Genomic DNA, 126,544 nt, shown 5'->3' on the forward strand with positions numbered 1-126,544 from the left:
AGCATTTCTCCTATTTTCTGACATTCTAGGAGCCAAAATATATATAGATTGATATAAAAAAAATAACTGACTAATTAGTAACGACGAAATTACGTTGCAGCTTTACTTTTATATGAGAATTTAATGTCTCAGACCTGCTATGAAAGAAAGAAAGTGTTATAGTTGCCTTGCTACTGATGCATCATAACCCTTTAAAGGGACATTAAAACAGCATTAAGGCTCAATGTTCCACCTTGTGTTGTGGTTTTTATTTTTATTTTCTCGGTCTATTACTGCGTAAGGGTCACGGAGTGAGGAAATACATCTTCTCACTTCGCTCCAGATGACTGAGAATGAAACAAAGATTCATGCAAACATTTCTCCTACTTAATCTCATATTGACAGCCACGTGGTCACTGGGGTTTAAAGTGTGAGAGACGGGACGCCAGGCGTCTATTTACCGGTCAATATGTCACTGTGTTAACGCCTGGTTACACATTGAGGGCGCGAGATGCGGCGAGAAAGGATGGGTTTGGAGGGGGGGCGGTGTGTGTGTGTGTGTGTGTGTGTGGGGGGGGGGGGGGGGGGGGGGGGATACAGTGTCAGCGCGTGCCCACGTGAACCCCGGCGACCCTCTGCGTGCACGAGCCACCCTGTTGCTGGGCAGCGCTCATTTCAATATTCCCTACATTTTCCACATAATCTCAGAGCCCGGGCTTGTGTGTGTGTGTGTGTGTGTGTGTGTGTGCCAGAGAGAGGCCGAGCACAGTGTGTCAGATTTTCGTTCCCACACTGCCTGTCTCCGTGTCTCAAGGGATGGGCAGTCAATGAGAAGGCGCAAAGAAGGGGAGCGGTGCAGCGGGCCCGGTTGTCTCGGGCTTCCCCTGAATGTCTGGAGGAATTCAGCCCTTTCAGCGCCGGTGAAAAGCCCTCCTGTAGCCTGGCCACGGTGCACCTAATCCCGCCTTTGTCTGGGCCACGCACCGCCGCGGCGAGTCGCAGCTGCGGCACCGAACTGTCAAATGTCTCTGTCTGATCACCGAAAGGCAAATCCTCCTTCCTCATACTGGCGCACAATAAAGCTTCTAACACGTAGAACAAGTCAGTTACAGGTTTTTTCCCTTTGACCACAGCCAGTGGTTCAAGTGTAATTAATGATCGATGCTTTCAGCATATGACAGAAAATATCAGACCATCAGACGATTTAAGAGCACAGTTTGGTGATTGATTGATTGATTGATAGTCTTTTGAATGCAGTTGAAATGCAAATGTGTTAAAACACAGTGACTGTAGATGCCAAAAAGCAATAGACAGATCAGATCAGTACATTTTAAAACATCAGTGTCCACTTAAAATCAGCCCATCACAGCCCGGCAGGTTACCCACAGCAACATTTAAGTCTTTCAGCGCTGATAATACAAAGATAATGTATTTGTCATTTTCCACATCAAGCAAATGCAGGTGTGATTTGATCCACGCACGTGCGCGCTTTTCTCGCACACGCACACATACACAAAAGCCTACACACGCGCAGGGTGGGACTCAGCGGACTTACCGTGAGCAGACAGGGGGATGATGACCATTGAGATGGTCAGCAGCACCTGCCAGGTCCCCAAACGACCGTTACCGCGCGCCATACCGCGGGCTGTCCGTGTGACACGCTGCTGCGCCGTGTGATCCCGCTCCTCGTGCCGCCGGTCAGATTGTGTGTGGCTGTACGTAATCCTCACAGCGGATCCTCCAAAGTTCAGATCTTCCCCGTTTTCGCCATGTCTCCGTTATTCTCCTCAACGTTTGGCCTCCCTCACAGCTGCTGTATATATATATATATATATGTGTGTGTGTGTGTGTGTGTGTGTGTGTGTGTGTGTGTTTGTGTGTGTGTGTGTGCGCGCGCGTCTAAACCGTTTAACGGCTTGGGTTCGGGTCCATTGTACCGAGCCCGTGCCCTCTCCTCCACACCTTTAGCGCGCGCGTGTCACTCTGCGCTTTGGGGTCCGTCGGCAGCACCTCTAGGAGCTGTAGTAGTAATGCGCGCGACCGGAGGAGGGTCTGCAGACGAGATTTTAATGAGCCGGCTTCGTAGCTGCCTGCATGCGGTCCGTTAAGCCTTTTCCCTCTGGCTGCACGGGAGAGGAGCGACAAAGCGCGGCACGGCACGGCACGGCACGGCGAGCGCGCACGGTACGTATGGGTGTCAAGTGCGAGCACTCACACACACTCACAGAGACACACGCACACCGTGCAAATGCTCGTCAGTGTCCAGCCTCAGCCTGATACAGCAGATGTAGTTAATGGCTGAGGGGGGGTCTAAGCAAGCGTCTGTTGTCACTGGAAGTCAATATGCTCCATTTATACCACAGATAATGTGTGTGAACATCATGTCCACATTGTGTGTGTGTGTCTCTCTGGGTGATGTTTGTGTGTCAGGGGGTTATTTGGGTGCGTGTTGCCTTTGGCCAGCAGAGAGAAGTACGTGTGTGCACATGGTGGTGAATAATCCTCTTATGGTCATATTGTGATATAGGCTCCAGACAAAGGCATCTGCTGCCCCCCCCCATCTCTCACACACACACACACACACACACACACACACACACACACACACACACACACACACTCTCTCCTCTCTCTCACACACACACACACACTCTCTCTCTCACACACACACACACACACTCTCTCTCTCTCTCTCTCTCTCTCTCTCTCTCACACACACACACACACACACACACACATTGGCTTGACAAATGAGTTCACCCTCTGTACATATCCATGACCATTTCATACATTCTCCCCCTTCCTATAGTTTCTCCCTCTCCCCTTGCACACACATCCCTGCTCACACTGCCTTTGCACCACTACATTTGGCTATCTTCCCCTCGATCACCCTAAATACCATCATACAATTGCTTAACTGCTGCTCTGTGACACTAATCCATTTCCCTGCTTCTCTGTCTCCTTTACTGTCACAAACAGCTAACAGAATGGCCTGCGTAGGCCTGAATACACGTTCCCCTCCTAAATGGGATTATGTCAAATACATTATGAAATAATTAAGACCAAATGCTCCATTCCTAGTGAACATTGCAGTTTCTTTCATTACTCATTGAATAGGGAGCGAATGATCCCACACCCTGCTGTGCAGAGCACCCCGCTGTCCCCATCAATTATCCTCAAAAAAAATTAAACACCAAATCTAAACTGAGTCCATATCTCAAATCCTCATTCGTAACAATGGAGGTGCGGGATTTTGAATGTGAAGGAGTTGGCAGGGTGGGAGAGGGAAAGATAGCGAAAGGGACAGTCACACGAGGGGAAGAGAGAGAGAGTGTGTGTGATTGGAATCAGGGGATGGACAGACATGGCCGAACAATGATGAGAAGGAGCTGGAGAGTGGTAGGGATGGAGAAACAGAAAAATGTTCACTGATGCACTGCCAAACAGAGCAGAACGAAATTGCTTCCGCACCCGCCTACCCCCCCCCCCCCCCCCCCCCCCCCCCCCACACACACACACACACACACACACACACACACACACACACACATATCTGCCATGATAAAAACAAACAAGCACGTAGACCCTATCTTTAAACTCTCACTCCTCCTGTAGTGATTGAATGGATTCCAGTATCTGGCTTTTTGCAGGCAGGATGGTTAGTTTTCGACTGTACGGGGACAGAAGTCGGTTTTATTCTGTGCAGGATGAACAGATGGATCTTACTGAGAACCAGAGTGGAAGAATAGCACACCTTGGTCGACGCCAAGCTCCGTGCATGCATGTGTTTGTGCATGTTGTGCTCGGGCCACGTCGTTTTTTCCATCCTGTTCCTGTGTTGAGCCGTGAGGGGTGGACAGGATGTCCAAATCCCCTCCAGTGCAATCCCTGTGTGTGTCAGTGAGTGCGTCCAACATTGCAGCAGCCACCCCAGGGAGAAGAAGATGCTGCTTATTGAACTATATCCACACACATAAAGCCTGCAATATATATACGACTAACAATGAGCAGGTAGCAGAGTGCTGCCTTTTCAGAGCAGAAGAGTCACTTTTCATCTTTCATTGTGGACTGGAAGCTCATCTCGTCAATATACAGTGCAGCCCAACTTTGATCGCACTCTGAACTTCTCGCTTAGAACTCAACAAAGGCCTATAATCTCACAGCATCACAGTAAAATTGTTGTATCACATCTTATACCCAGCTGATGACTCTTGCCGTTTGCATTCAGCTGTTTGCATGTTTCGTCTGTTTTGGTAATGTCAGTGTGCATCAGTGTGTGTTTGTGTGTGTATTTCAAAATGTTTGCATACTATAACTATGTTAAGAGCTCATCTGTGTGGGTTTACCTCCACACACTGAAGTTTCTGCTGATGCGACATGTCACCATCACACTGTTGAAGCATAAAACACAAATTAAAATGACTCATGTACTCAAAATTCACTCAAACAGTAGCACAGCAGTTGCTCAAGGGGTAATTGTTAAAAAAAATTCAGATTTTTGAAAGGTTGCCAGGAGATTGTGATGTAGAAACAGATCCTGCCCTTATTTCAACTCCAACAAATGTTGATGAGAGTTTGAAGAGCAGAGACATCACAAGTGAAAACCTTACTAACTCTACATGTCAGTACAGTAATTAAGAGACTATAAATTGACCAGAAGTTTAATCTGTATGACTCGGTATAACACTCACAATGTGGAATGAAAACATAGGAGCATCAGTGATACAGTGAATCTAACTTAACAGGCTCACCTTTATATATCTGATACAGAATGAACTCAAGGTGATTTGATAAAGGGCGCAGTGCTGCCTCCAGGTGGCGATAAAGCCCAAGAGCTTTGTCTCACAGCAACATGCAGTTGGGCGTCTCACCTTTCCCTCTGCACTGGTCAAGGTGATCATACTGGCATTTGCAGTGTAAATGGTTGGATATACACATATTGGTTTAGAAATCAAGGAAATTAAGCAGAGCCCTGAGCACAAATACAGTTTGCTGAGCACTCGAATTCAAGCACAGTAACTGAAAATACCATGTAGGTCATTTTCCAGTTTCGCAACAGCGAAATTATATTGTTTTATCGTCTGATTATGGTGCCTGTCATGCATTCCCTATATAGAGGAATAGTGCTTTCATTCCCTATATACAGTGGGGCAAAAAAGTATTTAGTCAGCCACCAATTGTGCAAGTTCTCCCACTTAAAAAGATGAGAGAGGCCTGTCATTTTCATCATAGGTAAACTTCAACTATGAGAGACAGAATGGGGGGAAAGAATCCAGGAAATCACATTGTAGGATTTTTAATGAATTAATTGGTAAATTCCTCGGTAAAATAAGTATTTGGTCACCTACAAACAAGCAAGATTTCTGGCTCTCACAGACCTGTAACTTCTTCTTTAAGAGGCTCCTCTGTCCTCCACTCGTTACCTGTGTTAATGGCACCTGTTTGAACTCGTTATCAGTATGAAAGACACCTGTCCACAACCTCAAACAGTCACACTCCAAACTCCACTATGGCCAAGACCAAAGAGCTGTCAAAGGACACCAGAAACAAAATTGTAGACCTGCACCAGGCTGGGAAGACTGAATCTGCAATAGGTAAGCAGCTTGGTGTGAAGAAATCAACTGTAGGAGCAATTATTAGAAAATGGAAGACATACAAGACCACTGATAATCTCCCTCGATCTGGGGCTCCACGCAAGATCGCACCCCATGGGGTCAAAATGATAACAAGAACGGTGAGCAAAAATCCCAGAACCACACGGGGGGACCTAGTGAATGACCTGCAGAGAGCTGGGACCAAAGTAACAAAGGCTACCATCAGTAACACACTACGCCACCAGGGACTCAAATCCTGCAGTGCCAGACGTGTCCCCCTGCTTAAGCCAGTACATGTCCAGGCCCGTCTGAAGTTTGCTAGAGAGCATTTGGATGATCCAGAAGAGGATTGGGAGAATGTCATATGGTTAGATGAAACCAAAATAGAACTTTTTGGTAAAAACTCAACTTGTCGTGTTTGGAGGAGAAAGAATGCTGAGTTGCATCCAAAGAACACCATACCTACTGTGAAGCATGGGGGTGGAAACATCATGCTTTGGGGCTGTTTTTCTGCAAAGGGACCAGGATGACTGATCCGTGTAAAGGAAAGAATGAATGGGGCCATGTATCGTGAGATTTTGTGAAAACCTCCTTCCATCAGCAAGGGCATTGAAGATGAAACATGGCTGGGTCTTTCAGCATGACAGTGATCCCAAACACACCGCCCGGGCAACGAAGGAGTGGCTTCGTAAGAAGCATTTCAAGGTCCTGGAGTGGCCTCGCCAGTCTCCAGATCTCAACCCCATCGAAAATCTTTGGAGGGAGTTGAAAGTCTGTGTTGCCCAGCGACAGCCCCAAAACATCACTGCTCTAGAGGAGACCTGCATGGAGGAATGGGCCAAAATACCAGCAACAGTGTGTGAAAATCTTGTGAAAACTTACAGAAAACGTTTGACCTCTGTCATTGCCAACAAAGGGTATATAACAAAGTATTGAGATGAACTTTTGTTATTGACCAAATACTTATTTTCCACCATAATTTGCAAATAAATTCTTTAAAAATCCTACAATGTGATTTCCTGGATTCTTTCCCCCCATTCTGTCTTTCATAGTTGAAGTATACCTATGATGAAAATTACAGGCCTCTCTCATCTTTTTAAGTGGGAGAACTTGCACAATTGGTGGCTGACTAAATACTTTTTTGCCCCACTGTATATAGGGAATGAAAGCACTATTCCTCTATATAGGGAATGCATGACAGGCACCATAATCAGACGATAAAACAATATAATTTCGCTGTTGCGAAACTGGAAAATGACCTACATGGTATTTTCAGTTACTGTGCTTGAATTGCAGCAATGCGCTGGACCACACCTTTTAAGCAGCCCTATAAAGGGGCCAAACAGAAATTAGACACAATTCTTCGCTTTGACTTGGTACACAACTATTAAGAGAGGGATAAAACATGGGCGTGACTGTGTAAGTAACTTTACCTTCAATTTAATACAGATAATATAGGGTCTATTTTTTAAGAAGCATTACTGTCTGGGTTTCCGATAAAAACGGTCTTACAATGGATGTTCAAACAAACAAGTCAATTTTCTCATGAGGTACAATGTTTGATTTAATAATGGTTGCATAATTTTAGTGTTGTAATGTAATGTTATTTCGTGTTGTAATTTAAAATGAATTAAAGCTGCAAGCAGCGTTGGAGGGCCCTCGCACCTCCGTTGCGTGCGGCGGCTCCGTCCTGTTGCTGGACTCCAACCCTTCCACGCGATAAAACAGGGATTTTACCGAACAGAACATCAGTGCTTCTCTTCTACAGCTGACTCAATCAGTGAGTTTGTTTATGTCATTGTGTTACTTCGATGCTTGTAATGGTTAGTTTGGATCCAAAGAAATATTTATGTAGCACACAACAACACACACATACTAACCGAATGAGGCAGCAGCAGAGCAGCAGCTTCCTGTGTTCTGTGTGGTAAAATCCCTGTTTTAGTGAATGTAGTCTGGTGTGTGTGCAGAGAGCGATATAACGGCTGTTTGTGGTTAAACCAAAAGGATCTTCCAGGTCTCTCTCTGTAGGGATCCTTTCCATGATGCTGTCACACACTTAGAATAACACTCTGAGCCTGTCAGTGGATCAAACAAGCACTTTTAGTGGACCTACTGTGATCAGGTGCAGTTGGCAGTCGACTGAGGCAAACTGGACCAATTTTTTTCATTAAAGTTCCACTTTAATGTCTGACTGAGCTGCAGTGAAACGAGGAAAGCTTCAGTGTGACTGCAGGATTAGTTGGTTCTGTCATGAGGAAACCAGCTGGAGGTTCCTGCAGGGAGACTCTGACCCATGTGACGATGTGACACCTCATCGCTTCACACCGTCGCATACTAAGAGCAGAAGATGGGCCGCATGTGTCGTACATCCTGATCACACACCTGAACACAACACAAGCTGATTTGTAACGCTGCAGTAGGAAATATTACATTATAATTCTGGTTGAAATAACCCATTTTGTCACTACAATATTTATTTGAAGGTTTCCTTTAAAAACAAATGTGTCTGAGTGCTGTTCCCTTTGTGTTTAGATTTTTTTTGGCCTGTAAATGCACCAGTGATAATATCTAATTATATGAAAACACACTTTGTCCGTGACTACTCAATTTAAAAGAAGAGCTGGAGCTGGAGGCAGGACGTGGTTAGCCTAGCTTAGCATAAAGAGTGGAAGCAGGGGGAAACAGCCAGCCTGGATCTGTCCAGAGTTCAAAAACACACCTGTGAACACCTCTTAAACTCATAGACGAAAACACGTTGTGTCTGGGTTGAGTGTGAACACAAACAGAAATGTAAAAATAACACAGTGGTTTCAGGGTGAGTTACGTGCTGGAGTGACCTCATCTCACTCTTGGAGAGAAAGCTAAATAGCACATTTCTGAAAATGTTGAACTGTTTCTTCATGCTACAATTAGACAATTAAATTAAAATGACATGTCATTTTATTATATGATACATATTATAATGTTATAATATATATATATTTATGTGCAACATTAAATCAGATCAGATCAGCTGATACTCAGTAAACAGTCCTTGATTGTATCCCAGTATGATATGAACAGTAAGACACCAGTCTGAAGAGTTCTGAACGATGCTCTACAGAGGAACAACTACACAGGAAATCAATATTTAATTTCTAATTTAAGTTTTTATTTCAAATTATTTCAGATTTTTTGTTTGTTTGTTTTTTGTATGTTGGATAAACCGGAGCACCCGGAGAAAACCAGTTTAAACACAGAGGAACAGATCAGATCCTGACAGACGGATCGCTCCCGTCTGTAAATCGCCAAAAATGCGTGAAAAATCCAATACAGCCTGTCCGTCCTTGGGAGCTGGATCTCTCCTTCACTGTGGTGCTCCCGGAGGTTTCTCTTTTCCCACTGGGTTTTTTGAGTTTTTCCTTCCCGAAGAAGGAGGGTCATAAAGATCCACCGGACTGATCCATTGGCCTCATCGACTGCTGGACTCTTTATTAGATTGTTTGTTCGCTTACACTTGTTTATTTCAGTGAACTTTGTAAAGCACTATGAGACACTCTGTTGTGATATTGGGCTATACAAATAAAATTGAATTGAAAATTGAATTGAATATGGCCGACTTCCTGTTGGGTTGAGGTCATCGCTCCAAGAGACTTTTTGTGTTAGTCCTGAAGAGATACATGAACCCACCGAATTTCGTACATGTACATAAAACGCAGTTCCGGGGCTGAGTTTAGGTGGCACTACAGAGCCATTTTGTCACACCCATTTGCGAAACCTGTGAAATACGTAATTTTTCACCACAACTGAATTTTCTGCAAACTTTCATGACTTTTTGTGCATGTTTAGGCCCCCAAAAATGCAATTCATTTGCCTAAAAAAGAAGAAGAAGAATAATTCCTTGCATTTCAACTATGTTTTTGGCCCCCTGGTCTCCTGGTTTTTTTCATTTCACGTATTTTTTCGAGGCCTACCTGCTCGAGGCCTATGAGGTCCGTACACCTCTTGGTTCTTGGGTACTGGCCCGTTTCCTCCCTTGCACATTTTTCCCCCACGCAGTTTCAATAGGGTCCTCGCACCGCTTAGTGCTCGGGCCCTAATTAGCAGTGTTTGAGGCCATCAGCTGTGTGATGCTGCACATGGCCACAGGGTTTCTTTGCTGACATACTGAGCTCACAATGAGAGTGCTGATGTTCATTCAGCAAGTATAATGTTTAACCTGCGTATCCATCATCAGGTCAAATACGAAAATATGATTATCAAAGATATAATACAGTCAAGCCAGGGAGGAACATTGTCTGTCCCAAATGTCATGGCATAAATAATATCACATGCAGTCATGCTGCTCTGAGTGAGTACAGATTCTGACTGATTCTCACTCCCTTTTTAGGGCATCTTTGAATTTTATGGAATTTTCTTTGGTGAGTTTGTCAATAACCACCCCTGGTTTGTTGATTATAATTGGAATTGTGGCTGTGGCAGCCATAGCAGCAGTGTTAGTGCACGCTCATCTTGGTAAGTAATTCAACAATCGCTCCAGAGGTCTGTTTTGTCAGAATAACACAAGTAAACTGCATTATGTTTAAATGCTAATTGTAATAATATCAGTTAGTGTCAGTGTTTTTCCTTCTTTTTTGCAGAAAAGCGACTGACAAGTTAATTCATCAAATCACTGATGGAGGGACAACACTGCAATAAAAGCAAAGATGGCAGACTCACTGATTACTCTTCCTGTTTTTCCGGAGTTAACCAAGGCAGTTATTGGAATGATCGCACTGGATGCCACTGATCTGATCAAAATGCAATCTAAGATAGCATGTGTTTCTGTAAGACACACGGTTTCTCATACTTGGCTATGTGTTACTGAAGGGGAACCAGGAATCAGCTGACAAGAAGAAAAGTGGATAACCAGAAGCTTTAGAGAATGCAAAGACAAGGAACATATTTTAGTTATTATTCCCTCACTTTGTTTAAACACGCCACACAATGTGTCTTAGAGAAGTGCCACATATGTAATTTGCTTTTATAAAACTTGAATGAACACGTATGATGTTATTGAAAACAAAAATGAATGCAACTGGATTCCCTCACTGTGCTTAATGAATGGGCAATTAGTCCAAACTTTTTGTACATTCAGTGCACAAGAGGGACACAGGGAAATGAAAAGTAATGTTATTGTTGTTGTATAGCTGCTGGGTACTTGGAAATGTTCCATGAGCACACATGCACAAACACACTAATGCTTGTCTTTCTGTAGTTGTGAGGGCACTCATTACTAAAATACACTCTCTAGCCCCTTAGCCTAAGCTGAACTGAAGTCTAAACTTGACCTTAAAACCAAGTTTTAACCCTCAAATGCCTCTTTGAAGTTGTGAGGATCAGGCAAATTGTCCTCACGATGCCGGAATGTCCTCACAACAATGGTTTAAACCCAACATTTGTTCTCATAACTATATAAAGAAGTGTTTGTGCACACACACACATACGTGTAAGACTAGAACAAACGATAAATTCAGTTTCATGTAAAACAACTTTAATGAGCTGAGTTCAATCTTCAGATTTCTCAACTCCGGCATCAGAGCACAAATATTTCACAGATGTAAGACGGACTGAGCCGTTGACCAAATACACATCAACTGTGTGTTTATGCGTTTGTGTGTCTGTCAGTCTATAAACATGTGACTTCTGAAGAGTTAGACCTGAACATTTATGCCAGTGTTACATTTTGATGTGTGTCTGCTCCCGGTTGAAGGAGGATTCATGTACTTGTCTTGTTTGTCTGGTCAGTTCAGCTGTGACTGGACGCTGGAGGAGCTATCCCATCAGGCTGTGAGGACGGATCTGACGTAGTGACAGAGGAAGTTAGTGTCTTCACACCCACAGAATTAGACTCAAAATAGAACAACACTGTATTTAGAATCAATAATAAAAATACTCACACATGCCATTGGGAGCTCCAGAGTGTCGAGGGGCCATCGCCTGGGCAGTTCCTCCCGCAGGCATCATCCGGTTGGGCACGGATTGGCCTGAAGGAGCAGGCAGGGCTGAAATGTAATGAGAAAATTACTGATGTTAAGCATTGGAACAGACAATAATTTAACAGATGTGAATTAATAGCTGGGTAACACTGGATGCATTCTACTGTTAAAACATGTGGGCCTGTTGTGTCTTTAAAGGGCCAATCTGATTTGTTAGTGTCTCATTTCTTGGAGGGTGTCTGTTTCTGGTTTTGTATGTGTGTGTGTGCGCGCCTGTATGTGGTCAGACCTGAATGCTGCACTGTGTATCCCGACTGCCCCTGCTGCTCCCTCTGCTGGCGAACCTTCATCTCTGCTTGTTTCAGCTGCTCTGTGTGGAAAGTCTGTCTCTCTGACAGAAGCTGCTGCCGCTGCTGCTCCAGCTACATGATAAAAACACACACATACACACATATACACACGTTTGCACAAACAGGTGTCTAACTAGATAATAGAGCATTTTGGTTCACTGTTGCTCTCTTCACTTGGTTTGGGCTATAGCTGAAGTTACGTTCACTCACAGCCTCTTTTTCACGGTCCATGATGGTCTCCAGCTCCTCAAAATGTCTCAGCTTGATCTCCAGCTTCTTCATCTGGGTCTCCACCAGCAGAGCCACCAGGGACTTGATCTTCCTCTCTTCTACTGCCGCCAAGTGCTGCAAACACATGAGGCAAAAACCGAGGAAGTTAGAGGTGGATGAAGTTAGAAGAGAAGAGACACCATACATGAGTGGGGAGCTGGGCGGTGAGCGCATGTAACAGTTAAGAGGGAATGAAATGAGAAAGGTAGTGGAGGTAAAGATAAAAGAAAACACTGAGGTAGAAGAGAAAAAGATAAGTGGCGAGAGGAGGGTGGAATAAATCAGGTGTGACAGAACATGACAAGGAGGGAAGGTGAAGATAAATGAAGAGAGTGAATGGAAGAAAACTACCAAATCAATCAGCAGCATCCAGCGGTGGGACACCGATTGATAACTAACTACCCATCATGGGTAAGTGCTCGTGCTGCCAAAGGTTTATATTATTGGTAAAGCTATCTTTATCACAGCAGCTGGCCATGTTTTTGAACATCTAAAAGATTGAAGACAAGGAGCAACAGCTAGCATAGTTCTGTCCAAAGCTAACAAATCTTTGAATAACACAACATATCTCATTTTGTTTAATAATAAACAAAATAATAAAAAATGATCAAAACAAAATCCAACGAGTAAAAATGACAAGTGACAAATGACAGTAGTTTACATCTTCTCATGTAACTCTCAGCTAGAAAAGAAATACGTTTATTTCCCAAAATGTTCTCAGCATGGTAGCCATTTTCAACATTTACTTTCCTCACAGTATTTTATTACCAGGCGTATTGAGGCCAAAACACATTTGGAAACAAAGATGACTGAAAGCCAAACTCTAACCACTGATATGCGTGTCCATATTTCAGATTGGATTATTAGTCATTATATTATCTGTTGGCAAACTCAAGGAAATTCCTTGTTACTGCATCTGATTTGGAAAATAGCTAAAAATGTGTTAGCCAAAGCCAGCTAACGTGCACTCACAAAGTAATGAATAACTGAGCAGCCACTTCTGTACACAGCTACAACTTGTATATGTTTGTGTTGAGACTGAACAAGATGTAACACCTCAATGAGTTACCACAAAAGAAACACAAATTTGGAATCAAACCCAACTTACAGGACCATTTATTTTCATTCTTTTTCACTCTGATTTCAGTTTCTAATCTAATACCATAAATCCTTCTTATGCTCAATTAAATGACTCATGTTTTAAAGTGATCACCAAGACAGTGCCTGTCTTGGTTGCTAGGAGCCCTGTGACACAGCTGGGAAAAAAAGCCCTTTTTTTAAAATGACAACCATTTCTTCACTTTAGGTTTCTGCGATTGGCCTGTTTTGAATTGGAAGGGCGGGCTTTACCTTGGCCTTTGTGGCAGCTGAGGCCAGAGCAGCTGCCGCTGCCACGGAAACGCTGCCCTCCACCAGGTCCTGCTCCATCACTCCCCTCTCATCTCCGTCTCCCTCCTGTCGCCCAACGCTCTCCTCGTCCTCTACCCTTCCTGAATCTGAGACAACATTTCTTTCATGTAGACAGACATGCACATTTACACGCATAAAATAATGCTATAAAGCAATAAACACATATACTGAACATATTTACGTACCATCTCTCTCATCTGCAAGTGTGTTTTCAGCGTTTTCTCTTTTGACTCGTACTCCCACCACTTTGGCACCACTGGGTTCCACCTTGAGCCCGTATGTCCTTAAAGGGACCTTAGGCAGATCCAAAAGTGCACACACAAACACACTTAAGATAAGCCACAGAAATCAGTAACACATAAAATATAAGTCGCTCAAAGCTCTTATTGCTGTTTCACCTGATGGGGGGTGGAGTTTGTCTCAATTTTTTCTGCATCCAATGATTCTGAAGGACAGAGGGAAACAGAATAAAAGATGCATTGTAGACAGCTTGGAGAAATAGATTGATCTGTGTAAGATTATGTGCACATGAATATTACAGTTGTACCTGTTTTGTCGGGCTGGTTGGACGTTTCAGAGATCTTATCCACCGACTCCTCCTGCACTCGGGAGAACTCCTCTGAAGACAAAGATTTGGAATTATTACATACATACAGTAATTGGATATACCATCTCAGAACCACACCAAAACCTAGACTACACAAAGAAAATCAACAGTCCCTCCTCAGTCCTCTCACCCAGAGCTGCCTTAGCTGCCGAAGATGCCACCCGTGGGTCCACCACGGATGCCAGGAAGGCCACAGTGCTCATGACGGGGTTTTCTGATTGGCTGAAAGGCACGGGTTGGTACGCCAGAGGGCCAAGGGAGGCCGAGGAGTCTTCTAGGTAAGGGTCTTCTATCGGCAGACGAAGGAAGTGGAGGATGCACTCGTCCTGTGTTCTGGAGCCTACGTGCTCAGATACTTTATTCCAGTCGTCTCTGTAGACCTCTAAGGCCTGAGAGAGATACAGGCGAGAGACAAAGACCAAAAAACAGACACACAGGCAGGGCTGAGGACAAGTTGCAAAACATCAGGGCTTATGTAAAAGATCAGGAGGGCAATGAGTCATGTGTAAGATTTATGACAGAAAGCCAGAAACATAACTGGGTTGTCTTACCTCTAATAGCAAGAGCGTCTCTTGCTCTGTCCATTCCCTCCCTGCACTCGCTCCTTTGGTCTGAGACAGATGTCTAATTTTAGATTAATTCTGGTAACCACTTTACACTTAATTGTAAAAAATGTTAAAACAACAGACTTATATATAAATAAATATATCAGCAAATGAACATAAAATGAGTTACAGTGTGAGACCTTAGGGTGTTTCTTGGTGTAGATGTCAGAGCGCAGACCAAAATTTTGGCAGTCTGAAGGCTTCTCTCTGCTCTTTTCTGGGAAGTACAACATGTGCTGCGAGGCTGACACCTACAAGGGTGAGAGTTTACCGGGAGGCATTTCAGATTATACAACGTCTGTTTCAAATGCATCTTACACGTGTAGAGCTGTCGTCATGTACTGTGTGCGTGTGTGTGTGTGTGTATGTATGTGTATGTGTATTTTACCTGCAGGGGTTTGTGTTGTAGGGGGGCCAGCCCGGACGGTGTGTCAGCCAGTACATTGAAATGAGGCGTGGGTGGGGGTCCCATGGGGAGGGGCCTGCTCTCTGCATCCACCTGGTAGTTAATCAAACCCCACTGCTCCAAAAATGCATGAACCCTGGATGCAAAAAACATTTTTCTACTTATTCACTTGTATTTCAGCTGTAAAATTACCTCCACAAATGGAAATAAGTAAAATATACAGACAAAACAACATGTGCCATGTGGGACTGTAATTAAACATAAAAGTTGCTTTAGAACTGCAGACCCATTAAGTACACAAACCGCATGCTCCTTCCCAACATTAACAGATTCAATTTGTTAAAAGACTCATATTTCAGAACACCCACACACTACACCCAATTTAGCAGATGCAACAGACAATGCACGGCAGAAAACACCCACACAATAAATTATACCTCATGACAGCACAGACGTCTCCTGTGAGGTTGCGCCTGCAGGACGTTGAGCTGAGGTATTCCTGGGGGTTGAGCCGGTATGTGTCGATCATGAAGTTACGGTATGCCAGGAAGCTGCAGTGTGCGGTAAAGATCATGATTTTAGTGACCCCCATCTCCATCATCTGATAAGGCTTGAATAATAAAGAGTGTCTGAGTGTCTGCAGTACTCACATTTCTGGAGATTTGGACTTGTTTTTTCCATTGAAGAATTCAGGCAACGCACGTTTCTCTATCGAGTGGATGCTGGAATACATGGAGAGAAAGGTTATTAGGGGTTAGGTAATAAAGTTGGGAGTTTGGAGTAATAGTCAGTGTCACAAGTATGTACATCTATGTGCATTTATTTACCTGTTGTAATTGAACCAAGATGTGTAGCTTGGTATTATGATATGATGGGTTTGTTCTGTGATGCTGTCCTCTCCCTCTGACAGGCGAGGTATGTCCGCTCTCCCATCCTCATCTTCCTGTACACACACGCACACACAGAGTAAATGTAATGGATAGGTGGTATAGTATACACCAACAGCCCATACACACATGGGAGTTATTGGGGTACTTTGTTTAGTGCTGCTATGGTAGAGGGGACTAAACTCCTGCCATACTGTGCCATTTTCCAGGCCAAGGATCTGCATCTGTGACCAGATGGAAGCAGTGTGAAGAATGGGCAGGCAGAGGGGGTGGCTGGTGTGCTGATGTGTCATGTTGTGTGCTCTGCATGTAATGGCTTTGCTTTGAGGTCTAAGAGGTTGGGAGTGGGGAGGCAAATCATTTTGGAGGTGTTGTGTGTGATGTGCACGGATTTGCTTTGATTGGAGGCAGCTAAAACGGTGAAGAAACAGGGGCAACAGTAGCAGAAAATGGGTTAAATGATCCTTCTTTAGAGCAACAACTGAAGGTGAGGGGCAGCAGAAAGTGCTTTGAGTCTGTGGATGGTTGAGAATCTTTGTTGGCGGCGTTTGTGGATATCAGTGGTGTGTTGTTCAAAGCTCAGTTTATTGTCCAGGAAGAGTACGAGGACTCCATCATCAGCAGTTTCATTACCGATGCAGGTGGTTCGTGGGTGGATTTGTGGGCTGTGCAGTGCGAGCTCGAATCATTAATGAGCAGTTCTTGTGTCTTTGCCACATTCACCTGCAGGTAATTGTTCATGCACCACTGTGTGACGGGGAAGATGGAGAGGAAGAGGCTCAGACACAGCCTTGTGGGGCTTCTGTGTTTGTGATAGAGGTTGAGGATAATATAGTACCCCACTATAACGGTTTGTGGTTTTCTCACTCAGAGAGTTGTATACCCAGTGGTCAAATTGTGGTCTGACAATTGGAAGGATGATGTTAAGCAACAGTTTTTCCAGGCATTTCATAATTATTGAAGCCAGTGCATTTGGCCAGTAATGGTTTAGTTCTGAGGTGCGGAGTTTCTTGGGCATCGGTATGACAGTGGATGTTTTCCTTAGGGTGGGCAGTGAAGTGGTCCTGTAAGATTCCCAGATGATGATGAGTGAGAGCTCCATGTCTTTGGGCATCCGTGCCTGGATGCCATCTAGCCCCAGAGCCTTGTCTGGTTTTCACTCTAGCAGTTTTTTTCCTTTAGGGAGCAGTAATAGTTCCTCATATTCCTCAGGGCAGTTGATGGTGCCAAACCATGTATAGAAGATGTGTAAGTCTTCAGCAAATAAGGTCAGTTATTGCAGATAACTTGGGTTTTGGGTCATAATCAATAAGTGTTCCTACTTCTGAAGGGCTTGTTTAGTGTCCATGGTGCTGATATTCCTGTTCAAGTTTCCATTTGTATTTGAATTAGGCCTCGATGATATTCTTCTGTACTTTGAGTGATTTGGAGTGAAACTGAATCCTTCTGTTGAAAGTTTTTCCCTTAAACTGTGATTGATGTGGTGTGTGGTGAAAGGTAATAGCACTTTTACTTCCCTGAAACAAAGATAGTAATTGACCCAGACTAGTAAGTAAAATAACTTCATATTTACCCTTCCTGGGAAATCATCCTCCTGTTCATCTGAAAACAAGAAGTAAAGGAAGGGTGAAAAAGTGCATACCCACAAATAACACTACTAACTCATTAGCACGCTTGCAAACCTACCCAGATCAGCCATGGTCCCTCCTTTGACAGGAGTATTCTCACTGTCCTTCTTCAGGTTGACTACAAGAGAGGGAGACTTAGTGAAAATGGTGTAGGGAAGAAATGCTACTTCACTGAACACTTCTGTGTGGCAGTTTTTTAGTCACTGTTTTACTGGTGTTTTACCATTCTTGGGAAGTATAACCTCCTCCATGTTAGGAACAGGGGTAGGGTCCTCCATGTCTTTGGTCAAGTCCTCTTCTGGCTCTTCCTCCTGTTGTCCACGCCTTCTCCTGTGCACACACACAAAACAAAAATGCTGTGACCGCACACTGAATTGCAAAACCAAGAGCATGCCATCCTGTTTAGTTAAAACAGTTCTTACCCCTTCTTTCCTTTCTTTCTGCCTTCAGAGGACGGAGGAGAGGGTGAGCGTCTTCTCTTTTTAGAAGGGGTGGATTTGGAGTCCTGCAACAGAGGGTAGAAGGTGAAAAACTAAGAAAACAAGAGTGTAAGTACAATTAACATATATCACAGATTGACAGTCTTCATATTTTGAAAATGTAATGGTTGACAAGTCTACCCACATTTCCCACCAGAAAACTGTGAGATCTGAGCATTAATGATTGATATTTCCCTTCACAAGCCCGCCAACAGTTTCACACAAACCTGGTCGTCCCAGAGGTGAATACGCTGACGGAGAATGACTGGTACATTCCTCTCATCCACACAATAGTCTTCCTCATTCATCCACTCGTTGAAAACATCTGTGTCCAGAGCCCAGCCAGCATGGACCTGGAGTGAGCGCACAGACACACACGCACGCACGCGCACGCGCACACACACACACACACACACACGCGCACACGCACGCACACACACACACACACACACACACACACACACACACACACACACACACACACACACACACACACACACACACACACACACACACACACACACACACACAAATGAGTATTAATGTGGTGCATGCTGGTGTATCTTATCAAGTGACCAAAATGAACACAATCCAGGTCATACTATCAAATGCAGATAAAATTTACTTGGCAGACAAATCAATAGGTATCTCAAGTTACCTGTCACCTTAAAAAAGCCTCCATTACTTATATACAGTCTCTGGTCTGTTTCTGTTCTAAAACTTTGTCCCTGCTGACTACCATCACTGCTCTAACTGTGAGCAAACTAAAGAAAAACACTGCTCTGTAGTACCTACTAATGAATGTATTCTCATGCTGTGACATGTAAACTATTGATGTACAGATTGATATAGTAAATGCAGCAGAAAACAGTGCCATGTATTTACATAGAGTGGTCTAGCACTTTGGGTTGTTTATTTGTATGCGTGTTGCTGTACTAACCCGCCACGGCTTTTCCAAGTGTGGTGGTTCTTCAACCTCTCCTTCAACATCACTTGAAGACAGCCAACTGTCATAACTGTTGAAAAGTGTCAACAGACATATTAGGTGAGTATTCTCTTTGCGTATGAGCATCTGTGTGTGTATGTGTGTGCTTGTGCATTACCTGTCTGGGTGCATGCCCCAGTGTACCAAGACATGTTTGTCTTTCTGCATGACAGGGCGCATCCATTCATCTGAAAATAGATGTATGAACATTTTTTTACAAAGCTAAACACATACCAGATATTTAAGAAAATGAAAAACACGCATACATGCACAAACTTAGACTGACCTTCCTCTTTAGAAGCAGGTGAGGGGTAGATGTGGTGACTGGCAAGTGTTCGGTCCTCAGTGAGTGTACCCTGTGGGAGGGAAAACTGTGACCCAATTGTATAGCACGATCACAGCTACACTGGGTTTCATATTCCTTTTTCTTTTTAAACAGCTAGACCTGTCTCAGAATATTTTCACCTACTGACATCTTCTCATCTGTCAATCCATATCACCCTATGTTCACTCATCTTTAACTCTCTTTTGCAGCACTATACCTGATGTTTGATGATAATATCCGTAAGTCTGCTAGACAGCTCCTGATCCACAGTTGGATCCAGATATACCACAGGAAGTGACATGCAGTTGTTCTGTAGACAAACACAGGTATAAGGTCATCAGTGGTGCATACTTGGTGGCTTGATATGTATGTGTATTTCTATGCGTGTCTATGTCACCTGGATGAGAGCTCTTTCAATAGCACCAAACATCTCAACATTCCTTTCAGTTCTTGATGGATTCTGCAAGTCAAACCTCCGCCTGTAGAAGGAGAGAGGTGATGAGAGACAATAGGAAGCATTCTACGATGAAAAAGCACCGGAAGCACCAGAGGTCTGAAACTCACCAGCCTTGCTCAGCCTTGAACTTGTAGGCAGTGCCAAGAATATGGCACATCCCACCTCCTGGCCGCAGGTCCAGGAAGCAATGTGCCTACAGAGAAATTGTAAAAACAATCTGTTTTGTTGTTTGTTTGTCTTTAACCCATTTTGCCAGATTTTCTGTCACCTTACTCTGTCCTCTTACACTGAGGACCATAATTCTAAGTACATGTCAAGACAGGGTAACTGCAGTACTGCATTTACAGCATTATAAAATGTCAAACAAATAGATCTATCCTAGTACCAGTACATTTCTTTACTTTTTGTCATACACTTATGTAGTTATATTGACCCCTGTAAAAACACAGTAAGACTAAATAAACGTAAATAACATAGATATTGAAAATTCCTTACAACAAAAGGATCGGACATCCCAAATTGAGAATACTCTGTGTTATGGCAGTTTTTAAAAGAAAGACAGTGAGAGACAGACTCACAGGCAGTTTGGTGAGAGAAGGACTGGTAGCTTGTCTGCCGAAGGCATCCTCTTGAAACTGAAGGAGCTGCAGGGTCACTGCAGCCAGAGCCTGACACGAGGGAGCATCCACCAACACATACTGACACACACACACAAATATATTTTTAAATGAATATGAAGAGGAGTGTATTTCATCATGATGCAACCTATAACCTGGCGTTACTGCTTTTACCGATAGTCTCGCCAACTCAACTGTTGTACGTGGTCTGATTAACCTCTACGAGTGGGCTACATTTACACTTGTATTTCTATTTCAAATAGATACAGCACTCCTTAACTTCATCACACAAATCTTCCCTGCCAGTGTAAACGTAACGTTATCCAGTATCAGACGTTTGTTTACAGTCTGAGCCATTGGACTCACTAGCAGGGGGCGGCTAGCTTGTTAGCTAGCTTCGCAGCCAGCTAACTACCTTTTTGTAGTGCTTCCCGACCCACTGTCGCACCACCTCCAGCTGGGCTAAAGTATCCGGACTCTCCCAGAACCTAGCGGACGGACTGCTGTCTTTTTTCCGGTGTACGGATATTCCGGAGCTGGCTTGGCTTGTCCCGGGAATCCCGAGGTTTGTTCCTCCGGACATTGTGGCCATAATAAAATGAGATTAATCTCAAACGGGAGAACAAAACTGGCTAGCGCGCTCACTAGCCTTAGCGTTCTCGCGCTCTCTCGCGAGATGCAGCGCGATTGTTGCAGTTCGGCATAAAAGTTTTCTATTTTTTAGTCTTTAACTGTGTTTCATTTTCGCGTGTTTTTTTTAATTTAACTGTGTGGTTTTTTGATTCAGTAATAAATGCCCATAATATCACAAAGTATATTTTTATGCACAACGTAATACACGCCTTTGTTACAGACCAGGACTTTTATTTTGAAATATAACATTATAAGGAAGTAACTGCGCAAGACATGTAAACAGAAATAAAGTACAGCGACTGGTTAGTAGCAACACATGTGTTGTTAATGCTCTAATTCTGAACTGCCTGTTTGAACTGTGCTTAAAATACAGCCAAATCACGTGCCTTGGGTTTACATTAATTGTTCTTGTTGCAGTAGTTTCCGTTTGTCATATTTTTCCAATAGAAAGTCATAGTGTCCCGTCCAGCCCCTCGACTGACTGTCTACTCAGCGAGTTTGTTGTGTTTCTCTTCCGTCGCCTTCTATAATTATATATCTGCAGATGCTCTGACTCACACACCCACAGACCAGCCAGCCACTATGAACTACTCTGCGTGGCAGTGAAAGACCAGCACCCTAGTAAGTAACTCATTCATCTTCTCACTTCTCACTAGTTCCAGGCCCTGAGGACCTATGGGTGTGCAGGGTCTGACCACCTATGTGGAGGGGAACAGACACTTCCTCCAAGACGTGAAGTTCAGGGACAGTCGCCTGGTCATTGATGGCTGCAGTCTGTACTTCCGCCTCTACTTTAACCACGGTTTGGACCAGCAGCATGGAGGGGACTATGGTGCTTTCGCTTACCTGCTCACTCAGTTCCTCTCAGCATTGGCAGCCTGTAACATCCAGCCGTATGTGGTACTGGATGGAGGTAAGGATGTTGCTGCTTTGTTTTTCAACTTCTTCCGATTTATGATGTTAATGTTTCCAAGTATGTATATTTGGTCCCAAGTTTTATTTATATATATGTATACACATAATTTAAGTACCACTGTGAGAGACAGACAGCAGAGACAGATCCAAACCAAGTACAAGCTCGGTGACCACAAGCTGAACATCGAAAAAAGGAAGGACACAAAAAAAAATCACTTCCTCCTGAAATGGAAATAAGAAGAACCATTAAACAAATTCACCTCTGTAATCTCAGATTTCATAGAGCTCTATGAGCATAATGTTACATGGCCTACTCCTTGGAGAAGGAGACAGGACAGATCTTGCTGTCTAATATGTATCAACATGCCATAACCTAAGGGACAGTGTATGAGCGCACACATACACACATGCAGACACACACACATAATGTGATTAGAGGATATAGATAGAGGATATGTTATAGATAGTCTATATATAGTGTAATTAACCAATCAATTTTAAATGTCATAATAATGATCACAATATTGTATATTGTTCAAAGTATATCTCGCCCATTTAAAAATTGTCAATGTTCCTATAAAAAAAACACACATAAACTGTAACGAGGGATGTTAATAATTAATCGTACAAGAATTCTGAATGAACTGATACTGTCAGTTAAAAAATATTAGTATTACTGATGGAGTTTTTGTGCAAAGTATGCAAACAATAGTGCTAACCTACAATACTGCAATACTTTTGCAGTCTGAGTCCCTCACTTATTCAAACGTCACTGTTCAGGAGAGTGGAGGTGGATCTGTTGGCCTCACAGTGGAGAGGGGGCATAGATCCACATTATGCCCTCTACCTCATGTATTTATTTCAGCTCATGTGTTAATTATCACTGTAGTTTCGCTCAACCTTTTAACCGTTTATCAGTCAGAATTCTTAGTGTTGGTTAAACTGTTAGTTGTTTACATCAGTAACTTTATCACCCATAAACATTTAATTCTCCTTTTTTTCTGTGGTTATAGGGATTGACCCCAGTGATAAGAAGTTTCCAACTCTGCGTCAGCGTCTGCAGGCCAAGATAAGGGAAGCGGACAGTCTCTCTCATGGCCGCAACGGCTCTGTTCTCCCTGTCCTCACAAGAGATGTCTTCATTCAGGTCCTCATCCAAAGAGGAGTCCCACTGGTCCAGTGCCCAGCTGAGGCTGACTGGGAAATTGCATGTTTGGCCCACCAGTGGAACTGCCCAGTTCTGACCAATGACAGTGATTTTTACATCTTTGACCTGCCAGGTGTGGGTAGCGGCAGGATTTTTCCAACTATACTTTAACAAGGACTTCAGACTTATCTTGTTTGATTTTGCTATTGTTTTTACATATTTTTATGTGTTATGTTTTCTATCTCAGGTGGTTACCTGCCACTGCGTTTTTTTCAGTGGACCAACCTCAACGGTAAAGCCTCTCACCGCTACATCCCGGCTCGCTGCTACACCACTAGCAGGTTGTGCCACTGGTTTAGGAACATGAACAGAGAGTTGCTACCCTTATGTGCCGTCCTGACCGGCAATGACTATGGCGCTCCAAAAGATGCTGAAACACTGCTAGCTCTGTTAGATGTGAGCAGATCAGGTGGTGGCAAGGGTAAAGGTAGAACACCCGCTTCCCGCATTGAGGGCCTTCTCCTGTGGCTGTCCTCTTTTCCAAGTCCGTTGGAGGCCCTGGAGGAAGTGAGCAGGTTAATGGGGGAGGAAGGCAGAGATGGAGGCGGCAGGGGCAAGAGAGGACAGAAGGATGGGCTCAGTTCACAGCTGTGGGCGGGTATGCAGGAGTACCACATCACCCCTCAGAGCTCTCTGGCTCGCTGGTTCTCTGGATGTAAGGCAGCTCCTGGAGGGTGGACCTCTGGGTTCACACAGCTGCCAGAGTGCCTGTCGCTGGCTGCAGCGCAGGGACTGTTGGCTCCCTTGGTGGTAGATGCTCTGGTGATGCGCAGGGTCCTGCTCATCCCACAGGTGGAGAACAGCAAGCTAGCCAGCAGCCACTGTAGTGCCAGAGCCATACGTCAGGCTGTATATGGGATATTGCTTCAAGCACAGGATAAAAGGGTACAAGAAAACATCAGCCAGGGTGGGAGAGGGAGGCGGGGAAGGGGGCGGGGAGGTGGTCAGGATGGTGGAGGCAGGGGTCAGGGGATCAATTTACCCACACATCAGAGCATAAATGTAGGATTTACCGTCGAACAAGCAGCAGGTGCAGCTAGAGTACAAGCTCAGGGTGCCAGTGACCCAGTGAGTGTGGAGGAGTACGACCGTCTGGATCTGAACTTGAAGAAGAACCAAGTAGAGGCAAATCCACCCAGAACCCCTCTACGTCTAGATATGCTCAGCCAGGTAAACACGACAGCAAATGTGATTTATGTTTTTACTCCAATAGCAACAATTATATTATTTGGAATTATTTATAGTTTTTAAAGAGGATTTGTTCATGTGATTTGGATACATTTCCCAATGTTGTCTTTTAATTTCATTCAGGCTCCTGCAGCAGTACGTCTGGGTGTCCTGTTAGAAGTCTTGGGGGTGAAGGAGTCTGACCTGGCTCCTATTCCTCTCCACCTGAGGCTGGCTGTAGCAGTGACAGGCTTCTGGCTGCGAGAGGCCACACCAACACCCTCACAGCACCAGCTCCAGGCTTTGGTGCTGGGCATGGTTTACGGAGAGCTGTCCTGGAACAACCAGCCTGGAGCTACCCACCACCAACACGTCGGTTAGTCCTGTCAGATCTTTTGTATTGTTCTACAAAGTTACAAACACTAACATGGGTCTCGATAACAAGGCAAACAGTCATCTATCCTCAATGATCTGCTGTGTATCACCCTAGTGCCCCATCTTAACTGGGCTGCAGAGCACAATGTGTGGGCCGGGCTGGATCGACAGCGTGCGAGGCCAGGGGAGAGACGTGGCTTGGATGTCGGAGTGGCTCACAGTTTCAGCCAATGGCAAGCCTGCCTCTGGAGTGCTCTGTGTCTCAATGGGCTATTGCTGCTGCCACTGCCTGAACACCACCTATCATGGTAAGGCACAGGGACATGAAAGAGGGGAGGTAATGCACACATTTGATCGTCAGTTTAGTAGTAGTGAAAAATGCACATCACACTTTGTCACAGACACCATCTAACAGTTCATTAGAATGTTCAGACATTCACTTTACCATCATATAAAACAGAGAATAAAAAATATCCACATTTTAGAGTCTGAAGCCAGCAAATGTTTTCACTTAATAATTGTCTTAAACATCATTTCTATGACAGTTAGTTAGTTTTATTTAATAATTTCTAAATACATCTGCAGATATTTCCATGGGTTAGTGAAAGAATATGTGTGTTTCAGGTTGTACAGCGGTACGTTGGTGCACGGCCTCCTCAGGTATCTGAAAGGGGGCCGAGCTGCTGAATCGCTCTTAGCAGGGGGCTCCTTGTCTGGACAGCTCTACTCCTCCCTGCTGGCCGCCGTGAGACAGTGCAGCTCCAAAACCCATCCCTCCTCTTCAGCAGCAGGGAGGATGAAGAGAGGCAGAGGCCGGGGAAGAGGAGGAGGGAGAGGAGGAAGAGGTGGTGGTGGTGGTGGGAGAGGGAGAGGGAGAGGGAGAGGAGCAAGAGGAGGGGAAAGATTGACTGAGGAGATAAACAACAGGTTTACTCTCCTGATGAGTGAGGAAGAGTTTGATGATGATGACGATTGATGAGGAGGCAGAGAAAGACGAGCTGATCGATAAAAAGCACTTCCTAGGGGCCAAATGTGGGAGGACATTCCAGTGTTTTATTAAACACACTCAGGGAATGCTACAAACTATAACTCTTAATGTTTTCCACTGAGCTTTTACCTTTTATAATTGTATTGCACTTATTTCATCTTCCTCAGACATATTTACCGCCCATCAAATCAAGTGATGCCAATACATCAACCATCACTTTTCTCATACCACATGCTTGCCATAATGTTGCAGATCTATAAGAGACTTGGTTCAAGTCACTGTAATTAATGCGGTTTTATTCTGTATCATCAACACAATATTTAAACACTGAATGTAGCAATGTCTTATTTTATGCCATTGACCAGAAAGTTGTATGGCAGCTAATGTCATCTTAATGAGCAACTTATGAAATCTTGTCATCTTAATATTTGCCTTATTGAATATGGTGCTCGAGTTTACTCTTCTTTCTACATCAAAAAATAGAAATCAAACTCGGACACATTTTTCATTATTGCATTCAGCTTGTTTTTACTTGTAACCACATATGGCTAAGAATAAAATGTTTACTAATTCTCTGTAAAGTCATCTTTAAGTTACAGCACGTCACCAAAGCACTCTAAATAAACACAAACACACACACACATGTTACAAAGACCTCTAAAATAAGGGCAAAGACATTAAAAAATAAAAGTTCTCAGCCACTTTTCTTTTTTTTTTGAGTTTTTGATTTTTTTTCAAAACCAGTCTGAGAATCCAATCTAACAACCCCCTCTCGTTAAAAAAAGTCTTGGCTTAAACATGAATTTGTGGATAGTGTCCCACTGGCACTTTAACGTTAGGATCTACAATCCTGGCACAGCTAAAAGTTAAAGCGAAATTTGACTGCTAGACATAAAAGAACATAAACAGTCTGCTGCCAAAATACACAGGTGAATATTGACATTAATATGAGCTGTCGGGCACTGGTGAGTCAGGCCTGCCCTACTGTAAATCAGCTCCATAGTCGGTCACAACTGTCACCAGACTCCACAAATTAAAATACACCCAATTTTCATCTTGTCCTATGAGGATGACGAGGTTGGTGCAGATGAAGAGGAAGTGGATGCAGCGTGCGAATGAGAGTCTATGAGGTCCATGTCTTCATCTTCGTTTACCCCACACGTGTCAACCACGCAGATCAGGCAGCTGGTGACGGGAAACGCTCGCACCTTGTTGCAAGTCACCCACCTGACAGCACAGAGGAAAACTGATTTAGAGACGGCATCGAACAGGAAAATGTTTGGTTATGGTGGGGTTAGTAGATTCGGGGTTTAAACAAGCTATAAAAAAAAAAAAAAATCTACATTTTTTGTATTGACCAAAGAAACAAACAAACAGATTTCAGGCAATGGTTAGATCCACACACAGTCTTCATACGCTGCCTTCATATCTGTGACAACATCAGCAATGTCCATTTATTCATTTGTTTTATTTTAGTGATATTTAATGAAGAGACCAACCTGTCAGTATCAGTGTGGTACTCCAGGACATGTCCGAGCCGTCCCACACCTTGGAACCCTGCCAGCACATAGATAACCTCACCGACCGCCGCACACTTCACTGTTACGCCTCGCCACGGCATCGGTGAAGCAGCACGCCACTCATTACTTGCAATGTCGTAGTACTCCACTGAGTCCAGTCCGCCTTGAAAAAAACCAAAACCAAACTGTATTTGGTGTACTGCTACTGTATTCTTTTGTATTAATGTAATACAATGAGTCATCATCACTGTACTGGTTATAGTAAGATCAGTTTTTTTGTACCCAGTGCCCCTTGCCCTCCAACAGCATAGATCCTGTTATTGACCACTGCCAGCCCATGGTTCTTCCTGGCTTCTTTCATCCCACACAACTCCCTCCACCTGAGGACAGAAAGATGGAAACAGAGAGAGACACGGGATCAAGGAGGGAATCTGCTACAGCAGTAAAATTATGTGACAGAAATTTATAGCAGTGCATCACAGCATTACACGATTTAACACTTATGCGTGTATGTGCATATGATCACGGTCAGGTAAACACGCTTGACCTTTATGTTGCCGAAACTCTCTCTGCTCCTTTGTAGAGAAATATCCATGACCTCTTGGTCAAAGCCTTTCACAACCCATTGGATGAAATGAAAATACTTCTCGTCAAAGAAAACATTAATCTAATATCCCAAAATGTTTTGGTCATAGACAATTTTAATCGAGTAACACTGATGTGGATATACAGACTAATAATCAATAAAGAAATTTTCTCACATTATCTTTGCATTTGCTACTGTTGCAAGCCAGTACGTGCTAATAAGGCAACAATCTCTCTCACAGCACTCTTTGGGTTGTGCGGTTCTCAGCTGTATGTTTCTGTAACTCACTGTTGTGTGTTGGGGTCGTAAACCTCACAGTTGTTGAGGATCCTGCCAGACACATTATTGCCCACCGTTCCTCCGCAGACGTAGATCAGCCCGTTGGCTTCCACTGAGCCATGGCTGCAGCGGGCCATCAGCATGCTGGTTTTCACCTGCCACGACTCTGTTCTTGTGTCGTAGCATTCGAAAAGGTCAAGGGCAGAGCTGCCTGCAGACACAAACACAGAGTACAGAATACCATGACTAAATGCTTTCAGAAGTGGGATGTCTTTCCCCATGATCATCGGCGTAATTTTACCTTCTTTCCTAAACCAAAAAGACATGTAAATCTTAACCATCTTGTACAAGCACTCCAAAAATCACTGACTCCCCCAAATCCGCCAGTTCCACCACCCTGTACTCACCCACTTCTGACCCCCCGGATGTGTAGATCTTGCCCTGGGCGGCGCAGGCAGCCAGGCTGTCGCGAGGCGTGGGCGGACCCAGCTTGGAGTACCAGCTGTCCTTCAGGACGTTGTAGCAGTCCATGCGCTTGATGGGGAAGAGCTGTGAGCCACCCAGGATGTAGACCACATTGTCCCAGAAGACAGCGGTGGCGTCCCGTCGCTTCTCAAAGGGGCAGCGGATGTCTGTCCAACTGGAATCCTGCATGGAAAGCCAGACTGACACGTAAACGCTGGAAAATATTTCAATGGACCTAATTATACAAAACAATGGGTATAATGTTTGTTTCTGCAACAGCTGAACCAATTAATTTGAATTCTAGTGTCAGAAACACTGTAGAGCCCAAGAGGTCAAATAATGTTTCCAACTGAAACCAATAATTGGAGTTCTGAAGTTTCACACTTAAATATTGAACAAGATTATATATGTATACAACATCAATTCTCTTCACTGCTCCTGTTGGTAAAATGTGTTACATATTGGTACCTTGGGGTTGAAGTAGCGGCAGGACTGAGGCTGGGAGCCTCCAAACAGAGCGATGCGGTAGTCGTGCTTCTTGCGTCGCGGTCGGCTGCTCTCACCCAGATCCTCCCGATCCTCCAGGGACAGCAGGTGGTAGCGCATCCCACCTGCCACAAAGGCACAGGTTGCCCTATTTTTGCTTTGTGTGTGCTGGAGCTCAACCCAGCAGACCTTGGCACTAAAGCAGTTCAAACATGAACTTGCTCTCATGAGTCTACATCTGTGTGCATGTGTTTCTCCCACCCCTCCTACTCACTGATGACCATCTTGAGGCACTGTGGGTTGTCCTGGATGAGGGGCTCAGCCTGCACCGTCTTCGACAGGAAGGTTTTAGAGACCAGAGGAAAGCGAACGCATCCCAACACCTCCACCATGTACTGTTGTCTGTTACACACGTCGTACTTCAGCCAGCGCACTGCCGCATCATAAATCTAAACACATGCAAAAACAAAACATATGCAGAAACCGAAGCGGCTCTGTTACTACCACCACTGTTGCTGGCTCGGAGGAGGAACAAAAATGACCCGCAATTCTGTCTAAGTCGGGGAGGAATAACGGCGCAAAATTCCCACCTTGAAAGGGCTGTATAAAAGAGGCTTTAGTTTCTATGATCATCTGACAAAATATCACACAAAAGAGATGAAAAATATGGTCAAAGACTGTGTGCATGTGTACCTGGGCCTCAGCACGGACAGTGAGTTTGTCCTGGTGCAGCAGATGTGTGAGCTGTGTGACGTCCAGTTGCAGGAACTCATCTAATTTATAAACTTCTGTGAAGTGGAGCTGGAAGAAGTCCTCTGCTGCTGCCTTCAGCTCAGGACAGTCCATACAGTCTGACAGAGCAGAAATACCTGCAGGAAAGGACAAGGATCAGTCAGTCAAAATAGCTGCATGATCAAGAGGCCTGGCCGAAACACATGAGGGGGAAAATAACTTTAATATCTAAATACACCAAAGTAATTCATTAGGATTAAAGCTCAATTAAGGGCTCAGCAAATTGTGTGGTAACAACAAGTGAGAAAAACCTTGATTGTATTTCTGTTCTTACCGAGGCAGTTAGTGGCATCAATTTGTCCTTTGAGGAATTCCACACACATTCTCTTCACAGGCTCAATCTGGTACTGGTTGGCTGCATCCAGCAACGACTGGACATTACTGCTGTTCACCGAGATCCTGGCGCACACACACACACATACATACATACACACTTTACTGTTCAAGAGGTTTTTCAGACAGAAATCAGATCAAAATAACACAAGGGTGGTCTAATCTTCTGTAAAGTTTAGCAGCTTTTCTACGCAATTATGATTCACTTCAGAAGGCCGAGTTGCTCTGTATGACTCTAAATGACCACTTCCATATGTCACGATTTATACACTATTTGTGCACAAGACTCTTACCGAGCTGTGTAGATAAATTCGATCAACAGCTCAATGATTTCAGGCTCCGCGCTCCTCAGCTCCACCTCATGTGACATCGACTCCATCATTCTGGCTGGAGGCGAGGAAAAAGAGATAAAACATACCGCAACACGTGGCAGCATGAAATGTTTTTCCTGTTGTGCTTGGCAACATTTTGAGGAGCACTGCATAGTTTGTAATGTCTAATGGTTTACAAAATTAATAATCTCTTACACATTTTGCTTTGTATTACGTTATAGATGCCCTTTGCTTCTTATTCAATGTTCAATACTAAAACAGTACTTTACCACGAAAGGAGCTTTTTTATAGTCATTTTGCAACACATCTTTGCATCTGTGACCGAAATCTAATGTTCTATTAGAAATCACACTGCCCATATTGCAGCAGAAGTGATTTTCTCGCTATTGTAGTCCACCTAGGCTCAATGCACATGATTATTGCGTTTTTATGTCCAGACTTACTAGTGAACATGAGGCTGAAGAAGTGGCTGGCAGCAGCCAACACTACTCTGTGGGCAGGGAAGTGTTTCCCCTGAACCACCAGGGTCACATCACAGAGCGTGCCCTGAAGGAAACACACAGAGAGTATCAGGACACAGGGACACAGGGACACACACACTCCTTTTGAGTCGTGTTTTCTCTCACACACACCTGTTTCCTCAGGTTGTTCATGACTCCCATGATGCTCGACAGCTGCCTGTACTCCTCTTTGGTGGCACACTTCCTCTCGCTCTTCTTTTTAGAGCCTGGCGCCTTTTCCGGAGAGGCCACCCCCGTCATGTTAGCCCGGTTGACGTTAATTTGCTCGGGTAAATCAAACTACAACAACAACAACACTCAGCACCGCTGTGGCCGCAGTGCGCAGCTGCAGCCTCTTTGTTGTAGCTCGGCAACTGACAGCTTTGCTTGCTAGCAGCCAGCAGCTTGTTGTGATTTTATGAATTAAAAAAGCCACCAGCTTGATGGCATCTTCGCCCTGAAAACGGGTACAGAGAAACTAACGAAGATAAACTTGCTGTCAGGAGCGGAAATGGTAATAAAACGAGTTAACGTTGTGTGTTTTGTAAGCTTCAACTCTCGCGTTTTCTCTTCTTCTACGGTTTCAATTCTGGTTGAACATGCTAGCTTCCGCCCTCTGCTGGCCGACGGGACAAAGTACACATTAATCTGCAGGAATGCGGAAATAATTTACAATTTAACACCGTTTGTAGATAATGGGAATACTTTAAAACACTTTACGAGTTTGTATTCCTTTGAAAAGCATACTTCAGAATTTTTTTTAAATAGGGTAAATAGATAGACAATGAATTTATACAACTAATGGCAACAGAAGAGTTTTGTTTTATCTTGCTGCAGCTCACCTGTACGGTGCACCTGCCTGTCACGTTCATATCTAAGCAGTAATCCAGAAAAACATAACCAGGAAGAAATGTTTGTCAGGAGTCCCATGACGTTGACGTAATGTGGTATGCGGACTACAGATGCATTGTCAGAAATAATTGACCTGAAAACAAATTGAGAGCCACCCGAGCTCAGAAAATGCTCCGTTTTCTGAGCTGTTGCTGCTTCTCAAGGGAAAACTCCGACAGCGAGGTACGTGTGGACACTATTTTAGTGCTTTAAATTCACGTTTATGTGATTATAAAGTGGCTTCATTGGAGTTCAGACGAGAAATTTGATCACCGCGTTGCTTCATCCAGTCAATCCAGTCAGATCACCGGATTAACCCATTAGTAGTCTAATTGAGCCTAACCACATACAGTTTAACAGTTTGGAGCATACTATGCAGTTGTCACAGAAAAAAAACCAAACCAAATCATTATGATCCATGGCTTTCTCACAGATACACAGTGCAGTGACACAACAGAACCTTGAATATAATAACATCTACATGATGGCACTATAAACTACATGAGACACTTGTAATTGACAAAGTCATTACATGCATGCAGGTAAACACAAGGATTCTTTATGTGCTTCATGTTTCTTTCTGAAAAGTGCCAGAAAAAAAAAAAAAAAGATTCTATGTAAAGAAAACATCTCTGCTATTTCAGAGGCAGCCTCTCCTGCACCCTAGACCAACAGACCTGAATGCACCTTCATCAGCCAGGCAGACCCGGCCAGCACACAGCGGTAAATAGCCTCTCTAAATGTTCATGCGTCCATGTGTCAAAGCTATACACTTCCAACATATAAAATTAAAGGTGAACTTGCCTTTGTGTGTCTGTGCCTGTTTTTTTTTTCCCTCAGATGGACAGACCGTGAAGCGGATTGGTAGGCTGGTGATGAGGCGAGTGTGTGTACCAGAGTTGGACCAGAGGTTTTCTGACGTGGCCGAGACCTTCAACGAACAGCAGGAGCGCTATGAGGCCATGGTGCGACATATCAGAAACCTGCGACAAAGCTATGGTTGTAACCACAATGACACCCTGGCTTTGTCCGAATGTCTGGGGAACATCAGAGAGGAGCATGGTGAGACACACTCAGAGCTGCCTGCTAGTACAAGGAATGTGATGGCAGGTTTCTTTGCTTTCATTTTCTGTTTCCTTTGTTTCTCTGATTCAACCTCCATGTCTCCCCACTTGCAGAGGCCGAGTACAGGGTCTCCCTCAAGATTAAGGGCTATGACTTCTCCCTCTGTATGGTTCCTGTGGGGTCAAGAGGTGAAAGTGAGGAGGAGGAATCACTGCCTCCACATCTGCAATTAGCTGAGAATGAACTGAAAGGCACTTCTGAGACAGCCAAAGCCACCATCTCAAAGGGCACCACGCTTCAAGAGCTGATTGGCTGGTTGCTCCGCAGCAAGGATCAAATGGCTAAGCAGGTGAAGGGGGCCGCAACAACTTACCAGGAGCGAGGAAGACTCAGCGAGAACCTGGAGGAGAACATGAAGGAAGTGAGGAGGGCGAAGGAGTTGTCGCTGGGATACAGACAACAGGCTGGGGAAGTCCTCACTGAGGCTGCAGAGATAGCAGGGGCTTTTCTGTAGTTCATGCACATTTTATGTACTTTATTTGAATCCACCAATTACGATACAACTGTGCATGATTCAGATATTCATGGAGTTCATACATGCTCAATTATGTGTAGAGAAAGCATGAGATGGAACAAAATGTTGCAGTCTCGCTCTTTTTGTTGGTAAAATTGCCATTTGCAACCTAATAACAACAACATTGTGAGTGTAAAAAATGTTGCACAACAGATAATGAGACATTAACACACAGAATGCTATGCATGTATTAAAATATACCAAGTATACACTCTGCTTTGCAGGCCATTGCAGCCTCATGTTTGCTACAAGAACATGAAGACATGTTTTATTAAAGATTTTAATAATTATAGCAGATAGTCACTCTAACACATTAAATATACCGTTTTATCTGTGTAAAGGACTTACAGTATTTTCTTGGATGTATGTAATGTTACCAGTTAACTTAAGGGGGCAGTGCAGACTCACTTTATCATTCAAACAGTCGCTCTTCATATTCTTCAGATTTGGTTTGTTTGTCATAAATTGCACTACATGGATAAAAATTCCACAAATCTGGCAATCAGTTATGAAAATAATAAATGTATTAGTTTTTTTGAATTCTGTACTTGATCAAACAACTTTTGCTAGAAGGAAAGAACTACTGCATTGGATAGTTCATTTCCTCTGTAATACAGTAGAGGACAGGACACAGTCCCATATAGCAGCAATGGGAGGTTTGTTGTGATTGTGTCTGTAGTGTTTTGTTATTGTAACAACGAGAGAGCAGCTTTGCTGCTTATCTGGAGAGGCCCATGCATTTATTAACGATTAAAATCTGAAGCTTTCCATCTGCTATTAATGTGAAAGCAAACAAGCACATGGTCATATGCCATCTTGATAATTAATTTTGGAAAATCCATTGTTCCAAAGGTCATTATCAAGTGGCCATGCATTATTCATCAGAGGGAGTCAGTTTTAGAGAACTAACTTTGCCTGAAGCTTTACAGATTAATTTGGCTAGTGTGCAGGATGCGGTGGGTAAAACCTTAGAATGAGTTGTTCATCTCTAAATCAAAAAGAAGTTTAGGAAACAAAAGTAAATTGATACAATTTGATAAAAGAATAATTGTTTAAGTTTAATACAGGTATATAAATTCTGTTCTTGATGACTTTGATTAGATCCCATGTTAGTGTGAGAATTATGTAAAAATTGTAACTTATTATGTATTATATAATTAAAATGTAAATGTATCTTAATCAAATAATTCAATGGCAATCACTGACTTGACGGCATGTAACTGCAATTTATATGCTGCAATATAATGTTTTCTTCTTTCAATATAATAATCTTTTAACTGTCAATTATTTACTTATTTAAGTGATTGATTAAAATCATGTCTGGTAGATCACTGCTGTCAAAGAGCAATGACTGACAGCGACAACCTACCATGATCGTGGAAATTATTAACGTGGAGCCTATTGTCTAATTTGATTGGATATCGGATCTGGGAGGCGCGGCAGTTACATGATATGCTGCTTACTGATTGGCTCAGGCGCTTGTCAGTCTGTGGAGACCGAGTCTCCTCGTCCAAGATAGTCTGAGTGGAGAGAAAGTAATGAAGATGGAAGGAGCTGATGTTGATGAATTATTGAGGAGATTTATGGAGTAGCGTGGTGATAGCCGTTTCCTCGTCTTGTCGGAACGATAGAGGACAGCGATACCAGGAAATTGACAGATAGCATGCCAGTAAGTAAACCGTAACTTCCCCAGTTTACTTGCTGTCGCGCCTTAGCCACGTTAGCTAACAAGCAAGCTAATCTGTAAGAAACCGTGGTGACAGCTCGAAGTCATTCAGCAAGCTGAGACAGACAGTGTGTGACCGCGGAGGATTCATTTACAGTGTCTGGCTGGTACTGGTTATTAAAACACACTGAATTATATGGCCATGGAAGCTAACGTTTGCCATTGAGCTACCGGTGCATTGAGACAGAATTTCACGGTGTGTTACCAGTTGTCATTGTGGCAAACTAGCTTGTTAGCAGTGCCCAGAGACAGGTTGAACAGATTTTTTTTAAAATCTAATTCATCTACAATAACAGCGGGGTGTGTGTGTGTTTGTCTGTGTGTGTAAGTATGTGTGTGTGGACTGTCAGGACATTGTTAAGATTCCTCAGGTGATGCGCGCGCGTGTGTGTGTGCCAGTTTGGCAGGAGAAGAGACACCACTGCAGGCTGGTATGTTAGATAATGCTTTGCTAGGAGTTTTCTAAAACCCATCATGTGATGCAGTTTTCTTTTTCTACCCAGACAGTCCAGGGGTTTCCCGTATGATTAGTGTGACGCTTTGCCGCAAAGCTCCATGGTAGTCCTGCTGTATGACATGAGCTCCTTCACTACTGTACATGCCGTCAAAAGTTGAATCATGTTTGTTTTACATTCTGTGTCCTTCACAAAGGCTCTTACTGTTTAAATAAGACGCTGTTTCCGGCTAAATTCACAAGTTGCCCTTTGCTCCTCTCTTTCTCTCTCTCTCTCTCTCTCAGACTCATATTTTATATCTATTTATGGGTCTGTTGGGTGGCTGATTGTGCACTGTTAAAGTGGTGTCTCAGTATGTGGATTTGTGTGTACATGTGTAAAATGTATGCGCAGGCTAGTTAATGTGTGGCATCCATTGCTACTAGTGTCTCGGGCCTCTTAATGCTTGTTGACAGTGAAGCCCAGCAGGTCATAGAGTGAGAAGATCGCGTGGGCTTTGCTTGTCATCCGGCATCCCAGCTAGAGTCACCCATGCCTGGGGTTTCATGAAATATCCTGCTAATTTGAGCAATGATGACAGTTGCACTCCTTTCCCCTTAAATTTAATTCTGCACCAGAATCTCTACACACAATCACAACATAGGTGAATTATAGATGCTGAGTTTGTCAGCTAAAGTATACGTTTGTAGGCATAGGTGCCAGTTGATGTAGCATACATTGATGTAGCTCCAGGAAAAATCTTGAAAATCAAGCTAATTATCTGCACCCAAAGTGATATTTGAATTAGAAATTTGAGGGTTGAGCATTTAAAGAATTGCATAAGTCAGAGAGGGGTCTAACTGTGAACATTTAAAGCTGAGACAAATGGAAAGAAAAAGGGGACATGAAAGAGAGCTTTAAAATTGAAAAATCAGTGATGTTAATCACTGGTCTCTTCAGGCTCACTTGCTGCAGGAAGACTGGGAATTGAAAGGGCGAGAGGAGGGACGAAGATGCATCACTGGCTTAGAGGCAGCGGAGAAAAGCGCGTAGGCTGCTATAAGAGGATTCCTCCCTGTCAGATCTCTCTATCTCTCACCCTGAGAGGCAAAAACCACACACACAAACCACATACTCTATTGTCATGTCTACTTAGCTACAGGCAGTCCACTGCTGTGTGTGTGTGTGTGTGTGTGTGTGTGTGTGTGTGTGTGTGTGTGTGTGTGTGTGTGTGTGTGTGTGTGTGTGTGTGTGTGTGTGTGTGTGTGTGTGTGTGTGTGTGTGTGTGTGTGTGTGTGTGTGTGTGTGTGTGTGTGTGTGTGTGTGTGTGTGTGTGTGTGTGTGTGTAAAAAACGGAAGCAAAAAAGCCCCCCCACTCCTTTTCACCAAGGCGTGAGCAATCTGCTATGAAGAGGACCTCGGGGGGGAGAGCAAGGTGGGAAGTGATGATGCAACAGGGTTAGCTACAGGCAAAGATGGTCCAAATAAAGAAAATAGCAACAGACGGCATGAAAAATGCGCAATATAAACCGCAGAGCGGCATCAAAACAAAATACTGAATTCCTAGAAATGGGCAAACAGTGTAAACAGCTCTTAGCAGGACCAGCAGGTCAAGCTGTGAGCTCTGGGCTTATTCGAGGCTGTGCCCTTTACGACCACAGTTGCATAACCCTGCCTTCACCTTTACTTGGACACCCCACAGCTCCTCAAAATAGGTCCTTAACATATTTTGCTTCCCTTCAAGTTGAGACAAGCTTGAAGTCGCTGACCTAGTTTGGAAATTTTGGGTGGAGTCATATTGCCACAGTTCCTGGTTCTGACATAGGTTTGTGCAGTTAAACCATTTATTAGCGGTCTGGGTGCGTTTGTAGTTGAGTCAGCTGAGGATACTCTAGCTAGTTAAGTTTCATTTCAACTTATTACATCTATTTGACAACTCTTCACCTCCCTGTAGCTTTAATTCGCTGAGAGCTAAGTAATGTGGGTGTCATTATCACTATAAGCCTAACCAGTAGTTTGTGTGGCCTGCACCCTGTACCACAGGAAAAAGCAGCTGGGGCAGCTCTGTCACTCTCAAAACCACTCTCTTTGTCTCTCTCTCTCTCCCTTCCTTTCTTCCCTCCATTCAAGCCCTCAATCTCATTGGCCCACTCACTTCCTGAAAAAAGAAGTTTCCAAAGCACAAGTGTAATAGGAAATGAGGTAATGAGCAGGGAGGGATGTGCATGTGTGTGGGTGCTCCCCTTATTCATTCTCACTTGGACTTGCTTCAATTCTCTCTCCTCCAGCTTCCCTGAACAGGTATGTTCTCACTTGACTATCGAGCACCAGAGGACACTCTGTGTTTTGGTAGTGCTTCTTACGTGTTTGTATCAGTCCATGTGAAATAGTGTGTGCGTGTGTGTGTGTGTGTGTGTGTGGGGGGGGTGTTATTCAGTAACTCTGCCAGGACATGCAGGCACATTTACAACAAGGATTAGGAATGCAAACTCAAAGGAGACCTGCCTGTGTTGGAACAAGTCCTCAGAAGGAGGAGTCAAAAATAAGCTCATTTAGACTGCCAGGCTTGTGCGTGCGTGCGCGTGTGTGTGGCAGAGAGTTTAAGACAGAAGCGTGGGTGTAAATTCAGAGGAACGAGCTGTCAACTTTAGCTAGCTCACAGGAACAGGTTTCGACAAACCAGACATTGAATAAACACACTTGCACAGACACACTTGTGTAATGTATGACACATTCTGTCAGTCACTCCTTGGCAAGTGATTCCCTCTATCAGCATTGGTTAAAAAAAAACAAAAAAACTCAGGCTCCTAAACACATTGATTAGATCCATCTCTTGAGCCCGTTCAGATCTCAGAGAGGCGCTTGTCAGTATCTTTGCTTATCTCAGTGATCAGGTGGTTGTGTGGAACAGCACAGATTGAAACCTAATGAACTCTCCTCTTTTATTGACCCTACTGTCTCAAACCTTTTGAGTTAGCCATCCCTCGAGTTGTTACACACCTCGTTTATGTGTCCATTTATCTCTTCCTCAATTCATTTCACCATTGATCTGTGCCTTGTTCATCCTCCTGCACCGCCTGTCTCTCCCTCTCCTGCATTTATCGTGTGTCTACTTGTTGATCATGTCATTGGTTTGTTACTTGTGCTTGTCAAGCTTGCTCAGCCACTTATCCTTAACACTGGTTATTCATGTGTATGCGTTTGTGCCGGTCAGTGTGGTTGAGCTTCACAGAAGCAGCTCACCAGCTGCTGCATCATTTGGTGTGTGTGTGCGCACGCTCTCTCTGGCTTATATTGATTTCTGCCATGATCTGTGAGTCCATATTGACATAGAGATGGCTAACAGTTAGCCATACTAAGAAGGAAGATAAACATCTGCCTGATAACATAATTATGCTCTATAGTGTACTCCCAGGGTGATTAGTTTTCTATTTTCCTCCACCAGTTGCTCGCTGCTGTCTGCAGTATGTCAATAGAGCTTAGAAATCTTGGAGCCAGGGCATTATGTGCTGGTTGTACCACTGCCTCTTGTGGTTTTAACATAGTTTTAGATTGAATCCTAATCATTTTTGTGGGTGAGTAACGCAGAAGTTGTTCATTGTTAATTATATCAAAATTGGAAGGTTAAACAATTAGTGGATCGGCATGATATAAGTCATGCAAAACATTCTCTGGGACATTCAAGGACAATTAAACAATTTTGACAATACATTTTCTAGGTTTTCTCAAAAATTGCGTATCTTGGGGATTTAAAGTGTTGTTTGGTTAAAACAAACAATTGGATTGTGTAATTCCTTTGTACTCTTCATGTTTTTTGTACACATATGCCACATTTATGTGTCATGTTTTACATAATTCAAATTATTTTCAAACCATATCTGCTGCTGCTTTCGTATCCCTGAAGTCAAGATTTAAGTTGCTGCTGAGGTAGGAAGCAAACATACAGATGGATGACAAATTAAAGGAAAATGTAAAGCATCTTATTAGAGTGTTAGGCTGAGCTTCATCGACAGCTTCAGTGCTCCTCGATATAAATTCTCCAAGTCTCCACTGCCCGACAGGAGGGATCAAACACCCTTTCTTTGAAAGTGCCTTCCCTCATTTGGTGTTTGGGGGATGAGAAAAGTGTAGGGAAAGGGTTGATCAGTATGTTTATCTGCACCCACTAACTAAGTAACTAAGCATTACTGCAGTCTGGTATGATACAGGTTATAAAAAAGCCACATCCACTCCCAACACATATATCCACTGTGTCACATTCCCCAACTGTGTGGAAGCCCGTCATGGGTGCTGTTGGAGTGCAGGCTAACATTTGCAGCTCTGGTCTGCTCTTTATTGGATTTCGGGAAAGTTTACACTCCAGCAACCCCAGCCAATGGTCCATATCCTGAAAGCTGTATCTTTTTTTTTCCTATAATGTGTTGGTGAGAAGGCTGACAATATCATGTATGTAGCCATCTAGTGCATATTTAGGACCCCTTTTGACTGGGTTCTCACTTCAGAACAAGTCAATAGGAAACAATAAAAAGTCACCCAGAGACAGTATCTCTAACCAATTCTTGAACCTAGGTTGAGATCTGTACTCTGCAAAGGTCATAACAAATTATTCATACGTCGATGCTCATCAGACCACTGACCCCTTGTGTGTTGCATGATAGAATCTGCGTTTATTATGTTTTTTCTATTATGTATGCTTTTCCTTTAGTTTGTCGCCCGTGTGTATCTCGTACTGTAGGTGGGTGGCTGCTGATTTTAGTCCTCAAGTATCTTTTTCTGGATACAGATGATGCAAATGGCATGCCCCAGATGCCAGCGTAGACAGAGCTGACTGCTTAAAAGTGATTCTGTAGGAGGAGAGAACCCGTCCTCTTACAAGAACGACTCATCCACACTCTAATCACAGCCTTTTACTTTGGCATTCAGTGAGCTTGCCATTGAAACGCACATGCTGGCCTTAGATATTGCAGCCCTCCTTGTTGTCTTCACCAGCATGAAAGAACAGAACAACTAGGCTTGACTGACACAAAGGACTAATTTCTCTAAATGGAGGCTATTCTGCTTTATAATCCTTCCCCATTTCATGAGTCACTGGCTCCCCTCCCCCCTTGTCGTTCCTGTTGTTGGTACAGTCCATAAATAGACACCTGGCTGCCATGGAGGGACCAAGCACCAGAGTAATACAGAATAAAGCATCTGGATGTGTGAAAGACAGATTAGGGGCTGGGAAGACGTAGAGAGAGAGCAGTGATGCTGTGTGGGAGGGTGATCGGAGGGACAGAGGGAGCAAAGCAGGGATGGGGAATGGAAGAGATGAAAGTCAACCATAAACATATTATCTACTAAGTGAAGCGCTGGTGAAAGAGTTTTAAATGGTGGAATCGTGCTACCTTTAGCTCAGATTTGAGTGCATGTTTCTGCATGATAAATGTGCACACAGAAGGACTTATTCCTCCCTCTTTCCTTTTCTCAGTCTCTGCTACTAGACATACCAAACATGGACTTTGTTTCTGCATTCAACCGCCAATTTAGCCTTGTGCTCACAGTTTCCTAGCGCAGACACGACAGAGCACAGACACGACATACCCCGCAGTGAGAACAGACTGCTAGTGGAAAACAAATAATCCATCAGAGATGTACAAAGACAGTGTCCTTCTCCTCATCTGAAAGCATATGACCATGGTCAGCCATTGTTTTATGGTGACAGTCACAGTGCAGAGTTAGTTAAGCTGCTTTAAAAAGACAAGAACTGCTTTACTGATTTAAAAAAAAAAAAAAAAAAATTATCTCACTCTTTGTTTAAATCATTGATTCACTGTTTTGCACCACATTATCAGGTCAAAATTTCAATTTGCCCTACACTTTGGTTTATGACCAAATGCATACCACTCCCATTAGCCTCAGCTGTACTCCATGTTTAGTACTAATTAGCCAATATTAGCATGCTAGCATGCTAAACTAAGATGTGTTAGCATTTAGCTCGAAGCACCACTGTGTCTTAAGTGTAACCTCCACAGAGTTACTAGCATTGTTTCTCTGTATATGACTTACCGATAGTTTCTTTCTAAAGCATAGCTGAATCGGAGCCATTGCAAAAGAAACAGATTGAATGTGCTTAATACGAAAACATGGTCACTGGATTACCTTTCTGTCTGAATTGAACAGCCATCCAAAGAAATACTGCTCTGTGTCGTCATCATCCCCACATTGTTGTTGTTTATTTTGAAATGTAGTTTTAAAAGACAGAAGATCTTTCTTCTAACTGCAGTGTTAGATATGAATCAGCAGATATGTTATTACACAGAGAGAGAATCACACTGAAATAGAAAAGAAGGTAGATTCAAACAAATTGATCACCAATACCAGTAGATCACCAGTACAAAAGAGAAAAGACTCGGAGGTACAAAAAGGTTTGGAATTGGCAGTTGCAAACTAACTGTAATGGCTGCAGCTAATCCTTTGTGGAAACCTCACCCATCAGTACATCCACTAAAAGAGTTTGCTTTTGCCACCGAAAGGCTCATATTGGTATTTGAAGTGTCTTACGACATCATGGAAAGGATCCCTACTGAGAAAGACCTGTGCGATTTTTATCTCCTAGAACACACAAGTTGCCAGTCTGGTTGCTGTGACTTTGGTTATGTCACTTGGAAAAACAATTCAAGCCCAAAGATGGCAAATTTCGTCATTTCGAAAATATGTAAAGAAATAGGGCAGACAGTGTAAGTGCTGTGATGGATAGCAAGGGATATCAAAAATAACCAAGCGCGATGAAGGCAGAGATGGAAAGAGCAGAGTGTTAATTTCACTCTGCTAAAGCAGGTAAGAGTCTGCTTTTCTGTCTGACTCTGTTTTAAAGACATCAGAACTGAACAGCATGTTCAACCATCTAAATTCTGCAATGCCACATTTTTTTTTGTCCTCATCAGTACTTCAACGGTGAAGCCAGCCAGGCTTCTCTGTGTGGGTGATTTTTCGATTTGCGAGCCTGAGTTGAGAACAGGTTAGGCACTTGATGCAGAGGTGTGTGTGTCTGGAGAGGAAAGAGAAGGCAACCAGGAGAGCGAGAGCGACTTATGCTTCTTTGGAGTATTGAATTGATGCCTGGAGCCTATACATACACTATTCACCACTGCCATGGTACTGTTTGCTGTTTGCAATAGAATATTTCTATCAGGATGCCAAACAATGGAAGGCAGGTAAACGCGGAAGGAGCCTTGTTCAAGATGTGATTGCTTGGGTTCACTATATACTTGCTGTCGGCCAATAATTATGCAGAGTGTGTGCTTATACGGTGTTTCTCTCTCTCTCTCTCTCTCTCTCTCTCTCTCTCTCTCTCTCTCTCTCTCTCTCTCTCTCTCTCGTAGGTAGAGGTGACTCCACTGCAGATGAGGGAACATGTTGGCTATGGACCAAGGAGTGGTGGAGGAATGGCTGTCAGAATTTAAGGTACTGCTTTACTGTGTGTGTGTTTGTGCTGAAAGCAATATTAAAACCCTCATACCCGTGATCATTACGCAATACGTTCCCTGCTACTGCTTATTATTGGCCAAACTCCTTCCCCACACATAAACAAACACTCTCTGAAGCACGTCATTCCCAAAGAATTACACGCTCCCACTCAGACATGAACATTCACGGATGCATCAGTTATACCAAATCCGAGGCATGGTGAAGAGTGATAACAAAAGAGCAGATGAAGGGAGAGAAGGGACTGAGAAGGGACCTGTCGTCCCTTCTCAGTGAGGTCGATATCGATATGACTGACAGTTTCTTTAGACTCTATCACTGCCCGTCTTTACAAGCTTTAGTCAAAATAGGATTTAGGGGCAGTCTGCCTGTGCGCACAGCAGCACCACAGAATGCTTTGTTGCTTTTATTTGCTAGTTCACTCTAATTGATATAATTTCTGTCTCATTTCTGTAACCATATACTTGGCAGATTTCTGTGTACCCTGAACTTGACGGGCTGTAGTGGTCTTAAGGGCTGTAGGTGTCAAGTTTGAACAGATCACATTTAGACTACATCAACAAATGTTTGACCAGTCAATACTCACTTCCCCACTTGCCACGCCGTGTGTTTATTTTTAGAGCAATGGTTAGTCAATAGTGTATGAAACTTCAGCTGTCGTTGCGTGTGTTTTTCAGACCCTCCCTGACAGCGCTGTGTCCACCTATGCCGCCTCACTAAAAGACAAAGGTTCCCTGGTCCCTGCACTCTACAAGGTCATCCGAGAGAACTACAGCGATGTACGGACACACACTTTCATGTTTTATTACTACTGATTATTACATGTTTTTGACATATTGTTTTTTTTTTGGTTTACTGATGTTTGATTGTCCAACAGTGTTTCCCAAATACTTATGTGCTTTATCTTGGCATAATTGATATGTCATAAATGTCAAATGCTAAATTTATTGCTGTTGCAGTGGCTGATTTTTGGTAGACTGATGTCACGATGTGCCCATATTTATTTATTTTCTATTTTTTTGTCCTCCCTAGTTGCTGGAGCCAGTGTGTCACCAGTTGTTTGAGTTTTACCGGAGCGGTGAGCCACAGCTGCAGCGTTTCACGCTACAGTTCCTGCCAGAGCTCCTGTGGAGCCTCCTGTCTGTCAGCGCAGCCAGAGACCCCCACACCTCCGGCTGCATCGAGGCCCTGCTGCTGGGCATTTACAACCTGGTAGGGGTGAGGATGAGGGTGGTGGTTGCGGTGTGTGTGTGTGTGTGTGTGTGTGTGTGTGTGTGTGTGTGTTTTAAATATTCAGTACCACATTTTTATGTCTGCATTGATCTGTTAATACAAACAAACTATTGTATAAGTGCAAGGTAAGGAAAAACATACAAAAAAAGTCCTTTATCCTTAGCAAGTGGGTGTAATCATACAGCTCCAGAAGCAGGCGACTTAACCGCTCAACTATTTCTGGAATCTGCATCATGTGTTTTGAAAGATTACTTTATGCCCTTTCTCCCTTGTTAGATATCTCTGCATGGAGAGTGTGAGCAAATATGGGTTAGAAATAGGGTAAATGAAATGCATTGAATTTGCAAATACGCAATATGGATGGGTTACACCTTGCAAATGACCTTCAGCGTCCCACAAAGAGCTGCCTGCACTAATAATTATGTGATGTGTTGAGTCCCATTTTCATCCATTTTGGCTCTCAATGTTCTTTCTATCAGCAAAGTGCAGTGTCCCCTAACTTCCTCTCTGAATAGCAGAATAGGTCAACTGTCACTCAACTAACTGTCCAGCTCCCATTAATCCATCTGACATTAAAATGCACACAGGGGACACCAACACACCCCAAGGGGTTTATGTGCATGTGTTCACAGAGGATACACGCAAATAACTGAACACACATACACCAGCAGACTGAAAGGGGAAACAGAGACCCTCAGGTCCACATACAAACACCCACACATAACAGATGAGTGCGCTTGAAGAGATAAGCACACGCTCTGTTGAGGGCACACAGAAAAAAAGTTTCTGTTTTTCTCGCCCACAGAAACATTTTGTCATCGTCTTCCTGTCTCTCTCTTTACAGGAAATAGTTGATAAAGATGGACAGAGTAAAATATTGTCTTTTACCGTCCCTTCCCTCTCAAAACCCTCAGTGTACCATGAGGTGAGAAACGCACACAAAAGCACACAAATCTAATAATTTTGCAGAAAGGTTTACTTTAGAAACTCCATCTTTATCTTTCCACCTCCAGCCCTCAGCCATTGGCTCCATGGCCCTCACGGAGGGGGCTCTAGCCAATCACGGGCTGAGCAGGGTGGTGTACAGCGGGCCACACCTCCAGAGAGAGACCTTTACAGCACAGAACAGGTAAGAAGCTTGATGGGAGCACTTGTTTTAAACTCAGCCGGGCAAGAGGTGACGCGTAAGCTTAGTGGATGTTGTGCTCATTTTAAAATGGGCTTTCCCTGGTGGCAGGCTGCCAGACTGCCTGCTTGGAATTGGCAGGAAATACAAACTAACAACTAAAGTAGAAACACACATGAAGGAGGGCAAACAATCTGACAAAGAAGCACTGAGTTCAGTTGTCAAGTCATTGTACTTGCAAATTTTTTTGTTGCTTTTAAAGTGAAGTGTGCCACATATTGCCAAGAAATTACTTTCTTCTATTGTTACAGTATTATAGGCTGAGTAAATATGGCAGTTTACCTTAAAAACCTGTCTAGTTTCAGCGATTACTGTCCTCAGACTTGCATTGTGGTAGAAAGTTTAGCTGCTGCCAGGGCCAATTATTTTATGCACGATGCCCCAGCGTCAGACATGGCCCATGGCAGTTGTCTTTGCTTTGTTGCATTTGAAGTTGTCATATCGCTGTTAGGGTTTCTTGAATTAATGTAATGAGGCCACACTGCAGCCAAACTCTGAAGGTCGTGCTAATCTGAGTGCAACTTCCTCAACTTTTTTTAATTTTTTATTTCAGACTGACTGGATGAATTGTTTAGAATAGTCGATTAATCTTTTGTTATCAACTTGAAGAGTTTTTATGTGACAAAACAAGCCTGGCTGCTTTTTAAGATCATGCACAAATGCTTTGATCTTAATCCCCCAAGTGTAGTGGTCAACGTCTGTTTACAGGTCTAAGGGAGCACTACTTCTAATGTGCGGGGGGAAAAAATGAAGTCTGAGAACTTGTTTCGAGTGATGTCATTTGAGTTAGAAGCAGTTGGGGTTAAAGGCTACAAGTTTAAAATGATTTGTAAGAAAATGGGGAGAGGAAATAAGTGAGCTTTACAGACCTCTACCATAGCAAATCTGCAACCAGGCTGTCGTTGCACTGCATTGTGGGTAATGCAGGTGCCAAGTTTTGACAAGGAAGAAGAAAATATTGAATAAAAAAGATCTGCTTTAGCTGGGAGTGGAGTACTCTTTTAAAGGATGCCAAATTTGTCTGAGTTCAATATGTTTAAAATGTGATGTTGGATATATGATGTGCTATTTTAAGGGTATGTTTGTGTTGTTGAGATTTGAGGTGCTGACCTTTCTACTGGTATGCTACAACGCTGTTCTCAGCTACATGACCTCCACCTCCCTTCAGTCTCTTTGCCAGCTCAGCTCCAGGTAAAACACACACACACACACACACACACACACACACACACACACACACACACGATCACGATCACGATCACGCATTTCAGCAAACCAAATACACTGTAGCAACCTGTGGGTAACTTTTTCATGAGGACTTTATACGTACATAAAGATGCTGATTTCATACTATGTGCCCTTTGTGCAACTTTCTTTTCTGTTAGGAGGTTTCTTCCACACACAGACAGTATTTTGCAAGCGCTTGCTTATCTGATCTTCTTATAGACTTTGCTGCCAGAGAACACCAAGATACAGCTATTCAGCAAAAACTTGCGATGTACACACATCCCAGCTCAGTGATTTTGGTAATCTGCCAACTGCAGTTGAGCATTGCTCTGATAAGCACAGAGCTAAAGAGAACTCATCAGCTTTGATTTCCCCCAGACAGTTTGTGGTGTGTCAGCCATGTACATAAATAACTGCTCCTGTAGTTTCGAATGCACAGGTGGTTAACACAGTTTTAGCTGAAATCCTCTTTGTTGCAATTTGGAATTATACAATGTTTTAAAATCTTGAGCATCTAGTAAATCTCTAGATAAATCGTTATGTAGCATGCATTGCATACGCTTTATGTATGTGTGCATGTGTGTTCATATCCAGCATTATTTGTTCTTTATTGAATTTGATATCAGCTCCCCATAGATAGATAGAAATACTTTATTGATCCCCGGGGGGAAATTCTGGTGTTATAAGAGCATAGAAAGTTAAAGTGACCACCACCATGAATACAAACAAATAAGCAAAATAAAATTGCAGCCAAGTGGCTCAATAGTGGTTTCCCTAATTTAAGCTTCCCTGCTTTTACTGATGCAAGCTCCCCTATTGTGTTTTTATCGGTTATCCTACAGGGTGTGCATATGTGGTTATCCACGGCAACAGATGCGGCGCTACAAAGGCATTAGCACACGGCTGACGGTCACATCAGAGTTCCTGGTTCAGCTCATCACAGGAATACACTACGCTTTGTGAGTGTACACACATGCCTGCACAAAGCCAGACCAGCAGAGCGCACCAATCAGCTATGTGTGTCTTGTTTCTCTAAGTGTATGTACTGCCTGTGTCCTGTCTCTATGGCAGCAGCTGAGTTGGTCTAATTATGCTCTAACCTGCCTGTTTAAAAGAGATCTGACAATCATTGGGCCTGCACACTTTGTATTTTGAGTATGAACCAGTTTACACGGCTGGGATGCATCTCACAAATGACTTGACAGCTTTATCACAATATAACATTAGCAGGCATTAAAAATTAGTGGTGGTGTCAGCTGTCTGAACTAATATCTATGGCTGTGCTCAACAGAATATGTAAACTTTGACTTTTGTTTTTAAAATCCAGCTCTGTTAGCACAACTAACCAGTTTTCTTCTTCCCTGTCTTTGTTACCGCATTGCAACACAAGTGTGCAAGTTACCACCACCTGTTGATCAATAGTGTGACACCAGTGGTAGGACTTACGTCAACCTACATGAGTGCATGTGTGTCCTCCTGCACCAGATAAAGAAATGGGAGCCCAGTCATAGAAAAACAAGCTCCACTGTGCTACCAGAGGTCTAAAACTCTGCAGCAGACCTTAAATCTGTGTCTCAGACTCATATGCTGTGTGTCTTTGCATGTGTATATTTTTGTGCCTGTGTGTAGGTGTAATGGGGAAGTTGAATTGGGATCCAAAGCACTGGATGACGTTCTGTATCGGGCCCAGCTGGAGTTGTTCCCTGAAGCTCTGTTGGTGGGTGCACTCGTGTTTTTCTGCTATTATCACAACTCCCTCTTATGTCTGTTTCTGAACCTGTAGTGTGTGTGTTTGTTGTCTGAGAGAGAGCATGTGATTTGGACGCACATGCTCCCCTCCTGTGGTTTTAATTCATGCACAGCACACTATGCTGCACTGTGCTGGCCACTGTGTGTGTCAGAGACTGCAAGCAGAGTGTAATCCCACTAGATTATTTACATGCTTTCCGCTCTGCTCCGTTAAGCTATAATCCTTGAGGCCCAGGGAGTGGAGGATTGAACCTAAGCTCGCAGTATTACTACACAAGTCAAGGTGTACTCCTCCGCAACAATCAGAACACACGACCTTTGGATTCACATTAATAAGAATGGTGTTTGGGCTTAAAAATATACTATTACAACTAAAAAAAACAGCATTTTGAACACATGTGATGAACACATACTCACACCCTGGTGCAGAAGGGGTAAAATATGCAGCATTTTGTACAGTGTGTTTATTTGTTGCACTGGAACACACCAGGTGGCTGCTAGCTTAGCATAGTACGGTGACGTGTCCCTCATGAGACCAAAGTGTTGCAGCCTCACAGACAAAAGACATGTTGTGTTGTGATTATGATGCTTTCTACCTCATGTTAAATACTCAACTGTTACATGATCATTAGTACAAGTGCCGAGTTATTGTGGAAAGACTTGTGAAACAGTGTTATATCAAGTGAAACACAAAGCCTTTTTCTTTCATTATTCTGTGTAACTCAGTCAGGGTGTGCTAAGATTTTAGGTTTATCCCCTGCGCTTAACTCTGATAGAAATGGGATTATTGATCGGATCTTATTGGTTTGGTCACATGATCTGAACTTCAGTCCGAGTTTAGAGCAAAACACGTCTTAGTTGTACCAGAAATGCTGTTCTTTCAGGCATTGTGTGAGGTTCAGTGCTTTTACACTTGGATCTCTGTGTCATCTGAATGTGCCTCAATTAGACAGAAATGTTTTGCCATAGTTGTACTCGCTCTACAGTACTAGTATGTTATGTATTGTTGATGGCTAAAAAATGGTTTTAAAAGCGTGGGTTTTGGCATTGCAGTATAATAGTCATGTTGCAGTATTCATACAGCAGTTGCTTAAAGCAACTTTCTCCTCTGCTTTCATCTAAGGTCACACCAGATGTCAAAGATGAGTTCTTCCACAGTTTGAATATACATATATACAGTGGGGCAAAAAAGTATTTTGTCAGCCACCAATTGTGCAAGTTCTGCCACTTAAAAAGATGAGAGGCCTGTAATTTTCATCATAGGTACACTTCAACTATTAGAGACAAAATGAGAAAAAAAAAAATCCAGAAAATCACATTGTTTGATTTTTAAAGAATTTATTTGCAAATTATGGTGGAAAATAAGTATTTGGTCAATAACAAAAGTTAATCTCAATACTTTGTTGGCAATGACAGAGGTCAAACGTTTTCTGTAAGTCTTCACAAGGTTTTCACACACTGTTGCTGGTATTTTGGCCCATTCCTCCATGCAGATCTCCTCTAGAGCAGTGATGTTTTGGGGCTGTTGCTGGGCAACACGGACTTTCAACTCCCTCCAAAGATTTTCTATGGGGTTGAGATCTGGAGACTGGCTAGGCCACTCCAGGACCTTGAAATGCTTCTTACGAAGCCACTCCTTCGTTGCGCGGGCGGTGTGTTTGGGATCATTGTCATGCTGAAAGACCCAGCCACGTTTCATCTTCAATGCCCTTGCTGATGGAAGGAGGTTTTCACAAAATCTCACGATACATGGCCCCATTCATTCTTTCCTTTACACGGATCAGTTGTCCTGGTCTCTTTGCAGAAAAACAGCCCCAAAGCATGATGTTTCCACCCCCATGCTTCACAGTAGGTATGGTGTTCTCTGGATGCAACTCAGCATTCTTTCTCCTCCAAACATGACAAGTTGAGTTTTTACCAAAAAGTTCTATTTTGGTTTCATCTGACCATATGACATTCTCCCAATCCTCTTCTGGATCATCCAAATGCTCTCTAGCAAACTTCAGACGGGCCTGGACATGTACTGGCTTAAGCAGGGGGACACGTCTGGCACTGCAGGATTTGAGTCCCTGGCGGCGTAGTGTGTTACTGATGGTAGCCTTTGTTACTTTGGTCCCAGCTCTCTGCAGGTCATTCACTAGGTTCCCCCGTGTGGTTCTGGGATTTTTGCTCACTGTTCTTGTGATCATTTTGACCCCACGGGGTGAGATCTTGCGTGGAGCCCCAGATCGAGGGAGATTATCAGTGGTCTTGTATGTCTTCCATTTTCTAATAATTGCTCCCACAGTTGATTTCTTCACACCAAGCTGCTTACCTATTGCAGATTCAGTCTTCCCAGCCTGGTGCAGGTCTACAATTTTGTTTCTGGTGTCCTTTGACAACTCTTTGGTCTTGGCCATAGTGGAGTTTGGAGTGTGACTGTTTGAGGTTGTGGACAGGTGTCTTTCATACTGATAACGAGTTCAAACAGGTGCCATTAATACAGGTAACGAGTGGAGGACAGAGGAGCCTCTTAAAGAAGAAGTTACAGGTCTGTGAGAGCCAGAAATCTTGCTTGTTTGTAGGTGACCAAATACTTATTTTACCAAGGAATTTACCAATTAATTCATTAAAAATCTTACAATGTGATTTCCTGGATTCTTTCCCCCATTTTGTCTCTCATAGTTGAAGTGTACCTATGATGAAAATGACAGGCCTCTCTCATCTTTTTAAGTGGGAGAACTTGCACAATTGGTGGCCGACTAAATACTTTTTTGCCCCACTGTGTGTGTGTGTGTGTGTGTGTGTGTGTGTGTGTGTGTGTGTGTGTGTGTGTGTGTGTGTGTGTGTGTGTGTGTGTGTGTGTGTGTGTGTGTGTGTGTGTGTGTGTGTGTGTGTGTGTGTGTGTGTGTGTGTGTGTGTGTGTGTGTGTGTGTGTGTGTGTGTGTGTGTGTAGTGATTTCAGGTGGAAATTTAATTTAGTTTATATTAGTTTCTATTGGCTCCACTCAATTCTGAGTCAGCAGTAATTGTTGTGGCATTCACATTGATTGGTCAGAAGTAGCACAACAGACAAGAAGTAGGCCTGTAGTAGAGTAACAGGATTACCACCAGATAACATTGAATAAAACATGTTGGGCCAGTTTCAAGCCCGTCGGAGAGCCACTGGGCAATCCTTCTGTGAAACTCCGGCACCCTCTGAAGCAGTGATGTTAGTGGATGTGTGCTTCTCCTCTCCCCCAGGTGGGTAATGCCATCAAGTCGTCACTGCATGGAGCAGCACTTAAGAGCAACAACAAGGAGGGTGCACGGAGTATCCAGGTGGAGATCACACCGACCTCCTCCAGGATCTCCCGAAATGCTGTCACCTCCCTCTCGATCAGGGGACACCGCTGGAAGAGACACGGTGAGACTCGTACTCGTGGTAGAAAAGCAGATGGAGATGTAGGGACACAGCTGTGGAAGCCGACGTCACTGAAGCACAAGAGCTTTTATACACATTTTCTTAAAATATTTTATTATCATGTTTGTATTGGGTGGTGATTTGAAAAGAAAAATCCACACCAAAGGAGAGAGCAAGAGGTTTCGATCTCTTCACCCTACCATTTCACGCCTTACAGTCACTGTGTACATAAGTGTTGTTCATCCCTCAGTCCCTCAGCTTGTAGAGCGACATTCCTCAGTTTACTATGTAGTGCTGTCGACCTCCTTTTTAGCATCTCCTCATTCAAAACCATGAATTCCTGTCTGATCCGTTAGGATTTGCCCAAGTTGGTGGCAAAAAAGAGACAGGCGAGCACAGTTTGAGAGCAGCCAGAAACAGAGAGAGTCAACACAGCACATAAACCTAATTTGACAGAAACAGGAAACCAGGGAACAGGTAGTATATATATATAACACAGATAAGTTGCAGTGTGTACACTTTTGTATTGAATTTTGTGTTTTGTGTAGTTTCAGCACTGTTTCAAGGAAGGCTTATAGTATTTACATGACCACAGAACAAATGAGACATTGTCTTTTCTTAGTCCTTGATGATGAAGTGTATGTGGTTCAGAATTAACAGAGCAGCTCTATTTTGCCAGGAGAGGTAAATTACAGCCTTCAGCTAGATTAATGAGTAGGTTTCATCGTGAGGCTCACAACCCTCTTTTATCTCATGACTCCTGCTTATTGGTGCCCCTATCAGAGCTACTTGTCTGTGCATAAAGCTTTTGTTAAGAGCAGATGATGAGGAAAACACAAACATTAAATATTTACTCATGTGTAGGGGTGAGTGGTCACCCAGTATGAAATGTGATTCCATTGAAATACTGTGTTCATATTCATCTCCATATACATGTAGCATGTACTTTGGCCATGTGTTATGTTCTGATCACTATGATTTTTGTCTTTTTATTTTTCTGCCATTACATTGATTACCTCTGTGTGTCTTGTGTTACTGTGGTTTTGTGTGCCTGTGCACATGACCGTGTTTTTGTTTTTCATGTACGTGTGCATGATGCATGCATGTCTGTCTGTCCATCTGTGTGTGTTTGTGCATATATATGTATTGTCCCACTACCCCATGCCCCCCCTACCAGAGTCCCAGGAGGTGAGTGTAGAGAGTGAGGCTGTGATGGGGGGCGTGGCCATCCCCGAGATCAGTGTGACAGGCGTGAGCGGCGAGCGAATGCCCAACGGAGACTCCATGCGCCCTCGCCCTGACGGCCGCGCCCAGTCCGACTGCGACACGTTGGGCGCCGCCTCCGAGGTCAGCCTGGACCCCCGAGGTCATGACTCCAGCATGCGGGGTCAGGAGGTCAGGAGGCAGAAGTCTGTGAGGCGAATGGTGGAGAATGAGGGTTCGGGCTCGGCCTCCACAGGGAGGAACCAGTACTAAGGTCCTGCCCCTCCTTCCCCCTGCCCCTCTCCTGGGGTAACCTAGGTAACCATGTGTGGGGGCGTGGTCTGAAAAGCCGCATGATGACTTTTCCCTCTTTTACCCTTTTTGCGCTGGGCTCCACCACCCTCTCTTGGCCTAATTGCACCGTTCCTCTCATCTGGCTATCCAATGTCATTCATTCATTTACTCTCTCCTTTGTGGCTAAAGCTTCCTCTCGAAGATCTCCTGCTCAGAGTCGTTAAAATCTAATTAATTATTTAAGATCTAACTGAATAACAGATAAATAACCTAATAAAAAATACATCATAATGAAATGTGCTTGACTGAATCACACAATCAAAATAATGTGATGTGTTTATGTTGAGGAAAAGAAAGTGGATCCTATTAAAAGCAGAATATCAGTGAAACAAGGCACATAAACAAAAAGTATAGAAGTAGCTTTATGGACATTAAATATGACACACATACAGTAAAACTGCAGACTCATTTGGTAAAAGTCACTCTAAAGCCTTAGGTAAGGTCAGTAATAACAAAATGCCCTTGAAAGCTCAGATATTATCTCTGTTAGCAGTGCCAGTACCAGTAGATTGTGCTCTTACGAGGTTGTTTAGGGGTCTAACTCCAGGGATTTTACTGGAGGGATCTGCTCCTATAGCAAACCTTGGTACGCCTCGACACATTACCCCTGGGTTGCACCTGGAGACAGATTACTTCCTTCTGAGTGGTAGCTAGGGGCTGAAGAAAGATACGCAGGACTTGAATAATTTGAAGCAAAGGCCGCTCACAGCGTTAAATCTAGACTTGAATCTGATGACTCCTGTCCTGTTTTTGAACAGGCGAAATCTGACCATGAAAGATTTTTAACGGGACCTGCCTATCTGTCTGTCTTCCAGCTGTTTACGGGCGCTCTGTAACAGTGATAGTGTCAGATCTAAAGTGTGTATTTGTGCATATGCGGGTGGTTGGCCACTTGACGTAAGCCTTGAAGAAAGCAGGAAAGATGTTTATGTGTGTGTCTTTAGACTTAGTGAAAAAGATCTCATGCATTTAGGGATTTACTTATTTGTGCCTTTGTCTTCCTTTACTTTTCCTTCGTGGTCTTTCCTAGGCTTATGCTCTTAGACTTTGCCCTCTCCTGCCTCTACGACACAACATGCACTCCTCTGCTAATATACTACTCACTGTTGTCTCACAGTGCTGCTGGTTAACCTAACCTGTGTGCTGGGCTGGAATACACAACTCTTGCACTGTCTCATGTCAGGTGGCCAGTGTGAAGGCGCCACCTGCTGGACAGTGATAGAGCTCCTCTGTCATGCAGCCCAACTGAAAGCCAGAAGTCATCACATGCAAAACACATTATATTTAATATATTATTTATAAGCCATGTTAATCTTAATAGTTTGTGTGGCTCAGATGGGCTGAATGACAGATGGCGTGGTTATTTCTTCCTCTGCATGCTCCTGTTTTTCACTTCAGTGCTTGTTTTGTCTCCCTCTGTCTGTCTCTCAGACGCAGTGGATCTGGGTTCCCCGGATGAGTTAATGGATATTTCCGAGGTGGATGAAGGGGTGTGGCCGGGTGGGGTGGGGCCTGACATGACCCCACCCACCATCACTATCAGCAACAGCGTCACCACGTTGAACCTGGGGGCCAAGGCCATGAAGAAGTGTCGGCTCGGCGGGCGCACCAGCAAGGACAAGGACAAAGAGGTGGGCCCTCTAACAACGGGCCGGGCCGCCAGTGAATGCGCAGAGCTGTCCGTAAAGCGACTGACGCTCACCTCCAGCCAATCGGTGCCCAAGGCTGGAGCTTTCACCAGCCTGACACGCACCGCCAGCGCCGTGTTCTCCCGCTCCTTCGAGCAGGTGGCCAGCGGCAACGCCCCCCCCTCCAGCAACCACACCGCCTCTGAAGCTGGCCGCTATTCGTGCAGCCTGCAGGAGGAAGGACTGGGATACTTGAGTCCGGCGCCAAACCACACGCAGCGCTCTCCCAGCATCAGCGTGCACCTCGGCTCTGACCTTTGAACTATTTGTGACTCCTGACTACCTGAACCCTCGCCTCCGATCCTGTGACCCTGTACCTGTGACCTGGAACTCCAAGCCATGCCAACCGCAGCGGACCACAAACACACGAACAAACAAATGAACAAACACTCCAGGTGGTTTCCTCGTCACTCCATTTTAACGTCTTTGATTGTGTGTGCTGTAAACCAGCCCGCTGCCCTGCTCCATAAGGACATCCAGATCTCCATCAGCTCCCTCTGCTCCTCTCCCCCGCAGAGACTCCTCTGGGCCTGATGGAGCTACGATGTCAGGGACACCATTTCCAGCTTCACTGATTTTTTTTTTGTTTGTTTTTTGGTAGTGCACTGTTGTGAAGTCGTGCCAGGACAAAACTGCACTCCTTTGCAAAGCAGCTTGCCCTAAATGGGTGCACTTAAAACTCATTACTAAAAAAAACTGTGTGGAAAAGTATTTGGAAAGTATTCTGATTGGCATTTGTTGCCCTGCATGGCTTTTCCATACATCCATCCTGACCTTGCCCAGGTTCGTCAGAGGGCAGATGTTGAGTATGTGTGAGCATGCTTGAGTGTGTGTACTGTGTGTAAGTGTGTACAGTTGTTTTTAGAATTAAAGGCTGCTGATTGATACAATGAGCAAGGTATGATTCTCCAAGTGGAACGATGTTTCTACTACTTTTTTAAAATAATAGATCTCTTCCCATAGCAATACAAATCTCTCGTATTCCAATGTTTTCCATCTGTTGGAAACTCAAACTCCCTCTATTCACACTAGTTACAGCTGTGCATCTTTAAAAAAGATAAAATAAATCTGCATTCTTCCCGTAAAACATCAGGAAAACGTACCACTAAATAACCAACCAGTATGATAAAAATTGGTTCTTAATGTTTACAACTGCACAGTATGGCCATCTTGATGGAGAAGCAATATTTGTGTCCTTCCCTCTTGCTACTCTAGCACTTTCCTGAATTGCTGTGTATTTGATGGCAAAAATAAAAACCCAACTTCTGACAAATGGCAAGGATGATTTTGATCTTGAGGTTGATGAGTGTATGGTGTCTGATTTGGTAAGTATTGAATTTTGCACTTGAAAGAGCAAACGAGTTGTGTTTTCAACTTTGGTATTTTCTTATGAACAAGAGAGGTTTGACTCTCAACTGTGCTATTTTCCTGTGTGAGAGAGAGGCTTTGTTGCTCTGCACGGATTTCTATGACTCCATCTCAAAAGTTTAAAGCCACTCAGACTTGAAGGCTGCCTACTTACAAGTGTAAAAGAATCTGAAACCACTGAATAAAGATGTCGGAGCTCCACCAAACCTGTAACTGAACCTGTTCCTGTGTGTTCTGCAGTAGGACAGCAAGCGTGCAGCGCAACAAGGCATCTTCCCTCTCTACTGATCCACCCGTCATTTCTAGCTGTTTGTAGTACTTTGGTGACGTGTTTCCCGTGTCCCTCCTCATTGTTCACATCGTTATCATTGCGTCACGAGACATGATGATATTCTCTTGTACCAAAAAATGGAATTAAACTCCACCCATCTGCTACAATTGATGTCCTAAATCAAGCATTCATGCTGCCCCACCCTGAAGCAAAAGTGTGTTCTGTTGTCTGTGTACTGAGGTGTCTAATGTCCATACAGTAGCTTGGTGGGACAATAACAATCATCGTGTTTCTGTATGTGGGTTTACAGAATGTGAATGGGTAAGCTCTTGTTGTATATCATACTGTTGTACTAAAGTTGGTTTATATTGGCCTTTCTATGTCTGAAGATAACTCACTGCTACAACTTCTGGGAATAAAGTGTTTCTATATTTCAATTGTATGCTGCCTTTTTTTTTCTGTGTACTGGAAAGAAATTTTTATATGCATCATGTAAGTATAATTATTTTTTACTATGACTAAATACACTACTGATAAAGTGTTAAGGTTGTTTAAATAATGCTTGTATCTGTAGCTGGAAGCCATATTTCATCTACTAAACTGGCTATGAGAAATTAGCAGTTGTAGCCAATGCAAATACTATTAAATATTAAAATGTCTGCAGGTAGACTGCTGTTTAACACTCGTGATTGAGAAAGGTGTTGTTTATTAATATAGTGTAAAAAGTGGAGACTGAGTTGGGATAATTATTTTGAGGCAAAGTTTCCGCTGTACTTGAAGATATTGAAAAGGCTCGATTAGAAATGGGTTTTGAACTGAAAAAGACTGTATTGAGAAATATGTATTGCATATACAGCGTATTTGAGATTTCTAGTTTAAGAACATGTAAATAGATTTAATGCATTTTATTGCTTTCTCAAAATTAAACTACAAAAAAAACACCAGTCATCTAATATGAATAACGACATCTTGGCAAAAAACATTTAACTTTGTCTTGTATTTCTTGTATAAAAACTCCCAGTTTTATGTCATGATAATTTATATGAGATGACTGAGGTTCCCCTACAGATATCCAAGGTTGAAAAATTTCCATAACATTTCTTGACAACAGAAAGTATGCTGTAATGTCACAGTAACATAAAATACACCTAATTTTTCATTTTTCAAATTAAGTTGTGTCCTGAATTCAGTACAATGATAAATATGATTAAAATTTCTGAAATGAGTTTGGAGCTGTAATATCATATATTAAATTCACAATGTGATGCACCTACATGTCTGTCCACAAGATGGCGACCTATGACAGATGGACAGCTAACTACCGGGTCTCCTACGTCACTTCCTCTTACCTTGCCCTTGGTAGCAGCAGCTTCCTCCTCATCCTCCTCCTCCTCCTCGCTGTCCGGGATAAACACACATGGCTAAACTGAGCAAAGAAACCAAGCAGCGGCTGCAGCAGCTGTTCCAGTGCGGCCAGTTTGTCATCCGATGGGGTTTCATCCCAACCGTGCTGTACCTCGGTCAGTATCCGAACAGGAGCAGCGGGAACACGGCGGGCTGAGGAGACATGCCTAGCTGACGTTAGCCACTTAGCTTAGCACATTAGCTTCCAACTGTGAGCTAATATACACACACACACACACACACACATATATATATATATATATATATATATATATATGTAATTATCAGGGTTGGTGAAGCAGTAACTTTGCACTAATCATTATCAGCCTTTATAAGAACAATAAGACAGCAAGGCTTCTGTTCTTGAATTAGTTTCATTAGCAAAACCATTAACTGAATTGGTTTTGTAGCATTCAGCTTTAGCATTTATGGGTCCGAGGAGGCAACTAGTTGACTTTTAATTGCCCCCTCTGGAGAGATAATGTAATGCGTGGCATGTAGCGCATTTTATATTTAATGAAATGAATAATGAAACAGTCCAACATGTTGTTATGAAAGCAAGCCTTCACAGATATTTACCCGGTGATTATTTAAGATTTTCAGATGAAATGCTGGTATGTGATCTATGATGGATTCAGGATTGTACTAGTTCCCATCTGCTTGGATCAAAAACTATTGTGTGTGATGTCCTCGAGCAATGAGTCCTCTGTGTTCGGTTCAAAGTGTATTCACGTGTATTTTAGTGAATATCTGGGGTACTGAAATTCGTGGTAATGGTTTGGAGAAGTGAAGCTTTTTATTTTTTTCACATGTGACCTCAGCCGATGGGGTTGCCCTCTGAGTCTTTTTTGACTTCAGCATTTTGGAAACACCACTGCTGATGTCACACTTTCTCCCCTCTCGATCTCACTCCCTGCAGCTCTCTCGACCAACTCATTTTCATATATTGCGTATGTGATAATAACTCTCTCTGTTAATATTGAAACAAACAGTCGGTTAAATGATGCCGAACATTTGTAGGTTTCAGCTTTTCTGATGTGGAGTGTTGACGATTTATACTATTTCAATTAACATGAACTTTTTCCAACGTTTTTTCTGGCATTATGTGCCGTAAAAATAATTGATGAATCAGAAGGAAGTAGTTGTAACTCTAGTTTAAAGGAGTAGTTAAGTTCAGGCTAAATTTAGCCTTCTAGGAATCTACTTTTCTTGAGAATCAGTTAATCCGTTAGAATTGCGTAATGGTTGAATCTGCCCCTGACCTGTTGATGAAACTAGAAAACATATTGGGGAAATGAATATGTTTATCTTTCATTTCTGTGTGCATGTGTGTGTGTGTGCGTGCGTGCATATGTGTGTGTGTGTGCGTGCGTGCACATGTGTGTGTGTGTGATATGCAGCAGCAGTGAGTCAGATCTGCTGCTTACTACATTTCAGGTGTAGTTACTAAAGCCCTCTCCTTGTATCCGACAAAACTGAGAATCTGCAAGACCTCGGAGGGCGTCAGAGCTTCTTGATGCAGTGATGTTTTTTAATACAATTGCAGTGTTTTGCAATTGCGAACTTTAATCTGCTGACAAATGATTCACAGCGGTGCACTTACTAGGTCACTCAAAGGCAAAATGATCCACCTAATAGACTAGAACAATGTTGGCTGTATCTTTTCAAGTGCATAGGCATTTCACAAATGTAAATATGTGTTTTACCTCGAGCTGGGGGGGGGGGGGCATACTCTATAGTTTATATGCTTGTTGATGTTCTGTGAGTTGCTTTGTATTATCTCTATTGTATTTTCTCTGTGTCACAGATTTCTGGGCACCTTTCTCAAATCCAAACCAGTGTGCTTCAACTCTTCTTTATGGTTTTGATTTACAGGCTTCAAACGAGGAGCAGATCCAGGAATGCCTGAACCCACAGTCTTGAGGTAAAATCATGTCAAATCATAAATGTCACTTCAGAAGCAGCAAACAGTGACGCTAAAAAGGAGGTTTCACTCCTATACATCACAGGGACTTTTTTCCTTTGGTTATGAAATAGTTGGGCTGGCAGCCATTATTTTCCATAATTTGTGATTGAGAATTATTCTGCTGCTGGCTCAGCATCTAGCACGATGTTTTGCTATGTTTTGTTCACATAGAAAATAAAGTTACCTACAGACATCCACAAGCTGCTTTTCCGCCTTTAGCACATATATTACAAGAATAATCATGTACGGCAGGTTCATGTCAAGTTTATTTCTGTAAATACCCTCCATAATGAAGGAGTTATATTCCTGGCTTCAAAAAAGAGAACAACTAGTTTAGATTTCCTCCTTTTTGCTAAAAAAATCGTCATGATAATGATAGAGATGTAATAAACACATTTTCTTACTTTGTAGCAACACTACACTCTGTTAATTTAGAAATGAGTGCATCTTTCCTAAACATTTGAAACTCTATGTAATAATAATCACTTTATAGCGATGATAAACTAGTTCAAGGGCTCTGCAAACCATCTGTGGAGTTTCTGGAGTCTGTTTGAACCTTTATTTTTCTTTTTCCCTAGTTTGCTATGGGGCTAAGGAACATCTCCACACAGCCAGTCCCCTCCATCTTATCAGGACCATGGGACCTGTCGTTAGAAATCCAGGATATGGACATTATTTTTCACTTTCCTCTCCATAAAGCATAGTGTCCAATGTCTGAGAAGTAATGAATGAATGTTACCTGCAGCCATACTGTTGATGGCCACATATACAGTACATGTGTGGAGATAGTGGGCTACATGGATAGAAGCTGGAATCAAGACTTTGTCTCTAAAAAGGACTCGTCTTGACTGGACTGTCTGTATTTTGTTGAGTTTGTTTGACAGTGACGGTTGGATATACCATTTGTTCCATGTTTTTCCTCTTTTTATTTCTAAGTTAAAGTTTATGAAAATAAATTCACAAAGAAACTCACCTCTTTCCAGGAGTCATGTTGATTCTTATGACGCAGTCAAAACTGGGTGATAGTCGATTATTAAAAAATCATATGGAAAATTCATGTATGATTGATCAGTGTATGTCTTAGTGATTTGTTATAGTCCATGTTTCAGAGTTTCAAAGTCTGCACTGCTCTTCACACATTTTGCTTTTATCTCTTTTTCTTTATAGTTTGTCATATTTTCCGTGCACTGTCAAACATCCACGCACACGGAGACTGAAATCTGCAAGTTTCATTATGGGAAAAAACTGTCACAAAATGAGTCAACCCTGCATTAGCAAATGTGTGATAACTGTTGGAATGAAGAGACACACTTCTTATCTATGCAACACTTTTTTTTTTTTCTTTATTTTTCTGCTTGCGTTCAAAATATATTTTCCACACTGATTGGTTAGCTTGTTGCTTTTGAATTAAATTAACAGCAAGTTCAATTCAATAATAATCGTAAATAAATAGCAGTTAACAGAACTGTAAGTATAAAATCATTGTATATAAAAATACATGATACAATTATTGCTCCTCAAGTAATATCATCACAATCCAGAGAGGAACAAAAATCAAGCACAAACTGCATTTTTAGTGCAAGAAACCCACAACCATGGATTTTCCTGCGACTAATAAATAACATTTTCCATCAAATATAAATAGATTAAATAAGTTGCGCAATAGTGGGTAATTCAAGCCCAGAGCCCTGTAAGATTTACACAATCATAAATTGCTATGGACCCACTTTACGGTACCCGCAGTTAGTACACTGTTCACGAGATCCCCCTTAACGTCACCATGTTTCCCAGAGGTATTCCTTCATCACTGGTTTGTATTACTTTCAGACCTTTGGTAAGAAACTGAAGGCTGTCATAACAGTGTTTGCTTGGCCATACTGCTGCGGGCTTTTTCCTTTTTAGAAATCTCTCTTTTGCAATCGAGGATGAAGAAGTGGAGGTGGTACAAGATTCTGTGTGCAGTCATCATTCTCTCGAAAGTGTTGGGGCTGTCGAGGGTCTTCAGCAGCTGCTCCTCCTGGCTGCTGGTCAGTGCCGTGACCCGTCCAGGGTTCCTCATCTGTGGGACAGAAGTGACAGTGATATGATATGACTAAGCAGTGCTGCATCACAAGAAGACACCCTGGGTGTGATTCAGTCCATTACCAAGTAATTGCACACTAAGGCATGATCAGAAATGGAAGGAAAATATAGACGTGCGCAAATGAAATTCAATATTGGACGTTTGATAAATGAGCTAAAACTAGTGGTAGAATGTAGCACATTTACTCAAGTACTGGGCTTAAGTACAATTTTGAGGTGCTTTGGGTATTTCCATTTTGTGCAACTTCCACTGCACTACATTTCTGAAAGAAATACTGTAATTTTTACTTATCTACATTAATCTACATTATCTACCGCCATAGTTACTTGTTACTTTGCAGACTATGTCCAAAACTCCTGTGGAGCCTATAAAATATAAAGCACTGCTGTTGTTGAACTACCCAAAAGTATACAAAGTAGGTGAAATTAATTCCATCTGGGCCAGTTAGAGCAGTAAAACACAACTTACACTCACATAATGTTTAGTTTAATGAGAGTTAATGTGATATTTAATGTAACAGTGATAGGCCATAATACTTTTACCTTTTGATATTTTAAGTCCATTTTGCTGATGCACTTTTATTTGAGTAAAAGTTTGAATGCAGGACTTTCACTTGAATTTGAGTATTTTTAGTGTGTGGTATTTCTACTTTTACTTAAGTTAAGGGTCTACATACTTCCTCCACCACTGGCTATAATAAAGATTATGATAAAGGGAGTCAGATCGCAAGCAATTAGACAAAGATAGTGGCGAGGCATGAGGCCACCACTTTTACAAAATTGAAGCCAAGTAGGAAGCACCTCAGACCTACCTTGTCTTTGACCATGCTGATCAGGCAGCCGCTGCTGGATCTGGCCTGTGAGGGGATCAGGCTGCTGGGGTATTCCTTCTCCACATACTTAAGAAGAACCATGTAACGGAGCAGGCCCTCGATAAGCCTGTGGAGATAAGCCTCCTGGAGAGCGGAGAGAAGACCACAGGTAGTTTTAAAATGAAGCCCATCACCCAGTTTCTGTCATCGCTGTGATAGGATAACAGAAGAGGAGGCGTACCTTGCTGAAGTTGGACTTGGGGCAGTTTGCTGGAAGTGAAGGGATGTTGTTGGGCTGCAGGGAATTGTATTTTATCTGATGGTGGAATTCCCTTTCAAACTGATAGAAGAAATGATCAAAGACAAATGATGGAGGTGAGGACTTTTACTTAACACACGTTCAGCCCAACTAAAGCTTCAAAAGATGACCCTAAAATCAATCAATCAATCAATCAATCAATTCACCTTTATTGATCCCCCAAGGGGGGAAATTCCATTTTTACAGTGGTGGGGAAAGTGGGGGGAGAAAAAACAAGAGGAGAGAGAGGGGAGGAGAAAAAAACATGCGACACCAGACTGTACTCATGTGGAGTGCAGTGTGGGACCGGTAAAAAAACCTCAGCACATATTTTTGCACATCACATGACAATAACAACATGGCAACAGTTAAGGACAGGCTTACCTCTGCCTGGTGGCCTCCCGTTGCGCCAAGTAAACGTGTCCAGACCGAAAAGGCGCTCACAAGGTCAGAGGGAGTCTCCTCCCCCTCACCTGAGGGGTCACCTGCCGGATTGTCGGCGGGCGCATCTTCCAGCGGAGCTCCGAGAGCGCACAGCAGCAGGGCCGCCAGCATGAGCGCAGAGAGCAGAGACGCGTCTTTGCGGGGAGGAAAAGCATGAATGACTGAATGAATGAAAAGAGGAAGAAACGCACGCACCACTGGCAGCAAATCACTTACCAAGTTTGGAGGGCATGTTGCGCTGCTGGGAAGCACTTGTTGACTTTCCACTGATGCTGAGGGCTGTCAGGGCCGAGAGGAGTTGCACCGTCTTCGCGATGGGCTGTCATTTTATATTCTTCAGACCGGAGGGATTTCCCAATGCTTCCCTGCAACCAGGCACGGAATGAAATTTTGCGTCAAGCATCCGGTCCGGCATCCGTAGGCGGTTCAAGAAGGTGATTTTGATTAATTTTGGTGGAAGGAATGACTTTAATGGATTTAATGAATAATGAAGGAGCTGTTTTGGTTATATTCTGTTAAAGGATGAAGTTCTCAATTGATAATTATTTAATGGATTGGAATAATAACAGAGAGAGAGAGAGAGAGAGAGCATTGACACAACTCTGAAAAAAATCCCAATTATGCATTAGCCGAATAATTTAAAGGGAAAATCCACCCAAACTACATATTTGCATAGCGGTACCCCAAATGGGCTTTGGTTTAATGGTTTATAGTCAATAAATAAACAGCATCCGGTGACGAGAAGTCCAACGGTGCTTTTTTATTATTATTCTAATGACACACTGAGGGATTAGTTGCATGTCCCTGTCAACTTTCTGTACACTTTCTTCCCCAGTGTTAGCAGTACGTGTATAAAGTAAGATGTTCTTCCACTCACAGGACCATCTGAAATGACCAAATGATCAATGATCTCTGTGTCATCAAATAGGTCTTTTTATTATTATGTAGGGAACATGTGCATATAATCATATATAAGTTTGATTAGTGAATTAGTGGAATCAATGGTTTGTTGTTTCCTCGCTCTGATGTTGTGTCATATTCCTGTTCCAATATTATTCATGAAACTAGATTATGAGTTTGTTATAGACCTTATCAGGTTGTGTGAAGGGCTGAAAGAGCCACGTAGTGCTTTTCAAAGTGTCATCCTGATCACAGTCTGTATGATCATATCTTAGTTACAATGGATTTGAATCTGGTTACAATAATAAACTGATGGTGATCAGAAATATGATCACCTTTTGTATGCCACCTTCTAAAGAAATCACCTTTGTGCCACCAATGTTTTAAAAACAATAATAAAATCACCAGTTTGTAGCTTTCTGTAAAATGAAAAAGCCAAAAAACTCTTATCATCAATAATCATTTTCATTTAACTCATTTAAAAAAAGTTGGTTCCTTGAGAACATCAAATCTTTTTAGTACACTTGCCTTCCCCAGGGCATCATCCATGTGTGCCCATACAATCTGTGTATTTTATATTACACTAGAGTATTTTACTGTAGGATTTTTACATCCACTAGATTTGGATTTCATATTCAACATCCTATTAATGGATTTTTTTCTCTATTGAAATGACACTTTTATAACTTACTTAGGTTAAATTACTCACAATTTACATTTCCACAATTTGAGTTTTCACATCTACTTACATCAACTGTTAAAGTATCTTAAATCGTGTATTTTTCCCTCTTTATTAGTGAAAGTCAAACAATGGCAATGACAATCCTGCATCTGAGTTACCAAGAAAGAGGAACTATTGAGACACTTCGATTTCTTAACGAGGAGTCATGGTCAGTGTGCTTGGTTAATATATTACATATATTGTACATGTAAGAGCCATGAGCTAAAATATGGAAGCATTTACTGGCCTGCTGAATCCAGTGAGGCTCAGAAAACAAGAGTCAAACCACTCAATGTTTTCTGTCTTCATTAGAGGACAGCCAGTTACTGTGCCTCATACCATGTCCAAAAGAATGAAATATCTCAGGAAAGCTTTACCTGTACTGAAGAGTATTAGGGCCATGCAGGCATAAAGGAAAAAATTGGAGGATTGTTTTGCATTTCGGGAATAAAAAGTCGAAATGTCGAGAACAAACTTGACATTTTAAGATCAAAGTCCAAGTTTTAAGAATAATTAAAACTGCTGGCCTTTAAAAAGGTTTGATTTTAATCTCGAAATGCCAGCTTTATTCTTGAATTGCAAAAAAATTCTACTTCCCATGTTACATCTTTCACAGAGCAAATCTTGGGACACCACAAGGCACAATGCCAAGCCTACTGATATTTTACCCATATAAATGCTTCTTTTGGCTATCTGTGAAATGAATAAACAGCCAACTTAAAGGTCTTGTGTCCCAGTTACTGGATATTTTGCCAAATACCTCGTTAAATGTATTAAATGCTGTAAAATTTGGCACTGACATTCTTGTTCCTCTGAGGATGAACTATAAAATCTTTGGTGATCCCTGACCTTTTCATCCAGCACCATCATTAGGTCAAATTTGTTAATTTGTCAGGTACTTTGGTTTATGTCCAAGAGAGAATGATATTCCCACCAGTCTCAACAGTAGTATGGTACATTCGCAGTTCATGACAAATATAATTTTGAGGTGGTTTTGATAAGGTTTACTACATAAAGGAGCATATGACTGTACCATTTACCACCATGCACCCCCTTATTGTTAAGCTCTGACTGCTTCTTCCTGGTGACGCTGCGAGCAGCCGAAAGGTTTCTCTTCTCCCTCCCTTTCCTGGAATGCTCTCCCTGCGGTGATAATAGACGTAAATTCGTGAGTGTGTTTTCATTCCCGTTTACAGCGTGTTTATTTTGTTTATCACTGAATCAATTGTTATCATGTATTCCAGACATGACTCCTTTTAGAGACACCTCAGAATAGTTTGAGTTTCCTTACACGGGAATTAGTCAGTGTACATGCACGCAATAACATCTTTCTTATCAAGTTGAAAATATGTTATTTTTGTGGTCCTTAATGGTTTTCCTCTTGTCTCTTGTGTTGTGACTACTTTTACTGCTACTACTGAGGATTTCTTCCATTTTCCTTCTCCCTGTGAGATTGTGTCAAGAATATATGAAAACTATATCTTTTACTTGTGTCTTTGACTTTTGTTTTGTGGTTCATGAGTTCAACTTCCCTGATTGAAAAAAAGCATGTCGGTATCCAGGATATTCTACAGTGCGTCATCAATTTGTAAAACTTGGCTGGGATACGAGGCTCATAACTTAACCCTAACCTGCATATGAACTTTGTGCTTCATTTGTATTTTATGCTTATTACGCACACACTGTGTTTTCTTGTAACCATTTAAAAGAGAATGTAAGGAAACAGGTGAATAAGAAAGATAGCATGTTTCACACCTTTTTTTCTTCATAGTCTCATTTGAAATATTAATTCAGCATTGCATCATATGTGATCACTAGTGCTTTACCCCGCAGGCTTCGTGAGAAATATTCAATTCTTAATAATTCTCCCTGCTACTATTTTTGATATGCTACTTTCCCCCTGTCTGTTGTGATTGCTCATGGGAAATCAAACTGGAGAACTCCCAAACTAGGTAAAAAAAAAAAGCAGTACCCTGCATATTAGCTAATGCTGGATCTGCTCTATGGAGGATGTTGTAACAACGGGTTTGTGTCCACTCTTGACGGGGGAGTGTTTTCGTACTTTCAGTGGACAATTTAAGACTTTAGAATAGCTCAGTGGTTGCAAGGCAGCGTCTGGGGTTATTGGGAAGTGCCGATCTTGGACATTCTCCTCCCCTGTTGAAGAGCTCCAGACACACAGTTGGTTTTGTGGACGTGCAAAGTTTTGACTAATACATCTATTCCAGTTCCGGACCTTTGATTTATGTAGACGTATTCATGTTTTAAATTTATGTGTGATTGTTGTGCTCAGTTCTTTTGTTTCGGAAAAAGTCTGGTGAGCTGGGGGCAGAAGCTCAGAGTCTCATTTCTTCTTTTCAGTTTTTGTGATTATATTAATGTATAGTTAACCACAAATGTACACTTCATCAACTGCTGACAATGCGTGTCTCTTCCATTCACAATGGGCTTAATACTGCCTTAAAATACGACATTTATTCTGTCTAATAAACATTTATAAAACAACATTGTACTCTATTGTAACTTCTCAGGGCATGGCAAAGGGATTGTGAGTGTGTCACAATCCCTTTGTAAAGTTTGCTGTTCTCTGTTTTTCTACTTTGCATTTTAAAAGGGGCTTAACACTAAGCAGCTTGGAGTGAATGCACACTATGACTTACTGTGTGTTTTTCTCAAAAAGTGATGCCCTCAGAAAATGCATAAAGAAATTCGTTCCAAACTTTCTTCCAGGTGGAAAATATCTGTCATTTGATATTTTTTATATGAGATTATGATTCAAACAAAACAAAGTGTAACAAATGATACCATAATCATGTGTTAAAGGGATGTTGTACCTTTAAACACAGCAATAAAGTACTTGAGTTTTAAAATTTACAAAGCAGTCAAAGACACAATCTCACCTTAAGGTCCAATTGGCTGCTCTGAGCTTTTGATCGTACAGCATGCTCTATACCATCAGCATTTTTCCAGAATAAACGTTTGAACATAATATCAACTTTCAAGCCAAAGTGGATGAAAAGTCCTTAATGTGGTCTGAGAAAGTATTACATTCTCCCATAGCGACTACGCAACTCCTGTTAATGAAGATCGTGTGAAATGACTAAAAGTTCCAGAGCAACTACTAAATGGTCAGATTGTTTTTTTAAATACAGAAGATGAACAGTATGAATTCCAGGTGGCATGAAGATAAGACATATGGGTTGCTGTATTATAATATACTACACAACACACATACCTTCCATATTTGTATGTTTGTTTGATCTCTGAGGAACTAACACAAGATGTCGTCTAAAACAATCTGATCTGTGTTGAAATATTTCATCTGAATAATATCATCCAACAAACAACATCTACAGACCTTTAGTGTTGCAGTTTTGAGGCAAACAGGAGAAAAAAATTGGAGACTAGAGTGTAGTAACTATCCCAGTGCTGTATAACTGCATAACACAATGCCATGTGAAGGGTTATAATCCACCAAGGTAAGATCTTGAAAAAGAAGAAGAACTGAAACACCTTACATACAGTGTTTTGAACTTTGCAGCGGGCACAGTATGACCCACTGTACAGTGGTGCAGCAGTGAGAGTGCTACTCTTACTGTCATGGCAGAAAGGAGATCATCCACTAATAAACTCAGTGAAATCTGAACTGTTACAGGTTTTGTAAAGCTTGCTTAAGTTCCCTGTCATCTGTCAAAACGCACAAGTCAGGCATTCCTCATATTAGTTACAACATTAGAGCTTTATAATTTATATGCCAGTGGACGTCTTTGACTTTGTTTATGCTGTGTAGATTCTTAGAAACATTATTCAGCATATTTGTGCATCCATCATCTGCTGGCATCCCTCTAGTCTTCCTATTGTTCTTGTTCCTCTCATGTTTCCACTGAAATTCTTAGACTAAGAAGGAGGGAGGGATCATATTGGTCCAACTCCGCACTGGGGTTTGAGTGTCTGCATGTACACATTAAGTAGACTATGTTCACTTGTTTGTTTTATTTACTTGCATAAGTTATAGTAGACATAATATTGCCTGTCGTCATGTATCGCTTATTTGGTTAATAGAGGCTGCCCAAAGGAAAGGGTAGGATTCATCAAACTTCCCATGTGGTCTTTCCCTATAACCTCCAATCTCTTCAAAGACAACCCCATCTTAATTACAGCCTGAGGAAGCAAATCTGGCTTCTGAGTAAGTTGGATCCTCTTTTTCTTCTTTCAATATTAACGATACTCTAATTTGGGGAAATTAATTTTGCTTTTGTTGTAGTGTCAGCTAGTTGTACGGCAAACGTTGCAGGAAAACGGTACCAGTATCAATTTGAATGTATAATCATATAGAAAAAGGCATGTTGGTAATATGGATAGAATCTTCTATCACAGTTTAAACAAACCTGTTTCATCATGGATACATCAGTACACATCATGATACTGCACATTTTCCAGGAACTGAGTTGAGAAACCATTTGTAGTAATGATCACATGGGACCGTCTATTTTTGGCTAATGAAGTGACTCTAACAAACACTGACAAATCAATGTACTTCTCCACACTGATGCAAAAAACCTAAAGTTCCAGTATTACCAGAGAATAGTCCTGCTCATTTATTTGAAACATTGCCTGCAATGGCTAATTACAAATGTCGACCCCAAGTTCCCATTATGTCCAGTGCATCCAGAAATCCTATACTGGAATAATACTTCTGTGTTGGTTTGTGGCAATTTGACTAAACACAACTTTACAAGGAATAAGCATCATGTGAACACCCTATAAACTAAAATGATTAAGCTCTTAAAACTACATTGTGACACAAGGCTCCACTACAAAGCAGTTCATTCTGAGGTCAATTTATTAATGAAGACAGGGCCACAGAATTACCAAATAATACAACATTAGTTGATATTGTTCTTCAGCAGTGCAAACTCCCCAACAAATTTGCATTTGTCAAATGACCAAAACCAATTAATATGCAGTGAACCAGGGACTTTTGTGTCCCTTTGGGGTCTGGGTCTGGTAACATAGTGGTGTATAGAAGTACAGTCTTGAGAGGTAGCACATTTAACAGGGCTGGATGCACTAAATGATTATATAGATGATCAAAGCAACAAGTTGATCTTTTCATCAAAATAAATAATCCCAATTTTTAATAGATAATTAATGAATTTGTCTTTATTTTGTTTCTTTTAATAATGGTATAACCTAATTGATATATGTTGAAGTCGAAATGCAAACATTATGGTGCGTAATCAACAGGAAATGTAACTTGTGCACTCTTGCAATAAAGTCTAAAAAATGGAGGAATGCCCCCCAGGTGTTCTCTTGTGCACTGCAGTGTCTGATCTTAAAAACCCTGGGTTGTGCCTGTGGCCATGGTTGCATGCCTTTTACTCTGATCAGTATCAGAGTATTTATGGTTTGCACTAAACAATGTGATGGGTGTGGAACATAGAAAAAAGACTATAATATTGTATTGAATGTGTAGTCAGTCTGCAGTTTACCACAGTCACTGCTAGATGGCAATCATGCAGCATCTATGATGAGAGGTACTCTCTGTCCTTTCAGAGAGACTGACATCCGGAGGCAACAGTGTGGAAAGGACTGTGCTGTGCTTTGCCCACGCACTGCAGCAATAATACATGACCCTCACATTGAGTATAAATTGCCTGAGGGCATCGGTGGACATGGAAGTGTGTGTTTAGACTTGGGTTTGAGTTTATGTACATATATGAATTACTGTGGAGTATCTGAAGTATTTATCATCTAATGGCTTTTTAATTGCCTCAGCAGGAATGGATCAGCATTGCCCTGAAGTCCATTAAAAGTTTCCACTACATATGTTGTCATTTAAACAAGACTGAGAGTCTACAGTGATATGATCGGCTCTGTGTGGTTCTACTTTGACACAGTGGGGCTTTAAGCTAAATGCTAATGTCTGTGTGTTAACATGCGCACAGTGGTGCTGATGTTAGGAAAGTGTACTGCTAGAGGTGTTCACCATCTAAGTTTAGTGTGTTAGCATGCTAACATTTGCTAATTAGCACCAAACACACAAACACAAAGCATAGCCGAGGCTGATGGGAATGCCATAAACTGATAAATAATAAAATCGGACAAATAGTATCAGACAAACTGAAATTTCATTCTGGTGATGGCGCTAGCTCAAAAGACAGGGGATCACCACAGTCATTGGTATTCATCCTCTGGGAACCATGCACGTTTGTACATAATGTCACAGCAATCCATCCGATAGTTGTCAAAGTCTCTGGACCAAGGTGGTGCACGAAAGGGCAGTGCAGTTACTTAAAAGTGCAAAGAACTGTATCAGCTCTTTCATAGTGTGAGCTTTGCTTTTGCTCTTTTATGTATGACCTTACCTGTCATATTGTGTTATAGTTTCTAGTTCATTTTAATGTGGCAGTCCTCTCCTTGCTTTTCCTTCCCTTCTGACTCTGCTCCTTCTTCTTGTCTACACACAGTTTCTCCTTTCCTGTCTTTTCATCACTGGCCAGCTGGTTTCTCGCAGCTCTCCCATCCCTCCTCCCATACTTCACTCTCTCCACTCCTCTTCATCCTCCCTTTCCCTTTGTGCCTACATCTCAGTGTGTTCTTGCCTCCTCTTCTCTCCCCCTTCCTCTGGCACTTGTTCCTTCGTCTTCCATGGATGGAGGGCTCCACGAGAGACGAGAGGAATTGTATCTGTGCTCAGTTTTCGCCACAGGCACTCCTCAATATTTAATCAAGAGTGCATTTGTTTGAAGAGAGCTCTGAATATGTGTGTGAGTGAGTGATAAAGAGATGTCTGACCGTGTGTGTGTGGATACTGTATTTGTATGCAGCAGAGAGGCCGAAGAAAAAAGATACGTGTGTATATTTGTGTGTGTGGTGACAGTTTTGGGATGAAAGACTTTCTCCAGTCCTATGGTAATTGGTTTACTATCTCTCTCTCCCTGCTTCGGCCCTCCCGCTCTTTCTTTTCCCATCTCCTCCTTTACTCCACTTCCCCTCCCCCTATAATCCATTCTTCTCTCTGTACATCATCATGTAACCCGGGTGTGCTATATAGCACTGTATGTGCACAACTATGTAGGGCTCATTCATTCAAACGCTACTATCAGGCTTATTTGATTTTGCTGTGTGTGCATATGTGAGTGTATCAGCGGCTGGTCGCAGTGGTCCCCAGGGACCGCAGAGCAGCATATTTCATCATCCTCCAGACTCGGCACAAGAAAGCCCAAAGTCCCCTTCTCTTCTTTTGCTTCTTCAGCAATTCAGCAAACACTGAGGATTTTCCTTATTTCCTTCTTTCACTTTCAGGCGGCTGCATATGTGCAAAGAGTCAAAATACAAATTTTGTTGCTTTTTTTGAAGAGCTATTGAAGTTACTTGACATGTGCTGCACACTAACCTCAAACGAAGTGCTTTGGAAATTAGCTTCTGGAGTTCAGTAGTGAAAGAATGCTGATTATCATATTTCTCCTCAGTCTTGTCCAGTGTGACACAAATGCACATGTAGACTGTACGGTGCCACTTTGCAGGGTTGGTGTCATGTTGTCCAATGGATTCATTAATTTCAATAAGTGCCAAATCTTCAGTGGCATCTTTGGCATCTTTTGTCTCCCTCAACAGTAATTTCTCCTCCTTACAGCTGACCGTAGTTTGATGGCTTCTCCTTCGGCACTGTCCAGACAAATCTCAGCAGGCAGCAATCAGAAAGATGATCTGAAAATGGATTGATGGGCTTGGGTTCTCCCTAATTGTGTTTATCACTCCTTCAGCACTTTGGCAGATTATGGTACACATGAGACCAGGCAGGAGATTTTTCTTCTCTGCTGCTGACTAGCTCATAAATACAGACAGCAGAGAAATTGTTTAGCTGACATTAAGGCTGCTTTGCATTTTTGAACGGCATGTTTCTCTACAAATGCAGCATGTTGAGCTCTCCATAGAGCCTTTCATTCAACAGCCTTGTGGTGTGTCAACGCTGTAAATCAAGCTTTCATTGGCAGACAGAATTGCATAGTGAAAGTGAGGCTTATAGGTAACCAATCTAAACACAGATGGCGTCATTATCTTATAGCTGTACAAACAACATTTACATTTATAATAAGTTCAAGGAAAAAAGTTGTCAACTTCCACTTTAATGTGAAGACACTTGTTAAATTACACACGAAACCAACAATTTATCTTCACACTCAAATTCTTAAAGTCCCTAAAAACATATTTTCTCAATTAGCTTCTTATTACGAACACCTACACGAACACTTTTTACATAATTCATATATATTGTCATATATTTCCATCCACCGATCCGATTTGCTTGATTTATTTGCTGACACTGTCAATCAAATCTGATCAAACAACATAGTCCATAAGAAATTTTTACCAATTTAGTCATGAATATCTAATGTTATACAGAAATACTGTAATGGCTATCAACGCTTCTCTTTACCAACTGTACATTTTTTACATTTTCAGCAGGGTACAGATGTGTGATCAGTGTTAAATAAAACAACTTTATGTTGTTCATAACTGTGATCATTCTGCTCCAGTAGCCAATCACAGACTGCACAACCACAAAAGCTGATGGATGAACTGTTACAGCTTGTTTTTTATCTTAAAAAAATAAAGAGTTTCTGCTCACATACTGTGTGTGTGTGTGTGTGTGTGCGTATGTGTTTTACAGCTGCCGCACAGTAGCGATGGTGTTGGTATAATCTGAGTCCCTGAAAGGGGCCAATTATCCCAGATTACAAGTCCAATCAGGAAAGCAGACTCGACATCGGAGTTATACAACTGAACTCACTGCATTCAGTCTGAACTCTGCTCAGATTTATGTTCTCTTTATTATCAGGCTCAGATACTGTTGGATCCACTGAATTCAAAATAATTCCTTTAATTCTTTCACATCATATTCACTTCATTCAATCTTTTATCAAATTTAATGCACTTTCACTATCTTCCCAAAGGGGCTGAGTTCTTTTTCAAGACATACAGCGAATAAGAACTTCTAAATATAGAGGAAGGGAAATACCCCGATTTTACTGTCGGATTCAGATCCGAAAAGTTCGAGATTCAACGGTTCTGTTATCCATCATAGTGTGATGTAAATTTAAAACCATACTGGACATATTATTATGGGCTATAACAGCCACCATGCTTATGCAGGATAATGTACTCCTGTATAAACCTAACCTCAATATGTGCCTCTCATGTACTAGCTTTACACTCAAGTTAACATAAACACAAAACAAACAAACACTGTTGATAAGGATCTCTTAAATTTGGTTTTTAGATGATTGTGACCAAGATATGTAAATGATTTAATAAACTCATCAATGCTCTTTTAAATGTGTGTGTGATAATAATACTTATTTCTCTATTTCTCAGTCAGGCTCTTGTTAACACACAGGAGGCACACACTGGGGCTACTCTAAACCTCCACTGTAGCCAGCATGTTATGCAAACATGCACCACCTCTGGCAAAGGAAGAGGAAAGAGTTTAAAAGTTACTGCCTGGTGAAGGCTATGAAAATACACAGAGTGGGGAGGCAGGGTGTCATCTTCAACAAACCCACAGTATTGAGGCCTGTTGTAGTTCACCTGCCTCAGGTTAAACTGGACTGCAAAGCTCCACAGTGGTTCTCACCAAACACACACACAGGTATACACTCTGTGGCTGCTCTTTGTTTACCTATGGAAATTTGAGCCAGGTAATGTGATGAAGTATCCTCCCGAGTACCTTCTGTCTTATTTCCCCCCTCCCCCCCACCAAGACTATTGTATGTACTTTTAAATAACATGTACAAACATTTGACACAAATAAAATGCTGAAATGTCAAGTGCACCAGTTACATTGAGATACACATATATATATTTTAAATGTACCTCACTCACTTCCTTTGTGAGACTAGTTCAGAAAGGTGGAAGTGATGCAATGTTTCTATGCACCTGTCACCCCCCCCCACCCTCACACACACACACACACATGAACCTGGCAGTACTGAGGAGTAGGACGCTCGAGCCATTGGGTGGAGCAGCGGCGTCGCGTGCTGCGGAACACACTCACACACTCAGTAACCTGGGTCGTTAAGGCGGCGCGCGGTTTGGTTGCAGATGCGGGTCGCTGGGTGTGTGAGCGCGAGGCGGGGGGAAAATGGCGAACGGGCGGCGGTGCGCCTCGTGAGGATACTGTAGACACCGGGAGCGGAGGCAGGCGGCAGCTCGAGGACAGACCGGAGACGGAGGAGGAACCATGGAGGACTCGGAGCCCGCAGAGGACGGCTTGCTCGCGGGCTTGCGATGGAACCGGAGCGCGCGGGACCAGGCTCAGCTTAAACACAAAATCCGGGACCTGCCGGGGCTGCTGAAGCACGGGCTGCACCTGCGGAAGAAGAGCGTGAGTGTTTCAAACCGGCCGCTGGCTGACTGTCCGTCCTTCCGTGTTTTTATATTTTTATGAACGTTTGTTTGAACCGTGAGCTTCACCGACACCGCTCTGTGCCGCTAGGCTGTTTCGTAACCCCGTCACGACTCAGGTGTTTTCATTTTGGTATAAGCATTACTGTCGCAGAGGCTGTGTGTGTGTGTGTGCGCGCGCGTGCGTGGCACATCCATAATAACCAATTGCTGTTAGACATCATACCTTCACACTCCGGTAGTCAAGGCAACACTACCACCCCCCAACATATTCACTACGCACACACACACCTACTTACATACACTGTGAAATACACACACTCTTGTATATATATATGTATGAGCAGCTACACAGCTGTTATGGGGCATTATTGATTATTATGTCAATGTTTTTTTTTTTTCAATTAACAGTTTTTTTTTTATCCTGTAAATGTGAAAACGGTGAAAATTTCCATCACAAGTTCTGAAAGCTCAAGGTGACGTCTGCAAATGTCTTGTTTTTTTCCATCCGACCATCCACACTTCAAGGATAGTCAGTTTAAGATGATATAAAACCCTTACAATTGAGCAACTGGAATTGGCAAATATTTGACATTTGATTAACATTTTGTTGCAGATTAATTTTGTCTTGATTGATTAATCGGTTATTTGACATCATTTCAGCTCTATTCTGTAGTAAATAAACAAATCGCGCTCTTTTGTCTGTGTGATATTCCCAGTCCAAGTGGGGCATGTTTGTGGATCAGCCATCTACATTTCATCTCATGTCCCCCGGTTCTGTTTTGTGATGAATGGTCTACCGAGCAGTGAGTGTGTGTGTGACTCGGTGTGCCCTGATGTGGAACAAACACACCTGACAAGCCAAATGTCTGCTCAAAGTGTCCACTCCGCTCATCTTCATCATCGGTGGCAGCCAGGAGATAACGTGTCCTTTATTCCCTCTGTTCCCACAAGTGCCAAATATGATAAGAATGTACACAGCTGTAGTGTAAAGGACCGAGGAGATGAGCAGTTTGTGTCATGTTACATCTTGTTGTTTTAAAGGATGTTTAAAGGACTTTTGAGGCTGGTCTGTGTTCCTGTTACCTGTCTGATTAATATGATTTCACTCTTTTATGATAACAACTGTACAATAGCAAATCCACAAATGAATTTCAGAACAGAAAAATGCAAATATGACCCAATAGGAGACTGTTTCAGTCATTTAACTGCAACTTGTACCGTATCATCATTGTGTTTTTGTTCACTGTCTGTGATTGAGCTGAAGAGAAGAGAAAACTGTGCACATGAAATGAAAATGGCGAGTTTTCCTTCTCCTCATCTAACTTAGAGTGTGTGTGTGTGGGTGAGTGTGATGAGGCGTGGGTAAGTAGTGTAAAGGTATGGCTGTTCTGTGCAGACTGGTTCTCTCTAGACTCTGGCAGTTGGCTTTGCTTCACCTGGCACAGACACACACTTGTTTGTATATGCAGATGAATTCTCCCAAAAAGATGTGAGGGACGAGCGACTGGATTGTTTTTGTTACAACAGCACTCGAAATTGGTAGACACCTCTGCATACCTTTTTATCTTTTTTTTGTTGTTGATCCATGCAGAAACTTTAATAATATTTGGGTTTTTGTTGTAATATTCTGGGCCTCGTAAATGTGCAAAACCCCTGACATAAGCAGTTGTTCACATTACCTCATGTGCTTCCTTGAGGTTCGCCGGCAGCCTATGAAGTGAATTGAAACAGTTGTATTGCACAAAGCCATCTGTCGCCTTTGTTTCCCAGCCTGCTGCAGCCTCACCTTTGAGAACCCTTTCTTACATTATTCTCTGTTGTGACTTGCTCTGGTATTCAATTAATAGTGCTTTTATTGGCTAAGATATGACAGGAGTAGAGAAATTCCCTCAAAGGAACACTTTACTGACTCTTCTTGCCTGGGTCCATACCTTTGAATCCACAGAGGTGCCTGATTCTGGTCTGGCATCATGATATGAAACGGTGATATATCGATTGAAAAACATTTGATCCAATGAGCGCTGCAGGGTAGCTAATGATTAGCCAAAGAGCTCCATGGGTGGAGCCAACGTTGTTTGCTCTGCTTCACTCTTAAAACCCCAGTGAAACCAGCATGTTGGCATGGCTACTCATCCGAGTCGACTTAAAATTACGTTAGATTCAGGCGGCTATGTTGGTCTGTAGTGATTAAATAGGGAAAAACAAATCCCCCTCCCTCATGGAAATCAATTAGAGTGGAAGAAATGTCAGACTGAAGATGGAAATGGAGTTTAAAGCATTGACATTTCTGTCTTAGATCAACTTTCAGCGCACTTGCCAGGGTGGTCTGCACAGTGGCCACGCTGTAGAAGTTTACGACGAGGAAAAACCCAGGCCAGTTATCTCTCCTCCTCCTCCTCAGGCTGCCAGCAGCATGCTAGCTTGGCTGGAAAGACAGATGCTGACAGGTCAAGCTAATGCTATTTATGGATGGGTGCCGTTAAGATTTTAACGGTTATACTACTATTAGCAATATTGCTTATCGATCCAGTACAGCAGTAACAGCATTCTTATCAGTTCTTTTTTGTTCTTTTTCAAGAGAAAAACAAATTAAGAGCACAGTCTGTGTGTGTGTAGTTTTGATTGGATCTAGTTGCAGACACCAAAATGGAAGAACAGTTATCAGAAATCAGCTGACTAATGAGGCCGTCTTGAGCCTAACTGTGTGTGACTGTGTGATCAGTAATGTCATAATGATTTAGTTGTAATGATAATTGCAGAGGTCTTCTGTGTAGAGACTTTGTCACTCGGACAAGCACACTGGTACAAGTATACTGTGATACCTGAAGGGCCAATCAATAAAAACAGAACAAAATAGAACATTAAGACCAAAAGTTGGACGTCACACATATTGTAACAATAGGTTGTTCTGTGTATGTGTGTGTTTGCATTCTTAATGTATCAAATCAAATGATGTATGATGAAGGTAGAGCAGGTGGATATAGCCTATGCAGTAGCACATTTTGTTTAGAAAGAATCCTACAACACAGTCAAATCATGGTGCTCTCCCAGTTTAATCATGCTGTTTTGTGTGGGATTGCAGGTTTTTTGTCTTTTTATCTTCGTCTAAGGCATTTATGCCAGCCTTCACACTAGAAATTACATTGCTGCCTCCAGATGATACCAGATTTTTCATTTTTAAATGGCACATTTGGTTATATATTATGCAAAATACACTTGATGCAACCACATCCTGAACACAAACCAAGACTTCCACTACTTTGACGCTCAAATATTGTATAGAAATGTTGCTGAAAACACATTATTTAGGCTGTAAATGAGACTATCATAGTCATAATGTAGGCTTTCTGACTTTATGATCACTGTCGTAGAGGAAAGTTAATGATATTCCTCAGAAGATGATCTCATTTCTGTGTTATACATGCAGCAAAACAGTGGCTTGTGGTGTGTTTTTATGTCTGCCAGCAATATTTCACATCCATAACTGCATTATATATTGAGATTAGTGAGATGAAAGGGCGAGTGAGGGGTGGAGAGAGAGAGAGAGAGACTCAACACACATTCACACTGACTAAACCTGCACACATTATCACTAAAAACACTGTGTTTGGCTGAAGGGATTAGGATAGTTTGAAGTATGATGCTACTACCTCTGAACTTATAAATAAAAATAAAGCAAGAAAAAATACAAAAGATAAACATGCAAGTGACATCATGGCATTTAGCCCAGTAAAATTGCAGTAACATGAAATGATCTCAACTATTATTACAACAACAAAAATGTTAGCAAGAGTAACCTGTGGTCATTTGTTCTCATTCAAAAAAGTAAATGTTGAAACATTGTCTTTAAATTGATTTTAATGTCACATCTTATGGACATTTGGCTAAAAAGAACATTAAATGGAAGAATCCAAATGATCCAATGATCGTCAATTCTGGTTTCATTAATCCATAATATTCTTCTTTGAGGATGTAAATGATCTGATATCTGCAGATTACTCTATTGATGAATTAAATGATAGCTTGATCTATAACTTTTCAGAATATAGTAAAAAATGCTCAACACCATTTCATAAAGCCCAAGTTACAGTTGCCTGCTTCAATGCACAAGATATGCAGTTTGATGTCAAAGATAAGCAGCAGATAGTCACATCTGAGAGGCCGGAACCAGTGAATTTTTCATCAATTACCTGATAAAAACTGTTGCTGTTGATACAGAACTCACGAAATTAGTCTGTTCTCAACAAATATGTTGTTAGTGAGCCAAAGGTCGTGTGTGGGCCAGCAGGTTTTTTTAGTAGCTTTACTCTGTGTGTTTGTCTGTGTGTGCATGTGTGTGTCCATTGAGCTGTTGCTGCTTTGATGTCTCCATTTTGACTTCCTTGTATGACGGATCCGTCGAGGAGTCGACAGGAGCTTTGTGTGTGTGTGTGTGTGTGTGTGTGTGTGTGTGAGTGAGAGGAGGCTTGCCAAGCATACCGTGCTCCAGCTCCTTCACTGTGCTCAGCAATCTAATCTGAGAGTAATCCATTTCTTGCAGATAATGACCTCGCTCTCTGCTGCTCTCTCTCTCTTTCTCTCTGTGTGTATACACTTTGAAGTCATCACACCGATAAGCGTGTCAGCATACGCTCTCTCTTTATAGCTCTCATTCCTCCTCATTCATCTTCTCTTCTCTTCTGTTCTGTCTCTCTTTTGGCCTCCGGTATACTTACAGCAATGGACTGTACAACCCCGTGAAGGAGGAGTGTGTGATTGTGAAAAACTGAGGCACAGACAAAGAGACTCACAGGAACATGACCAGCAGACATTTCTCATGTGAATGTGATACAGTATGAATGAAACACATCTAGAGCTGATGTGTCTTGAGTGTGTTTGTGAGAAGGGATGACAGTGGAGAAACAAAGACCTCTCGAGAGATCTGTATTCACCAGACAGGGAGACAAAGAGATGGAGAGATAAGATAGAGCGACCAAGACAAAAGAGAGAAAGAAGGGGCGAGACAGAGATGGTGAGAGTCAGAAACAATTTATTTAGTCTGTGTGCTTGGCTGGCTGGTGTGCTCTACTTAACCTCCAGTCCAAACACTGCATGTCTCCACACATAGAAACACAGAAAAAAAGCTCTCATCTTTACTGATATCTCAGATGTCCGGCCTGAGCTGGCGTTTTTCACAGCCAAAACAAAGTTCTTTTCAAAAATGTTTTCCAGTGTGTATAAATCTGAAACTCCAGCCCTGCTTTTTATTGTGAGTGGTGAAAAACTGTGCTTTTGGACCTGGCCTCCAGCTTTGTCTGTGATCTCTCATGTTGAATTTCAATATTACAGGACTGCAACTGATTATTTATTTATTTTTTGTCGATAAATTGAGAGATTATTTCCACAATTAAACAATGAATTGTTCTAACTGTAAAATGTCAGAAAATAGTAAAAAGAATAAGCCCCAATATGATTATTGGGGCTTACGTCTATAGTGATGCCCAGGTCTCTCTCCCAGGCCTCCTTAGTGGCCCGGGAGGTTAGAGGCAGATTGGAGATAAGTGCTTTGTAGAAGGTACTAATGTGCTTATTGGATATCTGAGAGGACAGTGCACCTTCCACAGAAGAAGCAGCACTATTAGTTGTTAGAATAGTGTCTTTTATAACAAAGTGTCTGATTTGTAGAAATCTAAAGAATTCACTTTTTTGTAAACCATATTGTTGCTGTAACTGCTGAAAGGAGAGCATAGTCTGATTAGCGAACAAGTCTCCCAGTTTCGTCAGCCCAGAAGCATACCAGGTTTTGAATCCCTGGTCCTGGCAGCCTGGCAGGAAATCCGGGCCATTCAGAATAGGTGTAAGAGGAGATGTTAGATGAGCACGACCCTCTAAGGTGCGAATGGACCTCCAAGCTTTAACTGTGCTTAAAGTAATAGGGTTGGTACAGAATTTCTTGATCCTATCAGGATTATTCACAAACAATAAATTAAACAGGGGGAGTTTGGATTGAGACGGAACATCTAAACCACCATCCGAACCAACCATTTGAAGTTTTGCTATCTTAAGTCGGGGCTTCCTTTTGCTCCAGATAAAGGCACTTAGCCAGCCTTCCAGCACCTTAATAACCTTGTTTGATAAAAAGATAGGGATGATTTGCAGCGGGTATAACAGTCTAGGCAGAATGTTCATTTTAATAAGGGCAACTCTACCCAGCCAGCAGAGGGGCAAAGGGGCCCAACGATCTAGGTCTGCTTTTATGGTGTCCAGGAGTGGGGGGAAATTAAATCTATACATCTGCTCATATGTAGGTGTTCTATGAACTCCCAAGTAGATGAAACCTGAGAGGGACCATCGAAAAGGGAAGGGTTCTGCTAGGACCGGAACCGACACCAAAGACCCCAATGGCATGGCTTCAGACTTAGCTAGGTTGACTTTATACCCTGAGAATGGACCAAATGAGGAGATTAGATTAGTCAGACAGGGAATAGAGGTTTCAGGACGAGATAAAAACATCAAAACGTCATCCGCATATAGTGTAATTTTATGCTCCCTCCCACCAACCAAGACACCAGACATCAGAGCATTCTGCCTTACTGCCTGAGCCAGAGGCTCAATAGCAATATCAAATAACAACAGGCTAAGGGGGTCACCCTGCCTGTTACCTCGATGGAGGGGGAAGTTACTAGATCTCAGTCCATTGGTTAGGACAGGTGCGGTTGGAGTATTATACAGAATTTTGACCCAATTTGCAAAATAGCCCCCCAGGCCAAATTCCTCCAGAACATAGTGTAAATATGATCACTCAACCCGGTCGAAAGCCTTCTCGGCGTCGAGAGAAAGGACCAGGGCCGTGTCCATGGAACTCTGTGACAACTGAATAACATTAAGGAGCCTTCTCATATTATCATAAGAATTCCGACCTTTAATAAAGCCGGTCTGGTCCTCGTTAATAATGTGAGGTAATACTTTTTCCAACCGCCTAGCCAATATTTTTGAAATCAACTTCTGATCAGAGTTGAGTAAAGCTATTGGTCGGTACGAGGCACAGCTGTCAGGACACTTTCCTTTTTTTAGAATAAGGGAGATGTTGGCCTCTCTAAGTGATTGGGGTAGTATCCCACTTTCAAATGAATGGTTAAACATAGCTAAAAGATGATCCAGAAGGGTAGAGCTACACTCCTTATAAACTCGCATCCAAACCCATCGGGCCCTGGAGCCTTTCCAGATGACATAGATTTTAGGGCAAGCAAAGCTTCTTCCTTAGTGATTGGAGCATTAAGTTGCAATTTTTGGTCCTCCGTAACTTTGGGGAGATGCAGGTCTAGGAAAAATGCTCGCATGAGGGCTAAGGCATTGTCTGGCTGTTCCGATTTATATAGATTAGTGTAAAATAATGCAAATTCTTTATTAATAGATTTACTATCATATGATCTGATACCATCACCACTCATAACAGAGACAATTGTTTGAGAGTCTGACCTATTTTTGACAAGATTAGCAAGAAATCTGCCAGGTTTATCCCCAAATTCATAGAGCCTTTGTCTAGCAAATTTAAGAGAGTGCTCGGAATTCAGAATCAGAAGAGTATGCAGTGCGGTGCGTGTGGCAGTCAACTCTTTAAGCAAGTTTGGACTCGGCGCTGAGATATTGAGTTTCTCCACATCAGCTAACTTGGATTCAAGACATTTATAATGTTCATCTTTCCGACGCCTTTTGGATGCTGCATATGAGATAATGAGACCCCGAGAAAAAGCTTTGCACATTTCCCAAAGGATAGAAGGATAGAAGCAGCATTAATCGCATAAACTATCTTGAGTTCAGAGGTAAAGTAAGAGATGAATTTATCGTCTTTAAGAAGAGAGGTCTGAAATCTCCAATGCCTAGACAGTGCCCTGTCCTCAGAAAGAGAATAAACCAAATACAGAGGGGCGTGGTCAGATAAGATAATGCTGCCTATTGTGGATGACTGAACTAAAAACATTTTTGATGAGGGAATGAAAAAATAATCGATTCTGGTATAACTCTTATGGGGGGAGGAAAAGAATGTAAACTCTAAATTGGCGGGATGGAGCTCCCTCCATACATCAGAATATCCAATATCACGGATTATAGAAGTAATCATTCTAGCTTGGCCAGAAGGGGGAGGTATACCTGGTGGTAGTTTATCAACAGAAGGGTTAAGATGACAATTGAAGTCTCCTCCCACAAAGCAATCATCAGATGCTAATTCAGAGAACGCCACAAAAGCCTTAGTTAGAAACTCAGGGCAGTAACCAGGTGGGAAATATAGATTCATAAATGTTACACTTTTTCCTGAAAGCACTCCTTTAACAATTACATAACGGCCTTGACTGTCTTTAACACTGGCAAGGGATCTGAATGCTAGCTTTTTATTAACCAGAATAGTCACACCTCTGCTAAAAGAGGAGTAGGAAGCTGCAAAAACATGCCCCACCCAGCCTTTCTGTAAACTAATAATATCCTTGTCCTCTAAATGAGTCTCCTGTAGAAATGCAATAGAGACATCTTCTTTTTTCAGGTGTGACATTACTGCCAATCTCTTTGCTGATTTTTGGAGGCCTCGGACATTCCAGGAGCATAGCTTAATGGTATTTAATCTAGACATACAGACTGTTAACTATAGTGAAAGGATAGATAGCCCAAACCCGTTTCACAGTCCCCCTCCTATTTGGTGCATACATTACATAATCCATAAAATCAGAAACCTTGGGTAAGTATATTGGGGGGGGGGGTGGAGAGTGCCACATCAACAGGTGCCTTAGATATTGCCTATACATGTCCCGAGCCAAACACAAAAACTGAACTAAACTCACACAACAAGTACAGTATACAAAACAAAAACAGACCAGAGGTCCTTCCCCAAAGAAACAGGGACTGTTCACCATACAAACAACTTTCAGGTTCACAACTGTGAAAAGGTAAAAAACGAATATTCACACCTCAAGCAGCCGTGCCACTTGGTCAGGGATGTTCAAAATGTTCGACCCAACCCAGCATCAACTGAACTGGGCCAGCCTGGATCCGTTGTAAATCAAACCGCTGGCTCTGCGTGCCACTTTCATCACTCTCTGTTTGTCTCGGAATGCGCAGAACCGCAGCAGCAGCGATCTGGGGAGCTAGTTCGGGTCCGGTTTAGGTGCAAGGGAGCGGTGAATTCTTTCGAGCTTAATACGCCCAGCTTTGGTGGTCATCTTTAGAACCTTGGGCAGCCACATCTCAAAGAAATCCGCCGGCTGCCCCGTCTCTGTGTCTTCTGCCAGACCAACGACCCGAATGTTTAAGCGTCTGCTGTTTTCCGCCACATCCAAACTTTTTGTCAAAGCACTGACCTGCTTTTCCAGCTCGACAATGCGGGGCTTGTATGCAGTCGAGCTGTTTACCGGCAGTCTGTGCAGCACGTTTGTGAATAGTCTCGGCCAAAGGGTTAAGTTTTTCATCAATCACTTTTATAATATTGGCTGTCATGAGGCTGAGAGCTTTAGCGAGAGCAGGGTCCAGTCCATTGGATATGTCAGAATCGGCCTGGCCGCCATCTTGAGGGCCCTCATCAGGTTCAGAGAGAGTATCCTTTTTGTCTTTGTTCGCTCGGTGTCTTCTCATTTCGTCAAAAGGTTGCGGCCAAAAGCTTTCTAAGGACATAACACGCGATGCTCAGAACATAATAACTTCCAAAACATGGTTGAAAACAGGATAAATGTGTATTTACGGCCAAGTGGCACGGAGCCCCTGCCAGAACGTTGCGTTCACCTCGCCGCCATCACGTGACCTCCCAATATGATTTTCTGATTTTCCAAGATGACATGCTTTTTTTTTTTTTCTCACAGACAATCCAAAACCCAAAGATATTTAGGTTACTGTCATATAAAACAAAACAAAAAACAGGAAATCCTTGCAATTGAGAGGCTAGAACCAGAGGATGGATGATGTATTTTAGCTGGAAAAATTATTTCAATGATTAATTGATTATTAAAATACCTACAAACTGATTTTCTGTTGGATATTAATACTGAATAAATCCTAAAGCGTGAGTTTGGTTGTGTTAAAACACAGATCATGGAGAGCAGGATGGGAATGAACGCAGTTTCTAGTTAGGCCAGATAAGTGTGGCCTTAAAGGAAGAGTTCCACATTGGGAATACACTTATTCAGTTTCATGCAGAGATTAATACCAATCTACAATCTGTCACATAATTATACAGTAAGGCTAAACTGTCTGAAGGCTTCCTGGTTCTTTTCCTGCAAACCTCACTGTGATGAAGCCACAGCACCCAATCAAGAAATAGTTCACCTTAAGTCCACAGACTGTCATGTGTTGCTGTTTTTGCATAGATTACACAAACAAGATATGAATTGTTAAGTAGAGGTGGTGGAAGGGGGGATTCTGTTACCTTTGGACAAAGTCAGGCTAGCTGTTTCCTCTGTTTCTGCTCTCTGTACTAAGCTATGGTGACCAGCTGCTTGCTGTAGCATTATATTTAATACACAAACATGATATGCATATTCCCCAAAATGTCAAACTATTCCTGTATTCCTTTTAATGAAAAGAAGAGGAGCTGCGATACTCTCACAGTCATTTGTTTTGGATAAGGTGAGTTTGTGTAAGAGTGTGTGTGTGTGTGTGTGTGTGTGTAAGAAAGTGTGAGACATCCCAGGCAGTATCATCGCTCTAATGAGGATCACACACACTGCGCTACATCTCTGTAATCATCCCTCTATTTCATCTTCTTGAAGCCACAGCCGTGCATCTCTCTCCCTCTTTCTTTGTCTTGCCTACTTTTCCTTCTTTTACAATTACAACTAAAATGATCCCTCCATTTCTGACCGCCTCATCTCCCTTCCTCTCCATCTGTCATGCTGATATCTCCTGTCATATTCAAAGACTGTTGTAATTTGCTCAGCCTCCCTCTCTCCTTTCTCCTCTTGCACGTTAACTCATTTATTTTTCTTCATCCACATCCATCTTCCACAGTTGCTTAGGTATTTTTCATTTGTTCGTTCAATTGATCTCTCTGTATCTCTTTATTCGTCATCATCCGGTGGTTTGCTAATGTCAGCCAGTGAGCGGCACAAGGGCAGCAGCGTCTGCTAACACAGGCTCAGTTTTCTGTGAAGGTTTCCAGAGGGAATCAAACCCACAACACACTGACTGGTTGCACTCCTATTGCAGGAGGTCTTTAATGAATGCTGGAAACGTGATCGCCATCCTAATGCAATTCTACAGTTTTTTACCAGGGATTTTCAAAGCCGATGCTAGTATCTGATATTTTCTCACCCGTATCCACTGATAATGATGCTGTGTTGTTCTAAGACTGAGTACAAATGCAAATATGAAAAAATTAGAGTGCATATAAAATCTACAAAATATATTCATCCTCTTGGACTTTTTCATGTTAGGATTTTCTAACTGATCAACAGAAATAATACTCTGTTGAAAACAAATCTCAATAACTTGTCTTTGGTTGGAATTACAACTAGACACAACATTTTTTTCTTTGCTAAACAGCTCAGACAGGGTGAAGTTGCATGTTTCAGATCCTGCACAAAATAGGCCACTTGACTTGTCCCTTACAGGACTTTATTGTTCTTTGAAAACTCTTTTAGCCTTGGCTTTGTTATGTTGCTGAAAAATAAGTCTAAGATCAGTTTTTTCTCTGGGATTATTCTGTATTTTGCTGCATTCATTTTACACTCTGTCTTCAAAGTGTTCAATGGCTTCTTGCAGAAAAGCATCTCCTCTGCATGACTGCGCCATGACCAAACATTTAGCATGTAGATCGAAAAGCTTGATTTTGGTCACATAAGACCAAAGGAGCTCCTTGCAATTTGTGTTAGAGTTTCACGCTCAATGTCTCCCATCTCAGCCATCAAACTTGAGTGTCTGCAGGCCTCTTGATGGTCTCTCTCACCAACCAGTAACAACACGTTACTGAGGATGGCTGCACCATATTTCCTGTTTAACGACGGACCTCATTGTGCCTTGAATTTCAGTGCCTTGAAAATTTTCTAGTATCCGTCTACTTTATTATGATTACTGCCTCTGAAATAAATGTTCAAAGACAGTAGGAATAGGCCTTTTGACATGGGTGTGAATGATAAAATTAATGATGGCTGAATTTCATTTAGCTGCTTCAGTTTCAGGGTTCTGGTATTGTGCATACAGGATCACTGTTACACTGGCAAGACTTCGTAGGACACTTGAATAGAACAAAGACGTCCTGCTATCAGTAATGTGCCTGTGGCTGGGAAAACAGGCTTAATTTCCATTGTCTTGGTTTTAGCCAAGAAAAAGACTAGATGCAGATGCAGGTCCATTTAACCTAAAATCACTTGTCACGCCTTGATTACACACCAGTGATCTCCATTCAGCTAAAAACAGCTTTGCTACACCAGTGATAATTTAGGTGTGTCAGTGTAAAGACGACAAACATTTATGCAAACCTTCTGTGCTTTACGTTTATGTAATTTAGCTGTATTTGTAGAAGTTGTTCACTTTGACATCTAAAAGTCTTTATCCGTTAATCACTGTCAAAACGCCTCCTCAAACCACTGTGATTCAGTGTTGTAAAATAATAAATCACAAATGTTTCAGGGACATGAATACTTTCATTGGCGCTGTAAAGCTTTCCCCAATTAAGCTTTTTAGATATGCCTTTTTAGATATACCGTAATGTAAATAAAATGTTTTTATGTAATGAGTATTAGATATTAGCCATATATTAGCAGTAGAAAATTCTGTTGCACCAATTCAAATGTTTTAAGCTGTTACAGCTAAAAGAATGTAATGTGTGATTCAGTACTCAATATTATAGTATGGCCCAGCACAGGACATATTAGTATAGTTAATAGCAATTAGTGAAAACCTTCATAATTAATGCTGCCATTTTACATTATTTTTGTATTTGAGAAGAATGGTCTATGATTATATTTAAGACTCATAAAACCAGTTTAGAACTATTATCTTTGAACATTTGGTAGAAGCTTTTAATTCAGCTGCAGAGCAATCAAGATGTGGTGTTACTAATTACATCACAGTGAGATACAAAAACAGATGTCTGCATGTTGTGCTGTTTCCGCTCTACTTGATCTAACACTTACTATCATTTTTAATCTTTTTTATGACCAGTGTGTCACCCCAGTGTTGATGCTGTGATCTCGCTCCTCGGGCACCTTAGTAATCCATAAAGATTAAGAGTTTACTTCCTGATAGAGGAAGTGGAGATGGAGTGGATACACCCAGGGCAAAGGCTACAACATAATGGCCTGATGTTAATAACCATGAAGAGATTTATCAAAGGGTTACTGTTTTATTGTGAAAGTTGGACTGACTAATAAATGTCTTCATTATTTACTATTGTACTGGCTTTGTATTGATGAGTGTTTGATGATTATCTAACCTAAGAGGTTTAATGGCGAAACGTATTCACTCAAACACCTTGTAAGTAAAAATGAATGGTTACATCAAGTTTAAAGCACTCAATATCACCAGAAAGTGTGTATATGAGTAACTCTTGTTACTGCTGACTAATGTTTTTGGAATGGTTAAACTGGTCTACCTCATCGCAGAGTTTGTTCAGTGTATTTACTGTGTGTGTCATTGTGTGTTGGCTCTGATGTTTGTGTGTATTTTGTTTCAACAGCAATCACCTGACACTATCCCCGGACCGAGCGCGGGACCTACAGTACACAAGGTAAGTAAGTGCACACACTCACACACACACATTTGCAGGTGATGTCACCCTTTTAGTTTTGATAAGAAGTGAAAGTGTGCTTGTTTAACACCAATACAGATGACATCAGTGCTAAGTTTTACCCTGGGCTTTTTCTAAGCTAGTTTCACCGATCTCACACACACACACACACACACACACACACACACACACACACACACACACACACACACACACACACACACACACACACACACCAGAGAGAGTCTTAATTTGTCATGCATCACTATAATGTGGTTTTGCAAATATTTCAGTTCTGCATTCTGAAAAGGCTTTAGGGCTTAAATATCTCATGTGAGTATAGTTTTTCTTTGAACACTGAGAACATTAGCTAAAGAAATAAAAAGTTGAAAAAATGAAATAAGTAAACATCTGACGCTCAGCTTCTACTTATTTATGCGCACTGCTGTTACCCCTGTGCCAAAAAAATCTTTGTGTTTGCTTGGTTTTTCATCCCTCAGCACTGCTGTAATTTTTATTACTTGTATTTCATTAAATTTTCTTTTATATCTCACCTCTTTGGAAGTGGCTATGCCTAACATTGATGTGGTACCTAAAGCAGCATGATGCTGGTAAAAAAAACAACCTTGCACTTGCCCCCCCTGCACCTAAGCAGGGAGTAGCATGCAAAAAGAAGCTGTAAACTTAAATCTCCCAACCTCAGTTTTTTTATTAGTCTGGAAAATACCAAGAATTTATAGAACCTGGTGCCTGAAAACTGGACAAATCAATAAACTGTTGGTGACAATGAGTGGTGCTTCCAGAGGAACTTTAGGTTAGTGTGGACTTCCATGTCTTGACTGCCGAACTTTGTGATGAGCTACTTCAAAATGAAACATGATAATGTGACTGCATGGTCTGTTTTCCTCAAAACCCCATATGGTAAACACTAGTTAATGTGACATTTGAAGCAAAGTCTGAAGCAAAACATGTTTCAGCAAGTTGTAAATCATTTGTTATAGTCAAAACTTGATCCAATCGCCTGTCAAGTAATTTTCTTATATTGGCAACACCTATAATGGATGAAAATGTCAATCAAGGCTCAGCTGTCCACAGTGTGTAAAGATTTACTTGAGGGCTGGCTGTGTGAGCCTGATTAAGTCCAGATTCTTTGTTTCAAGGGCACTAATGACACCACCTTATTGCCTCAGTGATGATCAGTAATTCTGCTTTGAGGACCGAAACCACCTTTTAGCCCAAGACACACAACTGAAATTAAAATTGTGTCTGTCAAATACTTTAATGCAAATAGACTGCAATGCTTTGATTTGGACCATAACTAACCAGTACCTTAACATACCTCAAATGTTGAGTTTCTCTTGAAAACAAAAACATTTATGTTTATGTTCAATGGTTTTCACTAAAGCAGTGTGTGTAGCCTTGCAGGCTAATGAAATGTTGAATGCATTTCCTTCTTAAAACAATTTCAATGTCAGCATGCAGGAATCGCATAACACCATGAGGATAAATGTGGTTTGTGTCAGCCATGTGGTTTTGTGGTTGCATGTGTGTCCTCGTTGCGTGAGCATGAGACGCAAACAAAATGGGGGGCCACCCGGACAAGGTGAGGCTCCATAATGTGAATGGAGCCTCATCAGCAATCAAGCCATCTCTGCTCTGTAGCATGTTAACGTGAATATGAATGGAACGGTATAAACAGACCATGTAAACAGCTTAATTGAAATACACTCTTATTTACCATAGTGTCAATAGCAGGATTATTGCAGAACGTGTACACACAGTCAATGTTTCTTTCCTCAAGAGGGAAGAAATCGAGCTGTCCTTGTGAGCCGTTCAATGACAACTGCATGTAGCCATGCTAGCTCGCTGCAGTCTAATGCCCAAGCCCAAAACAATGTTGAGATAAGATTTTGTTTGTAAAAATTGACAAATTATTTTAAGTGCTGAAATTAATTTTGATATGGTTGTGTGTGTGTGTGTGTGTGTGTGTGTGTGTGTGTGTCAGTCTTGTTCTCAGAGTTTTCCATGTGCAGGTCGGACTGTGAGGAATGCCTTCCTCTCTCATGGACCATACCCTGCTAAAGACAAGATACACCTGGCCAGAATCATACGGTACACTTGTCTCTGTGTCTGTGTGCAGGGCTGAATCGATCTGTGTCTGGTGAAGCATATACACTGACTCACCAGTCATTGTTGAACCCCATTCCGATTGGCTTGTCAAGTTGTTTATGCAGTAAGACGAGCAAAGTGTGACGTAGACATTATATAGCAGAGCACATGAGGGCTGGGGAATACAAGCAATATACACTACATACAATACAAACAGAAGCATGCAAAAACCACATGAACATCTGGACAGAAATATAAATAGATACTCTTAACCATCGTTGTACATGCACCCATGCAAACACACACACACACACACACACACACACACACACACACACACACACAGGGAGTTTATCCAAGAGGAAAGCATTCAGTGTTTCAGAGGAAAAGGCCTACATAGAACTAATGAATAATCAATGGATATTGATAAAAAAAAAAAAGACGAGCCGAGGACAGAAGTGTGAGTATGTGCATGTGCATCATAACACTGTTTGGCTGTACTTGTGTGCTGAAAATGTGCGTGTGTGTGTTTTAACAGGCGTAGCTATGTGGGCGTGGAGCTGGTGCAGTGGCTGTGTGAGCAGTGTGTGTACGTGCGCTGTCGGACTACTGCTGTGCGTGTCTGGCAGGTGCTGCTGGAGCTGGGAGTCCTGCTGTCTGGTAAACACGCACACACACACACACGCGCTTACTAATTGCCTGGAGGTTTTGCTGTTCTTTAAAATTTATAGTAACCTCCCAGCGACATTAGCAACAATATGCACATCTGTGAAGAGACAAACAATGAACCAGTTCACCAGGTAATTTCTAACAGAATAGAGGGATGAATTCACTGCTTCATTGACCTGTTTAACTCTCCACGAGGTGAAGTGACACTGCGGCTCTGTGTATCTAAGCCCCCTCCCCCACGAATACTCCCAAAGATCTTTCATTATTTACCAAAAACTATGTTAACAACTAAGATTTTAGCACACATTAAACCTTCTGGAAAAACTGTGAATCTACTATCACTGCACCTATAATGTGTGGATGTGATTCATATTTCTATTTTCAATAAGGCCGACGAAACTGTGTTGTATTATTTACACTATTTTGTGATTAAACTACTCAGTATGCATTGGATGTGTCATGTAATGTTCAAAGGCAGCTAATGTTTCTCTAAAGAATGAGCAAACCTGATCCTCTTTAGGCTGCCTGCTTTTGGACATTAGCTCAGGTGTAGTTCATCACTCTGTCTAATCCACCATAACTGGTACAAAGAGTTTATCCAGGTTTAATTGTTGTCGCCACCATGTCACTGCAACAACGTGTATAAATCACCAATGTACCCTTTTTAAGTAATGTTTCAGGCTGCCATTTTAGTACACAAGTCATATCTTTAGCAGCAAGTTTTCACCTGCATGCAAACTACATTTTACCTTTTTAAATGGCTGTTTAATTGGGTGTCATCAGCATGTCTTATATACACATAAATCATTTCTTCTTTATGGTTATTTTCAAAGAACTACAACTTGAGAGATTTCCTTGATACACCCTGTAATTACCCACTAAAACAGTGTATATTTACCCCCCAAAATATTGTCTGTATATAGTAATGATCAGTGAAAAACATTTTAATTAAGTTATTTATTACTTTAACTAAGGCTTGACAGTGGTAGCCTGAACATGCCCATTTTGGCAAACTAGAAAGAAATGCTGAACTGGGGCAATGCTGTCATTAAAAATGTCATGTAATGAACATGAATATATATATTGCAATTTTTACACTATACTTAGTACAACTTGGTAAGTTTAAGATAATAAAGGTAAAATAGAAAAACCCTGAACACGACAGGAGAATAAGCTACATCTTGCATTTTCTTTGACGTGTTTATTTACGTGTCTGTTCTGTCTCCAGTGGACCAGCGGGTGGTGTTTTCAGACTCCAACTCTTACTACCAATTCAGCTTTGAGGAGTGTGACTCAGCCTCCTGTGATTTTCGCTCCAATGAGGGGGAGTGGCCAGAGGCTGTCAGGCTCCTCCTACAACTCGCCCCATATGTCCAGTTTCGCTCTGGCAGCGGGGCCAACATCCCGTAAGTGTCTATAAAAATCTGACTGCTAGTTATGCTGCGATGGATGGCAGAGCTTTCACTTTTTCAAAAACTAAGAATGTGTCGTTTCCTCCATTTTATGTTTAATAAAGATCAACATGCAATGCTGGGTAGTTTATGAATAAGCTCTGAATTTCAAAGTCAGAAAGATGAATGCATATGAGTGAATGAATATTGGATATTTTCCCAAGTCTGAATGGTAGTATGAGTTCCAAATAAAAAGTGACACCACTAATGGTTGCGAATGCATATTAGTAATCATATTTATCTGACACTTTCCACTGCTCTCACTGGGTCCTGTCATAAGGACCAACATGCCCTTACCATAGTTGATGGTGAATACATCTGAGTTGTAATGCACTGGATGATCTCCACTGACCTGAAGTCGAAGCTCATTGCTCTGGTAAAATATCAAAGTTGAAGTGACAGTGTTCCCTGTTAGATTTAAGATTGAGGTCATTCTGTCTGTCTGATGATTTACTATGAAAAGTGACAAGTGATTGTGTTTGATTTGGTGGAAGTGCACCCTTGCAAGTACTTTACAGTTTTGCAACACAATATACACTCACACATACACACACTCTCCAAGATGTTCCTCAAATCACAGCTAGAAACCTAATCACCATTCAGTGTTATAAATCTTCAATCTGCTTATGTGAGAGACATGTTGATGTGCAGGCGCACACACCTTCAAATCCGTAGAAGACATACACTCGTACACAAAAACTGACACATGATGTGATCATTCGCATACGTGAGATGGCCACTGACACACACTTCCCTGCTTTGCTGCTCCTGTCTGTGGGATTCCTGCTGATGCTGCTACTGAACTCAATCTGTCACTCAGAGAAAGAGAGAGAGTGAGGCGGGTAGGGAGGGTTACCAAAAGAAAAATGGAGTATATATGGCGAGTGAAGGAACAAGAGCGCACGTCAACACATTCATCTGTGTGTCAGCTTCAAAGGGTGCATTTACAGATATCAGGGAGAGAGCATGGCAGCAAGGGGAATTGAATGTCACACTTACTAATATAAATCTCATGTATTATACTGTGCATAATCCTATGTTCTCCATCAGTTACTTTATATATATATTATAGTGGATGACATGTATACTTAGAGGCACTCCACCACAGCGTCTCCACAGGTTTGCAGGGTGCAGAGGAATGGGTGGAGAAGAGGGCGACGATTGACATTTTAGGTTTCAACACCATTTTAGCATGTTTCTAGTCCTCTGGTGTGACAGCAGGAAGCTGAAAAACCGACCACAATTTACACAACAAAGGGGTCTGCATATTTATCTTTTTTTTTTTTTGTTGTTTTTTTTTGTTTTTTGTTTTTCATGTGTTCTCACACATGTGAAGGGATTTCGGTCTTTTTCTTAAAACTGTACCTTAAAAAGTGCAGTTGTTTTTCTTTTGCAGATTAGACATGGATGACATTATGCAGTCAGCATTCTCACTCTCTGTCACTTTGAGCCTGCTGCTGTCTGTGTCTCTCTGACTGTCGCACCGTCTCTCTGCAGGCATCCTCTCTCCCTCGCCGTCTCGCACCCACCCTCACTCTTTGTGTCTCTCTCTCCTATTGTTGTAAAGGGGAATACTTGTAGCTGTGAGGGAAAACACCTCATGTATCTCCACTGGCTAATACACTGATCCACTAGTTAATGCTGATTGTTGTTTTTGTTGAAATTGTAAAAGGAGATACAGTTACTAGTAGGCTACCCTGCTCCAGCGTACAAACGTGTGTTAAACCACCGGTTAAAGCCCTATGCTGATGGCTGTGTCAGAGTGATTGGACCCTACCATACTTGCTTGCAAGTCTAGTTCTCATTGCATTAAAAAAAAAAAAACAGCAGAAATTCTAATAGGAGAAATTCGTTGTTTTTGAAGGTACTGCAGCAAGATTATAAACGCAGCCAGGTGTAACTATTACTCATGCCCCTCGTGGATTATGGCTCTCTATCTCTTGCAGTAGTTTAATCTAATGAGGCAAGCATTAAATTGATACTGATAACTTGATACCTGATAAGAAGACATTAGCTGATGGTTATGCCACTTCGACTTTAGTGAAGCATAAAACAACAGGCTATTAATTAAGTGGGTTATCTCTTTGGCATCGTGTGAGGAAGATATTTCTTAGCGTGTGTCATTATTCAGTTTGTGTCAACACTGCCAGCGTGTCTCAAAGGATTGCTGTCTCTGAAAAGTAATATTTGCTACCAGGCACATTGTGGTCATTGAAGTTAATTAGTGTATTGTTTATTGCTCACTGCAATGGAAAGAATTTTGTGGAATACACTTAACAAGAATCTCATATCAAAATCGAGCTTCACACATCATAGTGCCTTGAAGGAATCTTTAACTAAGTCTCTTAACTAAGTCTAAGTCAGTCAAATATTAACATTACACAAAAACACGTCTCTCTCTCGCTCTCTCTCTCTCGCTGTATTTGAATTCACTTCAGTTTCAATTTAATGAGCTTTATTGGCATGAAAGTATTTCCGTCTCATTTTCTCTCCTCCACTTTGCCTGACATTACAGTAAGGGCAAAACTTGCATATATAGTGCTTTTAAGAAGAGCTGTGTAAGGACAGTCCATTAAAGTTTAACTCTGAAAAGATATCCTGCACACTGCCCCTGCAGCAGAGGTCAGTACATTTGTTCATTTAAAGTTTAGTCCATGTCCAGTTCAGCTTTGTCAGAGCGCGAATTTATCATGGAAAAGTGAATGTTTCGATATGAATGCACAGTTAACTATCTTCCATATAGGCACTTAACACAAGAGAGGGGCACGGTAACATGAACACCTACACAGTATAGTGTAATCCAGTAGCCCTGCAGCATTTTATATTTAAAGCTATGTCTAGATTATGTCAAGAATACTTTGATATTTGTCCCCCTTGGTGCCTTAAACTAAATATTAGGTATTTTGTACTTGGTAATATTATATTGTTTATATTAGATTATCTTTTGTCCACTGCCTATATAACATACATTGAGTATATAATTATCAATATTTCACTCTGTGATAGTACCAAAAATTGAGGAAAAATCTCAAAATACAACAATTAGATGCACAAATCTGTGTACTCCCCACAGGCCCTGTCTTTGTTCCCACATTATACTGTATATTGTATACGGTACATTAACCGTATACATATTGTTTGGAGTAGCACAAGGTGGCGTCAGTCAATAGCAATTAAGTTGCCAGTTTTCTTGCCTTTGAAATACAGTGTTCTCTTCATATCAATGTGCAGGAGGACCAGAACTGCACGGAGCTGAAATATGACACATCAGCTTGGGAGGAGAGAGCACTTGCTTGCTTTGCATGGTGCTCTGGTCCAAAAGGGGCAAAAAGCCAGACAGGCCCAGAATGCAGAAGGAACATTTTGGCTTACCAAACAATCACTGTTTTTTACAGAGATTAGATTCTCCTCCTCCACAAATCTGTGCAAGCTTTTATGTCTGTGTTAGATTAGCAGTAGTCAGATCACGACCGATGTGCACATGCATTAGCTGGATTTAAACTATGTATTAGGAATCTTCAAATTAGATTGACATTGTTCACGATAACAATTGCTAAGCTTTTGATGAGGATCTGTTCTGGTAAATCACAGAACATGACTATATCTTGCGGCATATTCTATTTTTCCTGGTATGAACAGGGAGGCGTTGCAAGCACCAGTCATGTTAATCCTCGATCAATACTGCTCCATGCTGCTTAATGATTGGTGACAAACCTCCCACTGTGCCTCTCTTCCATCTTTGGTGCGTTCGGGCTCATGGTGAGTCACTAAATTACCAAATGAACGCTGGCTGAAAAGATTTAATGACTCTGATGAGAATAAATTTAGCATGATTACTTATAATAGACCTTGTACATTTCACAATCCGCGAATGAACAATAACAGCTAAAAATCCCTGGCATTCAATTGCAGTGACAACTTGATAATTTCCCATTGTTCATCCAGCTCAGTCAGAAGTTTGAGTACTGGTTATTGTATTTAAAGGAGAGTGGAGGCCAAGCATTTTGACCATAAGTACTGAAAGGAAAGCACAGCCACCAAACTGCTTTTATTGCAACAGTAAAAATATGGTATTTTCACACTTTTAAGGCATCTATTGGTTTACCTGCCGCTTTCTCTCTCTTTGTATCTGTGTCAGAGCCGATAGCTGAAGTGTCAGGCTGGAGGCTACATGTTATCACTTCCCTCCTGCTTCAGCATCTATCATTCCCTTATCAGATTACAGTGCACACACACACGCACAGATAAACACAGTCACACAGTACTACATCTTCTTTCCTTCCCAACTATTACTAGCGCCACTGGGATCTGTTGATAAAATCCAAATTGTAAGCAAATTGGTCTTTGTGTGTGCGCATGCTTGAGAAGGTGTGTGTGTCTTGTGCTGTCTTGTGCGGGGGTGAGGCAGTGTGGGAGACCAATCCAAACAGTGGTTTTGTCAGAGAACATATTAGATGAGGGGCCCTCGGGTGCAGTCTTTCGCTGCTGAAGACAAACTCAACAACCTTGTATTATTGCTGTGGGAATAATACAGAGTTTACCCCAAACCAACCACCTGTTTATATAACAAATACACACACACACACACACACACTAGTTATACATGGATGTATTCACAGATGCTCTCAGGCTCGCAAAAAATCCTCAACAAGAGTCACACAACTATATACGTTCTGCACATATGTACAGACACACACACACACACACACACACAGCCCCACTAACATCAATAGAAGGGTGTGTCTGGGAGCTATTTTAAATGAAACCACATGAAAGAGCAAAGGAGGGAGCACAGAGCGATGCTCGATACAAAGACGTCAGCAGTGAAGAACTAGAAAGACAGATGGGATGGAAATTATATGAGGCAGACATGTCTCTGCCGACTATAAAATATTCACACAGAACATATACTTATCTGCTGTATGTTTATTTTATACTTGTAGGGCTGCAGTGTTAGATCAGTTAGTTATATTTTCAATCAATGGTTTAGTCTATGAAAAGTCAGAAAATTGTAAAAAATGCCCATCTGAACTTCCTGAGCCCCTAACTGATGTTTTTAAATTGTTTGTTTTATCTGATTCAAAAACACAAAAATATTAGATTTGAAAATAAAAAAGCAAAGCCTCATATATTGAGCAGAACCAGATACTACAACAACAATGGTCAAACTTTATCTCTGTCCTCCTTGTCCTCTTTCAGCTCATTATGAGATCAGATCAGACAGGTTTAGTCTCTGAGCCAACTAGTGTGCAACCATCAGGAAGCCACTGTTAGATCTCTTTCGTTTGGATGTAATGTCAAGATTTCTTCATACAAATGGCAAAAATAGAAAAGTGGCTTCTATCCACTTGAATGAATTTAAATACAGAGTTATTTAAAAAAAAAAGTTAGGATCCACAGGGAAGAACATCCAGCCGAGAGGTAAATGCGTGTGTGTGTGTGTGTGTAGATTGTAGTTCTTATGTAGGTGTACCAGGGGGCAGCGTAGAGAGGACTGAAGCTCTGCTGGAAACTTTTATCCCTGGAGAGTGTTTGATCAGAATAATGCACCTGTCAGTTACAAGTAAAGCTCTTTACCGTTTGTGTGTTTGTGTATATTCAAGGTCAGAGGAGGACTCTGAAGGCAACAGGGACATCTGCAGTGAGATTCTCCAGATGAAAGCTCTTGAGAGGCTCACTTCTACGGTCCGTATGTGTTTGTGTGTCTGAAAATTGGTATGCACAGTATCATCTGCCTCATCACAGTATGCTTGACTTAACACCTTTTCCTGAACAGGTACAAAGTGAGTTGGCAGCAGCTCTCGCCCGAAAGACTCGGAAAGCTTGTAAGTATTGAGTCTGAGCACTTAACGGAGAAGTTCTCCTGGTGTGTTTGTTTTTTCCAACTGCATTGCGAGAAAACAGAGTGACAAAGACATGGTTACATAATGAACATGTTACATTACATTAATAACTTTGTTGTGGTTGGTTTCAGTATCAGAGCAGGACTCTGAGACGACGGAGACGAGCCAACAGGAGCCTCGCACACCCAGTGAAGAGAGCAGCCCGGTAATATGCTTCACACACACACACTTCTGCTTACTGTATACAATAGGAATATCCCCATCATGATGTATTATTTTACTCCCTATCTTCATCTTTCAATTAATTTTTACTATCTGCCAATAGAGTCCAAATCCAATATTTATTTTTTCCTGGGTAATCTGGGCAGTGCACACTCAGCTTAAAGTAAGCCTACAATAGAATTAGTAAAGCCAATCCAATTTAGCACAGAAATATTCAACAACAAAATTAAGCTTGTATTTAATAAAGCTTATCATTTTGTATAATGTCAGTGAAGAGAGTGATGAGAGTCTGGAATCGTTAAGGCAGGAAGATTTGGGCAACTTTTGTATGCAGCATTTTTTAAGCAGCAGTAGGTTTTTATGGATGTGTTACACCTATGAAATGTTGCTGAAATACATGCAAACGGCTGTTGATTCAACATTCACTGACAAGAGTATAATTAGATTAAAAAGCTGGGTGCCATGGTAAAGCATTTTGACAGATGTCGTAAGCAGATTGTAATAAACAAAGGGCAAGAATTGCAGCAAGCTGAATATGACCAATACTGGCCAATGACAATGTGACCTGATCTTCTCCAACATAGATTGGTTTTGGGCATCCATAATAACAGATCATCAATTGCTTATTCTGACTACCTTGCTTTCTTGTAAAGGGCACTGAGTGCAAGTTGGGTGCATGTGTGTGCATGTACTGTATGTTCCTCCATGAGGTGGCTGAATGTAGAAAAAGGGGTCAAAACAGATTGCAGAGGGAGGCCTGTTTGCTCTCTGGTCCCATCTACAGTGGAAACCTCTTTTTCTCCATCAATTATTCATTCTCAGATTACACCAGAGATGAAGAGAGAACAGGAAAAAACAACTTTTAAACACAATTATACATACAGTACTTTAGATCAGTGGTTCACAGACTTATGATCCTTTTTAATACAAAGAAATGGCTTCATATTATAGCATTTGGATAATTTTAGAGCCCTTAAGTGGTGACACTGTCTTTTTCAGGAAAACAAAAGTTTAAAAAAAGCTTAAATGTTTTTTGTTGTTTTCCAAGAACCTTGGGAATGACCTAATCCTATCCTATCCTATCCTAAAAAACCAAATTTCATAATTGGTTGTCCTCTTTTACAAAATGTTCTATTTCTGTCGTCTGATGAGTTTGAGTATGAAACAGAACATTTGTAAATGAGGACGACCAAATCTTGAGTTCAGCTGCATTAAAACACAGTATTTGTGATCACAGACAGAGGGAGTAGACAGACGGGATATTTTACAAGCTAACACAGCCTTGTTCCCTCCCTTTCTTTCTCCCTCCATCACTACGTGTTGAGACAAGTCAGTATCTAATTAAATGCTTAATTAAAATACATGTTATGCCAATCGGCAATAAACGGAGGCATTTATATACATTTACAATTGAATTTCACACTTCAGAGACGAGCTGCTGAAGTGGATATAGACCTGGCATGTAAAGATTGCAGAGGGGAGAAAAGAGCCACGCATGGCCCATGAGTGAGCTACATCGGTCATGACAGCCTGATTTGGTGGACATAGGCCATAAGATTCATCCTGCAATCCTTTTGAGGGTTTGGCAACCACTGCACATTGTGGTGGTCACATGACCACATTAGTTTATTTGACACTATAAGAAGGAGGACAATGAGCCACACACTGGAAATATTTTGGTAATTCAACACCACAGCAACTTAAGTGAACTGGAGTCTAATTTAGTTTCAGTTAAACTTCAGCCTACCGAAGGTTTTAGCTTGTGATAGATCTCAAACACAAGAGATCAAAGAATAAGTAAGTGCACAGTGGGAGAGAAAAGGATATAGACGGAGACACCCACGCAATAAAAACACACAGAGACAAGACAGGTTTATCTTGGTGTGTTATGTGTTCTAGGACAGGAAGCCGAAAACAGGTTACCAGGAAGTCGGCAAGGGACAGGGGGCTGCGGCTCTGATATAATATATGTGTGTGTGTGTGTGTCTGTGTACGTGGCTATTTTACCAGATAAGAGCTGTCACTGGGGGGATGTTTTCCTAGTAAACAAAATGAAGCGTGGGAGTATGCCATCATGTTCGCTGTGTGTGTGTGTGTGTGTGTGTGTTACCCTCTGCCAGAGCATGGCACCGTGGGATAGTTGAGCTCACAGGAAGGGTTAACTAGCTTGGAGCCAAATGAAATACCCCTCTCTCCCTCCTCCAAGGAAAATAAACAGTCTAGGCTGCCCACCACTGGTGATTACCATCATACTGGCAGCACCCTAGGTGGCACAAACACACACACACACACAGTCATTATCTTTTTATATATATTCTCTGTCACTTTCTCTTTCTTTTTCTCCGTGTCTGTAGGTCTAAATGTGTCCTTTGTGATTCTCTTTCCCCCTTGTAAGATATCACTGTTTGATATTAATATTTTCACTTGGGCTGCTGGGGTGGTCAACACATTTCTAAGTCCCAACTATAGAGGGGAGGAGATAGACACACACCACACACACACCCCCCAGCACACACTCTTCCCACACAGACACACACTCCCGCCCACTATACTACTAATCACACACACTCATTCTTTCTCCGCCAGATCCTCAGACACAGAGCAGTCAGACTGAGACAAAGAGAAGTGCAACAGATAGGGGGAATTACAGACTGTAATAGATAGAAAGAATAAGAGACAAGGAAGAATTAGAGGGAGACCGAGACAGTAAAAGAGACCTAGGATTACCATTTCATCTCATTCTCCTCACATGGACATAAAGGAGCAACTAAAAACTTGTCATTGCCTGTTTCTGGATTATGCCCAAACTTCTCGTTCTCCCTTGGACCAAAACACTGAACTTTCTTGACCTCCATCCCACAAAAACCTTTTGACTGTTTCCACCATGTCTTGGGACTGTGGGTTGAGATATGTGTTCATGCCTCCTGTGTTGCAGCTGGGCGGGGTGTGTGCATTGCGGGATGGCGGTGGTGGTGGCGGCGGCGGCGGTGGCGGTGGCGGCGGAGGTATGGGAACCGTGTGCGGCCGTGAAGAGTTGACCAGCCGGCTGGGGCTGGAGGCCGTTCAGCGGTTGGCCAAGGACGGCTGCCGGCTGCTGCAGAACCACAACTATCGACTGCCTGACAGAAACCAGGTGGTGAGTAGAGAGTGTGATAATGGCATTTTTATTTTAAAGTCACGATACAGTATGCCTTCATTGCAGATAGGTCCAACTATGTTTTTCTGCGAACTCATTGCGAACTCTTTCACCATATAATCTGCCAAGCGAGTTGTGGCTATATGGTTAGTATGAGTAGAGAGTAATGGACGTCATCATGTGGTAAATGTTGTCATTATTGTCGTCACTTTTAAGCACATACACACTTTAGGTTTGAGTTACTCATGGATTCGGGTGAGGGATCATGCGAGTAAATCCTCATCAGGACCTGAATCTGATTTGTGTTTCTGTCAGTCTAAAGGAAAGGGACACACATGCACACATTTCCAGCATGTTGGCTCACTTTTAAACATCATCTGAGCACATGGAGACACATCTTCGCTTCAACATGCACATACACACGCAAACTGAAGTTATCATTGCAGATGCACGGAGCTTCACTTCATTCAGATCACTGTAGATCAAACAACCACCAGCTCTGTAGCTCGTCTAATGTGGGTGTTAATAATGGCTTAGTGCAATGTGATCTCACACTCCTTTTACAGTCTGTCAAGTGCTGTCTGTGTGCCTATGTTCACTTGTCTGTGTGTGTTTGTTGGCTAGAGCTTATAATCATGTGTGGGAGCTTGTATGTGTGTGTGTGTTCATGCACTGTTGGTGCTGTGGCAGGCTGAGTCAGTGTGTGCGCATAATGAGTGGGGTGTTAGTGAAGCATTGTACTGTATAATCCGCTCTACAGTACACCTGAGGGCAGGAAGCGAAGCGAATGCAGTCTGATTTCACTCTACATCATGATGTGTGTGTGAGAAATCTAACGCATATCTCATCAGCTTGGTGAGTTTGACCAAAGCCCAGCCGTGGGGAATTTCCAAAGTGGATTTCACTTTAATTCCTTATATGCAAAAGTAGAAACATAGTGTATTTTATAACACTACTGTATGAAACTACAGACAAATATTTATGTAGTGTTGTTAAAGCAGGAAGCTGAACCTTGAACCTACTGAACTTTTTAATTAGTAAAACAGTTTAAGATTGACTTAAAGCTCATGAAGTATCATTTCAATTCCTCTCAAAGTGATATAAATTGCATGAGGATGAACTATCTTTGAATAAGACTTTTCCCTGAAGTATTTTAAGGTTTCTAAACCCTATGATCATCAGTGAACCAACATCTTTTCAGCTAATTTATTATGGTCAGTGAATAAATAACTGAATTATTTCATGTGGTGTATTTTCCCATTTTAAAATACAAGTGAACCATCAACAAATTATGTTACAGAGGCACACAGAACCAAGCACTTTTCTCATCCACAGAACTTTAGAAAAGATCAGGAATTTTACAAACATGTATATTTTGTGCTGAATTGCTGGCAGATGTGTGTGAAATTTTATGACACTGTTGTAGAGTGAGAAAACAATGTTTTCTCAAACTCAGAGGGAAACATTGGCAAAGATGGCATGATGTTAGAGGTAGGAGAGGCAAAGAAAAGGGCTGGATTATGATATATTTACAATAATTAAGTACTGAATGGTCATTAGTGTTGCTGCTCTTCTGTGCTGAAAGCAATGAAATATTTGTACGACCAAGAACAGGAAGATGAGGAGAGTTATTGCCAGAAGCATGTCAGCTAAGGGATGTACAAAAAGCTGCACATCAAAAATAAATTAAAATATCTTTGAAGAGAAAATCATTTTTCCGCTACTTCATTCTCCTCATCTTAGCTATTTAGCGCGTATGGATACATATTGTTTATCTTAATATAAAATCAAGCATCACTTTATTTCACTGAGTGTATCAGAGGTTACAATAAAAGAGTCAAAGTAAATGAACTTGTCAATTCTTGTAAGTTTATGTGCTTGATAAAGGGCTCTTCTCAAAGTAGATAGGAAGCCCATGTTGATCTATAATGTGTTTATAGGAATGGTGGCTGTCAGTAATGTATCACAAATGTAAGGAGATGTCTAACAGGTTTGATTATAATTTTTAGCCAGCTCGTTGTCCAGCTCAGGCTGCAAAATGTGGCAGAAACAAAATGTAGCAAACAGCTCGATTCACCACAAAGATTGCTCTCCTTTTACTGGGTTGTCATGGTGATTTTTTTTCATTTTTTGTTTCCTTTTTTTCCATGATAGACAAGCTCTGACAACCCAGTGTGGGCTGTTTCCATAGTGATATAACTCATGTGTCGGTACAATATATTTGGTGCATCTCTGCCTTCTAGTCACTTCAGACTTGCATTTGTACAGACTTCACATTTGATTCAGCCATCAGAGTTTACCAGAGGTCAGCCTGCACAACGGATTATACATGCGTGACACACGCATACACTCAGGCAGGCTTTTTTGGCAGCTTGTGTTACTTTCTAATAGTTGTAGAAATTATATGTATGTGTGTGTGTGTGTGTGCGTGCGTGTTTCTGTGCATGTAGGGTTGCAGATGTGTGCGCTGCCGACCTAAAAGCATTGTGTTTTCATATTCTTATCCATTATTTCCAGGAATCAGGCCCGGAGCTATCACAACATAGATATGGCTTGGTCACTATCAGCACAGACACCAACACACACACACTTGCACACGCATACACATGCTCACACAGGAATGGGAAGGGAACACAGAGTGCTTCCTTTTGGCTTTCCATGAGGCCCACCTTTCCTCTACACAGTTTGACATTGTGTGTGTGTGTGTGTGTGTGTGTGTGTGTGTGTGTGTGTGTGTGTGTGTGTGTGTGTGTGTGTGTGTGTGTGTGTGTGTGTGTGTGTGTGTGTGTGTGTGTGTGTGTGTGTGTGTGTGTGTGTGTACGTACAGACTAAGAGAGAGACAGAGAGGGGGCAAAAGAGGTTTTGTCACTCAAGTCCTGATTTCATAAGAGGCAGAAGATGTTTTGTATAATTTTTTCAATTGTTTCTTGCGCACACATTGAAATCTTTCAGTTTGTGTATATGTGTGAAGGGTAAAATAGAGGCCAGAGAGCATGCACTTGCTGTGCATGTCTGTATTTTCTTCCTTTCCTTCCAAATTTCAAACCTCTGTAGCCTTGGAGAGACTTGGCTTGAACATGATGAGGAGAGGAAACAGAAAAAGTGCCTCTAGAAGTGTAGAGAGGAGACAGTGAGGAGGAAAGGGTGGAGGCAAGGTGGAAACACAGATGTTTGAATTGAAGGAAGGGATGGGGAGAAATGGAAGGAAAGGGACTGACACACCTGTTAGCTGAGAACAAGTGAATGTCGTGAGAACTGACCTCATAGCCGTCGCGATGTCACCCATTGGTTTGTGGGCTGCCATTAAGAAACCTGGAGTTTAGCATTTAGGACGTCACCATCTTTACTTCAGAACCAGAAATTATGTTCTTTCCGTGAGGTCAGCCACATCTGATTGGTTAGGTTTTGGCATGACCCACCTCCGATTGGTTAGTCACAAGGGAGCCTCATCCTCAAACATACCCTGCTTTATTTTCTATTTTACTCTAAATTGGACCATAACTTACTAAAAGAACATCATGTTGTATTGTAGAAGACTTTAAACTAGCGTCTGAGACCATAAAGTCATTAGGGAAATTTTTACTGACGTAATAAATCTAGTGAGAATTGGGGTCATTTTTCTATACACCTCCATACAATCGCACCTCTTTTTGGAGCCAGGGTAGTTGCCCCCTTCATTAGAAAGAGTGCAGAACCTTTAGGCATTTGCTTCACTTTTCAGACCCAGAAGCTACGCCCACTTCTTTCATCCAGAATTTCCCTACCATTGCTGCCCAGAAATGTCCTGCCTGACCTATAACCTGCAGGGGTTTTTATATAACTACCAATATCATGCACACTATTTGTTTGTCATTATACCAAAGTCTGACATATTGCCATTGTTGACTTAGACAAAAGAACAACAATATATTGAAACTCATCTATCAATTCTTGCAAGATTCTCTTTGTTTTTGTTAGTTGACCTTGCAGCTGATTAAAAAAGATTGGATGAAACCCATGTGACAGCTGGATTTAAAGAACTTATTTCTCTCAATCTCTCTTTCTTGTATTTCTCACTTTTTCCAACACTCCTCCTTGTCTCCTGCCTTTCATCTTGCTTTCTCTTCTTGTTCTTTCTCTTTCTGTGTTGCATAACTTCCTGAATCCTCCTCTCCACAGCATACATGTGTCTATTTTGTCTATTTTTCCTTTTCATGGTTTGCATTCTTTCTTGGGCTAAATTCATGTTTTTCTCAGGAGCTGTTTTCACTGTTTGTGTGTGAGTGCATGTATGTGCACATATTCATATGTATAGTGGGAAAAGTTCTACATTTGAAGCCTTTTGATCTTGTGTGTGTGTGTGTGTGTTACAATGCTGCCTCCCTTCAATCTTGGCTCAGACTTGTTTTTCTTGGCATCTGTGTAAAGAGTGAGTGTGTTTTATCGGAAAGATCAACAGTTTGCTTCTGTATCAGCGACACAGCACAACATTTTCCTCTTCTTTGTTTTTACAGTAGATACTGTACACTTGGTTATATAATCTCTCTCCTTTTCTTTTTTCACAGTATTTCTGGGACCATTTTCCTTTATTAAATAGTAAATTGTGTAGAGAGACAAGAAAGGTCAGAAGAGATTAAGGGGGAGACTTTTGATAACGTATCCTGGTTCATATTTTGAAGGGCTCAGGGATGATGTGATCTAATGTTCCCTTTAGACCACTTAAGCCACCAAACTTGGTATCTTGACATCACATATGGGTCAGTGGGTGCGGTCTGGGTGCCAGCCCAAATTGTAATTAATGGTATGCAGTGTCAGATCTCTTTAAATCAGCCATCACTGCCTTATTTATCAGCTGTAAGCATCTCTTTGCTGCGAATCCTTGAGGACATTTAATTTCAACATGTTACATAATGAAGTGGCATTCTGTATCCACATTGAAATGATTTTTGAAATTGCAGTTTAAGTTGCTGCAGGAGGAATCTTAAAAGAAGCTCCAGTTATCTTAGTGATGTTGAAGACGCACTAAACAGAGTCCTGAAAAGGACATTGTGCTGCGTTGAGTGCCTCCAGTTTTATGTTTTCCACTGCTCTGCCAAGATAGAGGCTCTGCTACCAGGAGTCAAACCAGAGCCTCAACAGTAGTGGGCGACTGCTTCATTTTTAACGAATGAGCTACCTGAAGGCCCTGACAATGAATCGTTATAAGGTGTTAGAAATAAATTAGAAAAGTGTTATATCATCATCATGTAGCTGCAAATCTCAAAAATCACAATTTTGCTTCAACAGGCTGTACAACTATGCACAGCATAGAACCCATACATAGGAATAAAAAGATAGAAAATTTAAATTAAATTAAATTTAAATCAAATTTAAATTTTATTTGATCACCTGATGGTTTTAGGATAAAACGTGACACACCAACACACCTGAGGGAGAGGATCCAGTGACCTCAGTGCATTGAACATCTGTATAAGTATGGGTATGACTCATCAGGGCATGTCCACACACACACACACACACACACACACACACACACACACACACAGCACTTTGGGCATATTGTTTTGTCTGACCCCAGTCAGACCCCACCTGCTGTCTCTCAGGATCAGACAGCTTCTTTCATCAGATGATCACAGAGATGTCGTGTGTTTGTATGTGTGTATTTGCTTGTTCACATTGGCCTGTTTATTGACTTGACACACAATTGACTGTTTGTATGTTGCTGAGTTATCTGTGACTGCATTAGTAGTGCCTTGTGTCGGGGCTCCGTGAGGTCTAACACGAAATCAAGATTGTAAATGTTATCACAGTTATTGATTACTGCACTGTTGGCACTTTGTGTGAACCTTAGGACTTTTTCAAGCTTTAGCTGTCTGACAAAATCGGCTATCATCAGTGTGATATTATGTAATCGTGGCATCTATGTGTCGCTGTAAGACCAAACACAACTGTGTGTGCAGTCGTACATAATGTATCTGTGTATGTGTGTGTGTGTGTGTGTGTGTGTGTTAAAGGAAAAAGCAGTGTAACAGAAAGACAGCCCTCTATAGAGAGCGCTCTGTCAGTTGTGATTGCTCCTCAATCCCTCTGGCTGCGACAGAGACTGCAGCGAGCAGCTGGAGGAGAGACGTTGCTTCTTTATCTCTCCTCCTGCTCCTGTCCTCTGCCTTTGATCTCCTTCTCTCCTCCTTTCTCTCTCCTCTCCTCAGGCTGTTTCATATTGTGCTCCTTTGTCCATCTGGAACTCTGCTCCCATTGCTGTGCTGCTGCAGGTGTGCGTGTGTGTATTGGAGTCACAGATCAAGTTACTGTTCATTTTTTTGGAGCTGGGGATCATTTCAAGTGTCAGCCCACATTTCTAGTTGTCCCCATTATTATTTATTACACAACACAATTTCTTCAGAAGGCAGGAAATGCAATCCTTCCCTTTCATAGTGCTAACAGGATCTGTGTCTATGGATTGGTGAGTGAGTGTGTGTTTTGCCTATGTGTAGGATGAAGGCTGTAGTCTAGAGTTCAAAATGAATAATATATTGGCTGATATTAATTTTTAACATGCTACATGAAAATATTTTTCATTATGATCCCTTAAACTTGGTCAATAAAGAACTGAGACCTAGATGGTATGTATTGAGTAAGACATTTTACAGATGAAAATTAAAAAGATAAGTCGTGGCGACACAGTTGTACCAAAACATCTTTGGCATTTCTGTTCTGTAAATTCTTGTTACTTATCAGACATCATATACACATAAATATATGTTGTAATATTCTAAAGTAGGCCTTAATATCGGCCCAGCTGATGTGTCGATCGGCCTCCACTGGACTCTCAGGCATTTTGTTCTGTCCCTCGGTATGTAGAGTTCAGATGAGGACTGACTGGGTTTTCTGTCTGCACACACAGTGACTGTACAATGTCTTCACTCACTTAAATCGTCTTCCAGTAATTTTGTCCTTCTCACTTTGTGACATGTCCTTTTTTTCCCTCTTTTTTTCTCTTTCAGGAGGCTGTGGGGAGGGTTTGTCTGAAGGAGAGAGGACGGGACGTGTTGGTGTTGCAGAGAGTGACATCATCAGTGACGTCGCCATCGGACCGGCCCTCACCCACATCGTCAGGGGGTGGGTCCAGGGAGGACGATTGCGACAAGAGGTCAGTCCCTCCCTCCTACATAATAAGAGCCTTTCACACCAACAGTGGCAACAAAAACATAATCATAGTATCCTCCCTCTCTTTTTTCAGTCTTTTGCTGAGGCCTCTCAAGTTGCAACAGCACACTCTTGCACATACATGCAAGATATCAGCAATGCTGTCAACACTGTGTGTGTTTTTGTATGTGTGTGTGTAAGATAATACATCCTTTAGCTTCAGGCACAGAGAGGAGGAAGAGAATGGCTTTTTTGTTTTCAGCTGAAAGGGAAACAAAGATGACACCAAGACTGGTTTATTTCCTCCAACAAATCAGTGTATGTATTAAGGATCGTGTTTGTGTGGGCGTGCATTCATGTATGTATAAGTGCTTTTGCTGAAAGTCACTTTCTTTGTGCACTGTCTGCATTTGTGTGTATTTAAGCCAGTGTGTGCCAAGACCTTAGGCACAATGCAGGGAGTGTCAGTGACAGGCAGGTTAAGTGTGTGTGTGTGTGTGTGTGTACAGAGCTCAGCATCTTCACTAGCAATCAGTTCCCTCCAAGTACTACTGTAGAAGCTGTCACAGAGAGGCTTTTAATCTCTGGAGCTCTTAGCTGACGGGGGCAGACAGCAAGGCAGTTTACCCCACAGGAGAGTACCTTTCCTGGGTATGCAACGCTTAGATGAGGGCTGATCCTCCGGACGTGTTTAGATATGAAGATGACCACCGAGCTAGCTACGCTTGCCGAGGCAGAGGAGGATATAGATAATGAAGATGGGGAGGATGATGATAGCACTCATGGTGAAGATTGTAGCAGTTCAGAAATCTGTACGTTTGATGTTCCCCATTTTCCCTTCATCGATGACGACGATGTGGAGGAGAATAAGGAGGAACAGAGGGAGGGGCGATGGAGCGATGGAAGTCTTCGTAGTTGGTGCTCTACTGAGAAAGACTGTCGTGATTCTTCGTCTTACAGGTATGTGGTGGTGTCTGGAACACCGCTCAAGATCTTAGAGCATCTGCTAAGTGACCTGCGGCTGGACGACCAAAGAGGGGCGCCAGAGAGCAGGGAGAGTGGTAAGTTTGTCAACACACACACACACACACACACACACACACACACACGTCAACAAGTCTCGTAAACATACAGGTAGAGAGAAGAGTAAAACGAAAGTTAAGTGGAAAATTAGACAGCTTGTCCTGTAAATAAAGCAGTTGAGATGTTTGTCTCTGCTGTTTGACCAAAGGTATTTTAAAACTATGCAACTCCCCACCCTCTCATTCCAAGGAATTCATTGTCAGTACCACATAACAAGTTACAACACAGCCCAACCTGGACCTCTCTCTGTCTCTTTCATTTTCCCTGAAGCGCATTCAAACCCAGGAGGTATGCACTTCCACTCGATTATACTCGATTTCAGTGGGTTTTAACTGTGATATCTCATTTTCACAATCCTCACTGTACTACCAGAAATGTTTTGTCATTTGTTTTATGACATTATGTTTTAGCGGTGTAGTCAGTACTTAGACTTTAATGAAAGTAGGGATGCAACTGGTTATTAGTTTCATTTTGATTTGACTATTCCTGCGTGCATTAAATTAGTCATTTAGTGTTTAAAATGTTAGTAAAAATTAAAGTAGTAAAGAAGGAATAAAAAGTTTCTAATGTGACAGTGATCTTGTCTTGTCCGATCAATAGTTCAAATCCCAAAGGTATTCAGTTTACAATCAACACAGAAAAGCAGGGGGCTCCCCTGTGGCTTGGGGGTTGAAGCGTTCCTTGCAAAGGCTGGTGGTGACCTTTTATTGCATCTCTCTCTCTCTCATGTCTTTAACAAAAAGGCAAAGCAGCCACCAAAAACAAAAAAAAGTTGTAAATCTGCACATTTCAGGCACCAGAACCAGGGATTTGGCATTTTTGCTTGATAAATGACTTTAATTACTTTGTTAATGACTGATTAAAGTAGTTTATTAAATTCCTCTCAACAGACTAATCAAAAATGAAATTTTTTTTCACTAAAAGTTAAAAGTGCATGTGGAGGTGAATTGACTTATCTTAAAACATTGTCAGTGTAACATTATCAATCCTGGCCAGATAAAAAGAAGGAAGATGTGAGTAAAATTCAAAATGATTTCTTGTCAATTCAGCTTTCCTCACATTTCCTCTAATTAAACTCAGCATCACTATAGAGTCCAGGTCCAGTAAAGTAATGCTTTTTGCACATGTGGACATCTTGGTTTTCCGGCTTTTTGTGCCTGTTTGTGCCGTTTTAAGACAAGGCGTCTTTATGTATCAACTCCTCAGCTCCACCAGTTCCCAGCAGTCCACGGGGAGCCATCTCACTGAATTGCAGGAAGCAAACGAAGAAAGAGGGAGAGATGAATGTAGGAGAGCGAGAGAGAGAGAGAGAGAGAACTGAGATGGTCTTTGTGGAGGAAGACCGTCTGATATTTATTCACTCAAAGGAGAAGAGACACTTTTTTTGCTCAAGCTTGGGTTAATTTTTTTTGGAGGCAGAAGCAGGGATGCAGATCAAGGAGTGTGTGTGCATGTTTGGCTGTCTTTGTCTCTGTATCTGTGTGCATGCATCTGTCGGTCTATGTGTGTTGAATAAGCATGAGGGTGAGCGTGTGTGTGTGTGCGTGCGCAAGCCCTCTGGGGTGGTGCTGAGAATCAGTGTGCTGTTTTAGCGGGCTTAGCCGTGCAGCATGTTGAACAGGCTTGAACACGCTGAGAGGGAGAGAGAGAGAGAGAGAGAGATATTACCCCAACCACCCCACTCTCATGTGCACATAAACACACACACACACAACAAAAAACACAGCAGCAGATTACTGCGATTAGTTCAGCACACACACATCTTTTCTCTCTTTTTTTCCCTCCTCTCTCACCAGAGATAAAGTCCCCAAGGTCAGAAGTGAACGAGTTATTCATCAGGGTGCTGTGTGTTTGTGTGTGTGGATTGCTGTGTCTATGAGTGTATGTGTTTGACTTTGTACGTGCCAGCGGGCAAACGCAGAGGGCATATGTTGAAGATGAAAATGGATATTTATCATCACAGAGAGCCGAGAGAGGGCGAGCGTAGGAGGAGAGGAGTAGCGGGAGGAAATGTAACCGCAGAGAAGGAGAAAATGAAAAACGGGGGGTGTAGCAAAGGGGGTGGACAAGGATAGTTTGGGATGGAGAGACTGAGAGGGGGAAATGGAAGGCACAAAAAAGACCAATAGCTGGTCAAGAGGGAGCTCTGCATCCACAGATTGAAGAGAAAAGGGGCCCAAAAAGAAATTGAAAATGAAAGTAAGTTAACAGGGTTTTGAAAAAGTGATAAGCTCAGTCAGACCTGCCTAAAAATATATCTTGAGAAAAATTGTGTTTTTATTTCTAAAGAGAAGATAAGTTGATCAAATATTAATGCTGCGGCCTCTGCTCAGTCTTCTATAATTGATTTCTTTGCTCTCTGCTCAACAGAGCCATATTTGGGTCACACATTTTCTCAGGGAAAGGGTTTGACACCACACACACACACATACAAAGTTGTACCTCTGTAGTTGTGAGTACACTTGCTGACACCCAAACTTTAACCATCACAACTAAATGCCAAACCCCAACCCGTCCTACAGCCTTAACTTAAACTTAATTCTAGCCTTCGCCCTAAAACCAAGACTTAACCCTCAGACAGCCCTTTGAAGTTGTGAGGGCGGCCAAAGCACTTTCCAAAAGCGCCCTTACTCCCAAGGTCTAAATCTCAAATTGGCTGCACAAGTCCACACACACACACACCACAGCTCCTTCACACCACGACAATGGCTCATTACCCATCTGCCACGAGGGCTGTTTATATTTGGTTCTTACCCATTGAACACCTGCTGAGTCTCGCATGCGCGCGCGTGCGCGCACACACACACACACACACACACACACACACACACACACACACAGACTCTTACTGTCTCAGTTGTACATAGACTTACACTAACCTGATAAATTTCTGTTGTTTTTGAAGAATATGAATCAAGAGGGGAAAAAAACGGTTTCTCTTTTTAGGGATGTAAGTATTTACTACTAGTTTTCAGCAGGTTTAATAAAAAGCTAAGCAAAGTATTTTTCTATAACATTAAATATTCTGGACAAAACAAGCAGCCATTAAAGCTACTCACTAATGTATCAAAACTTTAACACTAAAAAACTCTAAAATATAGAATATAATCTGCCTCATCAGGGCCGTGTGGTGCAGTTGGAAAAAATTTTACTGAGAGTGGCTGACAGCATAAGCAAGCGACCCCAAACTCAAAGGAAAACATCAGAAAAATATCTGGCTCTTTGGCTGCTAAATGTTCCTGTATGTTCACCAGCTTGTTGCTGACTTTGTCGATCAGGTGCTGGAAAGATAGTGTGCAGTGGGTTTTTAGAGCTTTTGTCACTGAAAAACAGCTGCTTGTTGCAGCAAAAAATTATGCCATAAGACGGTGAGAGTAAGCCAAAGCTTTAAATTCGCAGGCTGGGAAATAAAACAATGACCTTGAAGAAGCTATAAGGCTCTGTGGAGCTAAAAGGGACACACACATGTAGTCATTTGATCCTTTTTTGATCTAAAATTATTGATTGTCACTGCTTTAGAGATACTTCTATGAGAAAAGTCTATTCTATAAAATAAGTCTATGTGTAATGTGGCTGAACTAAAACCCTTCATCAGTATAATGTAAAATAGGGGAATTGGGTGAAGTAGGTGATATATTAAAACACTCTTTCATGTTACTTTCCACATCTTAATTCCACATATTTGTTGGATGCTTCACTTGGACCACTTTGGCAGTGAAGTCCTAGCCAAGTGACTTATGATATCTTTCCTGTGCTTCAGAAATGCTGTTGGATGACTTCCTGTTGACCTACCTGGTGTTCATGTCCACCCACGACCTCTGTCAGGCTCTGCTGGGACAATATCCTTACTGGCAAACACACACACACACATATGCGCGCACACACACACACAGACATGTTCCTTCCACCCCCCCACATTGTCCATTGTTGCCTCCTTGACCCATCTCACCTACAGCAGTGCCCGCTGCAGGGGCCAGGAGGAGGGCAAAGATGCCCTCTTTAGGAAACGTAAGGTACTGCAGCTGGTGTCCCACTGGAGCAGGCTCTACAAGGACTTCCTCAAGGATGAGGAGCACGTCAGGAGCTTCATGAAGGTACGATACTACTCATCTTCATCACCACATCTGTTATGTTTTTTTTCTCTCTTCTCGCTCTTTGTCTAGTATCTGTGTTTTGATGAGTTTGATCCTCTGGTGTCCTTTCACACATGCCACTGAAGAAGTCCCATTCGACTCTCATTCATCTTGATATGTCTTTTTGTCTTGTTCTAAAATGGGATTGTCCTTCCTAAAACTCATGAAAGGACATCAAGCATTTTGTGGAGAGAACAGAAAGTGTGTGTGTGTGTGTGTGTGTGTGTGTGTGTGTGTGTGTGTGTGTGTGTGTGTGTGTGTGTGTGTGTCTTTCCTGATCTTTTTGATTGCTGCAAGTCCTGCTAAACTTTCAGCTTTCACACACAGGGGAACCTTGTTGACATTTTTATCTCATCCTTCTGACAAGGTTAACTAATAAAAAGGAGGAGAAAAATATGGACACCACCATGGTGCATCATATAATGAATTAGGGGTATCATCATGATATGTGGCAGCATGTTTGTCTTTCAGAGGCTAATACAAGAGAACCAGGAGAATTATTAACATCTGAATAATACAATATCTACACAGGACATCATGGGCACTGAAAACAACCACACACAGCGTCTTAGTGCCACATTATTATCACATTTCTCACGACAAATGCTCCTTGTATTGTATTGTTTTCCTGCTATATTCTTTTCACTGAATTAGATTTGACTCCCTTGACGTGACACTGACAGAGACAAAGAACATGATTGCGCGTGTAACTCATCCTCACGCTAAACCACAACAAACACCCACACACATACACAATCACTAGTCACTTGTCCCTCAGTAACCTGGCGGCTCCATTGCTCAGTGCCGGGTTGCCATGGAAACCAAAGTGCGAGGGTTGGCATGGGTATAATCTCATACGGAGTGCGTAACCCAGGTGATAGTTGCCTAGTAACAGAGGAATGAGAGGGGAATTGGGATGGGAGGCTATGGTGGGTCAATGACAGCGATAAGCAGGTATGTGGAGGAGTGTGTGCGTGCGTGTGTGTGTGTGGATCCTTGCAAGTTGTTACTGTCACTGCCTCCTGAGCTTTCATGCTACTTACAAATTCTCGGCCATGCACACACACAGTTAGACACTACAGAGCGTGCCTAGTCACCCATTTAAGTACAAGGTACAGAATTTGTCTGATGTTTCTTTACTGTAATCTACCTACGCAGCATAATCTACGCTTGATGATACTTGGTAAATGAGCTGCACAGACTGGTACTTGGTTTAAATCATCTTTATGTTGTCTGTCATACCGTATCTTTCCTTCTATTTTTCCTTCTTGTCAGTGTCAGTGCCTACGTAAAGTAGCCTTTAATGACAGTGCCTGATAGTGAACCTTTTGGATTAACTTCCATAAGGACTGGTAGGGTTAAAGGTTTGGTAAGTATTTCTGTGGAGGCCGAGTATTAATGCTAAATGTGGTTCTGACCCTTTCTGATCATCAGTCAACAAGTGTTAAGATGAGGTTGTTGGTGTGACGTTATGGTCTTTGTTTCCTTCTCTCTCTCTCTGTCAGACTTTATACAGGTGTGTTTTAGAAGATCTGTATGAGTTCCCCACGCTGGAGAAAGACCTGAAGGAGTTCCAGAAACTTCTCCGTCGCAGACAGTAGGTGTCTTTGTTTCTGCACAAGGACTTTGTTCTCTGTATTCAGTATAACTGCCTGTCATTGTGTGTCTCTTTTTTTATTATTATTTTTTTTATTTTTCCATGCCTGCCTGCATCTGTCCTCACTGTTGTGCTTGTTTCTTTCTTGTAGCACTGTGGATGACTGCCCTCCAAACCAAAAGGTAAGCTAGAGAGAGGAGAAGACAATGTGCAGTAGTGTCCCATGAATTAAGTTAAAAAAAAAAGTTAAACTGTAATAATTAAATCTGAACTATATTGGTGCTAATACAGATGCTACAGATGTTATCTCTATTCGGTGAAGTATAGATACAGTGTTATACTCTCTCTCTCTCTCTCTCTCTGTCAGAGTAAACAAATGTATCAGCAGTTTAGTTTGAAGGAAAACTGTGTGCAACTGCGGAGTCCCTCAACTGAGACTAGAGAGGGTGAGTAACAGACACAAACACATGCATGCACATACACACACAACACACTGCCCAGGACTGTACGCAATTATGCATAATGACAGTCTGTGAGTTTTGATTTCAATTCACACAATGCAAATTGCTTAAATACAGCGTGTACATTTTTTTGTCTGCTTGAGTACTTAACAGAAATTACAGTACTTGATCAAGCCAAGTTCTTTTTTGCCTGCATCTGCTTCATTATAATTGAACAATATTTCAGTATTTTTGTTCTTGCCATTTACTGTGTTACATAAGCACATTTACAGCATATGTACATTCACTGGTCAATTAACCTTTTCCATGTATTTTCCAGTTATTTGTTGTGTGCACGTGAGCGCTGACTCCTACCTGAGTGTCCACGCACTCCCCTCAATGGAGGCCCGTGAGCTGGTAAGGATTGTGGGTGTGAAGATGGACAGAGCAGAAGAAGACATGGTGCTTGCTGTGGTGTCACACGCTGGAGGTACATGCACAAACACAAAAAAATCCATGCACAATATGTAGTCAACACATCAGCAGAAGTATTAAATTCCCTCTTGAAAATGCTTCCCTACACCAGCGGCTCCTGCCCTTTTTTTGTCTGAAGTAACATTACCTCTCACAGCCCTGTCAGACGATTTAGGTGCTCCCTCATCAACACTGTGCATCCAAATGTGTTGTTGTGAATGGATTATAAACTGGATTTATAATCTTATTCAACACTATTTATTACATGTTACTTTTTCCTTAATATTTATTACTTTTAGCTATGTATTTTAACCATTTATTCATTACTTTGCTAATTGGTTAGACTTACCTGCTAGCTAGTGTTCAATTGTTACATCTGACTCAATATGCAGGTTTTTTTTTATAATCTACTCCACTGTCCTTTCACATACCTTTGGCAACTTCAAAAGCACACCCTGCACCCTGCAAGTACCACTGGTTGGGAATCACTCTTGGCTCTAAATTATTATCGTCATCTCTCTCTCCTTCTCTCCCCTTTTCTTTATGTATTTGTGTCTGCAGAGCGGAGGGTGTTACAGCCCAGTGACTGTGTGTATTCAGAGTCTCTGACCCCACAGGGAAAGCTTGTGGCCTGTCGCAGGGATCTCACTGAGATCCTGGTATGTGAATGCACTTTTCTGTTTGTGCTTCTGTCTTTCTGTAACATTTCTGTAACTTTCTTTACATCTTTTAAATTTTTCAGAAGCATTGATACAGGCTACATATGCAGCTCCAGCAAACCACAAACCTCTCAAAGATATGATAATTTGGGCATTTGCTGTCTGTGATATTGTTGGCAGCCTCTGTATCATCTTCCGACTAAATCAGGCTTGAAAATGTCTATTATAATTCCCAAATGACACATTTTCACATTGTTATGATGAGTCATGTATTATAAGCAAGCTAGAAAGATTTAGTCTTTAAAGAGAGAAACGGTGTGAGCTACTGTTATTTTGTTGTTGCCCAAGCATAACAGTAGGATTGGTGCTGTAACTACTGGGCTGGTAGGCAAGTAGTGTTTAGTTTTATTTAGCTCCTATTGTCTGCTAAGTCAATTGTTAGGATCAGTGGTTACAGGTCACTATATGACTTACAATTCTGCATCTGAGTTGGACAATTGTTGTAGGACTCACCGCTCCTCTTTCAGCTTTTACTTCAGCTTGTATGTGCAGTATGCACTGTATTATTGTGTATACATTGTTTTTATGTGTACTAACTGTCTTTTTTTGTGTGTGCAGCCTCCTTTAACGGACAGTGCTGAGCTAAGCAAGAGGCCAGTGCGACTCTTGGGTATTAACACCTGGGATGTGGCAGCTGCTCTCACACACCTGGACTGGAGCCTCTTCAAATCCATCCACGAGGTATATACACACACACACACACACGCATGTGTGCACATAGTTCATAATTCATTTTCATGATAGAGATTGCTGGAACATAAGCATTAAAGATAGAAATGCTCTACAAGACTTGCTGGATCATGAGTACGGAAAGTCTTCTTGCAGCTGAGCGGAGGTCAGGAAGAGCTGAATATTTGTGAAAATGTGGAGGCTTAGCACCGATGAAGAGTGGCACTGTTATTATGGAATCAGATTTATTTCAAAAGTTTCAAGCAAAACTTTTTTTTGAGCGACACGGCTGTGACCCGGAGGTTGTTCCCCTGTTTGCTTGAATTGACTCCTGGGGATCTATAAAGTTTTTTGAACTTTTTCTAATCACCAAGCGGGAGAAAGAATCTTTCATTCGCCATGCAAGGCATGCATGAAGAGGAAGCATAGGGGGGCATACAAGCAACTGCTTCAAGATTAAAGTAAGTACTAATCACTGTATGTAGTTTTTTATAAAACTTTATAGATCCCCAGGAGTCAATTCAAGCAAACAGGTGGCCCACGCGATAGGTTTGTGTCTGTAAAAGACAGTTATTTGTTTTCAAGAGACATTTTTTATTTTGAAGGTTATAATTTTTTGCTTGAGTTAATTTTTTTCTCTCTCAAATCCATTTATTTTGATTGACTTTTAATAAGTTTTGCTTGAAACTTTTGAAACAAATCTGATTCCATATGTTACGTGGATGGTATCTGTAGGAAACCTAGACTATGTTTGCTGCTTGATACCTATTCTGTTTTTCTCTGCTTCATATGATAATAAATTGATTTAATTTAGATTTTGGATTGTTGGTTGGACAAAACAAATAGCATTAAGATGTCATTGTGGGCTCTGAAAATGCGTAACTGGACATTCTTATAGACTAAGTTATTAATCAAATAACCGAAAAGGTAATGGAGAGGTGAACTGATAATGAAAATAACAGTGAGGCACTAAGATCGTAGCTTGTCTTTCACTCACACTCCTCTCTCCTTCTGTCCACATGCAGCAGGAGCTGGTGTACCACACCCTCAGCCGTGCTCCAGGCACCACCCACACGGCGGCGCTCTCAGTCCTGCTCCAGCGCTGTAACGAGGTCCAGCAGTGGGTCATGTCCGAGGTGCTCATGTGTGTATCGCTCAACAAGAGAGTACAGCTGCTCAAGAAGTTCATCAAGATCGCAGCTCAGTAAGAGCACACACACACTCAGAAATATACACAGATTAAACTCCATGTATGAAGCGCATCATGGTTTCTACGCATAGTGATCACTCTTTTTGTTTTACATTTTCACGTATGTGTAGTTGTAAAGCCCAAAGAAATTTGAACTCTGCGTTTGCCATCATCATGGGTCTGAACACAGCAGCTGTGAGCCGACTCAACCAAACCTGGGAGGTAAGAGTGTGTGTTGCTGCATTTAACGTATTTATACACCTGTATTTTAAATAAATTTCTAACCAACACTTTCCTTTCAGAAATGTCCGGGGAAGTTCAAGAAGCTTTTCTCTGAGTTGGAGCTCATCACGGTGAGATTGAACACACAAAGACAGATGCAGAGCTTGAACTATGTTCTCTTTTGATGTGATGATCAAACCTTGAAATCTTTTCTTCTTTTCCTTTCACTCTGTTCTCCCTTTCTCCACCTTCTTCCCACCTTTCTTCAGGATCCATCTCTGAACCACAAAGCCTATAGGGAAGCCTTCAAGAGGATGAAACCTCCCAAGATCCCTTTCATGCCTCTTCTCCTGAAAGGTATCATCTCTAACCCGTTCTCACACACACACACACACACACCTACTTTATTGCTTTTGGTTGATAAAACCTTAATATATTGGTCTCCTGCTCTTAGATATCACCTTTATCCACGAGGGGAATAAGACCTTTCATGACAACCTGGTCAACTTTGAGAAGCTGGTGAGTTAAGTTAGTTGTTTGAGATTCAAGATGTCAAACTGCAAAAACAGCATATTAAATGAGTGAGGCGATTGCTATACTGTCATCTAGTAGCAACTTTCGTAACAAGATGAGATGCATCAACAGGTGATTAATGGACTGATCACATAAATTGTAAATGGGATATAACTGCAGTAACATATATAGCACTCTATTTCAAAGCACTTTACAATTTGCCTCTCATTCACTCGCACACTGGCAGCGAGCTACCACTGAGCGGGTTGGCCTAACCAGCATGAGTAATTTGGGGTTCAGTGTCTTACAGGAGGAGCTGGAGATCCAACTGCCAACCCTGCAATTAGTGGACATCCAGCTCTACCTGCTGAGCCACAGCTGCTCCCATCATATGTTCATTTGACAATAATTAATCAGAGTAGCGTGCTGCCAAAAAGAAAAAAGAAAGAAAAAAACTTTCTGAATTTTGAGTTTTACAAGTTGGAAAAAGATGATGAGACTCACAGTCCAGTCCATCACAATCAGGAGCTGGTGTGTGAGAAAAAAAAAACTCTATGCTGCACTGCAGGTCAGACATGGACTGAAGTTGGTTGGATAACGACAAGTTGGACACACAATTTACCTGACAGAGTCTGCATCGAAAAAGCCAGAGAAATCCTGATATGTGTATTAGCCAATCAGCTGAAAGCAAAGTGATCACTAGGTTAATCACTATGTATATTAAGAGAGAAAGAGAATTTAAAGCTTGCTTAAATTCCTTGTTGCCTTTATTAATACTGCATTGGAGATAATCTAACCTGTTTCAAGAGAGTTATTATGGGGTACATTGGTCAAGTCTGAGAGTAGAAAACTGCCGCAGGAGACTGAGCTTGATGGAGGGGAGAGTCGGAGTGCTGTTGAGCGACTGAAAACATTTTGTTATATAAGACAATTTCAGTGAGACCAGAAGTATCTTGCAAGAGTGACATATAATCTTACATGTTTGCAGTGATATTGCCATAAGAAAAATCAATGAATGTTCAGTAATTGACAGCTTAGGTAGCAGCTTTTAGATGTTACGTTGTTGTTTAGTGCTACGGAACATTATATATCCGCTGTAAAATATTAGATCGTGATGTTTGGTGTTGCACTGATGCAGCATGTCTTCTCCCAAACCAACAGCATATGATTGCAGACACAGTGAGAATGATTCGCCACTGTCAAAGCGACCAACCAGGTGAGTCTTCTCATTTCTGAGTGAATCCAGTTGGTGCAATGATCCCAACATCACAGATTATAAGATAGGTTTAGTTACAGGGGCTCTTTAAGCTTATTGTCTCCCCTCCAGTGACAAACTGCTAACGCGGGAGGAGGCATTGATGTTTGGATTGATTAATTGTGAGGAATCTATCGCCATCTGCAGCTGAGTTAGTGTCATGCACCTGTACCTGATTCTGTTGTCTCTCCCACTCAGTTTTCTTCTTTAGTTTCTAAGCAACCATTTCCAGACAGTCTTTTTGTCTCTTTATACGGCCATCATACAGTCTGTGTTTGTACAAATGTGTTTCTTCTTGTGTCCAGCAGAAAGCTCTTCTGCGTGACTAATACGTGCGATTTGTGTCTGTCTCTTAGGCAACGAGGTAATCGGGGTCGACAGTGCGGAGGTGAGGGCGAGCGTTCAGTACCTGCACATAATCGACAATCAGCAGACGCTTTTCGAACTCTCACACAAACTGGAGCCACGTGCATAAACAGGCACGCACACACACACACGCACGCACACACACATGCACACACACACACGAATGCACACACGCATACACACACACACACACACACACACACACACATCTTGACGGACACACAAACAAACAACGTCCCGGACACAGCACAGTGGAAATGCTAGCACCAAGTACGTGTGACATGGAGGACGCTTTGTACAGCAAAATGTCACACATTCACACAGACACAGCAACAAAATCACACTACCAGCAGTGGTGCCAAGTGGACAATAAGGTGCCATGTGTTCTGACAGAAACCCATGAAGACCTAGAGCTGCTTGTTCTCTAAAGGCTTTATGACACTGAACATGTGTTAATAAATGATTTCTAAGGTCCGTACACGCTCTGTGAACTGACTACAGGAAGAGATTCTACGCAGTAAGACAGAGATTTGCCAAACAGAGAGAGAGAGAGAGGAGAGGAGGCTGTAATTAGTTTGTACAGTATCTATTGGAGTGAATATGCCTTTGTTTTGTTCTTGTGATGAGCTTTTGGTTATTTATGAGCCTGCTCAGCAGGTGGAATGTGTCTTTATTTCAAAGTCTTGTCACCCTCTCGAAGGTCAACGAGGACTTGATGGCCTCATCACCATTTCAGTTACAAACAGGTTTTGTTTGTAACCTGCTCCATCTATGCTCTCATATGATTTCATCTGAGTGTCACATACCTGCCTCATAATGCATGTACACCCAGGATACATGCCATAGTTATTTAGGTGTATGATGTGGAGCTTTTTTGGTTATTGTGTGGTAGCTTATAATATAACACAAGCAGCAGCCAGTTCACTTAACACCTGAACTTTTTTCACTGAGGTTCTGTCTTTTCACTAAAAGCCTCGGTGAACAATAAAAGGTGCACCGTTTAATCGTGTTGTGTATCTGGCACGTTAAGGAAGCATTGTGAGAGGTTTTTATCGACTGACTGTGACGTTTGAAACACTAACGCTCACCTGAACGTACCAGAAACACTGTTGTTGAATAAGTGATAAGTGGTTTTGGTTCTCCTTGTTTTCCTGTTATTAGTCCTGGTTGACTTTTATCCAAACACTCCTCATGCACTCTTCTCTATGACGTTTTTGTGTGAATAGATAATGATAATTTTACATTGTAAATAATATGGACCTATACAAATTTCAATGCCAAATGTCATATTGAGTCCTGCAGCATAGATGTACTGTAGGGGTCTTGGAGTTTTTGGAGTCATCGGTGTCTTTTTTTTTTTTTTTTATTAATCAGAGAATTGGATTTCCTTGAGTGAGCCCTGGAATGACGTCTTGTCTGTGATCATTTAAAGCAGATCTGACTCCCAGAATAAATGCTTTCTGACATGACGGCTGATTTCAAGTTACAAGATGGCATCCAACTCACCTCGGATTGCTATGGAAACACAACTCCATCATAGAGCCATTTTTCTTTTTTAGTCCTTGAGTTGTGTTGTGCTAACAGATAAGTCAAAGCACTGCACCACAGACCTTTGTTAAGAAATAGCTTTATTCGACATTTTGACATCGATGATACTTGCTTATTGACTGAAAAGATCACTTAATTCAGAAGTGGTCCTGTGTTAACTGTCTGTGAAAACAAACATGGGGTTTGGACAGAATAATAGAAGCACAAGGTCACAGACTTTCTCCGTTGTATATGTAATAAGACTGATAGGATTTTTACAGCTTTGGTTCACCTATTGATTAAAGTTACGACTCTAACATCGGTTCTCATTATTGTGGCCCCCCACCTACATATTGGCTGAAAAAAAAAAATCAAATAAATCCTCAATTTCTGACTTCTTACTGTTGACACAGCTGTTACATGTGAAAAACATGTCTTTGTTATTTAAATCACAGAGCCAGCCTGTCGGCTTGTTAATACACACATCGCTTTGGCTCAATCTGTCGTCACCAGGAAACATAATGCAGCATGTAATGAGGGGAATTCATCAGAAATTAGAAGTAGTGATGATGATAGACGCAAGTGAAGACATGAACAATACACCCATTAGAACCACAAGTCTGTCAAAGTGTTTGTGTTATTTTGTCCTTGCCCTGTATCTTTTCCAGCTACTTCACTGGTACATTTCTACTGAGAAGGCGAGATTCCTAAACGTTACGTAGCGATGCATGTCTTGCATTGTTTGGGTAGTAACAAAACAGGGGGGGTAAAGTGCAATACAGTAGAAATGTTTTTGCCACAAGTGTTCCAACACAAAGCCTTGCAGAACACAGAGCTGCTTTCTGCTGCACGTCACAATGAATCAAATGGACAAGGGTGGACTGTGATTTCACAAACAGTTTTAGTGCCAAAAACATCTTTGGTTCTCTTGAAGACTCGCTTTTAAACATAACTCTTGTGTTATTAGCAGCTCAGTAATCGCCTGTGCTTTAACTTTAGCCTGTTGTTACCAACACTTCCTGTAGATGCTCTGACACAGAATGTGGAGCCAGTTTTGCAGACCCCGTTAGAGTCACCCATGTTGATTAACTCAACATAATTTCACATTCAGTGTCATTGAAAGGCCTTGTGGAATCATTTTTACTATCAAACTGTACATGACGCACACATGCACAAACACACCTGCTCATTGTGTTCAAAGAGCAGAATAATTGTGCTACACTAGTTATTTATTGTAATATATTGTTTATTTAAGTATTCTTGAGGTGGCAAGAGTTCATGTGCCAAGTTCAGAGGTTCAACAATGTGAAAGAGCAGTCTCGAGAGGAAACGATGTCTGCGGTTTGAAGCTGCAATGCTGGAATGTAAAAGTACTTGTTGTTGTGTTTAGTGGCCACTTGAGGGCAGCAGAGGAGTAAGTCAGTGTGATGATGTTCGTCTCTTTCCTCTGGTGTCAAACTCTGCAATGGACAGGAGACCAACAGGAAGGTGTATTTACTGTTTTGTCGGCCGCTGTCACAACTGTGTAAAGTTATGTTTTTTAGGCAATGTTGTTTAAAACCTGTTTGCATGTTTCAAAGAAAAACACAAAGTTCACAATGCAAGAGAGGACACGTTGAAGGCTTTGTACTACTGTAATATTGTTGATGTAAATATATGCCCATGTTTAGTATGTTGTTATTATTTATCTGTTGTAAATGGAAAAAAAATAGTCAACCACAAAGCAATACGTCTCCCCTCGTGTCCCCTCAACCTTCTGACAGCTGAAGCCACATGTCTTTTCTAAAGCTACATTTTACTATGTCAAAATTTGACTGAACTGAATAAATTATAGGTTTTATGTGACATCTCTGGGTGAGCTTGTGGTCTTTATTGGCTTATGTTCAGATACTGTGTAGTTGTGTACAACTGAAAGAGTTTGCTAAGTGGATTTGACCAATGATAACACAGTGAAAGCACCCTCTCTGGAACAGAGAAAAGAAAATCACTTTCCACTGTCTCTGCTAGATTCACATCCAGCAGTGTAGATCATGTACTGGAGTTTTGGACACCAACATGCTCTTGTTCCTCTTCTTGTTTGGTCTGGCTCTGGGCGCCGTATCTCCCCCAGATGACTGTGAAGT

The 126,544-nt window shown here is 41.9% G+C and overlaps 8 protein-coding genes across 9 annotated transcripts; 5 read left to right on the top strand and 3 right to left on the bottom strand.

The window, feature by feature from the left end:
* Positions 1–11,074: 11,074 nt before the first annotated feature.
* smarcc1b (SWI/SNF related BAF chromatin remodeling complex subunit C1b) lies at positions 11,075–21,206 on the bottom strand. The gene is made up of 28 exons (XM_070846411.1): positions 20,972–21,206; positions 20,518–20,637; positions 20,047–20,132; positions 19,880–19,961; positions 19,700–19,792; positions 19,444–19,513; positions 19,276–19,345; positions 19,113–19,188; positions 18,400–18,525; positions 18,116–18,198; positions 17,917–18,023; positions 17,752–17,811; positions 17,639–17,667; positions 16,006–16,121; positions 15,829–15,900; positions 15,616–15,729; positions 15,161–15,314; positions 14,913–15,023; positions 14,719–14,778; positions 14,298–14,556; positions 14,108–14,179; positions 13,959–14,005; positions 13,746–13,854; positions 13,501–13,646; positions 12,091–12,225; positions 11,820–11,952; positions 11,492–11,596; positions 11,075–11,393 (listed from the first exon to the last, which is right to left on the bottom strand). The coding sequence occupies exons 1-28, from the start codon at positions 21,146–21,148 to the stop codon at positions 11,341–11,343; spliced, it is 2,865 nt and encodes a 954-aa protein (XP_070702512.1). The 5' UTR covers positions 21,149–21,206; the 3' UTR covers positions 11,075–11,340.
* Positions 21,207–21,473: 267 nt separating this feature from the next.
* Positions 21,474–26,413, top strand: aste1b (asteroid homolog 1b). Its single transcript, XM_070846221.1, has 7 exons — positions 21,474–21,491; positions 21,846–22,102; positions 23,118–23,384; positions 23,499–24,481; positions 24,623–24,854; positions 24,969–25,161; positions 25,478–26,413. The coding sequence occupies exons 2-7, from the start codon at positions 21,865–21,867 to the stop codon at positions 25,827–25,829; spliced, it is 2,265 nt and encodes a 754-aa protein (XP_070702322.1). The 5' UTR covers positions 21,474–21,491; positions 21,846–21,864; the 3' UTR covers positions 25,830–26,413.
* Positions 26,412–31,424, bottom strand: klhl7 (kelch-like family member 7). The gene is made up of 12 exons (XM_070846222.1): positions 31,267–31,424; positions 31,078–31,180; positions 30,596–30,689; positions 30,244–30,368; positions 29,871–30,046; positions 29,452–29,626; positions 29,160–29,302; positions 28,634–28,874; positions 28,236–28,437; positions 27,644–27,741; positions 27,341–27,524; positions 26,412–27,068 (listed from the first exon to the last, which is right to left on the bottom strand). The coding sequence occupies exons 1-12, from the start codon at positions 31,393–31,395 to the stop codon at positions 26,903–26,905; spliced, it is 1,836 nt and encodes a 611-aa protein (XP_070702323.1). The 5' UTR covers positions 31,396–31,424; the 3' UTR covers positions 26,412–26,902.
* Positions 31,425–32,084: 660 nt separating this feature from the next.
* Positions 32,085–33,880, top strand: LOC139215299 (uncharacterized). The gene is made up of 4 exons (XM_070846223.1): positions 32,085–32,208; positions 32,670–32,748; positions 32,866–33,087; positions 33,204–33,880. Exons 1-4 carry the CDS (start codon positions 32,155–32,157, stop codon positions 33,602–33,604), a joined length of 756 nt encoding a protein of 251 aa, XP_070702324.1. The 5' UTR covers positions 32,085–32,154; the 3' UTR covers positions 33,605–33,880.
* A 1,319-nt stretch (positions 33,881–35,199) lies between these two features.
* On the top strand, positions 35,200–57,389 carry hycc1 (hyccin PI4KA lipid kinase complex subunit 1). Of its 2 annotated transcripts, XM_070846429.1 has the most exons (12): positions 35,200–35,333; positions 43,189–43,270; positions 43,969–44,070; positions 44,324–44,503; positions 45,369–45,449; positions 45,538–45,653; positions 46,806–46,901; positions 47,780–47,896; positions 48,567–48,654; positions 51,909–52,071; positions 53,246–53,589; positions 55,057–55,195. In XM_070846429.1, exons 2-11 carry the CDS (start codon positions 43,220–43,222, stop codon positions 53,542–53,544), a joined length of 1,293 nt encoding a protein of 430 aa, XP_070702530.1. In that variant the 5' UTR covers positions 35,200–35,333; positions 43,189–43,219; the 3' UTR covers positions 53,545–53,589; positions 55,057–55,195. The 2 variants fall into 2 exon arrangements, with proteins under 2 accessions (XP_070702530.1, XP_070702529.1); XM_070846428.1 differs by lacking the exon at positions 53,246–53,589 and having other exon boundaries at positions 55,057–57,389.
* A 917-nt stretch (positions 57,390–58,306) lies between these two features.
* Positions 58,307–61,294, top strand: tomm7 (translocase of outer mitochondrial membrane 7 homolog (yeast)). The gene is made up of 3 exons (XM_070846754.1): positions 58,307–58,472; positions 60,232–60,280; positions 60,901–61,294. Exons 1-3 carry the CDS (start codon positions 58,370–58,372, stop codon positions 60,914–60,916), a joined length of 168 nt encoding a protein of 55 aa, XP_070702855.1. The 5' UTR covers positions 58,307–58,369; the 3' UTR covers positions 60,917–61,294.
* A 669-nt stretch (positions 61,295–61,963) lies between these two features.
* Positions 61,964–64,190, bottom strand: il6 (interleukin 6 (interferon, beta 2)). Its single transcript, XM_070847015.1, has 5 exons — positions 64,175–64,190; positions 63,899–64,092; positions 63,458–63,556; positions 63,217–63,360; positions 61,964–62,381 (listed from the first exon to the last, which is right to left on the bottom strand). The coding sequence occupies exons 1-5, from the start codon at positions 64,188–64,190 to the stop codon at positions 62,175–62,177; spliced, it is 660 nt and encodes a 219-aa protein (XP_070703116.1). The 3' UTR covers positions 61,964–62,174.
* An 11,499-nt stretch (positions 64,191–75,689) lies between these two features.
* Positions 75,690–124,006, top strand: rapgef5a (Rap guanine nucleotide exchange factor (GEF) 5a). Its single transcript, XM_070846253.1, has 26 exons — positions 75,690–75,969; positions 89,629–89,679; positions 91,685–91,791; positions 92,327–92,448; positions 93,686–93,863; positions 99,512–99,593; positions 99,685–99,733; positions 99,883–99,956; positions 102,909–103,109; positions 110,093–110,238; positions 111,195–111,295; positions 115,078–115,156; positions 115,267–115,411; positions 116,956–117,047; positions 117,199–117,229; positions 117,415–117,493; positions 117,828–117,977; positions 118,523–118,620; positions 119,239–119,361; positions 120,375–120,553; positions 120,670–120,760; positions 120,841–120,891; positions 121,030–121,117; positions 121,215–121,279; positions 122,435–122,489; positions 122,885–124,006. The coding sequence occupies exons 1-26, from the start codon at positions 75,826–75,828 to the stop codon at positions 123,001–123,003; spliced, it is 2,700 nt and encodes an 899-aa protein (XP_070702354.1). The 5' UTR covers positions 75,690–75,825; the 3' UTR covers positions 123,004–124,006.
* The last annotated feature ends 2,538 nt before the right edge of the window (positions 124,007–126,544 follow it).

This window comes from Pempheris klunzingeri, chromosome 16, assembly GCF_042242105.1.
Source record: "Pempheris klunzingeri isolate RE-2024b chromosome 16, fPemKlu1.hap1, whole genome shotgun sequence".
Classification (NCBI taxonomy): Eukaryota; Metazoa; Chordata; class Actinopteri; order Acropomatiformes; family Pempheridae; genus Pempheris; species Pempheris klunzingeri.

Excerpts from the sequence above, each read along its gene's own strand:
- smarcc1b (XM_070846411.1), bottom strand. The coding sequence starts at position 21,148 with ATGGCCACAATGTCCGGAGGAACAAACCTCGGGATTCCCGGGACAAGC. Across the intron at positions 20,133-20,517 it reads CTTCTCTCACCAAACTGCCT|GCACATTGCTTCCTGGACCT; the intron begins GTGAGTCTGTCT and ends ATTTCTCTGTAG. Across the intron at positions 14,779-14,912 it reads ACACCAAGAAACACCCTAAG|ACCAAAGGAGCGAGTGCAGG; the intron begins GTCTCACACTGT and ends CATCTGTCTCAG.
- aste1b (XM_070846221.1), top strand. The coding sequence starts at position 21,865 with ATGGGTGTGCAGGGTCTGACCACCTATGTGGAGGGGAACAGACACTTC. Across the intron at positions 24,855-24,968 it reads TACCCACCACCAACACGTCG|TGCCCCATCTTAACTGGGCT; the intron begins GTTAGTCCTGTC and ends GTATCACCCTAG. Across the intron at positions 25,162-25,477 it reads CCTGAACACCACCTATCATG|GTTGTACAGCGGTACGTTGG; the intron begins GTAAGGCACAGG and ends TGTGTGTTTCAG.
- klhl7 (XM_070846222.1), bottom strand. The coding sequence starts at position 31,395 with ATGACGGGGGTGGCCTCTCCGGAAAAGGCGCCAGGCTCTAAAAAGAAG. Across the intron at positions 29,627-29,870 it reads CTGTCCGTGCTGAGGCCCAG|ATTTATGATGCGGCAGTGCG; the intron begins GTACACATGCAC and ends GCATGTGTTTAG. Across the intron at positions 28,875-29,159 it reads GCCGCTACTTCAACCCCAAG|GATTCCAGTTGGACAGACAT; the intron begins GTACCAATATGT and ends CTTTCCATGCAG.
- LOC139215299 (XM_070846223.1), top strand. The coding sequence starts at position 32,155 with ATGCTCCGTTTTCTGAGCTGTTGCTGCTTCTCAAGGGAAAACTCCGAC. Across the intron at positions 32,209-32,669 it reads GGGAAAACTCCGACAGCGAG|AGGCAGCCTCTCCTGCACCC; the intron begins GTACGTGTGGAC and ends CTGCTATTTCAG. Across the intron at positions 32,749-32,865 it reads GACCCGGCCAGCACACAGCG|ATGGACAGACCGTGAAGCGG; the intron begins GTAAATAGCCTC and ends TTTTTCCCTCAG.
- hycc1 (XM_070846428.1), top strand. The coding sequence starts at position 43,220 with ATGTTGGCTATGGACCAAGGAGTGGTGGAGGAATGGCTGTCAGAATTT. Across the intron at positions 45,654-46,805 it reads ACCTTTACAGCACAGAACAG|ATTTGAGGTGCTGACCTTTC; the intron begins GTAAGAAGCTTG and ends TGTGTTGTTGAG. Across the intron at positions 48,655-51,908 it reads TGTTCCCTGAAGCTCTGTTG|GTGGGTAATGCCATCAAGTC; the intron begins GTGGGTGCACTC and ends CCTCTCCCCCAG.
- tomm7 (XM_070846754.1), top strand. The coding sequence starts at position 58,370 with ATGGCTAAACTGAGCAAAGAAACCAAGCAGCGGCTGCAGCAGCTGTTC. Across the intron at positions 58,473-60,231 it reads CCCAACCGTGCTGTACCTCG|GCTTCAAACGAGGAGCAGAT; the intron begins GTCAGTATCCGA and ends TTTGATTTACAG.
- il6 (XM_070847015.1), bottom strand. Across the intron at positions 63,361-63,457 it reads CCAAGTCCAACTTCAGCAAG|GAGGCTTATCTCCACAGGCT; the intron begins GTACGCCTCCTC and ends TCCGCTCTCCAG. Across the intron at positions 62,382-63,216 it reads TCAGCATGGTCAAAGACAAG|ATGAGGAACCCTGGACGGGT; the intron begins GTAGGTCTGAGG and ends TCTGTCCCACAG.
- rapgef5a (XM_070846253.1), top strand. The coding sequence starts at position 75,826 with ATGGAGGACTCGGAGCCCGCAGAGGACGGCTTGCTCGCGGGCTTGCGA. Across the intron at positions 75,970-89,628 it reads TGCACCTGCGGAAGAAGAGC|CAATCACCTGACACTATCCC; the intron begins GTGAGTGTTTCA and ends TTGTTTCAACAG. Across the intron at positions 103,110-110,092 it reads TGCCTGACAGAAACCAGGTG|GAGGCTGTGGGGAGGGTTTG; the intron begins GTGAGTAGAGAG and ends TTTCTCTTTCAG.